Source organism: Podarcis filfolensis, assembly GCF_964270895.1.
Source record: "Podarcis filfolensis genome assembly, chromosome: 17".
Taxonomy (NCBI): Eukaryota; Metazoa; Chordata; class Lepidosauria; order Squamata; family Lacertidae; genus Podarcis; species Podarcis filfolensis.
Window position 1 is genome coordinate 31,817,101 of NC_139621.1, and position 144,179 is coordinate 31,961,279.

Genomic DNA, 144,179 nt, shown 5'->3' on the forward strand with positions numbered 1-144,179 from the left:
ATAACTGGTGCTTTGCATATAAATGGTAACAGTGCCTTTATTTTAAACGTATTTTGACTCCTTTTTACCAGTTCTTCCTTGCCTAGGGGCTGTTGTGTCATGTCTTGGCTGGATGGGGGAAAAGGTACAGGGCTCTGCACTTCGATTTGCATGACAAACGATGCTGTTAACTTTTTCTCTTCAACACAACCACTAAAAGGTAAAGGATCCCTGCACTCTTTTTCATCTGATTATCCAAGGTACTCAGATGCTTTTCCTTAACCTTGAATATTTCTTTGAAAAGGAGCAAAGGTAGCTATCATTTTGTTTCGTTTTTAAAAAGCTGTAATCATATAAGGGTAACTTTATGTTAGATGTAGTTCTCCCTCCTTTGAGAAGACAGCAAGTCCTGCTTTTAAGTTTTGTGGAACCCAATAGACATTAATAAGGGGCTGATCCGTATATAATAAAAGCCATGGCACAGATTGGATACTTTTATTTACAAAACCATATATACAACACACAACCCCAGGTCTGGGTTTTCTTTCTCACCTCCCCATCCTGCTATTTTAAATATATATAGGCAACATCCTCAACTTGAGGAAGCAAAGCTCTCTGGAGCATGTGGTGCCTAACTGTAAACAAGCCATTTTTGCTCTTAGGACTGGGCTCCAGGAGAGAAAACAAGACACATAAGCAACAAGGGGAGCAATATAAATTTGATCTAACGCTGTGTGATAAAGGCAAGTCCAGGCCACTGAGCTAAGGTACAAGGTAGGCAGTCTTGACCCCAGGAACTGTGCAAACAATGGCAAGTCCAGTCCCCCAATCCCTGAGTCTTCAAGCACAACTTTTGCATTTGAATGGACTCCTTATTGCTAGATAATGGCTTTGCTGGCAGAATGGTTTCAGCTCTGCTTATAATTTTAAGTACACCTTGCTTCCTTAGTCACTATGAAATGCAACGGGCAGAGTGGCTGCTGCGGGAGTAGAAACACAAGAACGAAACTAGAGGTGGCGAGACCGAAAATGAGAGAGAAGCAAGGAGTTTGCATTTTAAGCGTTGGCCATTTCTCTGGCGTTAGTATCTGCAGGGAGCCTCGTGGAGTGTTGCTTTCTGCTTTGGGAAGCTCAAGTCCCAACCTGTGCGCTATGGGGCACAAGGAATGTTGGTGGTGCACGTGCTGCAGACTCTGCCATCAACTCTCAGAGCCCCAGGCTGATGCTTGCTGCGCTACCGCAAGATTGCCTCAGTCCGTTCCCCTTCTCTTCTCCTTGTTCTGCTGGGCTCTGTGGCGTTGGGTCCAGTGACAGCTTGGTGATGCCAGACCCCCATCACTCTTTGAAGCCTTGGATGCTGCACAGAATACGCTTCTGGTGGCCAGGAAGAGTCACACCCATTTGCTTCAAGTCCCTTGGAAAAAACAGGAGGAGAGAAAGATTAGCTGCCTTGTTTAGCAAGTGAGGGACGCGGGTGGCGCTGTGGGTTAAACCACAGAGCCTAGGACTTGCTGATCAGAAGGTTGGCGGTTCGAATCCCCGCGACAGGGTGAGCTCCCGTTGCTCAGTCCCTGCTCCTGCCAACCTAGCAGTTCGAAAGCATGTCAAGTGCAAGTAGATAAATAGGTACCGCTCCAGCGAGAAGGTAAACGGCGTTTCCACGTGCTGCTCTGGTTCGCCAGAAGCGGTTTAGTCATGCTGGCCACATGACCCGGAAGCTGTACGCCGGCTCCCTCGGCCAATAAAGCGAGATGAGCGCTGCAACCCCAGAGTCTGCCACGACTGGACCTAATGGTCAGGGGTCCCTTTACCCTTTTCCTTTACCTTAGCAGGTGAAGAGAGATTGAGACTGCTACACAAGCAGAGGGTTTCATAAAGCTGTAGCACCCTAAGAAACCTCTGTCCCCTTTCCCCACCACTTGTTGGTTTTTTTTATTAATAAATTTTATTAGTATTTTCCACACAACAACATCCAAAAAAACCACAAATCCATATCTTACAAGTTAATAATATAAACACTAAAAAGAAAAACATTGTCTTTCCCCCCACCACTTGTTACCTGCCCTACCAAAGTCCATTCCTAGAAATTCAGCTGAGCTCAAGGCATGGACCCAGTTCAGAGATATCACCATTTCTAGCTGCTGTCTCACAAGGTGGATCTGGCAAAACTCTCTGCAAGTTGGGAGTCAGACAACATATTTTAGAGCGCTTGGAGGTGTTATGACAGATCCCAAAAAAGACATGCTAATTCACTGGGAAGGTGACAAAAGAGCTTCAGGAAGCTGAATTTGTAAGACGGCAAGCACAACGCCTAACTATGGGCAGAACCTGCAAAAGTGTCACTCTGCTAAAGCATAGTATATCATCCGTAAAACTAAATATACTAAGAAGCACAAATACAATCTTACACAGTGCAACAATTCCTTAGCAGTATGATGGATGCCAGCAGTTATCTTAACTGTCTCATGTGAATTTTGGTATGCTGATGTTAATTCCTTGGTTCCATATGATTATTTTCATATGTGTCCGGTATTTTGGTATGCCTTAGTGATTTTATCTTATGCTCTTAATGGAAAGCTATGCTTATTACTTCTGCAAATATTTCTTACATATCCAGCTTGCCAATGAATCCTATGCCTGCTCACTAGGAAGGAGGTCCCACTGAAATCAGTTCTTGAGTAAACCTTTACTAGGATCTTTTTTTATCTTGCTGACTTCTCTGGCCAGCTTTTGCAGATTTTTGAAGCCTTACAGAAACCTATACAGTGGTACCTCGGGTTACAGACGCTTCAGGTTACAGACTCCGCTGACCCAAAAATAGTGCCACGGGTTAAGAACTTTGCTTCGGGATGAGAACAGAAATCGTGCAGCGGTGGCGCAGAGGCAGCAGGAGGCCCCATTAGCTAAAGTGGTGCTTCAGGTTAAGCACAGTTTCAGGTTAAGAACAGACCTCCAGAACGAATTAAGTTCTTAACCTGAGGTACCACTGTAAAACCTGTTTCGCCAGAGTCAACTGTGAGGCAGTAGGGAGTAAATGAATAGGTAAATTGCCCTATTCAAACCACCTTCATTTCTGAAGGCGGGGGGGGGGGGCGGGGGGGGGGGAAGAACCACCCTGCTTGTTTTCAGCCTCACTACCAGCCCACCTACAAAATGAGATTGTGATGGAGATAGCTCTAGCTCAGGGCTGGGGAAACTTTGCCCCCCCCCCCCCATGTTGTTAGACTCTCAGCTCCCATCACCCTTGTTGATGCTATCTGGGCCTGACAGCAGCTGGGAGTCTGACAACATCTGGAAGGCCAAAGGTTAACCAGGCCTCCTAACTCACATATTCTGTGCTCTCCAACAAAGCATCACTGTGACTCTTTCTGATTATGCTCTGACTTAAGCTGTTGGTTCTCTGCCTGCTTTTCAACCACGGCAACAGACTCCGTTGGGCAATCATGAGCTAGATACAAGGATCTATCTCACTCTTGGTCTTTACAAGCAGCAGGAGAGTCTCTCTCTCTCCGTCTTCTGGCCAGGATTTTGGCCTTTTATTGGCTCTCCTCTCGTCCTTGAATTATAGCTTAACACAGAGAAAGTTAGCACATGAAACCTTTTCCTGGTCAGTATCTGCTCAATGTCTGCACGGAACCCAGCTACAAGAGAGGAGGGTGAGAAAAGAAGCTGGCAACCCTAAGAACAGCTATAATGAGAAGTGCTTGTAGAGGGGTACAAGCTTGGTAGTTAAGGAATCAGCGGACAGGCAGAGAGATAGAGAGATTCTTTTGCTGATCCTGTGCATATGAATTTCTTTGTAAAGGTAAAAGGACTCGTGGATGCTTAAGTCCAGTCAAAGGCAACTATGGGGTTGTGGTGCTCATCTCGCTTTTAGGCTGAGGGAGCCGGCGTTTGTCCACAGACAGCTTTCCGGGTCATGTGGCCAGCATGACTAAACTGCTTCTGGTGCAATGGAACACCGTGACGGAAGCCAGAAAGCACAGAAACGCCATTTACTTTCCCGCCACAGTGGTACCTATTTATTTACTTGCACTGGTGTGCTTTCGAACTGCTAGGTTGGCAGGAGCTGGGATAGAGCAACGGGAGCTCACCCCATTGCGGGGATTCGAACCACTGACCTTCTGATAAGGAAGCCCAAAGAGGCTCAGGGGTTTAGACCAAAGCACCACCCGCGTCCCTGAATGTCTTTGTATGCTGTGGGGAGGTGCAATAGACATGGTGGCACCTAGCTGCATGTCCTCCCTTCCCTCTCCTCTCTTCTGCCCTGGAAGAGCAGAATCCCAAATTCAGGGTGCCCAGTGCTTACTCGGCAGAAAGCTCCAGGACGGATTCCATGGTGTTCAGGCCGGCAGTGCGGAAGTTGATGATGTAGCGCTTCATGCGGATGGATTCCAACCACTCTGGGATAGACCGATAAGGAATCCCATCGGAGCCACTGCAGCTGGGGAGGCGGAGCGTCACCCTGGGGATTGATAGGCATTTTCAGACCTGATGCAACACTTAAAATGAAGACCAGCCCCCCCCCCCTTTCTGATGGAGCTGGAGAAAAATGTCTACTCTTTAACCAGGTGGCATTTATGGCATCCCATAGACTAGCATGGAGAAGCCGCTGTGGCACGTGATGCAACCCAGGCTGGCACTGATGCCACGAACACATTGAAGGCCAGGGTACAATTCTGCAGAAGTGCTCCAAAAGCACAGAATGCGAGGGTGTGTACAGAATTCAGCATGCAGGGAATATGCCAGGCCAAAACAAAAGAGATTATCCAGCTATGCATAATTGGGCAACATCTTTATCCAGTTTTAGGTGCCAGGCAAATCCTTTTCTCCTGAGCTTTGGGCCCTTAATTTGAAGGGTGGCATTGCCTCTTTTAGTGGGGTGGGACCCCTGGTTCTGCCTTTGTGTTTTTAGGTTTTTAATGTTGGTTTTTAATTTGTTTTAATGAAAGCCACTTTGAATTATCTTGGTAAGAAAAGTGACTAACAAATAATATATATAAATACAGTGGTACCTTGGTTCTCGAACGTAATCTGTTCCAGGAGTCCATTCTACTCCTGAAACTGTTCAAAAACCAAGGCGTGGCTTCCGATTGGCTGCAGGAGTTTCCTGCACTCAAGTGGAAAGAAGCCGCGTCAGACGTTTGGCTTCCGAAAAACGTTTGCAAACTAGAACGCTTACTTCCGGGTTTGCAGTGTTTGGGAGCCGATTTGTTCGACAGCTAAGCCATTCAAGAACCAAGGTAACACTGTAAGACCGCATGTAGAATTCAGCTTTTTTTTTGGATTCTTCCCCTTTGTGTGTGTCTCTGTGTGTGTGTGCGCGCGCCCGTGTGCATGCGCACAAATTTACACAGCTCTGTCCCCTAAGTATTGCCCTGCATATCACTTACCTGGGGTCAAAGTCAGCCACAGTTCGAAGCAAATGTGGACTGGAGATGAAGTGCTCTAGCTGAGCGAAGATCTCCCGGAAGCGGGGTCTCCGGGTCCGGTCATATGACCAACACACCTTCATGATCTCATAAAGGACGGATGGGCAGTCCACAGGTGGGGGGAGCCGATACCCATCCTCTATGCTCTTCATCACCTGTTTCAGGTAAAACACAAGATCACTGTGAACAGGGCAAACATTCCTTAGAACACAGCTACCAAAGAAACTGGAGTTGAGGGCCACTTTCTCAGGAGCGTAATGTCTAAATATTGGGAAATCCTTTGGAATTGGAACTGCCACATTTAATCCATATGATTAATTCGTTAAAAACGTATAAGCTGAGGAGGTCACCACATTCTTCTGTTAAAAGTAATTCCAATACAAGTTGAACAGCAAAAGTTATGGATGAGTGGCATCTTAGAAAATGCATCCCTTTCTGCATGTTTGAGAAGGAAAAATACTTCCTAAAGGAGAGATGCTGCTACTATATTAGATGCACGTCATTTGAAAACAGTGTGTGAGGTTCCCTTCTAAACTGCTGGGCCATATCCAAAACTTGAGCTTTGCTGGTAACAAGAGTTTCTTCTCCCTCTCAGGGCTTCACACTTAACTTTTCCTCCGCTCTTTCTAGGGACTATGTCTGAGTACGCAATTTTCCTCTGGAGCTCTTTAAAGCTCAGTCAGAGCAAACAGCAATCCACAGAAAGCCCGAATTGACGTTTGCTCCAATTGAGCCCTAAAGAGCAGGTTTTTGAGGGGAAAGCTTGGGGCAAAACAAAACCACACTCAGACACTGAGCTTTTAAGCATGGACCTGTGCCGGGAAAGAGCAGAGAGAAAGTAGATAAGCCCCCTGTCCTCTCCAGCCCCTAGTAAAGGTAAAGGGACCCCTGACCATTAGGTCCAGTCGTGGCCGACTCTGGGGTTGCGGCGCTCATCTCGCTTTATTGGCCGAGGGAGTCAGCATACAGCTTCCGGGTCATGTGGCCAGCATGACTAAGCCACTTCTGGCGAACCAGAGCAGTGCACGGAAACGCCGTTTACCTTCCCGCCGGAGCGGTACCTATTTATCTACTTGCACTTTGACATGCTTTTGAACTGCTAGGTTGGCAGGAGCAGGGACCGAGCAACGGGAGCTCACCCCGTCGAAGGGATTTGAACCGCCAACCTTCTGATCAGCAAGTCCTAGGCTCTGTGGTTTAACCCACAGAGCCACCCACGCCCCCTCCAGCCCCTGCATACCCCCAAAATCAGCTTCAGGGGGTTGGGAGATCCTCCAAAGTGGATTTGGGAGTGTGTGGAGAAGAGGAAATGGAAGCCCTACTGCACCCACAGATTTATGCTGGCAGAGCACTGGACAGGCAACCCATTGTTTTTTCTCCTATGCAGATTTAATCAAATTGGTTAATGTACTGAAACTCATGACTAATGGATCTCAGTTGGGCTGCCCAGCTATGGCTGCTCCCTTCAGGAAAGTAGGAAACGGAATTTTGGGCCATGGGGAAATCTGGAAACGTGTTCTTTATTACGATCTATTCTAGTTCAGCTCCAGCTCTGCTAATCCAGAAGGTGGTTTCCTTGCTCAATAAGTGTTTCCCTTGACCCTCTTACCTCCTGATTGGTCATATCCCCATATGGCTTGTCGCCATAGGACAGCACCTCCCACATGACAATGCCAAAACTCCAGATATCACTGGCTGAGGTGAAGATTCGATGGGCAATAGCTTCAGGTGCTGTCCATCGGATAGGGATCTTGCCACCCTGTTGAAAAAGAGGTTGCAACTGTGAAATGGAAACTACGGTTTGGCTATTCAACTGCAATCTAGGAGCCCACAAAGCCACTCTCTGCTTCCTTCCCTGGGGAAGAAAAAATATGTGAAACACACACACGTAAGTAAGTAAGCAAGCAAAACATGGCGTTGTTGCCAGGAGCTCAAGCTGGTGTTCCTTGGAACCTTGGATCATAAAGTTTCCATTTTGTTTGAATGTAGAAGGAAGTAATTTATCAAGATGCAGAGGGCAAAATCCAGGTTGCTTGACAAAATTCTCTAATGACATAGAGAAGAGAGTAGCCCCCAAGCCAGCTAGACTTGGACCTCCTGAGAAGGCAAATGCCCAAGCTCCCTTGAGATCCAATATTATCAATTGCCTGCTTAATTAAAGAGTAGGATATTGGTAGTACTGGAAAACATTAAACCTCTTTTAGTTCAAACCTGGAAATCACTCTTCCAACATCACCCTTGCATATCCATCAAGCCCCTCCCTTCTGAAGTCTATAATGGTCCTGGCCCTATTTGAGTCTCCACGTCCCAGTTCTTTAAAGTATGTTAGATTTCTGGCAGACATCCCACCCAGGGTCCTGTTGGATGCTCATCTTCATATCCTTGAACCCTGGTGCCCATTCTCTGACAAAACTGAAAAGGACTGGTGAAGTTCTCCTCTCTCTGACTACATTTCTGACTTCAATCGTCTTCTTCCTTCTTCCTCTTTTGAAGCCAAAGTCATGTTGTACAGCCCCTTCTTCCTCTTTCCCTCTCAGTTCCTGGAAAGTTTTCCACTGTTCAATTACCATTTTTTTGTACTTTAAAAAAATAAAACTTTATTTCTGAGAATGCTCTGACTTGGTCTGTGTTACTCCCTTAAGTATTTTATGCGGGCATTTCACCATACCCAGTCTAAACAATCAGAAAGTTACCTGCCATTTGCCTCTTTGGAGTTCTGAGTAAGTCTGCTAGTTTTGGCCCAGCTCTACGAGACAAACAGCAGCCTGTCTTCTGCTGGCACAGAGCCAAGGTCACACTGGGGGGAAAGTTGCCTTAACACAACAACTGAGCTAAATGTCCCAGTTATTTGTGCGTCTTGATATATCAGCAGCTAAACATTGCAAATACTGATATATCACAATGTCTGAAATAAGGATGGAGCTATGTGGGAGAGGCATTGGCTGGCTTCACGGTTTTTCCCATATTGTGATTTTTGCGTAGCGCACACACGCATCAATATATTGCCAGGTCAAAAACTATGAAACCAATATCACGATATGGACTTCAAACCAGTTTGTGATGGCTTGGGAATCTGATTCAGAGGCTGAACCTGAGGAATCCCAGCCTGCACAGGAGTCCCCGCCTCCAGGGCCGGCTGAGCTGGGGCAGGGGCTTGAACCTGAAGGGCCCTCACCTGTGCCGGATCCTCAGGAGCAGACACCAGCTGAATCCGCTCTGGCTCCGGAGGTGATCGAGGACCCATTGCCTGCAGGTGCTCCTCTCCCAGCCCTGTCAGGGGAAGGTGAGGTTGCCTCTGGGTCCAGTAACCCTCCAGCCTCTCCGGAGCTGCAGGGGCTCAGGGCAGAGAGGCGGAGGGAACTAAGTTCTCACAGGAGGAGTGCTCGCCTTAAGGCCAGGAGAGGTGAGTCACCTGTGGGCCGGGACCGCCCTATGCCTCAGAGGAGATAAAGGCCAGTCAGCCCAGTCCCAGGTTGTGGGAGCAACATTGTTGGTAACCTGTTCCTGCCAGCACCCTGTCCTGCTCTTCCAGAGTTCCTGACCATGCCCGGCTCCTTGCCTTGGACCCCGCTTCGCCCTTGATGGACAGCCTCCATACCCTTGACCTAGGACCGGACTCAGACCACGCCGCACGGTAACCCCCCCCCCCCCGGGACCAGCACACAGTTTTGGATAATATATTGATACATCGCCCAGCCCTACTCCCTACTTTATTTATCTTGTTTTCATAATTTTACCTTTGTTTCGTAAGTTCCCTCCACGTCGTTTTCTAATATCCGAGAAAGACCAAAATCTGAAACCTTGCACTGAAGGGTATGAGACACCAGAATGTTGCGGGCCGCCAGGTCCCGGTGCACATAGTTGCGGTCCGACAGGTAGGTCATTCCCGAGGCAATGCCCTGCAGCATCGTCACAAGCTGCACCGAACTGAACTTGTCCATGTTCTCCTGAAACACAAACACAGGCACAAAGTAAAGTCTTCTCACTGTGCTTAGCCGCTTGTTTCATAGTGAAGAATGCAGTTTTGGAATCGTTGTGGCAATGAAATGTTATAGCCACAGCTTAAAGGTAAAGGTATAGGGACCCCTGACCATTAGGTCCAGTTGTGGCCAACTCTGGGGTTGCGGCGCTCATCTCACTTTATTGGCCGAGGGAGCCGGCGTACAGCTTCCGGGTCATGTGGCCAGCATGACTAAACCGAGCAGCACACGGAAACGCCGTTTACCTTCCCGCCACAGTGGCACCTATTTATCTACTTGCACTTTGACGTGCTTTCGAACTGGTAGGTTGGCAGGAGCTGGAACCCAGCAACAGGAGCTCACCCCGTCACGGGGATTCGAACCGCCGACTTTCTGATCAGCAAGTCCTAGGCTCTGTGGCTTAACCCACAGCGCCACCCCAGCCTGTGTTCCACCAAAAAACAAATACAGTGCGCAACAGTCATGGACTGTGGCTTGCCAGCCCTTTGCTTTTTAGTCCCAGACAGACCACAAAATCTTGGGGGTGGGTGGGTTTCTGGAGTTCCTGATGGGCTGGTGGATATGGCTGATGGGTCCACATTCAGCCCAGTCGGTCACAACTTATCCAGGCATGACCCAAGATACTCCATTCCCAAGAATATACAGCTGTTCGAGGTAAGAGGTTCCAAGGTGGCTAATATAAATTAAATCTTATCAAATTAATCTAAAACAACAACAACAAACAAACCCCAATAATGCTAAAAGAAAACTGCAGAAAAGAACAATGGCAAGAAAAACTGATGAGCTATGCGGAGTTGGCAAAGTTCACATACAAACTACGTGAGAAGGACAGCTGTGACTTCAAGGAAGAATGGGAACTTTTTACAAATTATCTAAAAAGTAAACAAAATGATTTGGACTCCTTGGCAGGTTTTGAATAGACATCCACAAATTTATTAGTAGAATATAAGACAGATAAGGCAATGATATGTACAATTTTACAACATGCAGAGAATAATATGTGCAAATAATTCAGAGGGGGAGCTGAGGGGAGTCCTTAGCGGGTAGGGGGTGGGAGAGGGAGGGATGGGGGGAAATAAAAAAGGGGGGGATGTAATTGGATATATTGATTATTTGTTCTGTTAAAATTATTTAATAAAAGTATATTTTAAAAAAGAAAAAAGAAAAGTAGCAAGAAGAATATAGGGAATTTAAACATAGATAGAAATGAAAGCCGTATTAAAAGGCTGGGAGAATAGGATTACAGTATTTTTATCTGATGCCTGAAGCGTAACCAAGTGAGCACCAGTGGTGTAACTCTGGGGAGACTGTGCCATAGCTGTCAACTTACAGCTTTGAAAATAAGGGACCAGCAGCCTTGAAAATAAGGGATCAGCAGCCAAAATAAGGGATTTTCCGAACACAGGTATGTTCAACTTCTGAGCCCCTCCGAGCCAAAGGCAGAAAGCCCAGCCAGAAGCCAAACAAAGCCTCAAGCGGTGGTTCCCACAGCACAGCAACCCACAGCAAAGGGGATGCAGCAAGGAAAACCACCATCACCTCTCTGCTAGGAAGCGCTGAGCGAAGACGAGTCCCCAGGCAACACGGCCGATTTGATCGGCACAAGGCATGCAAGCTCACCCCCCAGTCATTCTTAGACTCTTCATTGGGTGAGCAACGCAGCCAAGCAACACAGTTGGAGCCTCCCTCCTCCCTGGCTGGCAGGGAGGGAGGGAGAGGAGCTGCTTCCTTTGAAACCCGGGAAATTTAAGGGACATCATCAATAAGGGACAGCAGCGGGACACAGTGCTGGGATAAGGGACTTTCCCGCCAAATAAGGGACGGTTGACAGCTATGGACTGTGCTCATTCCCTGCTTGAGGGCTTCTCACTGGCATCTGGCCACTGTGAGAACAGGATGCTGAGCTAGAGATGAACCCTTAGTCTGATCGCAACCAGGGTCCCACTATAGAAAAGGTCCTAGATGCCTAACTTCAGAAGGCAAGGGCACCCGGAGAAGAGGCCTCTGAGGAAGACCACGTAGTTTCACATGGGATAAAGCAGTCCTTCAGATACCCTGGTCTCAGACTTTAAAGGGGTCCCTAGATCAAAGCCAGAAACCATGAGCACTGCCAGACAAAAGAGACAAGTTTCCTTTCCTCTTCTAGGCCTAGTTATCATTCAGGTGGTAAAGCTCTGGTCAGGCTCCATCACTTCGTAGTGGCATTGGGGAATGACATGGCTAAATACTCCTCCATGCAAAAATAAAAAAGCGTGCATAAAGAAAATGATTTGGCATTGGGACGGGTTCTAGCTGAACCTCCTCTCTCCAATGTGCTCATTTTCTTAGGTTGAATTTCCTTTTGCATGGAGTCTCCACCTTCAATCTGAAGTAATACAGCTCTGATACAGCTTTACCAACCGGCGATGCCTAAGTGGCTGACGGAAAAGGACTCACCCGTAAGAAGGTGTCCAGAGCCCCATTTTCCATGTATTCCGTGATAATCATCATTGGGTGTCCTGGGAAGAAAAAAGAAAGGAAAAGAAAATTACTAGTGCTGCCCTTACTTCCCATCGGCTGACAGTGGCTCTCTGGGCTTCCCCTCCAAAACCAAATGGAAAAGTCATTTTAACCTTTTGAACACATGAAGCTTCTGGTCCCTCTTGCCCAGTTATTGTCTGCTATGCAGCCCTCCAAGCTCACAGGGCAGGGATGATTTATATTATTATTATTATTATTATTGACGCAGGAGGAGCTGTGGGTTAAACCACAGAGTCTAGGACTTGCTGATCAGAAAGTCGGCGGTTCGAATCCAGGGTGAGCTCCCGTTGCTCGGTTCCTGCTGCTGCCAACCTAGCAGTTCGAAAGCACGTCAAAGTGCATGTAGATAAATAGGTACCGCTCCGGCAGGAAGGTAAATGGCGTTTCCGTGCACTGCTCTGGTTCGCCAGAAGCGGCTTAGTCATGCTGGCCACATGACCCGGAAGCTGTACGCCGGCTCCCTCGGCCAATAAAGCGAGATGAGCGCCGCAACCCCAGAGTCGGCCACGGCTGGACCTAATGGTCAGGGGTCCCTTTACCTTTACCTTTAAGTATATAACCTTTAGAAGACATCTGAAGGCAGCCCTGCGTAGGAAAGCTTTTTAATGTTTGATGTTTTATTATGTTTTTATGCATGTTGGAAGCCACTCAGAGTGGCTGGGGCAACCCAGTCAGATGGGCAGGGTACAAAAATAATAATTATTATTATTCTCATTGGAGATGCCAAGAACTGAATCTGGTAGTTCCCACATGCTGCTCCAGCACCTTTCATAGAAGCCTCACACTCACTGGTGATTCCACATAGTGAAAACCGTCCCATTCCACCACCAGGCGCTACTGCCCCGTCATGGCTGAGCCCTTACGTTTTGTAACGACTCCTTCCAAGCGGACAATGTTGGGGTGATTGAACTGGCCCATGATCGTCGCCTCGCGCAAGAAGTTCCACCATGTTGAGTCTGAGTAAGTTGACTTCAAGGTCTTGATGGCCACGACGACACGTTCCTTCCCTGGGAAACGCAGGTTCCCACAGTAGACCTCCCCAAACTCGCCTGTGGAGTATTCAGAGGAAAGAAAAAGCGGGTATTGGGGATATAGAAAAAGGGGATCTCCTGACCACAGAGAGAGCAGGAACCTCATGATACACACCTTCGCCAATGACAGTCTCCATGGTGACAACGGATGGGTCTAGCTCTTTTGTGAATTCTAGGACTCCCCTGCTGGGGTCGTCATAGGGCTGGAGGTCTACGTACGGCTTCAACCAAATTTCATCTGTAATAAAGAGCCATCGCTGTAAATGATTTCTGCACAAAGGTTTTGCGGCTCTTTCGGCACAGTAAGACGCAAGATCTCCCCCGGCCCACATCACAGTCCTAAACGTATTGGCTTGGGAAAGTAAATCTTGCTGTGTAAAGTTACAGCCTAAAGCTACTAGAGCAAACGTACTGAAGCTGAAGGAGAACAGGAAAAGTTGCCAAGTTTTAAAAGCACTGAATTTTGCCTGCAAAGGAAGAAACAAAAGCACACTTGGGAGTGTGCTGCTAATTCTTCCTTTGAAGCACCTGTGCCTTGAACTCTCCCATGCCCAATGCCACATGCGACATCAGGTGCTGGAAAGATGAGCATGGATCACCCAATCTCCTAAGATCCGAGGCCCTAACTAGGCCTGAGTGCTGTGGCTTCCCTATGACCGTGCTGGGAAAAATACAGAACAGGACTTCAGATGGACGATTGTGGGGGAAACAGAGCCACGGATGAAAAGTAAGCTGGACATTCATTCAAGGTTATAGACACAGGGAGAAGTGGGCTGTGCTGGTGAATGAGCAATAATATCCCAGGCTTCTTGCCTGGATGTTCAGCTTTTATTTTATTTTAAAGATTTTAGATCAGGGTAGTCCAACAAGCGAGGTCTTATAGTGTGGTCCTCAGCAACATTTGACGCATCCCCAGTCCGTGGCTGGGCTTGGGTAGGAGGCGTGAGGGCTCTGGCAGGATCCTGGAGTCCTGCCAACTCCTTTCTCAACTTTGGGAAGGAGGTGGGAGGGCTCTAGGACCCTGCCCATGTCCTGCCACCTCCTTTCCAAAGCCTGGGATCTTGCTTACTAGGCTTCGGAAAAGCAGTGCAAGAGCTGGCAGGTTTGGGTCAAATTCCGGCCTCACTCCCAACTCCCAACCTCGCTCGACAAGGCAGTGCTTGGCCCATGAGTTCCATGTCGAAGTACTCTTGCAGCCCACTTGGTTTGAAAAGTTGGACCACCTCATCCTGTTTTAGATCTTTTACTTTTGGAGATATAAAGGAGAGCATTTAGGCAGTATTCTATTCAGCTGCCCAGCAAAAAGTACTTTGTGCTTAACACTTTAAAACTGTATCGTTATGTTGTTTAATAAATCAAGTGGTGTTTTTTAAACATATTAGGCGACTTGCGTTTAGGTTTCTGCCTTTTCACGAGGAGTTAGAATTACCTCCTCACATCTTGCCCGGATGCTCACTTAGGCTGGCTGTGGACTTGGGTACATTTTTTTTTCTTTTTAAATCGCTCTGCCTTTGTGGACTCTATTGCTGCAGAGAAGACCGGGGCGGGGGTGTCAAGTGCCTAGTGCCTGAACTGCATGCCCTGATCAAGCACCCGGTTTGAAAGTTACCTGTTCAAATGACATGTTATATAGCGGCAGCTCAAAACCTGCATTAGAATAGTAAATGTCGCAGTGAATTTTTTCCCCCAGTCCCCATTTCCACACACCAAATCATCCCTTTCCTCCCAACTTCTGTCAAGTGTGAACAGAGGCGCCAGGTTGCCCCCAAGATAGAGGTGGCCTGTCGCACAGCTGCAAGGATGCTGCTTGCCCAGCGATGGAAAGAGGATAAGATGCCGACAAAGGCGGACTGGCAGATGAAACTACTTGACTATGCAAAGATGGCGAGACTGACTGGGAAAACCAGAAATCAGGAAGACCGAAACTTCAATAGAGAATGGGACAAATACAGACTGTATTTAAAAGAACACTGTAATCACTTGAGTTCTTTGGAAGGCTTTCAATAACTCTTGCAATGTTACAAAGACGTTGATTACAGTGGATGTTCGGTTGCGAACGTGATCCGTGCAGAATGCACATTCACAACCCGCGGCGTTTGCAACCCGCACCTGTGCTTCTGCACACACGCGGGTTGCAATTTGGTGCTTCTGTGCATGCGCAAAGCGCATGCGCGACCACCAAAACCCGGAAGTAACCCGTTCCAGTACTTCTGGGTTTCGGCGGTCTGCAACCCCCCAAAAAACGCAACCTGAAGCAGCTGTAACCCGAGGTATGATTGTATTGGAGGATTATAATTCGGGTGAACTATAATATGCAGTTGATTAAGATATATAAAGGACCCACAGAGGGGAGGAGGTAAATCCTAAGATTCGGAAGAATCTTGTTTGATTCTAAAATTTAATTGTGTTAATTGTGAGATTTATTTTGCAAAACCAGTAAAAATCATTTCAAAAAAAAGAGGGGGCCCATCGCGTATCACATGTGTGTGATGTCACAGTGTGAGGTCATGCTGCCTGGAGGAGACCGAGCACTCTGAAGGAGCCAGGTGCTGAAGCTGCGACACGCAATGTGTGTGATGGCGCATGCCAGGGCCGCTCAACACGGAGCTGTCCCGGTCCCTTTCCAACAAATATTGAAGAGGCTGAAGACAAGGCGGCCCCTTAGAGTTGGTGGGCCTGAGTGTGAGCTTGTGCTTGGCAATATGTATCTGGACTTCAGATTGAGGGACGTAGCATGGAGGAGGGGAGGAATTTGGAGCAGAAGTACACCTGCTGAGGAAAAGTTAATCATCACTCTCCCTGCACGCACGCACGCGCGCGCACACACAAACACAGGCGCCCCCTAAAAAACCCTGCACTACTGACCATCCCCATCAAAGTGGCTTTTGATATTCTCAAATGCTCGTCTGGCTGGTCTGCATGTTACATGTAGTTTGGGGCTCTGAACTCCAAAGCCTTTCACCTCCAGGCACTCACCTCGGTCGTAGCTGGATTGCTTGTGGCATCGCCGGGCTCCGCGTCGGTAAGAGTGCCTAAAACAGATAAGGATAAACATCAGAACAGAGATGGTAACAACCATCCAGAGCACAGAACAAACCAAACAACGATGCCCAGGATTCCCTCCACCCTCGAGAACCGCCATCTCTACCTTCGGCAAACAAGGAGACCGACAACCAGACCGATAAACAGCAGAACTCCAAAGATTATGCTGACAATGACTCCTCCAGAGGGCATCCCAGTGTCTGGAAGAGCAAAACGCAGGTTATAGACACCGTGCCAGCGCCAGGCCACCCTAGCCAGGGCTCACCACTCCTGAAATATATCTGGATTTCCATAGGGATTCAGAGTAACTGTATGCATAGGTATGTGAAAGCAGGGGATTTGTTTCAACCAGATGTAAGGAAAAGTAATGAAGAAGTGGCATTTACGCTTAGAGCCCAATGTCCAATAACGCACCAGCTTTGCCTCCAAGTACAGACCATGAATTATTTGGTCTATTTTGTGCATATAAATGCTACTTACATGTTTCTTACAATGTATATAAGTGAGATAACTTCATTCCCCCCAGTAGTGATGTATGGAAGTGAAAGCTGGACTATAAAGAAGGTTGATCGCCAAAGAATTGATGCTTTTGAATTATGGTGCTGGAGGAGACTGCAAGAAGATCTGACCTCTCCATTCTGAAGGAAATCAGCCCTGAGTGCTCACTGGAAGGACAGATCGTGAAGCTGAGGTTCCAATACTTTGGCCACCTCATGAGAAGACTCCCTGGAAAAGAACCTGATGTTGGGAAAGATGGAGGGCACAAGGAGAAGGGGACGACAGAGGACGAGATGGTTGGACAGTGTTCTCGAAGCTACCAGCATGAGTTTGACCAAACTGCAGGAGGCAGTGGAAGACAGGAGTGCCTGGCATGCTCTGGTCCATGGGGTCACGAAGAGTCGGACACAACTAAACGACTAAACAACAACAACAACAACCACCCCATTCCCCAGGCAGGCACGTCAGCCCCAGGCAAACACAACCCTGATACTTTTTGTGCTTTAATATACACAGAAAGTGAACGAGTATTAAACCCCAACGCAAACAGTGAGCACCCTGGGTGTTCTCTTGCTGCCCTATTTATCAAAACTCTTTATCTATAAATACCTGATCTGAGAGGTCATTGGAAGGACTTGAGGAGCTGAATTGTTATGAAGTGTATGCTTATGATGTCAATGCCAAATTTATCCCAAATGCTTTCTTCAGTATTTACGTTGGGTATGGAACCACTAGTAAGTGAGTGGCTTGGCTGGATCCCAGTTACACTTTCAGTACTGAGTGCTGTGTGGATAATTTTTTAAAGTGCATTTTGGTCTTTCTTTCTTTCTTTTTTTGGAAACAATGGTTGGCGTTATCCTAAGTTCTAGTTTCCTAAAATGCCTTTGCTGACCTTATTTATTTCATCCAAGGGCCACACTGGGGAGTGGGTGGGTTTCAGAGAAGTTTCATACAGCCATTGTTCTTAGCAGATTTTGTGGCATGTTTATGCCACAGCAAATGCACAAGGTGTGCCAACAGACCCTCTCAGGTGTTAGGACCAGCAGAGAGGGCCCTCTTGGTAGTTCTACTTCCCTCAGAAGTTTGGGGGTGTGGTGGCCCAGGAGAGAGCATTCTCTGTGACAGCCTCTACATTCCCTGGTCCTGAATGGGGTAACTGTGCCCCTGAAGGACCAGGTGTGCAGCCTGGGAGTCATTTTGGACTCACAGCTGTCCATGGAGGCGCAGGTTAATTCTGTGTCCAGGGCAGCTGTCTACCAGCTCCACCTGGTACGAGGGCTAAGACCCTACCTGCCCACGGACTGTCTCGCCAGAGTGGTGCATGCTCTGGTTATCTCCCACTTGGATTACTGCAATGCGCTCTACATGGGGCTACCTTTGAAGGTGACTCGGAAACTGCAATTAATCCAGAATGCGGCAGCAAGACTGGTGGCTGGGAGTGGCCGCTGGGACCACATAACACCGGTCCTGATTGATCTGCATTGGCTCCCAGTACGTTTCCGAGCACAATTCAAAGTGTTGGTGCTGACCTTGAAAGCCCTAAACGGCCTCGGTCCTGTATACCTGAAGGAGCATCTTCACCCCCATCGTTCAGCCCGGACACTGAGATCCAGCGCCGAGGGCCTTCTGGCGGTTCCCTCATTGCAAGAAGTGAGGTTACAGGGAACCAGACAGAGGGCCTGTTCCACAGGCGCCACGCCCACCCTGTGGAACACCCTCCCTTCAGATGTGAAGGAAATAAGCAGCTATCCTATCTTTAAAAGATATCTGAAGGCAGCCCTGTTCAGGGAAGTTTTTAATATTTAATGCTGTACTGTTTTTAACACTTGATTGGAAGCCGCCCAGAGTGGCTGGGGAAACTCAGCCAGATGGGCGGGGTATAAATAATAAATTATTATTATTATTATTATTATTATTATTATTATTATTATTATTACATTGTGGAATTCTCTCCCCACAAGATGTGTGTTGGGCTTCTTTACAGCTTTGGGTGGATGCTGTCAATGTGCCTCTTTATCCTGGCCTCTGATATCTTATCAGCACCCAACCTATTCTTGAGACTTGTCTTAACTGTTTTTTTCTTATGAATTTTAAGTTGCTGTAACCTGCTCTGGGACCTGTGGGTGAAGAGAAAGTAATAAATTTAGCAACAAGAGGCACTAGAAAGCCACAGTAAGAAGGGTTTGCAGGTTCATTTCTCCAGGAGTTTAGGCACATAGACTTGCCGCACACAGTTTATGCATTCCTTGCAGGAAGCTGGTGTAACAAAGAGGGGAGCTTCAGGCAGCAAATACGACTGCTGCATGAAACAGCTCTCAGTCTCCAAAGGGAAGTCGTTTGCATTTAGTTTTAGTTTTGCAATGCAGATCTAAAAGCATTTCTAATTACCGTGCCAAAAAACCAAACAATATATTAGTAAAACAATTTAAAAAGGAAGCTGCCTCCTAGAAACTTATATATTGAGCTCCCATCCTGATTTGTTTGTACAGAGACTATAAATAAATTGTTATCTTACACTTTATAATGCATTTCCCCATCACTTTCCTAACAGCAAAAAAGTATGACCTCAAGTGTTTTAGAGCCCATTGAGTAAAAAAGATTGTACAGGAATGCTACCATATAATGCCTGGAAAAGTTGCAAGCAAGTGTGTGTATGTATGTATGTGTAAGTTTGTTCCATTTTCCTTATCTTCCTTATGAAAATCCACACACACCAGTGGAGTCATGGTAGGTAATGTCACAAATAGCAACTTCAGGGATGGGGTGACTTCCTTTAGAAAAACAGCTTGGAGTGGGTGGAAAATTAGCTTCCTGCACTTGCAACACAATCCCAAACTGAATTGTTCCTTGCATCTAGTTTAGTTCCAAATCCATTAGCAAGAATCCCTCCTTTACAAACAAAGTGGGGCATCAAGGGGTCTACCTTGTGGAAGAGTGCGGAATTCCTGTTCCTGGGAATATGGCCCAGCTACAGAGTCTGTGATGGAGCGCACACGCATCAGGTAAGCTGTGTCAGGCTGCAGATTTGCCAAAGTTACTTGGGGTTCCTGGAGGTGCTGGACAGTGTAGTGCTTGTCTTCTCCCTGCAAAACAATTACGCTGTGCTATAGCAAGGGTTAGGGACGTGGGTGGTGCTGTGGGTTAAACCACAGAGCCTAGGACTTGCCGATCAGAAGGTCGGCAGTTTGAATCCCCGCGACGGGGTGAGCTCCTGTTGCTCGGTCCCTGCTCCTGCCAACCTAGCAGTTCGAAAGCACGTCAAAGTGCAAGTAGATAAATAGGTACCGCTCCGGCGGGAAGGTAAACGGCGTTTCCGTGCGCTGCTCTGGTTCGCCAGAAGCGGCCTAGTCATGCTGGCCACATGACCCGGAAGCTGTATGCCGGCTCCCTCGGCCAATAAAGTGAGATGAGTGCCGCAACCCCAGAGTCGGCCACGACTGGACCTAATGGTCAGGGGTCCCTTTACCTTTATAGCAAGGGTTGGGAACCTTTCTGGCCCAGGAGTCAAGATCTTTAGCACCCACCTGTCCATCACCTGAATTCATAATAATGGCATTAGGTGTCTGACAGGTAGGTTATCCCACCCACCTGCCAAAGTTGGTCCATGGGGGTGCGGGGAGAGGTAACAGCCAAGCAGGACTGAACTCCCCGTGCTTCAGCTGATGTGCAGGGAAGGGAGTTCAATGGTGCTTTCTGAAGGGACCAGCTGGGTGAGCAGCTGATCCACCCACATCTCTACCTGCCCCACACCTAACGTCACATATGACATCAGGTGTGGTTTGGGGGAAACAGCCTGGCAGGCAAAACTGAATCCATGGGCCAGAGGTTCCAAACCCATATGCTACAGGACTTGAACAACTTGTGAAATGGAAGGAGAACATTGATGAAGTTTGCAGGTGTTGAGCAAAGGAAGAGCATCTCTCACCTTCTCAAAGTACATAACCTCATAGTTCACGGAGCTACGGCTGCGATGTCGTGTGGGTGACCAAGTCACAGAGAGGCTGCTGTCATTTCGCCTTGCCAGGATGAGATCAGTCACCTTGCCAGGGACTGCACATAAAGAGAGGAGAGATGGTCAAAGTGTAACCTGCTCTGTGCAATTCATCCCACACCCCCATTCCCTTAGTGAAAGCTCTGGATCTCATTGCTTTTCCTGATTCTGTTCAGTTAGCAGCAGATTGGCTAAACCTAACAAATTCTGCACAGAGCTTGCCCTTCTCTGAACCAAAGTAAGGTGGCTGTCTCTAGGGCCACATTTGGGCTGTCATTAGAGCAGCAGACCAGGAGACAGGTAGATATCACCCATGGGTCAGAACTTGCTAGCATCCTTCACACATACTTTCGCTCCCATTTGACTTCACTTCCTTCCACTTTTTGGATACTGCTTCTTGTACACAGAAATGCATTTCTAAGAATGACACCACTCTTAAAGGCATCTTGAGGCACAAGGGTGTGAATTTCCAACGTCACGTTTGTTTCTGGGAATCCCACAGACTTCAGAGAAGAAACCACAATGCTGTCTGTACCACAGCCTGCCTTAGATATGTCCTGGATTAACTCTGCGTTCAAAAAGACCACCTCTCTTTATAAGCTGCTTTCTGCAGCATAAAAATCTGACTCTTTAAACACACACACACACACACACACACACACACACACACACACACACACGGTAGAAGGAGAGGTTCATGTGTTCATGATGGCACCAGGGAACTCATAACATATTTTGCCATTTTGACTGGCAACTGTTAGACTGAAGAATCAACTTTCCTATTTCACTGATGCATCCACAACAAAGGTTTTGCAGATTAAATACAGTGATACCTCTGGTTACGAACTTAATTCGTTCTGGAGGTCCGTTCTTAACCTGAAACTGTTCTTAACCTGAAGCACCACTTTAGCTAAGGGGGCCTCCCGCTGCTGCCGTGCCGCCAGTGCGCAATTTCTGTTCTTATTCTGAGGTAAAGTTCTTAACCCGAGGTACTACTTCCGGGTTAGTGGAGTCTGTAACCCGAAGTGTTTGTAACACGAGGTACCACTGTACACGGTTTGTGATAGTGGCCACCAATGGGGATGGAAAGGCCTGACAGGGATATGGGAAATGATTTTGTTAGCTTGTGTGAACACAAATAAGCTTCTAATTCTGTTGCCTTCATAAAGCAAACAGAACGATAAGAGTTCTGTCAACAGTGACTAGGATGCATAAAAGCTGAAGAGCATCTACATTACAATAATCAGTTTATTGAATTAGTTTTCAGACCAGCACAACAGGCTTGCCACATCTGCCAAATTTCTCTAGAAACTTTTATTTGCTTTGGTTGTGCTCACTTCCTCTTCCCCATATACGTCGCAGCGACTCACCTGCGTGGCCCACCAAAACCCGGACAGGAGAGCTGGTGCTGCTGCTGTGCAAGGCAGAGCTGAGCTCTGACACACCATTATGAGCCCGAACAATGAAGCTGTAATTGGTGAAAGCCTCCAGGCCGCTCACAACCACACTCTCCTGGGTGAGGTCTAGGGCACCGGGAGAAAAAGTCACGCTGCTCTCGCAAGGTCTGCACTTTGGGGAACTGCAACGCTGGCAGGAGATGCTGTAGGAGAGGTCTTGGCGCCCACCTTGATCCGTGGGTGCCTGCCACGAAAGGGTGACCTCAGTCCCCTCAATAAGTACGGTGACATTGTGAGGAGCCGAAGGGGGGCCTAGAAAGGCAAATGGAGGCAGCATGTTAAAAGTACAATCCTGCAAAGAGATTCTAACCCTATCTGTACCTACTTTAAAGCTTATAAATATAGTGCGCTGTAGGGTTCTATCTATATTCTTTCCCTGCACCTGGGGACAGCTACAGTGGATATGAATATCTCCATTCCAACTTATTATTATTATTTCCGTTTCTATACTGCTTTATGTTTTAAATTTAAAAAATCTCAGAGCGGTTTTACAGCACATTAAAACATCAAATGAAACAACCCAGAATAAAACCATTTCAGGCTTCAAGGAAAATGTTTCAGATCCTTCTCTTAAGTGACATTTTGCTTTCCCCATATTTATTTACTTACTTAATGTTTACGGCTGTCCCATGGCAGAAGTACTCTAGGAAGGCAGTGTGTAGTGGTTATAGTGTGTCGGACTAGGACCTGGGAGATCAGGGTTCAAAACCCCGCTCAGTCATGCAGCTCACTGGGTGATTTTGGGCTAGTCACAGCCTCTTAACCTATCTCACAGGGTCGTTGTAGGGATTTACAGAGGGAACCATGTACTCTGTGGCCAGAGACATCTGGAAGACATATAAAGGAGCAGGAATTTGGAACCTCCAGATCAGTTTGGTCCACAAGGCCGTTTTGGGCAGGCTGCACCTACCCTGTCGTTTGTATGACATCAGGTGCAGGACAGGTAAAGCCACAGCTGCAAAAGAACAATCAGGAGCCTTTGCATGCACTCTTAATTGTTCCTTTACAGCTGCAGCTTGCATTCAGCGCCGCTAAAATTTAGAACCGAATGCCACTTGCTCTCCTTTTGGCAAGAATCAGAACCACTCTGGAGCTTTCCTATTTGTTGAGTAGGTGCATTTTTCAAGTAGGTGCGAACGGGGTTCCACCTGCTCATCTGGGGGACCACAGTACCCCCACCCAGGACTTACGAGTACAAGCAGCAGTTTCGTCCTCAGCGGGAGTCCGAAAGAAGTTTTCGAGGCAGGGGCAGCTTGTGGCAGCAGGAGAACTGGAGAAGCTGTTTGGAGGGCATTTGAGGCACTGGTCGGTCTTCAGCGAGTGACGATAGAACCCTGGCTGACAGGCTGTGGAAAGGAGAAGCAGATTAAGTCCCAAGTAGCTACCTTAAGCAGATGCAAATAACCATACATTTGGCTATACCCATTTCTTTTAAAATCCAGTTTAGGAATGCAATTATTTAGGACTACAACTACCCAGCAAGAGGTGCAGAACCTCATCCCTCAAGATGTCACCATACATGGAACTTATCTTGTTTCTAACTTCACAGAGGAGTTGGAGATCTTCATTCCTTGTCAAGGAGCAAGATCATCTCATACTTAAGTCCCTCCCCTTTGGATAATTTTCAATATCTATTCACTGCCACTTCTCTGCTCTCCCCATACTCTCTTTTTCATGCCTATATTCTCACCAACACCACCCAAAATGGATGGTCTGTCTCCTGCTACACTTTTACCCACCCAATTCTGGCTAGGTTTACACTTGGCTTTGTGTGTTGAGGTAGCAATAGGCTGCCGCTGGGAATTCTCAGCAGAAAGTGGAGCTCTGATTGGCTGGGTATTGTGCACCATGAGTCATGTTGGCTTGAGCCAAGCTGGAAGCTGTGGCTTTTAAGTGTCCGGGGCCTCAGGAAGCCGTTCCAGCACTAGGTGAGAAACATGGGGAAACTCAGTGTTGGTAGCAATAATCCAGGCTCCGTTTATGCTGCAATTCTGCTGGAGTGCCGGAAAAGCATATAATATGGTACTAGAGGCACTTGAGGGCCAAACTAGAAGGGGTTTGTCCTGTAGTTATTGCCAGGAGCTCAGCCTACACTCGAGTAGGACCCTGGCAGAGACACCTATCCGACTGGCATGTTCGCTCCCTCCTGGTCGATCATTCAAAAGCTTTCTTCAGCCCGAACATCACAGGGACCGATGCCAACTGACATGGGCACACTTAGGGATCCGCAGAGTTTGCGCATGGCCTGCGTAACAGACCTCAGCAACTCAGCATTTAGGCTAATCTACTTTATTTACATATAAACACACACGGAGCATTGCAACATGGCTCCCTCTCTCTCTAGCATCAGACAGCAAAGAGAATGAACAAAGGACAATAATCCTACTTCACGGAACACAGTAACACAAGCATCCCCTTTCGGTCACTTCCCACTCTGTGGAGTCAAAACATATACCGTCAAGTGATAGACAACAATCCCATGACTGCAATCACAGAGCAGGAATTCTAACAGTTATCCCTGATGTTCATTTTGAAAATAAAAATAAACACTGCATGTCTGGTGAGCCACCAAAACAGAACCATCGAGTGTGTGCCTGCAACTTTAACAATTTGCCCCTGCCATGGTCTCAGATAGAATTGGGAGTCTCTGCATCTTCCATTTGTAATGGGGATTGGAATTCTTACGGCTGCAAGTACATGCTTGGAAGTTTATGGGTAACGAAACAGCTGAAATCTTAGAAGCCACAGTAGTGGCTGAAAACGATGTCCATTGATTTGGAGGAGTTCTGTTGGAAGCTGGGTTATATCAAATGCAGAGGAAATGAGGAGTTGCACTGACACTTTTCTTGAGGTGATAGATTTAGGATGGATATGACATTAATCTTGTCTTTGAATAGTATGCTTAGGATTCTCATCCTCTCCCCGCTCTCTTTTTTTAAAGTAACTGCAGTTGCAGAAGAGGAGAATGATCCATAACAGGACTTCAACCCACCTGTCGAAAACAGGTGGGCTACAAACAGTGTTCAAAACTCCCATTTTTCTAGGTGCATTTTGCGACAGGAACTTTCATTAGCGCGAGCAGTTTCTGAGTTCTGGGTGCAGTACTGTCCCTAAGATTTCAGATTAAAACTGCAGAGTGGAAGGAAAGGAGGACCTTTTTCTGCCTCCCCACTTCCAGCTACTCTCTCAAGACTGGAAAAGAGACCCTCTAAAGAATATTAGGGGGATGGACAGGGGAAGGACTAGACCATGTGAAAAATGAACACAAAATTTTAGCTGCAGTTCATTCATTTCCAGCTTTGTATTATTGTTATAAAAAGGACGCCTAGACATTCCACTGGTGCACCCATAACCTATGCTGTATTGGTGCAAGGTACTTTTAAGTATAATGTAGGGCAGCAGTAGCCAAGATGTCACCCTCCAAACGTTTTTGGACTACAACTCCCATCATCTCTTGACTATTGATCATGGTGGCTGGGGCTGATGGGGGCTGGAGTCTAGCTACATCTGGAAGACATCACATTGGCGATCACTGCTGTAAGGATCCCTTCGGAGTATAAAAACATACAGCGAAATGCTGAAAAGCAGCTATTCATTTATACAGAAAAGAGGTTACCCTTGGGGACACACCTCTGAGATTTGAGGTTAAAAGTTGCTCTTTTCCCTAGTGACTACAGTCCCTGCATCTCAAACCTGCTCCTGCATCTTCACAGTCCCATCCAGCTCTTGGTCACACTAAAGTGTGACAAAACATTCAGAACTGAATTTCATATATCAACACTGATTCCCCCCCCCCCAAAAAAAAAGCAGCTCTGTGCAGGAAGAATCAGGTACCCAGTCCCTTTAAAGCAATTAAAATCAGCATGTGTGCTTGCATGAACATCGATGCGAGGTCCAGTGGAACAGACCCCCCCCCAGGGAGGTGGTGGACTCTTGTTCCTTGGAGGTTATTTTAAGCAGAGGTTGGAGGGCCATCTGTCAAGTAGGCTCTAGCTGAGATTCCTGCATTGCAGGGGGTTGGACTAGATGACCTGGGGGGTCCCTTCTGACTCCAAGAATCATACTTTTGTCTCCACCTCACTTTCCCCAGTGCTTTGCCCAGTCTGTGCCCATAATTAGGAGGTCACCTCTCTGCAGCCTCATTTTTCTGGGGCACCTGTCCTTACCCTAAATGCCCCAATGTGTTTCTCTCACGTATTAACCGAGAGCCGCCGCTGTGCATGGCAGAGAACTGGTTCTTACTTCCGCAGACATGAAAACAGGGCGGGAAATTGTGTGGGTGTCACAAAGGGAGTGCTGCCGACCTGGGGAAGGAGCAAAGGTGAACTAGGAATGCAGGCAACAGGCGCCAACAGGATTATGTCACCACAGGGAGGGAATGGAATGGAAATCGGGCAAGAATTGGTTTTAAAAAAACACAAAAACTACAAGGTAAACAGCAGGTGGCAGCACCCACCGTCCTATGAAAGCAGATGCTCCCTTCGGAGCCCTTTGTCTTCTCCAGAGTGACATAAATATACCCATTTTTCCCCCACGAATTTGCCCAGATATTCTGATATTGGGTTAATTATTCCCCACCCTAACGGCATCCAGATTCACTACATGGTGGCAACCAATTGAAACTAGATCGGCTGGCGCCAAGTGTAAACCTGTCTCGGGAGGACTATACCACTTCGGAATGTGGTTGGGAGATTCCACAGGGTTGAATACTCCCTCACAAAGAAAGCAGGATTCCTGCACATTAAAAAAACTACACTGCCACCAAACTCCAACTTCTCCATATTTTTCCTTTACACCCATATATACCTGCTGACTGAGGATTACACCAGATGAAGTAGACTACAGTCCACAAAACCTTATGCCATCATCTTTAAAGTGCCACAGCGCCTTTTGTCATTTTTGCTGCAACGGACTAACGCGGTTAGCCCCTCTGGAAATCTTATCCTCCTCCCTGACCTGCTAGCTTTCCACACAGAAATTTATTTTCTCCTGGACTGTCGAGCATTTGGCTGTGTAAGCCCTCGTTCGCTCTCTGGAGCGGTATAGTTCAGACAAAGGTTTATCGCCTCAGCGAAAACAAGATCTGAGGGATTCCTTTCTCATATGCAATGAATGCAGATGACTATACACTTTGAACCTGCAGGAAAAGCGGAAGCATGCTATGTGCTGGAGGCCATCTGTAGTTCAACTCCTCCTCCAATGCCACCCACCTCTCCACCCCCCCACCCCCCCACCCCAGTTTCTGGGATTGTTCTACCTTGGAATACAGGAGCTAATTACTTCTGATTAAACTGGGATGGATTAATTCAGAGCAGACAGGTTTATTTCCTCGGAGGAACACATAAATTGCTGGGTGTTGTGCGTATGCTCAGTCAGTTTGCCCTGAGGTGAGCATTGCCTCTTACAAATAAGGCGCTCGGGTGTGTTTTGCGCATTATGCAGTGACCAACTCAGGTTTCCCACAGAATGTACACCTGACAACAACAGTGTCGTCTGGGGCTTGTTGTCAGGTGTATATCCTGTGGGAAACCTGAATTGGTCACTGCATAATGCGCAAAACACACCCGAGCGCCTTATTTTATTTTATTTTATTTTTTTGCAAGCATAGGTTTGTCACAATCACAGTGTAGCTTTTTAGAGGTGTGACAAACAAAACCAAATTCCCCACATGGCAAGAGTCCGTCAGAGGAACCCCTTCACAGAGTGTCACAGGGAGCCTCAGCCTATCGAAAGTTAATAAGTTTTTCACCAGGGCTTTCCCCACCAGCCATAACTCATGGGACCTCAGTTCCAGCACCTCTCAGGTGGGCGCCACTGCCATTACAGACCCTCCAAGTGTCCTTATTTCCCAGGGACAGTCCCAGATTTGCAGAAGCTGTCCTGGTTTCTGATTTGATCCCTGAATGTCTGGCTTTTCCTTAAGACATCTCTGTTTTCGTCAGAGAAATGTTGGAGGCTATGGAGTTATCTGACCTCCAAGCCATCTGAAGGCAGCTTCTCTGTATAGTGAAGCTTTTTAACGTTTAATGTTTTATTATGCTTTTATATGTGTTGGAAGCCACCCACAGTGGCTGGGGCAACCCAGTCAGATGAGCAGGGTAATAATAATAATAATAATAATAATAATAATAATAATAATACAGTGGTACCTCTGGTTGTGAATGGGATCTGTTCTGGAGTCCCATTCACAACATGAGCAGAACGCAACCAGTGATTCACAGCTTCTGCGCATACGCTTGATGTCATTTTGAGCGTCTGCGCATGTGCGAGCGGTGAAACCCGGAAGTAACCCTTTCCGGCACTTCCGGGTCACCGTGGGATGCAATCTGAAAAGACGTAACCTGAACTGAACGTAACAAGAGGTATGACTGTAAGGAGGAGGAGGAGGAGGAGGAGGAGGAATAGGGTGTTCCTATTTTTATTGGAGAAATGTTGGAGGGTATGCCATTATAAGAGGACAAGGGAGGCCTTCATGGTGAGTTCCGGCACCTGTTTTTCGAGAAAAATAGCACTGCAAAAACCTACACCGAATAGGGAGGGTCACAGGTTCTTTTTGTTCTGCAGTAGCTGCAGGGACAACTGGGCCCGATCCTGTTGCTTGCCAAGGGACTAAGCTCCTTAGGCAGACAGGCAGACAGGAAATCGGGTGCAACCTGGGAAGGCTAAACACAGGCAGAGACACCCCTCCCCGGTGTGGGGGTGGCAGACAGTGGCACCAGCTCAACCACCACCACCCAGCAATTATCTTTAACGAGGCCTGTATGGGCTCATTAAATCGAAGGAAGAGAAGGGAGCTTCCCACCTTAGCTCACTTAGAGCAGCAGAGCTAAGGTTCCCCGTTAGGGAAAGGAAGAACTTTTTCTGCCTAACCCCCATGCTGCCTCTGTGCCCCCACAAGCCAGCGGTTCCCACCTCCACTCAGACATGGCATGTTACTGCTCAGTTGGTTAGAGTGTGGTGCTGATAATGCCAAGGTTGCAGGTTCAATCCCCATAAGAGACAACTGCATATTCCTGCATTTCGGGGGGTTGGACTAGATGATCCTCAGAGTCATTTCCGACTCTACCGTTCTATGATTCTATATGCAGGGTGGGGAGAATTGACCCCTCCCCTGGGTAGGGGGTCTGTTATCAAAGCTAAGCAGGTCTCAGCCTTGTCAATGCTCTGAATTGGGGGACTCCCCATCGCAAGCTGCTCTAACCTTCCGTACAGATAAATAAAGACAAAAATGTAATTACAGCGGTACCTCTGGTTGCGAACGGGATCCGTTCTGGAGCCTCGTTCGCATCATGCGCAGAATGCACGATTCGCCGCTTCTGCACGTGACGTCATTCTGAGCATCTGCGCATGCGTGAGCGGCGAAACCCAGAAGCAACCCATTCCGTTACTTCCGGGTCGCCGTGGGACGCAACCTGAAAAGACGTAACCTGAACCAAACGTAACAAGAGGTATGACTGTAAATGCTGCATATAAATTCACCTCTTGCCTCACAGTTCCTTATACTCTTTTAGGGGTCTGCACAATCTGCCATTTGAAAAAAGAAAGAAAAAAGAAATTTGCCTCTGCAACTGAGACCGAAAGGCACTCACCCCAAGGAAGGAGTCAACATTCCCTTTTCAAGAGCGACACCACAGAGGCACTGACTCAATCCCTTGCTTTTTGCCCCTGTTCTTTTCTGTACCCACAGAAAAGGCCATGGCTGTGGTTGCGTCTATTCTGTATCAAGTACGAAAATGCCACACAATGCGCCAGGGGGCTCCAAATTCAGCTCCCCGAGAACCCCAGCTTTCATTTTAAACGAACAAAGGGCACATTTCTAGCGTTTACGCTTGCAAAGACAAACTTGAAAGAAAAACCTCGTGAAACCTCCAGAGTCTAAGGAAGCTCCAATAGAACACCCATCACCGTAACTTTGAGGGGGTCCAATGTGAAACAGCAATAAACCTTAAATAGCAGTAATCTTCAGGTATAGTTTTAATAAACCGCTAACCACAATTTTGCCAAGGGTTTGTCAGTTATCCCAGTGCATTAATTGACCAGAGCACCAGAAATCAGGGGCAGATTTATTACTTCACAGAAATATTGCTTTTTTTTTTTTTAGCCTGAAAGTAAAAAAAGGGTACAGATTTGTTTTTAAATTTTTAAATTGAAGCTGAAAATTCAGAGAAGAGGCTCAGAATACGTCTGAGATTATTAAGGATAGACCTATAGGTCAGGCCTATGATGAAAGCCTGGCTCAGTATGGCTTTCTGCGTTCAAAAGCAGGAGAGTTGCTGCTGTTGCTGTTTTAATTTATATATCACCCTATACCCAGAGGTCTCAGGGCGGTTCATTGAACAAAATCCAAATATAAAACCACAAAATATATAATCAAAATCAAAACAACAACCCAATAACACCCCCCCAAAAACCCACATTTTAAAAGGGCATAGGATGTCAATCAAATCAACCAAAGACCTGGTTAAAAAGGTATTCTAGCTCTGAAAAGCTAGATATCTGCCTCTTCCCAATGGTCAAGCTGATGCAAAATAAACTATGCAAATTAAGTTTGCATATATATTGCATAATTTGGACAGGTTACACAGAACCCTGTGACCAACAATTTATTTATTTAACAAAATGTATATCCTGCCTGAATGTCATAAAACGACTAGGCAGTTTACAAAGAAATATTAAAATTATCAGTGAAAACAGATCAAAACATTTAAAAATAATTAATAATTTAACGTGTGTGTGTGTGTGTGTACACACCCTAAAACAATTATGTGTCTGGAATCTCAAGACAGGCTCACTTAAACAAAAATGTTTTAAGTAGGCACTGATAAGAGTACAGCGAAGGCACCTGCCTAATGACTATAGGCAGGGAGTCCTGCCACACTAAAAGACCCATTTCATACAACTATGGAATGAGTATTATGTGGCACCAGTAACAATGTCAGTTCTGCAGATCGAGGTGGTCAAGTGGACACATATGGCATAAGGCAGGCGTGGCCAAACTTGGCCTTTCAGCTGTTTTGGGACTACAATTCCCACCATCCCTGACCACTGGTCCTCTTAGCTATGGATGATGGGAGTTGTAGTCCCAAAACAGCTGGAGGGCCAAGTTTGGCATAAGGCAATCCTGCAGGTACACCGTTCTCAAGCTCTTAAGGGCTTTAAATCCCAATAGGTACACACCGGACTCGTCACAAACTGCAGTTTCCGGGTCAAGCACAAGGAAAGCCGCACGTAAGAGAACATTTATGCAAACGTTTTTAAATTTTACTTCTTTAAAGTTTAAGCACATGATTACAGCTAGCTAGCCTTATTAGCTAGATCTGGTACTTCCTTCCATAAGGAGGCAGCCGTGGGCTCACCCTCCATGGCAACCCAAATTAAAGTCCAAGAATACTTCCCTTAGTATTTCCATCTTCTCCGCCCCCCCCCCCAAGTCAGAGCAAAGGTCAGAGCTGTACAACCCCCTCGCCTCCCGTCCCACACTTCAGCTCTTTGTGTGCTCCTGTTTGGAAGTGGCCTCACCCTGATCCTGGAACAAAGGCCAAAAGCAGTACTTCTGGCACTCTGCCAACACTGGGTGGGTCCAGCAAAAGGTTTGGATCCAGACCTGATCTTAGAAGTGAACACTCAGGTCTGCTGCCAGTCTGAGACACCTGGGACAGAGAGAGATACCAGGAGAACAGCCAAATCTGCATGCCTTTTATTGTGAGTCCTTGGGAGCTGGCAAGAACCCTTTCTGAACAAAAGAAACCATTTCCCATCACGGCGTGGCGGATGGTTTGAAAAGGCGAAAGCGGACAGCATCATGAAAGCACCATCTTAAAAACTGTGTGCGATTGCACACACACATGTGCATACATACAAATGTGCGCATGTGTGGGGGAACCTTGTTTTTAGAAAGATGCTAGCTAAATGTCAACCGTTGTGATTGACAGCCCATCTGTATAACACAGAGATCCTATGTTGGATTGCCCTGTGCAGAAGCCACATATTGCTCCCCACTCTTGGTGGGAGATAAACCACCCACCATTTTGCGCTTTTCAGGGGCAAATAGATATGCAATAGATCTAGATTGTGTGTGGAATAGATGGGGGGGGGGGGGAGAAACAAGTACCGTATTTTTCGCTCTATAAGACACACTTTTTCCCTCCTGAAAAGTAAGGGGAAATGTGTGTGCGTCTTATGGAGCGAATGCAGGCTGCGCAGCTATCCCAGAAGCCAGAACAGCAAGAGGGATCGCTGCTTTCGCTGCGCAGCGATCCCTCTTGCTGTTCTGGCTTCTGGGATTCAGAATATTTTTTTTCTTGTTTTCGTCCTCCAAAACTGGTGCATCTTATAGAGCGAAAAATATGGTACTCCATCTCCATTGATTCTAGAATAAAACGCTGGGTGTGCACAGCCTAAAACCAGCAATTCTCCTGTGTCAATTGCCATTGTTCCATGTGCCTTTTCTCTTCAGGAAGGCCTCCATTTTTATTTTGCCCTCCAAGTCCACTAACTCATCCCCACAGGTTTGAGAAACAGGGACAATTCCTTGAACTCGCTGTCTGAAGCCACCTCTGCCTTTGTCTTGGCCTGAACTGGGTAAGGGAGTAGCTTGTGTGTCAGCCACTACCTGGGCGGGCGCAGTGAGGACCTGCCTGGGCAGGATGGGTTCCCCGTCCCATTCCAAGGGACGGCTCCCAACCCAGGAGGGTGGAATGAAAGCAGTAATGCTAGCAGCGAAGTGGAAAAACTGGCTGAGCTGTGGAAGCAGAGGGGCAGGGAAGGGTGGATGTCTGGAAGTTTTTCTCAGTTCTTCAGCTAGCAAAGGCAAGGCAGAGAAGTGCAAGGACTACCAGGCCTCAAGCAGTTGCCCTGGAACTTCCAAGTGGTGCAAATTCCTTTTACAGGACAGAGCAGCCTAATGAGAAATCCAAAGAGGAACACCCTGAGGAAATTCTGTCAATATATTATCTTCCCTATACCTCATCACAGTGAATACTAGCGCTTAGCTGAAATGTTGGGAGAGAGCAGATTACAGACTAAAGAATTAGGTTTAGGCGGAAATCATTTTCTGTCGTAAGAGAGGAAGCTGCCTTCTAACCAGGTTGGGCTTTTCGTCTGCTTACCCCCGTAAAGGTAAAGGGGCCCCTGACCATTAGGTCCAGTCGTGACCAACTCTGGGATTGCGGCGCTCATCTCGCTTTATTGGCCGAGGGAGCCGGCGTACAGCTTCCGGATCATGTGGCCAGCATGAATAAGCCACTTCTGGTGAACCAGAGCAGCGCACAGAAACGCCGTTTACCTTCCCGCCGGAGTGGTACCTATTTATCTACTTGCACTTTGACATACTTTCGAACTGCTAGGTTGGCAGGAGCAGGGACCGAGCAACGGGAGCTCACCCCGTCGCGGGGATTCGAACCGCCGACCTTCTGATCGGCCAGTCCTAGGCTCTGTGGTTTAACCCACAGCACCACTCACGTCCCTTTTGCTTAGCCCAGTATTGTCTACCAATTGTACTGGCTGGTGGTGGCTCTCTCTCCAGAGCCCCAGGTCTTGTATCATGCCTGATCCCCTTTTTTAAGTGAAGATGCCATGGTTTGAACGAGGAATCCTATGCATATACCCATCTTCCGAGACATATCCCCTTGACTTAGATGCACTAGTTGGTACTTCAAAAGCAATTTGAGTACCAGCTACATTTTTTACAGCATGCTTGTTGTGTGTGTGTGTTTATAGTAGACTGTTTTGGGCAAACAAATATTTCATTGGCTGCCTTTAAAAGTTTGTGACTGTGTTCCCTTTTGCCGTTTTTCGCACGGCCTCTGGTTGAAACAAGTAGAACATAAGAAAAATATATCCTACTAGTGCTGGGAAGGAGAGTTGGGATTTCCTGCCTGATCTTCCAAGACGCTTCAGGATGGCCCTGCAGATACAGGTGGCCTATATGGCGATACCATCCTGACCCAACTCCTACGCCCCAGAGGTGCCCAGTTTAAAGAACTGGGAGACACTCATCGAGTGAATCAGTCTCAGTCACGCACTTCCACGTCCCAGAAACTGGCTCCAAAACTTGGAAGGAAATAAAAAGCAGGTGGAAGGACAGGTATGTCAAACTAGTCTACTTACTTTATAGTCAGAGGGAGAGTGAAACAGAAAGACAACCTGGGAGTTGCGCTTGACGTATAAACAGCAATGGGAGTCAGATAAGCTGATGCGCCCCTGTGAGTTGCGTGCAATGAGTAAACTTTCCACACCTTCCACCCTGTGAACTCTGGTGTGTTCCTATCCCAAGATCTCCTCAGGTACCCGCCTCCAAGCTTGCGCCATTATGTACTTACCAACACACCTTCCTCCATCCTCCTCGAAGCCAGCGATGCACACGCAGCGGCCCACCAGGACCAGCCACTCCCCATCGGGACTGCAGTGCATCTTCGGTGGAAGCCCTCCATCCTCGACTGCGTTCTTTAAGCAGACACCAGATACTTCTTCCAGTCCCCCCGAAACAGCTAGCTTCTCTGGGAAGTGGGCCAGTCCGCGCACAATGTCCGAGCAGGTCTTGTAGTAAACTCTCACGGAAACCAAGGCAACGCAAGCCCCCGAGTTCTGAAAGGCCAGGTAGAAGCCGCGTTGCTGCAGGTTGTCTATGTGGCACACTTCCATGTTCAGCTGCATGTCACGTGTCATGATGTCCTGTGCTGTGAAACTCCGGTCTCCTGCCACAGTGTTGATCTGCAGGAGGAGAAAATGGGCATGAAGTTTGTACATGTTCAGCAGAATCAATTTTAAGCGCCAACTTCCCCCTGTAATACACGACTTAAGAAGAAGAAGAAGAGTTTGGATTTGATATCCCGCTTTATCACTACCCGAAGGAGTCTCAAAGCAGCTAACATTCTCCTTTCCCTTCCTCCCCCACAACAAACACTCTGTGAGGTGAGTGGGGCTGAGAGACTTCAGAGAAGTGTGACTAGTCCAAGGTCACCCAGCAGCTGCATGTGGAGGAGCGGGGAAGCGTACCCAGTTCACCAGATTACAAGTCTACTGCTCTTAACCACTACACCACACTGCAGGTGAAGGTTTCACACATCTCAGTGTTCACCTATATGCAAAAACTCCCACTCTTTGTTTATTATTTATTAAATTAATGTACTGCCCTTCATCTGAGGACCACATGGCAGTTTGCAGTAAGAAAAGACAAAAATACATAATATGGTAACAAACTAAAAACAACCCTCTCTCCAGCTTTAAAGACCCAGGGTTTCCCAGATCTCTAGTTGTTGTTGGACTACAATTCCCATCATCCCTAACCACTGGTCCTGCTAGCTAGGGATGATGGGAGTTGTAGTCCAAAAAAAGCTGGAGACCCAAGTTTGGGAAACCCCAAATTTGCCCAAAGACTGGGAGAAGGGGAATGTTTTTGCCAAAATGTATTAAATTTAAGTAATTTGGACGTATTTGTAATAATCTGGAAAACTAATTTTAAAAAATATACAAGCACATCCAGGTTTATTCTAGCCAATGCGTAGGGAGATTTCTGTTTCATGTGGAAGATCACTCAAATATGCAACAACAACACCCGCAGCTGAAAATGATACACCCCAAATTCACCAAATTCTTCAGAAATCAAACAATATAAAATGCTTCCTGAGCCCTCCAAAGATAGCTGTATCACCCATACACCTTCCCATTCATAACCATCAGAGTGAGGAATTTGGCTTAACCAGTAAGTATTTTCATCTTTCTAAGGTTTAGCCTGGTTTTTGTGCTAAGCCAGATAGGAGGAATTCGTGGTCCTCCAGCTGCCCTTGGGCTACAATTCCAATGAGCGTCTCATGGAATGGTGAGTGGTCAGGGATGATGTGAGTTGTAGTCCAACAACATCAGACAAGCCACAAGTTCCTCATCCCTGGACTAAATCATTCTCTGCCATGCAGTATGGTTCATAATGGGACTAATGGAAGGTTTTTAAAAACTACTTGCTAAATGACTAGAGTATATTAGAGTTGCACAGTAACATTGAATCACATGCACGTATTTGACACAGAAATGAAAGATGGCTAGAGAATGCTCAAAAAAATCATTGATGCTGCATCTAACTCTGAATTAACTGAAGCGTGATTGACTACTTTCCTACAGCAAGACTACGTAGTGAAACCTGCTGGGAATAAAGAACAATTCATTCAACTGCTATCTCTCTGGTTTGGATGTACTGTATTATATTTACATAATGATCATAAACGTTTCAGAGTATGAGTCAAAGAAAAACTGGTTTGAAAACTGTATCGCAGGTCAAATGGAATGCAAATAATAATTCATAACATTATCAGCAAGTAGATAATAAGCACACATAGGATATCTGAGCCTATATCATCCTTTAAAAAAATAAAGAAAGAAGATCTGAAGTTTACATAATTGGTTTGTCAGACCTGTGTCCGGCAGGTTCTGACAGGTACCTTTAATTATATAATGGAAATATTTAGAAGAAAGACACCAGCAGGATCACTCCAGACGAGTGAAACTTGCCCATACTTGTTGCACTCTAGATTTTATTGGCTAAAATCCAGAGTCCATCAAGTCCAGCGTCCTGTGGTCAGCCAGATTGCCTCCAGGCAATCCACAAGTAGGGCAGGAAGGCAATGTCCCTGGAGTTTGTCCTCCAGCAACTAATATACAAAGATACACTGCCTCTGAACACTGAGGTTCCATTTAGCTATCATGTCTAATGGTGTGTTCAGTTCTGCACAATCTTCTAGAACAGGCTGATAAACAGCTAAAGCTGCAATCTTACATAAGTAATCTCTGCTGAAAACAAAGAGACTTCCTTCGGAGCAGACATGCATTGGATTGCACTAGGAGGCTGTTCTGACAGGTTTTTTTTAGAGGGAGGAGAGAGGAGGGCGTTGAGTTGCCCTGACAATATACCCAATATGCACAAGCCATACAGAGCCCACTGTGCAGCTGTGTGGAATGTGGCTCTTGCACAGGTAAAGGTAAAGGGGCCCCTGACCATTAGGTCCAGTCGTGACCAACTCTGGGGTTGCGGCGCTCATCGCGCTTTATTGGCTGAGGGAGCCGGTGTACAGCTTCCAGGTCATGTGGCCAGCATGACTAAGCCGCTTCTGGTGAACCAGAGCAGTGCACGGAAACACCGTTTACCTTCCCGCCAGAGCAGTACCTATTTATCTACTTGCACTTTGACGTGCTTTCGAACTGCTAGGTTGGCAGGAGCAGGGACCGAGCAATGGGAGCTCACCCCATCGTGGGGATTCGAACCGCTGACCTTCTGATCAGCAAGTCCTAGGCTTTGTGGTTTAACCTACAGCGCCACCCGCGTCCCGTACCACAACCCAAATACAGGAAAGCGTAATGCTGCAATGAGAGAGGCCCAATGCTTAGATCAGTGCCTCCCAAACTTGGGTCTCCAGCTGTTTTTGGACTACAACTCCCATCATCCCTAGCTAGCATGACCAGTGGTCAGGGATGATGGGAACTGTAGTCCGAAAACAGCCGAAGACCCAAGTTTGGGAAACACTGGCCTAGATCCATCTCCTTAGCTGTGGGGAAACGACCACAAAATGCTAAAACATGAAGAAGGAGTGTAGGAGGCACCCTAACTTGGAAAGAGCTTACATGGAAATCAAGGCAGAATACTTCCCAGGTGAAGGTGTTTCTAATCAAATTAGCAAGCTAACATTGGTCAAAAAGGGGCATCTGAGCATCAACTACTTAAAGCAAAAGTTGTCAGACCTCAGCTCCCAACAGCCTCAATCAGCTTAGCCAATAGTTGGGGGTGGTTGGAATTTGGCTGCAACAACATCTGGAGAGCCACATGCCCCCCCCCCACTTCTAATTTAAAGTATTATTTTCACAGAACTGTAATGAAGAAAGACTTGGCTGCACAACCTTCACCAAGACGAAGGGAGATAAAGTGGTACCTCGGGTTAAGAACTTAATTCATTCTGGAGGCCCGCTCTTAACCTGAAACTGTTCTTAACCTGAGGTACCACTTTAGCTAAGGGGGCTTCCTGCTGCCACCGTGCAATTTCTGTTCTCATCCTGAAGCCAAGTTCTTAACCTGAGGTACTATTTCTGGGTTAGCGGAGTCTGTAACCTGAGGTACCACTGTACACAAGAGGACAGTCTTGCTTTTGTACACCACTCCTTCATTTCAGTAGGGCTTGTGCAAAAAAGACTTCCCTACTCCTTTTTAAAGCAGGTGTGCCTAACTTCTGGCCCTCCAGATGTTGTTGGACTACAACTCCCATCATCCCTGGCCATTGACCATGTTATGGCCATTGAACATGTCCTATGCCCTTTTAAAAATGTGGCTCTTTTGAGGGCGGGTTATTGGGTTGTTGTATTTATTTTGATTATATATATTGTGGTTTTTATGTTGATCTTTTCTGTGAACCGCCCTGAGACCTCCGGGTATAGGGCGGTCTATAAATTCAATAAATAATAATAATAATAATAATAATAATAATAATAATAATTAGGTAGGGCTTTTTCACACAACTGCAGAGTTGGAAGGGACCACGAGGCTCATCTAGTCCACCCTCTGCAATGCAGGAATCTTTTTGCCCAAGGTGGGGCTCAAACCCACAACCCTGAGGCTAAGAGTCTCACGCTCTACCGACTGAGCTGATGGTAGCTGGGAGTCTAAAGAAATCTGGAAGGCCACAGGTTAGCCACCTCCATTTTAAAGCTCTGCCTGAGCCCCCAGCATAATTTATCTCTTCTCCTTGTTTGGCTTCTGCAGGGTAAGATCTTGCATCTTTCCCACCTTTGCTCTTCAAATCAAATGACGCACTTATTTGCTTCACATTGACCACTAATTTCCTTGCCTGACTGGCTTCTCTTTCCACAATTCTTATGGGCCATCCACCTTCCAGCTGTTGTTCTTTCTTTGATTATAGTGCTGCCTGCAGTGTTAGATAAGTGCTATTTGCTCATTTAACCCATCCACAGGGACAGGTTGGTTGGTTTGTTGTCTTAAAAAACAAAACAAAAAACTAATTATTACGTTTAATCTGAAAAATGCTCCAGGCAGGGAAGGAAAACTTTATCATGGTGTCTTGGGAATCCAGCAAATCAGCACTCAGCCAGAGGTGGAACCCAGGGGTGTGTGCCAGCAGCTGTATGCGTCCCAGAGGAGTGCGCTGGCAGCGGGGAGCACCCCAGGGGGGTTAGCCAGCGGTGGCGAGCGTCCCAGAGGGGCACCACCAGCGGTGATGTCACCCCCCCTCAAGGATGACATCTGGGGCACGCTGCCCCCACCTTTCTCCGCCTCTGCACTTAGCACAGCCTCTTCTGCTTCAGATTGACAGGACTCGTTCCATCCAGACCTGATCCTCAAGAGAAGAGGATCTCTTAAGTGAGGAGAAGATTGTACATTTGCAACAGCTGACAACAGCGGCTCCTGTTTGCAGGAGTCTCTTTTGAAGGGCAAGAGTGGCCTCTTTTTGGAGAGGTATTCCATCCCGCGTTCTATATAAGGCTTTCCTGTCTTTGTGGAATACCTGACAATCTTTAATTGTGGTCAAATAATATGCAGTCAGAACCAGCCAAATGAAGAACAACTGGTATATTTTGTATTTCCCCCCCTGTCTGAAAACTGTCTGCCTCCAAGACGATTTTTTTTCTTAATCTGACTGAAGAGCACATTGGTGCAAATAGCTCCCCACTTGTCCATCTGTTTGCAAGGAAGCTGTTATGAGCATCTGATCACTGCGGTATTTGCACTTTTGGATGCTCTGATTCCCAAGGATTTGGCTTTGCTCCAAGTGTCACTGGAATTCAGGGGTTTCCACACTGAAAATGCTCCTGAAAACCTTGGCTAAGGGCCCCTTCGCATGGCAAGTTTTAAAATGCAAATCTAAGATCTTTTAAATATACACATAGAATGTGACTGTGACAAATTAAAGCGTACAGAAACAGATTATCAAAAAACATAGCCGTCAACTTTCAGATTTGAAAATAAGGGATCAGCAGCCTCACCTGTCCCGGAGACCGTCTACGGGATATCTAACAATCCGGGATAGCAGCGGGAAGCAGGGGGAAACGGTGCTGAAATAAGGGAATTTCCCGCAAAAAAAGGAAAGGTTGACAGCTATGTCAAAAAAACCTGTAACTGGCCATAGCTCCTTGCTGTGTACACTCTGTGTCAAACAAAGGTCGACTCATGTGTAATGTGTAAAAAGATCCTCAGGGTTTGTCCATACTTCTGCTTGTCCCAAGCCTAGAAAGGATGAGTCCGAATGGTTTTCCGCTTAATCCACACTTTCTAGGCATGGGTCCAAGTGGTTTCCCCCTTTCCCTGCTCCTTTTCGACTGTAAACTCCCTTTTAGTGATAAAACATGAATTGCTGATTGCTCCAATTGAGTGCATAAGAGTGGTTCCCCCCGCCTTGCAGGGAAAGCCACAGAACAAGAGGAAATGTGGAAAATGTTGTACCAAGTGTACACAGACAGCATTCCCCACCCCTTTCATTAGAAGGCTCTCCTGTTTGCATCACAGCTGAAAACTGGAGCTTTGGGGAACAGAAATCCAAGGGGCGCTGCTACAAGGGCAGAGGGCTCAGTACTGACTCCAAAGAGTGCTCATTCCTGAGAAAATTTATCTGGGTGGGCCCATATAATAATGTCTACTTCCACACCCTGTACAAGCTTCATGGCCTTGCTCCACCCTGGGTTTTTTTTGGGGGGGGGGGTTTGCTTGCTTCCTGCCACATCCCTACCCAAAGCCTTTACTCTTGCAACTCAGCCACCCAAAGGACTCCTGTTCTCCCAAACCATTCTGCTCATTCTCATCTCTCCTTCCCCTCTGCTGTTGTTTAGACTGGACGTTCCTTCTGCTCTTGAGTAAGCCAAGTTTTGAAAACTTTCTGTAGCTCTGCAACCCCTGCTGACCTTGGTGAAGAGAGCGCGGCGGAACTGGATGCCAACATCTTGCTCCGACTCCATGTAGTAGAGGTTGAACGTCTCCTTGCAATTGACCGCCTCTCCTTTGAAGCTCTTGCAGTCCCGGATGGTGAATTTCAGCTCCACGTAGATGCGGGAAAAGGCTTCGGCTCGGAATATCCAGTTGGTCCGCAGCCAATGGTCAGTATCGCCTTCCGAGAGGACGCTGCAGTCTTGATACATGTACATCGGAGTGCCATTTACGATCTCCTGCACCTCACTCCACTATGGGGGAGAGAGAGAGAGAATGGGGGAAGAGTCATGTTAGCCGAGAGTTTTATCAGGCTGTCAAAGAAGTCATGCTTTTTTGTTAGTACTATGATGTATGCCAATGGAGTAATGTAGATACAAAGAATGAATTAAAAATATAAGGCAAATAATCTTACAATACTACGCAAGAACGAGTCCCCGCCCCGCTCTGTTTAGCCTCCCTGCCATCTTCCTCCCCCCATGCTGTCAAATTTTAGAATGCAAGTTCCTTCCTGCCATTTTAGGATGCAAGTTCCTTGCGGGCAGGGACCTACCTCTTTGTTGTCATCCTTCTAAATTGTCATGCAGATTAATGGTAAACTATATATGTAAATCAGCAGCAGGCGGATACCAACAGTACTAAAATAAGCACCATGCCCATATAGCATCAGGAGACAGACATCAGATCTCTTGGAGTTGTTACTTGAACATAGCAGGGTGAGGTGGGGCTAACAATTTGAGGAGAGCAGCAGCTGCTGAACAGACCCAGTGCAAGGAGGACAAATGGCAGGTAGTTTAATTCTTTATTAACAAAGCACACACAGTCGATCCTATGGTGCACAGAACATGCACACGCACACTTCTGACAACTAAGGAGCTGGCCTGCCCTCCCTAGGCTTGTGCCATGAACTGGACGGTTGGAGCAACAGTGTAACCATGGCTCTACGCATGAGCATAGCCAGGATTTTTTTTTGCCGGGTGGGGGGCAGAACCGACATGACTGGTCAATTAGTTAAGTATTTCTATTGTTTTACTTGATCTGGGGGGACAGCTGCGCCCCCCCCTTGGCTACGCTCATGCCTCCACCCAAACTTAAGAAGGCTCATCTGATGGGGTGCGTGCAAGCAAGCTGCGACTTCTCCTACACAGAAGTTGCCACTGTGCCTGTCTCTTCAGTAAAAAGGTAAAGGACCCCTAGATGCTTAAGTCCAGTCAAAGGCGACTATGGGGTTGTGGTGCTCATCTCACTTTCAGGCCGAGGGAGATGGTGTTTGTCCATAGACAGCTTTAGACAGCTTTCCGGGTCATGTGGCCAGCATGACTAAACTGCTTCTGGCGCAACGGAACATCGTGACAGAAACCAGAGCGCACAGAAACACTGTTTACCTTCCTGCTGCAGGGGTACCTATTTATCTACTTGCACTGGCGTGCTTTTGAACCGCTAGGTTGGCAGGAGCAGGGACAGAGCAACGGGAGCTCACCCCGTCGCGGGGATTCGAACCGCCAGCCTTCTGATCGGCAAGCCCAAGAGGCTCAGTGGTTTAGACCACAGTGCCACCCACATCCCGTCTCTTCAAGTCCCTGGGGGACAGAGGGGATTCTACCACCTCACACTCTCAGGACCATCTCTTCCTCCGCTCCTGGCGCATCCTGCCCTTCCTCCAGTCCCGGCTCCTGCCCCACATCCTACACCCTGTTCCCCATCTCCTTCTGGCTCAGACTCTTCCCCTCCCTCTAGCCCTGGCTCCTGCCTTGTGGGAAGCACAAAAAAGAACCCCATTCCCCTGGGTGAACCTCTGGCCACGCAGCCTCTGCCACATTCTCAGCTGTGGTGGCTATTGCTCAGAAGGAAACCGCAGAGAACTCCTGCTTCTCCCCCTTTCACATTTCCAGGCAGGTCATGGCTGCTTCAAGCCACTTCCTACAACCCCTTTTGGAGGAGCAGGATCCTTTCCCCCTGCAGGCCACAAGCCTATGGCTCACAGCACCTACAACTGGCTCCCTGCCAACAGAAGGGTGTGCATCCAGCGCAACTCTCCAAGCCTTCCAGTTCTGAGGTGCTGGATTGCTAGTCACCCAGCCTGCCCTGCAGGAATCGACAAGGTCTCTTATCTATGAATCACCAGTGCTTTCCTGAATTAAGAAGTTCAGAAAGAGGAAGTTCTTCGCAGGGTGTGGGAAAGAGCATAAGTTTTATATAGGTTTATGTGGGTGGCTAAGTATATCCTCTTTGTGAATTACTGCACTAATCTAAGCACAGAAAGCAAATTTCATTGAAGAAATGAGTGTTTGTGTATGTGTGTCATGTATGTGTGTTGCAAGTTGAGATACACAGGTTTTCGACTATCTGTATACCAAAGGCACATACTGTGTAGCATTGCTGTTTTTAATTAGAGCTATAGATTTATTAGAAAAGACAAGATCAATCCTCCTTCTTCTGGGAGAAAATTTTAGTCTAAGTACTGTGTTTAAAGCGGGCATCCATGCGGGGGGAAAATCCATTTAAAATGCAATCGCAGGCAGAAAAAGATACAACAATAACAATAACAGCACAACATATTTATTTCCTGTGTGCCTTCTCCTTCCTATTGGCTCCCACTGGAGACAAACAAGTTTATTACGAATGCTAGCATTGCCAAGCCACAGTTGTTGTCCCTGCCAGAAGGAAGAAGCTGGATTCCAGGGCTTATTGCCACTACAGATTCATATTTGTTGGTTATGGCAACCCTGAAAAATCTGGGGGGTTGTAATTCGGGGATTACGAGACTTCTCTGTTAGAACTCACTAGCCCCTCTCGTGCAAATGAAAGGAATTACTATTTAAATAGTCTGAAGAGTGTAAGGTAAATGTAGCTGTCTGCATATTACTTTGCCACAGTGACAGAAGCTGCCTCAATATAAGACAACGGGCCAAGTTACAATTTTGTATTCTTCCGAGACCTTTGAGAGAACCCTACTTCAGATTGAAGCAATCAAGCAAAGGCACTCCCTTGAAAATTACTTCTCTGGTTCTATTTCAAAAGAGCTTGTGATTTAAGACCACCACCCGCTATCAGGAATTTTGTAATTTTGGCACAGCCCCTAAAGGGTTATTTTAAAAGGGAGCATTAGGCAAATGAACTCTAAATTGTGCAATTGCTGTCTTTTGATGAACTTCTCCCTGCATGCAGAGACAACATCTGTGGTGTTTGGGGGGCCTGCTAACAGACGGATGAGCCATGGTGACTCTGTGGAGTCACTTTTAGATATTACACCCCACTTGTCTTTCTTCCACAATCCCAGTCTAGAGTGAGAGCACGCTGCTTCTCTTAGGTAACACAAAAGCAAGGCAAATGATACCTGATAGGGTTGATAAAGTTATGGATGACACGTCAAGGGAAGCTGGGAGAAGAATTTGTTGGCAGGATAAGAAACAGATTAACCAGGTTTGTTATCCCACACAAGTCACTCAATCTGAGCTCATTTGCTTAGCTGCTTCCTGTAGAAAGAATCACCTGCCCTTAATGGCTAAGGCTGAAGCATCAGATTGATTCATATCAGGATGCGCAGCAAGGCAGGGCTCATAATCTGGCAGCAGAGCACATCCTGCACATATAGATGGCGCCAGATGAAATCACAGGTATTTCTAAGTATAGCCTTTCAGGTCGGAAGGCTGGGAAAGAAGTTTGCAGCACACCTTGGATTTACAAAGTGCCTTTTCCAGCAATTGGATTTAACGATCATTTCCCGGAAAAGGATTTAATATATTTATCGTTTATTTTTATTTAAAGTCTTTTTAATAGCAACCTCCAATAAAATTCCCAGGACAGTTTACAAGAATGAATGAAAGAATTGAACTGTAGACACAAAGGGCTATAGTAGGCTTATAAAACTTATAAAAGCGGTACAAAACAATACTCAATATTAAAATCTGATGGTAAAATAAAAAGGCATTTGCTAGACATGAAAGAGCCAACAAGGAAGATGCCAAGCAAGTCTTTCTGGGCATATCTTTCCATAACTGGGCCACCAAAACTCAGTAGCCCATCTAAGAGCCATCCATCTCTACTCAGATGGCAGGCGCACCCATAGGAGAACCTAGATTAAAGTCCTTTGTGTAGGACAGTGGTTCTCAAACTTTTTATCTGGGCCACACTTTCAGATTAAAAATTTGCTCGTGCCAGAGAGAATTTTTTTACTGATAGGAAATACATTGAAAACCAAAAAGAAGCAATTCCCAGCAGTGCTTGACTTATAACATAGAACACATCAGGCCTCAACAATTCACCCAACAGCTCAGGACCAGACAGAATTATGGACATTTCCATAGACTGATCTATTTCAATTGTTGCATCCATAGAATAGCGGGTATGAGTGATTTTTTTTCCTTCTTCAAAGTGTTTTGCAAACATGTCATATCAGAGAGCCTCTGAAGGTTCCTTAACATCAACAGATGGACCAGATTCCAAAAGCTTTTGGAAAAGCTTAGCTGGGGCTTCTGCAATGCAGTGGGATCAGAGTGTGGTTAAGACTCAGGAATTTCCCTAGTAGAAATCTCACCCTGGTCATTCTCTTAGGTCCTGCTTTGAGGCTTCCCACATGCATCTGGTTGGTCAAATGTGAAAACAGGATGCCCAACCAGATGGACCACTTGGTCTTATGTTCTAAATCTTAAAAAAACTGAGTGGCCTTAGACAGCCACTCACCTACAGTAATGCAAGTACAGAACTGCCCGCCTTAAAGTGCTAAGAATTTCCTAGGTGATGTTTTTGAATTGGAATACTCTCTCTGCATAAGCATAGTGATGCTTTCCTGTAAGTGATTGTTATCCTTTCAAGTGCAGTCATAACTAGGGCTGCAAGCTGCAATTCATTTAATCAAGAGATTAATCAACCCAAGGCTTAGCGGCTTGATCAGCGGGAGCCAATTTCAATTGACGAGGGAAATTTTAATTGATGGATCTGCAGGTTTTAGGAACATATCTCTTGTCACGTCACGCCCCCAACTCCTTTTGAGGCCCCTCTTGTGTTACTGTTGTGTTACTGTAAAAGGGAATGAGAATTTAAAAATGTAACGATGACCCTTCCTTCTAACAGTGAGATTTTATTCATTAAATTGCTAGTTATTTTACATTTCGTTCAATATCTCAAAAGGCTCCTACACTGGAATAGTGGCAATATGCATGCTTAAAAAAAAAAGTAACTGATGAATCATTTATTAATTTTAAATCAACTAAATATTTAATTGGTTGACAACATTAGTAATTGCCAAGGTGCACAAAAGAGTTAATATGTGTCTTATGGATCATGCATATGAAGACCACATCCTGTTACTATTTATTTACAGTATCTAGAATTTCAACAACTAAAAACAATTACTACTGGGTGTTAATGTAAACACTGCTTACGCTGTATCACTGCCTCGAACGGTGGCCTAGCAGATGTTCTTGGAAAGCACAAAAGCAGAGCATGAAAAGGAAATTATTGGAATTATTGATGAATGCCATAAGAAATGATATTAAAATAAAAAGTATCTCATTAGGGGGATTTATGAATCATGTCATAAGGAAATCATTATATAAAACAAGGACAAAATATAAGGATCTTCTAGAACCGAAAACACCATGGTGGGCATCACCTCTAGAAGCAATTACAATAAAAAAGAAAAATATGGAATTAGAATGGGCCACATATAAAGATCTGATTGGGGGAAAGATAATAAATTGGTAATTAAAGATTATGAGGAAATTAAACAACACCTTACGGGTCAGATCCTATACCATCAATTGCATGAAGTGTTCAGGACAGATAAGAAAAAGGGTTTCTCAAACGAACCTTCATTATTAGAAAAAGTGTTATTACAAAAGAAAACCAAGGTAATATAAAAATGTATGATACATTATTGGAGTGGGAGGTCAAAGACGAACAGGTCAAGGAGATAATGATCAAGTGGGCTTTAGATATTGGGAAAACCATTAACTTAACAGCATGGGAAGAACTATGGAGAAAGAACTGGAAATTAACAGCCTGTGAAGTATTGAGGGAAAACCTAATCAAGATGTTTTATAGATGGTACTTAACACCTACCAAAGTAGCTAAAAAGTATAAGACAAAAACAAATCTGTGCTGGAGGTGTGGTAAAACAGAGGGGACATTTATACATGTTTGGTGGACCTGTAAAAAATTCAAAAGCTTCTGGAACACAGTGTATGATGAGATTAAAAAAAATGTTTAAGTATAACTTTATGAAAAATACAGAAGCTTTTCTACTAGGGATAATGGACACTGGTATAGCAAGAGAAGATCAGAAAATATTCCTCTATGCCACAGAAGCGGCAAGGATCCTAATTGCTAAAAACTGGAAAAAAGAAACTGTGCCAACAAAAAAGGAATGACAAGATAAACTGTTAAGAGTATACTGAACTGGCTAGATTAACAGAGGCAATTAGAGATCACACTAGACAAGAGTTTCAAAAAGCATGGGGAAAATGCAGAGAATACTTCGCAAAACAGTGCCCTAAAATACATACCTGGACTTGTTTCGATTAATATCTGCAGGAGACTTTGTGGATATTTAAGTTATAATTAGAAAAATCTTAATAATTATTCATAAAGGAAACAGTTTCTAATAAGTAAATAAGGAGGCCAGATAAAGGATAAAGGAAGTCTTTTATTTGGTTGTTTGTATTGTTGTATGTTATGTTCACTGTATGTTATGTTCACGTTTAATGAGGGTGGATTTGTGTATTGGGGGTGGGGGGTTTGTGTTATGTTGTAAATAAAATTCCAATAAAAATTTAAAAAAGAAAGAAAAGGAAAGCACAAAAGCAGAGCATTAAAAGGAAAAAGGAAAGCTATCTCAGGTCGCTCCTCCCTGTTAACTGGTATTCCAAAGTAGAGTGCTTCTGAACATAGCTGACACATGAGTTAAGACACTAGCAGAATCCACAACCTATATGGAAGCTAATGATGTGGAATGAAACCACACTAGAGGAGGAATGTAGAATAAGCCCCCTTATCCCCCCCCCATTTTAATTAGGAATCTGAGATTGCTAAGCAATCATCTCAGGTCCTTAGAGCCTGCCAAATTGCATCGCACTCCTTGTTGATTTGGTGACCTGCCCGGAATACAATGGGTGAGGCTTGGCTTGCTCACTTTGAACTTCCAGCCTTTCCTGCTTCTCAAGTGTACAGCAGAACAACGATGCAAGCCAAACCTGCTGAGCTATTAAAGTCTGGAGTATCTAAATTGAATAATGCATGTCCCGAAAACAGGGCCATTAAACTGGTAAGTTACAGTGATGACAAAGTAATAACCCCGACTAGTCAATCTCTTGACTTATCTACATAGCTGTTATCCTGTCCCTAAAACACCATCATCTGGCACACACAACACTGTCTGTGAATGCTGAAGTAGTTACTCCTGACTTGGTGGAGACATGTTTTCTGCTTCTCAGTATTTTGGATCCTCTGCCAGAAGGAAAGAAGCTGCATGGGGAGTCCACAGCTGTGTGCCAGAGAGCACACCTTGTACACATAAGAACTGGTGTGGTGAAGCGATTACAGATTCAAACCCAGTTTCAAATCCACACTCAGCTGGGAAGCTTTGGCCAGCCACTGTCTCTTGGCTTAATCTATTTCACAGGATTGTTGAGAAAATAAAACAGGGCTGGAGGAGAACCATGAAAGTCACTCTGTTCTCCTTGGGGGACAGGGCGGGATTAAAATGTACAAAGATCCCATGTTCAAACCCTGGCATTTCCAGTCAAGAAGGATCTCGACTAGCAGTCTAGAGAATGAGCTCTTTCCCTGAAGACTTAATAGAGATGCAACTAAAGGCTGCATTGATCCTTGGCCTACACTCTGGGGACGGCCTACCAGAAATGGATGTAGCCAGGGCTTTTTTTCAGCTAGAATTCTCCAGAACTCAGTTCCAGCACCTCTCAGGTAGGCACCATTGCCATTATAAGAGAACAAGTGAGGTGTTCATGGCGAGTCCTAGCACCTCTTTTCCTAGAAAAACAGCAATGTGTGGCAAAAAGTGTGTGTGAACACCCCACCTTCTTGCACACAAGCACGTTCCAGTACACGCCTCCTCCTCAGGTGATCTGTGTTATCATCCCCTTTCCCACTCATCAAAGGATATATGAATGGGGGTGGGCGATTTGCATCTCTATCAGGGTGCTGGGTTGTTAAACATTACTGCCCACTCCTGAGTTGTGCCTCTTTAATTTTTTGTTGTTTCTCTTAAAGGTAAAGGTAAAAGCACCCCTGACCATTAGGTCCAGTCGTGACCGACTCTGGGGTTGCGGCGCTCATCTCGCTTTATTGGCCGAGGGAGCCGGCTTACAGCTTCTGGGTCATGTGGCCAGCAGGACTAAGCCGCTTCTGGTGAACCAGAGCAGCACATGGAAACGCCGTTTACCTTCCCGCCAGAGTGGTACCTATTTATCTACTTGCACTTTAACGTGCTTTCGAACTGCTAGGTGGGCAGGAGCAGGGACTGAGCAACGGGAGCTCACCCTGTCGCGGGGATTCGAACCGCCGACCTTCTGATCGGCAAGTCCTAGGCTCAGTGGTTTAACCCACAGCGCCACTCGCGCCCTTCGTTGTTTCTCTTAGCATAGAGTAAATTGGTAAGACAGGGGAGGAGGGCAGAAAAATTGCTTTGAGGGGCTGAATCAGGCCCCCAGACTGGGGGTTAGTCACCCCTGCAGTAGGAGCAGGATTCTGACCACTGGAGCTGGTGGGACGGAGGGCAGGGCAGCCAACTGCAGGTAGAGGTAGTGATAGTGGTACCACTAAGTCGCAATCGGCAGCGCAATTACACAGACCCAGAGTTTAAGCAGAGAGGGAGAGATTGGGGAAACAGAGGTTATGGGGAAAAAGACTAATGGGTCTGGGGGAGTGCTGTGCTGCAATAAAGGAAGTCTTTTTTATCAGCACAGAAACCAACCTGATTGCTCCTTCTGTTGCTTCCCAACAGAACAGCAATGTGGCTAGTTCAGAGCATCCTGAATACATGCTGATTGGGCCCAAGGCCACCAACAAGAGTAAAATGAGGGAGAATATCCTAAATACTCGCCATGGATTAGTCTTGGGTGTTGATCTAGAACTAACCACTCGCTGGAACTTCAGCAAGTATACCTATGTGATGCTGATTAGCTAGGTATTTGCAAACTCAATAAAATAAGGTTATCTGAAGGACCAGTAAGTCTTGTCATCCTACGTGAACTGCCCCTTTTTATATAGGAAATTGCTTCCAAAAAAATCGGGATTTTCTAATGTTCAAAGTATCTGGATGGGACGGCCACAACATTATGGGCAGGCATCTAAGAGTGTTGGGAGTTTAGACTCCGCACACATGCACACATCAAACACTCATATTATTAATACAGTATCTGTACAGCACAATCGCTGTGCATGATACTCTATTACAGAATAATACAGCAAACAAACATGAAGAAATATTGAAGCACGCCTATAATTTCAAAGGACGAGTGACTGTATTAAAACAAACAAACAAATGGAATGGTGCCTTTAGAAATTCCACAGAAATTTCCTGTAGGAGAAAACTATTTAAGTCAATTACCAATTGCTAAATATAAAATTTGCAAAAGAGATGATGACTCTGTTATGTTTGGCAGAAGCTAGATTGAGAAAATGCATCTCTTCTACTGTAGGTGAATCATCTTCAGATGAGACTAAATTAAACATTGTCATGTTCTAGCCCAAACCTGTTTACCTGTTTTGGCAGCTGCGAATTTCCCCCATGTCAATCTTGGGCCTCCGCAAAGCACCCTAAATGTACCCTTATCCAAAACCTTACAAGCATACCCTCTGCCTGGAGTGGGAGATCTCACAAATCAAAGCACTTATCCACTTGATGATAAACAGATGTTACTTTAATAGTGTGATTAGTAACCATGGCTGTTCTTTTTTAAAAAATTAAATATTAGGTATTTGCAGGAGTGGGTGGTTTATTGTGATTGCAGCACATGAGGAGAGGCAGTTTAAAATAAAAAAAATTTGCCCCATCCCCATGCACCAATTAGACATGGGGGGGGGGTTATTCCCATTGGTATCAATGGGATTTATACGTGTGCGTGCGTGTGTGTATTTGGAAATAAGTGTTTCCTGAGGTCATATGTAGATCTCAATGAACTTTGAATAATTGGCAAGAATTTGACTATTTGTGCAGAAAGCTTTATCTGTGGCCAGGAAGGTGGAGGGAGGAATGCAATGAAAAATAGGTGTGTGAAGAGGAGCTGGAACAGAGTTGTGGAGCGAGAGAAGATTAGGAATAGTCTCCCCCACTTTTGGGGAGGGTGACAGAGCACGTTTTGGTGGCACAGCATAGTGGCAAAGAAGGCAAGTTCTAGGCAATTAGGGCAGAGAATGTGGCTCTGGAATCTATTCTCCGTAACTTGAAGGGTACAGGATGCAGTTTCAGTGATGAGGTAAAAGGCACTTTGCATATCCTCAAAGACAAATTTTAAGTCCCACTGATTTCAGTAGGTCTAAGCGTGACTAAATTATGACTAAACACAACTAAATACTTGTGATGCTTGTTCTCTCTTAGCCGGATTGAACCCAGTAGCCAAGGTTGGAATTCCTATATGGTCTGTGCATGTGCAGAGTTCAAATTTCAGCAAATCTTTTATACCATTAAAAGTGTTGCATCTTTTGGCTAAATTACCATTTGAATAAAGGAAGGGAAGGGTAAGGAGTATATTTTAAAATACGGTTAGATTTAAAACGAAAAGAGAAACTCAGCAATTCAAGTTTTCACCAAAACCAGCAATAGAAGTTGGTCAAATGAAATTTCTGTTAACTCAGTTCTAAGGAATCATGTTTCCTCCAGCCCAGGCAAAGGGAGTACTGCTTTCTTTATGTACAGGAAATTGGGGTGCACGTCTCTACAGTGGTACCTCAGGTTACATACGCTTCAGGTTACATACGCTTCAGGTTACAGACTCCGCTAACCCAGAAATATTACCTCGGGTTAAGAACTTTGCTTCAGGATAAGAACAGAAATCGTGCTCCGGCGGCGCAGCAGCAGCAGGAGGCCCCATTAGCTAAAGTGGTCTTCAGGTTAAGAACAGTTTCAGGTTAAGAACGGACCTCCGGAATGAATTAAGTACTTAACCCGAGGTACCACTGTATTAAAAAATGTGGGCTGTCATTATTTTGTGTGCTCCCCCTCTGGTCATTCGCGGAACATTTCACAAGGTAAACGTAAAGGGACCCCTGACCATTAGGTCCAGTCGTGACAAACTCTGGGGTTGCGGCGCTCATCTCACTTTATTGGCCGAGGGAGCCGGCGTACAGCTTCCGGGCCATGTGGCCAGCATGACTAAGCCGCTTCTGGCGAACCAGAGCAGCACACGGAAACGCCGTTTACCTTCCCGCCAGAACAGTACCTATTTATCTACTTGCACTTTAACGTGCTTTCGAACAGGAGCAGGGACCGAGCAACCTTCTGATCGGCAAGTCCTAGGCTCTGTGGTTTAACCCACAGCGCCACCTGCGTCCTTAATTCCTTAAGCAATTCCTTAATTTATTTATTTTTAAAAATATCTAGTTGTGTCCTACCTAGTGCATCACAGGACCGAAATAACTTCTGTAGAATTCTACACCAGTCCCTTTCTCCCAAGCAGCTGCCCAAAGCTGTGCCTTCCCCAAGGACGCCTCCTGCAGCTACTAAGGCCCACTGTTCTTTGCAAAAATGAAGCAAGGGAGCAAACAAACCCACTTAGAGCACTCCCTCCCCCATCCCATGCACACATTGCACAGACAACCATTCTAGTCTGCTTGCTCTTTTTGCAGGCAGATTCCTAAGGAGTTATCCAAAGCTTGCCAAAATGACTTTGTGGCACCCACACTACAGTTGCTCTTGTTGCTCTCCAAAGTAAAGAGGTGAGTAAGGTGAATGAGACAAAAGGAGGTAATGACTGCCCTTACATGCAAAGCAAGCAAAGTTAGTTGAAGCTGTAATTGCGTGAGTCACAGGCTGCATTCGGGTTTGGGGATCACATGTTCCTTTCTGTACAAAGGGAGCTGCGATGGATCACCTGAAACAAGCCTCTGTGGGATTGCCCTCATGATGGTACATGTCGCCCAGATGCGGGTATTCTTGCCGAGTCTGTCACCTATAAACTTCTTTTGTATAGAGCCAAGCCATGCAATCTGCAGCTTGACACGACAAATCCTTTGCTGTTGACTGTACTTCAGATTGCAAGTGAGAGGTTGACTATTTGAGCGCTCCCACACATTAAAACAAAACAAAACAACTCTCCAGACATATAAAACTAGTGTGTCAGGGAGAGCATTCTCGCCCACCTTCTTGCGTAAGCAACAGCTTTTGTTATGAGGGATTAAAAATAAAATAAAACAGAAATGGGGAACTTTTGAAACATTCAGTTCCTCACCTGCAATCTGAAATGTGGCAGCCTGGAAACTGATGCACCATGCGAGGCAGCTGCACATGTGTCTCTTAGTGTGGCGGCCTCTGTTCACATTACAATTCCTTCATACAGTGGTACCTCGGGTTAAGTACTTAATTCATTCCGGAGGTCCGTTCTTAACCTGAAGCTGTTCTTAACCTGAAGCACCACTTTAGCCAATGGGGCCTCCTGCTGCTGCTGCACCGCCAGAGCCTGATTTCTGTTCTCATCCTGAAGCAAAGTTCTTAGCCTGAAGCACTATTTCTGGGTTTGCGGAGTCTGTAACCTGAAGCGTATGTAACCTGAAGCGTATGTAACCTGAGGTACCATTGTATGTCCTGGGATATCCTTACCACCAACTCAGATACCATTGGTGAACATGTGGAGTTAAGATTTTTTTGTTCCAACATGCATCAGTATACATTTCTTTACACTGAACCACAACTGCAATTTTAATGCCCACCCATCCACAAAAAAGATATTTTGAGCTATTCTTTCACAATCCTTTTTTGTTTTGTTTTTACTACTCTAAATAATTTGGTGTCATCAGTAAAGTTAGGCACTTCACTGCACATTATTAAATCCAGATAATTTATGAGCAAATTAGAAAACACAGGTCCCATGGGGCCTCACTTTTTATATCTCTCCATTGTGAGAATGGGCACTTATTCCCACTTTCTGCTTCCTGTTCTAGCATCTGTTACCAATCCACAAGAGGACCTGTCCTCTTAACCCATGGCTGCTAAGTTTACGCAGGAGTCTTTGCTGAGGAATTTTAGCCGAAGCTTTTTGAAAGTCCAAGTAGACAATTTCTACAGGATCACTGTGTCCATGTGGTTAATGACACTTTCATAGAATTGTAAAAGGTCAGTCAGGCTTTCCAGAAGCTTTGTTGGTTTTTCTATTGCAAGATTCGTCCTTGATAATTTACCTTTAATCATGCTTTCCACCAGTTTATGCAGAACAACTTGTAAACCAGATGAACATTTATTAAGAAACAACATTAGTGATAACTGCTAAGAACTAACGTTGGAAGGAGAAAAGCCAAATCTGTCTCTGTGGATCGCTGACTTCAGGGAAAACAATGATATATTAAAGTGCAACCCTGCTAAAGTACCAGGTGTTCTCATACTTGGTTACATTGGCAAGAGCTGCGTCTCAGTTGTATGTACTTTGCCTATATATGGTCCTGGTACAACTTCTGACACCCCCAGTTGAACCAGTAGGGATTACTATTATTTATGAGATTTCTTTCCCACCCTCCCCCTTAAGAAGGGTGGGTTACATCAATGTAAACATACAGTATTAAAATAGTTTAAACAATATACAATCGAAAGAACAGGGTGCGTCCTAAAAACATATATATCAAATATCAAGAGTCAAGGTAGAGGTGTGTCATCAGCATATGACTAAACCTACACAATGAACGTGCCTGATTTTCCCTCTGTGGGGAGGGATTTCCACAGCTTAGTGGCTGCCATAAATAATGCCCTGTCCTGGGTGCCACCCCTCCAAGCCAACTTCTGAAGGTGGTGAAAGTACCAGAAGGGCCTCCTCTGCCTATACAAGGCTTGGTAATACCACTCTCCCTGGCAGGGTTGACAGACTGGGATACAGAGATCCTGCCTGCCTGTTTGAAATGTCTGAAAGCAGTGAAAGAGAATGCATTCATTGAGTCTCCAGTCCCTTCACCCTCTTTCACCTTCCCTAATGTAGCAGTCAGGATTCCTGCTTCCCTGAAAGCAGCAGATTGAGAAGAAGTGACTAGTGGAAGATCAGTCGGGTACAACGGCTGAATCCACACCTGTTCCCCATGAATTCTTAAAGGAATGGGCACTATCTCTAGGTTGGAATCTGGCAACCCTTGTGTCTTCATGTCCCAGGTACCAAAGGAGGTTTATGTGGGTCCAGCTGAGATAGAGGAGTTGGGTGACTGCAGGAGCCAGGGCCTAGGAACCCAGCTGATAGGTAACCAGTAAGCCCTGGCAAAAGCTGAGAAGGCAGGAACAAGAACCTTCTACTGTCAAAGGAATACCAGTTGCTGGAAACGGCAGGAGCAGTTCCCATCTGGTTGGCCACTGTAGGAACAGGGTGCTGGACTCAACTGGCCAGAGCCATCAGGCTCTTATTACATTCTCCCAAAAGGTTCCCATTGCAATTCAAAGGGAGGACCAGAAGTTTCTGAGGAAGCAAAGGCTTCGGGCAGCCTAGCTAACAAGGACTGAACACGTAGTGCTAGTTGCAAGAGTGTGCTTGCAGGCCTTGCCTAAAAGCCTAAGATTGCAGAACCACCATCCCGACACCCATGTCACTCTGACTTATCTGGACCTAAGCTGGGGCAGGGTGGCAGCAAAGTTGAGGCTCAGCAGTTGCACTGACAACTGCGCCCCTGCTAATCTGGCACTTCCATCAGTACAGCCATGCAACCATGACCCCAATACTGCTTCGCTTCCCCCCTGGTAGGCAGCAGCTTCAGAGTTTCACCCCCCCATGTGCTACAACTCAAAACAGGGCCAGCACCAAAGAAGGGGGCCCATTTACAAGACCCCTCCAGGACCCATTCCTCCCCTTCATCACTGCAGCCTACTTGATCACGCACCGCTTGCTCAGGGTCAGTCAATGCTGGTGGTGAGAAGTCTTGGAACTTATGCACAGCTTAACATGTAAGCTTGGAGTCTGAATTGCGGTGAGATTGTTATGTGCACAAAGATGGAAAGATACAGTCCTACTATGGAGGAATGGCTGATAAAATTATTAGACTTAGCTGAGATGGCAAAGTTAATGTGTTTAATTGGAGAAAAACAATTATTGTCATTTTTTAAAGGATTGGAATCTTCTTATGGACTTTTTGCGTGAAAGGGATTTGAAGACGGAAAAAATATTGGCTTATAGAAAATGGAATGGTTGGATGTTAATGAGTGGTACTATATTTGGCTGACAGAGAACTGGGAGTATTTTTATCTTTTCCCATTTCTTTCTCTTTATTCTTTTTCTTTCCCCTTCTCTTTTCTTTTGCTCTTTTTTTAGATTAGATTTTAAAAGTGTAGTATAAAAAAATACTCTGTATTGGGTATAAACTTTTGTATATATTTTGATAAGTATAAAAAAAATAGGCCTAAAAATGGGATTTGAACTGAGTACTGAATGGTTGCTGGATAATCACACCTAGCCCCTGGCCATAGCTGAGACTCTGCATTCAGGAAAATAAAAATGCTAACTTTATTAAAGGTAAGACATATTTGATAGGAAGGTTCCTAGTTCTAACAATGAGCCATGCCTGCCCTTTGGTATCAGCAGAAGACACACAGAGAGATGTATCTTCTCCCAAGGCTAGGAGGAAGAAGGAAATATGCAACTCTGAAAGTATCAGCCTAGGCACCTGAAGCAAGGTCAGCACAGGTTAAAGGACAGTCTAGGGAAGTTCCTCTCTCATGCTACTTTATCCAATGCAGACCCACAAGTCTTCAGTACAAGCTGAGTTGCATCCCAACACCTACAACAACAACAAGAAGGAGCAGTAGATGCCATTGCCAATGCCAGTTTGCTCAAGCAAGCAAGTGGGTGGCGCTGTGGGTTAAACCACAGAGCCTAGGACTTGCCGAGCAGAAGGTTGGTGGTTCGAATCCCCACGACGGGGTGAGCTCCCGTTGCTTGGTCCTTGCTCCTGCCAACCTAGCAGTTCGAAAGCACGTCATGTGCAAGTAGATAAATAGGTAGCACTCTGGCGGGAAGGTAAATGGCATTTCTGTGCGCTGCTCTGGTTTGCCAGAAGCGGCTTAGTCATGCTGGCACATGACCCGGAAGCTGTATGCTGGCTCCCTTGGCCAATAAAGCGAGATGAGCGCCGCAACCCCAGAGTCGATCACGACTGGACGTAATGGTCAGGGGTCCCTTTACCTTTACCTTTAAGCAAGTGGATAGTAGCAATCATGAGGAAAAGGAGCTGCAGTAGTTGGTGACAATGGTGGTGAAGAGGTAGACTCACTGAGGGAGGACTAACTGAAGGAGGGGTGCCCAGGAAAGGTGTTTTATTACTGCCCAAGGGTCTTCCATACCTGGAGCCTGCACCCAACAGGAATAAAACCTGCATTGTACAAAATAGACATTTGCAATACAGATGCCTCGGTTCCACCTTCTGTTCCACACCAACCATGAGCAGAGGCTCAGAGGACCTTTAAGCCTTGTGTACAATACACTTTTAGATAAGCAATCCAAGGCCGACACTTAAGACTATCTGATAATGAGGGCAGGAGATGTACCCTGTGTCCACAAAAAACATAAACTCCTTGCTAAAATCCCTACACCATAATGTGCTGCTTTGGGCGAGCGCCGCTATTGAGCAATGACTGTGAAAACGGTGTTCAAAGGGTCACAGAGTTCATTGCCACCCAAGGGAAACATCTGCATTAAATTCCTTTCCACAGCATCAGGTGGCCAGTCTGACTACTTATCAAGAACACCACCAGCCTCAAATCTCAGTGGGACGTGAAACTTGATTGCCACCGCTCCATTAGAGCAAACTTAGCTAAGATCAAAGAAGCCACTTTTGAGGTCCTAGATCACAGAGGTGATAAAATAGATCCACTATATGTGAAATAGCGTGCCAGGAGGTATTGCAACCGCTTCAGCAGCTTACAGAGGTTAATGTATATGCATAGATAGAACCATAGAATTGAGGAGTTGGAAGGTCCCTTTAATGCGACCCAGAAGGAGATTTGCATGTAATACTTTATAATTAGGAATTTTATATATATTTACTCTCTATAAGCCTCTGGAGGGGCTGCAACTCCTGCTACACTATTTCACATAAGGGAACATGACCATAGCCAGGCAGGCAGCTGCCCCCCTAAATCAAGTAAATAAATAAAAATACTTAACTAACTGATCAGTCACATCACAGATAGCTCGGTTCTGCCCCCCCATCCCTCCATATAAGGGAGTTCTGTATTATGGCCTTAGTGCCATCAGATCTTGTCTTTTTCAGTCACATAAAGATGGAACTATTTCTTTGGTTAGTGAAGTACACTCAGTGCTGGTTTAATACTGGAAAACTGAAAGCACACTGGAAAAATTTGATCTTGTGAACCAACCTGAGATATTTGGATGAAGGCAGTAGAGCTGTACTTTGGTTTTCAAACAGCTTAGTTTTCTATCGTTTTGGCTCCCGAACGCCACAAACCCGGAAGTGACTGTTCCGGTTTGCAAACTATTTTGGGAAGCCGAACATCCGATGGGGTTTACGCAGCTTTTGATTGGCTGCAGGAGCCGTACTTTGGTTTCCGAACGTTTTGGAAGTCAAACGGACTTCTGGAACAGATACCGTTCGACTTCCAAGGTATGACTGTATATAAATTTAATTAGTTAGCAGCAGCAGCAGCAGCAACAACAACAACAGAAAGCTATGCAACAATAGCTGCTTGTTACTTGAGGCTATGGCTTGGAGAGCAGTGAGGAAAAACTCATCCATAAAATCCTGCTCTCATGTAGGAGGATTGCCATACCTGATAAATCTAAGTGATATCCATTTGTCTCTCATATTGAAAATACATCTTATTCAACCTACTGTAAAAGATAAGAACATAAGAAGAGCTGGATCAGGCCAATGGCTTATCTCGTCCAGCATCCTGTTCTCACAGTGGCCAACCAGATTCCTGTGGGAAACCCACAGTCAGGACCCAAAAAACAAGGGCACTCCCCCGCTAGTGGTTTCTTGTTGGTCTACCTGATTTTTTTTTGTGATACTTAACATAACAATTATTCCTATGCCTACTTCTCCGTTTGTATTCTTCAACGTATAATTAGTTTGTTTTTCAGCAGTAAGCATTTCTGTTTCGGGAGCATTTTAATTTTGAAACAGTAAACATGGAAATCTTTGGAAGGAGTATAAAAAAGCAGATTTTCTGAGCTGTGAATTTGGCACCGAACGCAACACAAAATGCTGGAAACGCGTTGCAGATTTAACATTTCGGATGAATTTAAGCCATATTCCGAACTGCATTTGAGAAATGGTTGGTGACTGAACATGAGAATTATAAGACAGATGTAATTAAATCCACCCCATCAAGTAAGGCGGGGCAGAAATTTCCCAGAACATTTTCTGCTGCTATATGTTTCCACAGAAAATGTCCTTTTAAAATACACATTGCTCCATAAAATTAATTAGCAGCATAATTAATGGATACGGTTATCGGTTAAATGGAGTGGTTCTAAAGTTGTAATTAGCTTTTTCAGGTGACTGACCCTAAGAAACACGTAAATATAAATCCATAGTTATTGATGTGTGTCAGTAGCATCTGAACATATTTCTTTCTCCTTCTTTTACACAATTTTTGTTGTTTTATTAAACATTACAAACAACAAATAAAACCACAAAAAATTATTTCAGTTACAAGTTTGTATGTTAGCCAAGCATAGTACAAAAGCAAGGAAAGTATTAACCAATGTAATATTATGAGAACTCTGCTCTCATGCATTTAGAGATTCGTTTTGTTGGATCCTGTGCTTTATGCCTCAGTGGAGGATATAGAGTACAGTCATACCTCAGGTTACAAACGCTGCGGATTGCACATTTTCGGGTAGCAGACCGTGCTGAACCCGGAAGTACCGGAACGGGTTACTTCCAGGTTTAGGCGCTCGCGCATGCGCAGAAACACAAAATGACGTCACGTGCATAAGCATAACCAGATATCCCCAAATATGGAGCACTCTGTGGAACTGTTCCACCAACAAATATACTAAATACAAATCAAACAAACACACATCCTAAATCAGATCCTAAGCAGCTGAGCTCCCTGGGCTTTTTGAAAGATTTTACCTAACTGAACCAGAAGAAGGAATGAAAAACCTGCTGCACACTCTGAGGTCTACACAACTCAGTTAAACCAGACAAGCCCCAATCTGCAGGAGAAGGCTGAGAAAACTTCAACACAAAGCAGACACACCATAACAAAGCAAAGATCTCTTGAGGAACATTCCCCCCAGCCAGAAATGTCTGGAGTAATAGGTAAGGTAAAGGTAAAGGGACCCCTGACCATTAGGTCCAGCCGTGGCCGACTCTGGGGTTGCGGCACTCATCTCGCTTTATTGGCCGAGGGAGCTGGTGTACAGCTTCCGAGTCATGTGGCCAGCATGACTAAGCCGCTTCTGGCGAACCAGAACAGTGCACGGAAACACCGTTTACCTTCCCGCCGGAGCGATTCCTATTTATCTACTTGCACTTTGATGTGCTTTCGAACTGCTAGGTGGGCAGGAGCTGGGACCGAGCAATGGGAGCTCACCCCATCGCGGGGGATTTGAACCGTCGACCTTCTGATCAGCAAGTCCTAGGCTCTGTGGTTTAACCCACAGCGCCACCCACATCCCAGAGTAATAGGTATTGAGCATGAATAGGGTTTGCCAAGTATCAAGGCCAGCCCAAGAGAGATTTTGCTGCCCAAGGTGGAGCAGCAAATGGTGCATAGAACTCCTAATCATGAACAGAACTTGTCTTAAATAAAAGTTTTCTTTCATTTCAGAAAATAAACCAAACAAAATCTGCACTGCTATTCTGCCTCCCTTCCATGCATGTGGAACCTTACTTTGCAGCATGGTGGGCGGAGCCTGGAGGCACTTCGTGACTATTATTTTTTAAAAATACAGATTTCAAGCATCTTCTCTCTTATCTCCAGTGCGGATTCATTCCCTCTCTATTCCTCATGTGTGCCCAGATACATTGCCTATGCCGGTTTTAGTAGTGTTCTCTTTGCTATTGCTCTTTTCCACAGAAAAAGAGCAAAAAACACACACACACAAAAACAAAACCAACACTAAAAAATAAAAATAAAACCTGTTGTAAAAAGAAAGTGGTTCGTTTTTTTTTAAGCATTGGAAGAGAAGGCTGAGAGGAAATCCTGCAGAAAACAATTTGCCTTTTTGCACCCACCTTCTTACCCTGAGATTTAGCTACTTTTCCTGGAGAACCCAAAAGAAGCAGAAAACAACAACCCTGAAACTTTCGGTCAAACCCTGAATTTTGGCCATTTTGGAGCAAAATCCAGCTACAATATCTCATTAGGGAAACTTTACTGAGTTCACCTTTACCCAGTATCTATTACCATTTCTGAGAATTAGCTAGCTAACAAGAAATGTGCATGTAAATGGGTGGGCCCTTGCCACTTCCCTGATCTCTTTCCCAACCGCTCACTCTTGGTGATTGCTAAATTACGAGAGAGGTGCCAAGAGGTTTACCATCTCAGTGAGAATTGATTACATTCAGATTTTTCTGGCAACATTTCACAGCACGTTCATTTTCATGTTTTAACCGCAAGCATCTTTGAGTCATTTTAAAAACTCTCTGTTTTCCTCGATATATTTATACTCACATCTAGGAAGCCTAACTATACACAGGGGAGAGCCCACAGCTCAGAAGAATATCGCAGGCTTTTAGGGTGGCAATGCATCCTCCTTTACAGAGGTTAGCCCTGGGTTTGAAGGTGTCTCCTCTTTGAGGGCTGACCCAGTCCAATGGTCAGTTCCTCCCTCTGACCGTATGGCTTTGCTCCTTTCAGGGTGGCACCAGATGGTCACAGTTGCCCTTCCTCTTTTCCCCCTGAAACGGCAGCTCCAGATTACAAGAGCCATAGCCTTTACCCTTTACTCACGCCAAGGCCAGTCGACGACGTGTAAACAGGCACACAAATATCAAAGGCTAACGTCAGGCCATGGACTCTTTCTCTTTGTCTGCAAGGAAATAATTGACAAAATTTGCGATTGGGGCATGCCTGAGGCTTCAGAGCCAGCTAGAATAACGGGGCAAAGAAGCATATTGAGCAATGTTTGTTGAGATGGTTGCCTGGCTACAATAGCCAGTAATTACAAGAATGGCTAGATAGTGACCCTAATGCACCAGGAACCACATTGGCTGTCAGTCGCACCCTGTTGCAAAATAATGCTTAATGTTGATTCATCATAGCGCTATGAAGCATACATGAGAAAGCCTTGCCACTGTCAAGAGTGGCCTAGCTGAGAGAACTACTCCATTGCCCGCCCATCGCTCTGAAGGCTAAATTCAAGATGTTGCTTGTGTTAAAAAATTCTTACATAATTTGGGGACTAGGACACCTTAGGGAATACTTCCTCTGATATGAACCTGCTGAATTTAAGTCATCTAATAAAGCTCTGCCATAAAAGAAAACCTGCCAACCTAGCAGTTCGAAAGCATGCCAGTGCAAGTAGATAAATAGGTACCGCTCCGGCGGGAAGGTAAACGACATTTCCGTGCGCTGCTCTGGTTTGCCAGAAGCGGCTTAGTCATGCTGGCCACATGACCCGGAAGCTGTACGCCGGCTCCCTCGGCCAATAAAGCGAGATGAGCGCCGAAACCTCAGAGTCGGCCACGACTGGACCTAATAGTCAGGGGTCCTTTACCTTTAATAAAGCTCTGTACCAAGTGTGGTTTGTGACTAAAGCAAAACTGACACCTACAAGGAGCAGGGCCTTCACTGGGGTGGCACCACAGGTAGAAAACTTGCTCTGTTGAAACATGCCTTGCTAGCTCCTTTCTGGACTTCAGAAATCTGATGAAACTTTGTACATTCCACCAGGCCTTTGGGGATTACAACCGCCCCATTTTCTGTTCTGTAATCATCTTGATGTATAAAATAGTATTTTGATGTATAAAATATCGTCGTGATTAGACACATTGAAGACCCAAAGTTGGTTATAACATGGTAGAGTGAGGCCTATGGTTCTTCTAGGCCTAAACTGCTGCCTGCTCCCTAACTCAATAAACTAGAATACTCTCCAGGTGTCCCTATTTTCCAGAGACAGTCCCAGGATTACAAAAGCCACCCCAGCTTCTGATTTGATCCCAGAATGCCCCTGTTTTCTCCGCCAGCACCACTGTTGTAGAGCTTGGATATGTGCATGAGCCTGTGATTGCCCTGAGTGACAGTGGTGGCAGCAGTGGCAGCTGTGAGGGAGTATTCCGTTGCCTCTCCATGGCTGCTGCTGCTGCCGACTTCCTTCCTTGGCAGCAATGTCTAGGCAACACGATGACCATGTATATACGCAATAGACAATATAGAATTCTCTGAAAATCTTTAAATGCAGCAAGGTATATGTCCAGCTGTCCTTTGTCAACAACAAATTGTCGCTGTTTTTTGTGTTGAATATATGCTACCGTATTTTTTGCACCATAACACCCACTTTTTTCCTCCTAAAATGTAAGGGGAAATGTCTGTGCGTGTTATGGAGGGAATGCCTACGGGTGGCATGCCTACGGATTTTCCTCCTCTAAAAACTACGTGCGTGTTATGGTCGGGTGCGTGTTATAGAGCGAAAAATACGGTATATGGTAATTTATGGACCTAATAGGTATCTAAAGCTATTTGCACATAACAAAATATGTATTTTATCAAAGTAATTGTTGAACTGAAATACAATTAAGAAGAAGTATATTAATAGTGAAACACTGTTGCTGTATATAGGTTTTATTTTATATGTTTTTTATGTTATATTTTGGAAATGTACCTCCAGTTTTTTTTCCTTTATTTTTTTGGGGTCCCCCAAGAGAGTGGGGCCCTAAGCTATAGCTTGTTTAGCTTATACATAAATCTGGTACTGTTTGGGGGGCACACACACACACCCCTCCACACTAAACTGGGAGCAAGTGGTAGCAATTTGGAATGCTCAAGGTTAGCACGCTGGTTGCAGGAACATCAAAAGGGAAGCTGAAATGTATGTGACAATCCCCGGGGGGCAATGGAGATTTACAGTGCATTCCAAAGAATGTTCGAGGTATAGCCAGGTAGTCTTCCACAAAGTTTAAAAAAGAAAAGAAAAAAAGGCTGTGATCTGCTCAAAAATTTCATTTGGGAAAATCTCTTTAACAGAAACTGTGTAACATCTCCAGGGTGTTATATTATAGGTTTCGGAACTAAAAAGATAAAAAACTCAAGGCTTTGAACAATTAACATGTTGCTCATAAAAGGGGTTGTGTGTTTCCCCCTATCCCCACCACCACACACTGAATCCAAAAAGGATAAAAAAATACAAAAAGCAAAGCTTCTTTAAAAAGAAAACCAGAAAACACAAAACAAATAAAAAATACTAATAGCCAGTGGTTTTTCCCCCCTGGAAAAAAAGGATGGGGGAACTCATCAATCAATCAATCAATCAATCAATCAATGGCTATATAGATAGACAGATTGCAGGCCCAGATATGATTAATAAACCCAAGCAGACAATGATCTGGGTTAGAAATGGCCACAACTTTATTGATTACAGTGGACGCTTGGGTTGCGAACGTGATCTGTGCAGGAAGCAACTCTCAGCGTCCGCAACCCGCAGCGCCGCGTCTGCGCACGCACGGATTGTGATTTGGCACTTCTGCGCATGCACAAAGCGTCTGTAACCTGAGAGATGCAGATGGATTTTTGGCTTGGGCATTGGGTATATGTTTATCTGTTCCAGCCTCCCCCCCAATATTAATTTTAAAAAGGTAAGGGTTCCTGCTAAAAAACTACAACCCTGCTTCCTAGTAAACATGGCCAGGCTTGCACTGTGACTTCAGATTCCTAGTACGTACCCTTCACTAGGTGTCTGGTCCCCAGCTTCTTCCACCTTTCCTCAAGGTGACAATTTCACTTGTTGTGAATCCACAAGAGCACCCCCCCCCAAAAAAACAGGCCACTTCAGTCTTACTCTCTCTCCCTTTTTCTTTGCTTTCCCCACTTCCTCTCCTCTCCTCAAAACCTACAATCCTAGATTGATTCTGACTTAAGTCCTACTGGAGTGTGTGGGATTTACTTCTGAGAAGACATGGTGAGGATTGCAGACAGTGTCCTGACATAAACTCCCCATCCCCTTCTCATTCATCCCATCCCTTGTTTTGCCTCAAGCCCTGACCAATTTACTCAGAACAGAGGGCCAAAATAATTATTAATGGCAATATCTCGGAGGAGTGTAACATTAGTAAGGGAATCAGGCAAGGATACCCCTTATCCCCCCTTATTTTCATTGTGGTAATGGAGGTAATGAACAATCAAATTCGGGAAGATCAATCAGTCAAAGGCATCATCCTGGGCAACAAAACGTACAAGCTCAAAGCCTTTGCTGATGACCTGATTATTATGAGTGAAAAGCCTAAATAAAGCTTGATAAGAGTGCTAGAGGTGATTAAATACTTTGGAGAGGTGGCAGGTTTCAAGTTGAATACTACCGAAACAAAATTATTAGTTAAATAATTATCAAAACAAGAAGAAATCGAATTAGAAGAAACATCGGGATTGTGGATCTGCCAGAAAGCAAAATATTTGGGTCACCCCTAAAAATATTAATTTATTCCAGGACAACTATACAAAAACTTGTCTAGAAATTAAAAGGAATTTTGAAACCTGGAGCAGATTGAGACTAACATTCCTGGGAAGGATTTCAATCATTAAGATGAACGTACTCCCGAAACTAGTTTTTTTATTTCAAATGAGTCCAATACTAGGAGGCGCAGACTTTACAGTTTATGGATTATGAAATTTATATTAATTCTTTATGTAGGGTGTGACTGACGGTACAGTGGTACCTCGCAAGACGAATGCCTCGGAAGACAAAAAACTCGCAAGACGAAAGAGTTTTTCGTTTTTTGAGTTGCTTCGTAAGACGATTTTCCCTATGAGCTTGCTTCGCAAGACGAAAACGTCTTGCGAGTTTGTTTCCTTTTTTCTTAAAGCCGCTTGAAGAGGTGCAGTTGTGACGGACCATGCTTCGCAAGACGAAAAACCGCGCAAGACGAAAAGACTCGCGGAACGAATTAATTTCGTCTTGCGAGGCACCACTGTATTCTTATTATGGTGTAATTTGTCTTTTTTTGTTATGTGTTGAGCAACTAAAATTAAAAAAAAATTAAATAAATAAATAAAAAGCCTTGACAGAGCTTTCTCCCATTTTTGAGGCAATGCTAACTTTTGAATGTGTTTAGTTTTCTGCCCAGAGAGTTGCTTTAAAAGGGAAGTGAAGGAATTTGGAAGTGTCCTTGCAGTGCAGAAAAGCTGTCTTGCTATCTTGAGAAGTCCAGAGGAGGAGGAGAGAGAGAGAGAAAGCTGGGAGTGGAGTTGGAAGTGGAGCAGCCTGAGAATGGGAGATGATCAGGAACTGTGACAGATGAACTATAAAAGCCAAGTAAGAGCCATGTCTGTGGGTTAAACCACAGAGCCTAGGACTTGCTGATCAGAAGGTTGGCGGTTCGAATCCCCGCAACGGGGTGAGCTCCCGTTGCTCAGTCCCTGCTCCTGCCAACCTAGCAGTTCGAAAACACATCAAAGTGCAAGTAGATAAATAGGTACCACTCCGGCAGGAAGGTAAACGGCGTTTCCGTGCGCTGCTCTGGTTCGCCAGAAGCAGCTTAGTCATGCTGGCCACATGACCCGGAAGCTGTACGCTGGCTCCCTCGGCCAATAAAGTGAGATGAGCGCCGCAACCCCAGAGTCGGTCATGACTGGACCTACTTTTACCTTTAAGAGCCATGTGTAGAAAACTCAGGCCTGGAATATAAGGCTGGGCTGATGTCTGGTTACAAAGTGAAGCTACCATTCTGCATCAAAAGCATGCAGCCCTACATTTGACGGGTTATTTCAGGTCCAAATGTCACCTTCAGCTTTCCTCACATCCGTAGCTCTTGTCCATTTCCTCCCAGCTTTCCTTTCTTTGTCAACCCCCACCCTTTTCTCTTCATCACCTCCCCAGTAGACCTTCAAATCCTCCTGTCCCAGCCACATATCATTGCTTCCTTTGACTTGTTTTCTCAACCGACCCCTACGTAGGGTGGCCACACAACCTATTTTACAGAGGACAATCCTTGATCCCAAATGGCTGTCAGTACAGTGGTACCTCAGGTTAAGAACTTAATTCGTTCTGGAGGTCTGTTCTTAACCTGAAACTGTCCTTAACCTGAGGTACCACTTTAGCTAATGGGGCCTCCTGCTGCTGCAGCGCCACCAGAGCACGATTTCTGTTCTCATCCTGAAGCAAAGTTCTTAACCTGAGGTACTATTTCTGGGTTAGCGGAGTCTGTAACCTGAAGCGTATGTAACCTGAAGCGTCTGTAACCCGAAGTACCACTGTAGTCAGTCCTATATTTGAAGGTGCCCTCTATTTGAGGGCTGTCCATTCCAGTCTAAGTCTGGTTTAAAGCTCAGGAACGGGAAAAAATGAGAAGTTGCCCATCAATAGTCAGCAGACTGAACAGGCAACCAAGTCACCTGGCATCTTCCCCACTATTATGAGATGTTTTGCATTTCTATTTAAATTCTAGCAGTTATTTCTACATTTGTGCATACATATGAATACATATACGCACAAATTATCATGCATAGAGTTTATGCAAATTTATGTCTTTTTTTTGGTCTGCCAATTTTTTTTGGCAAAGCATAATGGGCTATCTTAGCTCATCTGATCTTTTCTAAGGCCTCTGTCTCTTCTGCCTCTCATTCTCTATAGACCTTTACCTGCATCGCCCCTCTCTGACATCAGAGAACCTCAGCCAATGGCAACCTATCACCGCCAGAGGTATCACTACCACCGCCACAAAACCCCTCCATGCATTTCAATATAAAAGTAGATTGCTTCCAGTTCTCTTTCTGAACATGAACTGGCTACTCACCCCGTTTTCTTGAGGATGTGGCAACCAACCCAACTCATTCTGAGCAATGCTTGTGTCAAGAAGGTTCACTGAAAATCATCCAAAAAAAAAAAAATTAGGACATGCAGCAAAATATCAGATTTCAAGTCACCATGTAATGGGTCCTTACTGTACAGGCTATCCTTTATGCCAAAAGAAGGCAGCTTCATTGAAAGTCACTAGCGGAATCATAAAGGTATGAAGGGACCTCCTGATAGCTCAGTTGGTAGAGCATGAGACTCTTAATCTCAGGGTTGTAAGTTTGAGCCCCACATTGGGTAAAAGATTCCTGCATTGCAGGGGGTTGGAACAGATGATCCTCATGGTCCCTTTCAACTCTACAGTTCTGTGATTCTGTGACCTTGAGAATCGTACGATCCCAGAGAGCCAATCCTGTGCTGCCACTTGCTATACAGCACCAAGATCTCCTGTTGTTCCTCTACTTGTCACAGGTATAGGATGCCCATATGTCCTACTTTACCGAATCATAGAATTGTGAGTTGGGAGGGACCCCAAGATTCATCTAGTCCAAGCCTCTGCAATGTAGGAATCTCAACTAAAGCATCCATGACGGATGGCCATCCAACGTCTGCTTGGAAACCTCCAAGGAAGGCAGAGTCCTCTCTTTGAATGTGTCCTCTATTTGAGAGCTGTGCAGATCAAGAAAGGTCTGAAGATTCCCCATCAACACATAGCAACACCTGCACAGCAGACTGGGCAGACACACGTCACCTGGTGCCTTACCCACTGTGGAGAGATGTATTGCACATCTGTTTAAATTTTGCCAATTACTCCTACATTTGCACCTATATTACACTTATAACTTCTCATACTCAAATGGATGTCCTCTTTTTTGGTTGATGCAAATTATCACCTTTGGGGATGCATAACTGCTACCCTACATAGGGACTGGACCAGGAGTCAGCAACCTTTTTCAGCTGTGGGCCAGTCCACCATACCTCAGACCATGTGGTGGGCTGGACTATATTTTGGGAAAAAAGTATGAACCAATTCCTATGCCCCAGAAATAACCCAGAGATGCATTTTAAATAAAAGCACACATTCTACTCATGTAAGAACACCAGGCAGGTCCCACAAATAACCCAGAGATGCATTTTAAATAAAAGGACACATTCTACTCATGTAAAAACACACTGATTCCTGGACCGTGTGCGGGCCAGATTGAGAAGGCGATTGGGCCGCATCCGGCCCACAGGCCTTAGGTTGCCCACCTGTGGACTGGACCTTACCAGTCTTTGGGACACCTGGACACCTGGAAGCTGTACCACAAAATAAACACATCCATTTTAAAGAGAGACTGGTAGTGAGATGTGGACAATGTAAACAAGGAACGCGGAATCTCAGGCCATGTGCCAAATGTGGTACCCCAGGCCTCTCTGGTTCACGGCAGGATTCATCCCTATACTTCACACTGTCCTCTGGTTCCTTTACATGGCTGAAAGGTCTCCCTTCCTCTTTCCACACAATTTCATTTTTAAAAAATGGGGGGGGCACAGAAGAGGAGTCCTTGTCCTTTCTGTATTCCATCCATTTTGCAAGCAATAAAATGTCTCAGCCAGCAGTTAATGGATCTCGGCCACACCAACCTGATTTCTGAAACGTACATCTTAAATCACAGAACTTGCAGCAGCTGAGCTGAGAGAGTTACTGACTCATACTTCAAGTTCCTCTCATGAACAAATGACTCCCAGAAGAAGTCACCATGATTTGTCTACTGCTGTGGCAAGTAAAGTGGCGAAAAAGAGCCGTAACATTATCTGGGGTTTATTAGAATAGGAAAGGGGTGCCTTGACACTTGCAGTCATCTCTTCAGCACAGAGGAGCCTGACCTAACAAAAGGATGAAAAGTGACAGGGACAAATTACCAGAACAAAAGATCAATTAGTGTTGCCTCAGGGAACTAACCAGAGACAGGAATGACAGGCCAGGGGATCATGGGAGACAAAGATGCACATGCAGTCACTTTTTTGAATAAAACTATTCAACAGTTATGGGATCCCCACTTTGGACTACTGTATGTACAGTGGTACCTTGGGTTAAGTACTTAATTCGTTCCGGAGGTCCGTACTTAACCTGAAACTGTTCTTAACCTGAAGCACCACTTTAGCTAATGGGGCCTCCTGCTGCTGCCGTGCCACCGGAGCACAATTTCTGTTCTCATCCTGAAGCAAAGTTCTTAACCTGAAGCACTATTTCTGGGTTAGCGGAGTTTGTAACCTGAAGCGTATGTAACCTGAAGCGTATGTAACCCAAGGTACCACTGTACTGATATGACACATAAGAAAGACTGAATGTCTGTTAAACAAAAATCCCAACCTCCAGTTGGCAATCTTATTTTTGGCCTGATGCAAACGTAAGACTGGTTAGGGGATTAGAGCACCTTATGGGCCCCACACTCTCCTTCCACACCCACCTTGCCTCTCGTATGGGCATGCTTTCTGTTTTGGGGCTATAATTAGAGTCAAGGGCTGCACCTGTGCTTTCCCTAATCTTAGCCAGCATCAGACCACAGTTTGGAACCATGATTAGAAGTGGATTTGCAAGCTGTGGTTTGGGCTGACTACGGCACACGTTAGACATTACAGCCTCCCGGTGGAAGCTGCTTTCCCACAGGTTCATGCCAACAGCACGGCTGCAGCTTCCAAAGCCCCACAATTATGTGGGTGAGGCCAATTGTGCAGGTCTTTCCTATTCTGTAAACCTCATCCCTCGTTCCCTACAGCTCATCTTCCTTCTCCTCTCTCCCTGCCTTGGTTGTGAGAGGTTGTTGTTTTTTTGTCGCTTCCTAGTTCTTGCTTCTCTTTCCCAACTCCTCCTTCAAATTTCATTCTGTTGATTCTTTAACTCCTTTTAAGCCCTTTTGTGTGCATCAGCCCATTATTTACTCCTGATCTTTTAATATCTTGAATTGTGCTTTCACTCCTTTCTCCTTCTCCTTTAATCTCTCTCCTTTTTCCTGTGTGTATCTACCAATTAGTAACGTGTCGTGAATCTGATCACATCTCCTCTAGTGACTAGTCCATGAAAGCTTATCCCACAATAAATTTGTTTGTCTTTAAAGGGCTACAATACTTTTGTTATTTATGGCACGATCACATTCACTTTTTTTATCTTACATATTTCTATACTGCTTTTCAGCCAAATGGCCCTCAGGGCAATTCGCAGAGATAAAAAGAATACAGGCAACTCCCAATTTACATGGGGGCTATGTTCCAAGGTCCATTCTGAAGGAAATCAGCCCCGAGTGCTCACTGGAAGGACAGATCGTGAAGCTGAGGCTCCAAGACTTTGGCCACCTCATGAGAAGAGAAGACTCCCTGGAAAAGACACGGATGTTGGGAAAGATGGAGGGCACAAGGAGAAGGGGACGACAGAGGACGAGACGGCTGGACAGTGTTCTCAAAGCTACCAGCCTGAGTTTGACCAAACTGCGGGAGGCAGTGGAAGACAGGAGTGCCTGGCGTGCTCTGGTCCATGGGGTCACGAAGAGGCGGACACGACTAAATGACTAAACAACAACATGTTCCAAGGCCCTGTGTGTTTAAATGAAATCGCCTATATTTGAAACACCATTGAAAAAGCCTGTTCAACCACCATCACTTTCTGTGACGTTCTTGGGTCACTTCCGGGTTTGGTGTGATGCACACATGCGCAATCATGCCTAAAATGGTCACTGCCTGTATATAAATGTTGTTATTAATTAAAAAAGCATTACATGCACACATCTGTGTTACTGTGATGACATTGTGCTTTTTCTTATTACCACCCAAGCCCTGCTTTCACTATCTCCACAAATCAGTGAAGTCTGTAAATCAGAGCATGTAGTAAGCGCATGAGAGAAAATCCCCAATGAAGTAACCTGTGGGGTCTGAAGAATCCTTATCTACTCCTCTAATGAAGACCTAGGGTGATAATAAAGTGCTCTTTTAAGTTTGGAGCATCACTGACCCACACAGTAGTAACATCTAACAGATAAGAAGTGGAACACTCTTGTGCACTTTTAGCACCAGTGCTATCACAGCAAGGATCACTACTGGAGGCCTCCAAGTGTTAAACATCGCTTAAAGGCTCTTCTCAGCTGCTTTGCAATAGCCCACCCATCACTGATTTAAAACACCATTGTCCTATAATATGATACTAGTATAGTTAAAGCTATGGTTTTCCCAGTAGTGATGTATAGAAGTGAGAGCTGGACCATAAAGAAGGCTGATCGCCGAAGAATTGATGCTTTTGAATTATGGTGCTGGAGGAGACTCTTGAGAGTCCCATGGACTGCAAGAAGATCAAACCTCTCCATTCTTAAGGAAATCAGCCCTGAGTACTCACTGGAAGGACAGATCATGAAGCTGAGGCTCCAATACTTTGGCCAGCTCATGAGAAGAGAAGACTCCCTGGAAAAGACCCTGATGTTGGGAAAGATGGAGGGCACAAGGAGAAGGGGACGACAGAGGACGAGATGGTTGGACAGTGTTCTTGAAGCTACCAGCGTGATTTTGACCAAGCTGTGGGAAGCAGTGGAAGACAGGAGTGCCTGGCGTGCTCTGGTTCATAGGTCATGAAGAGTCGGACATGACTAAACGACTAAACAACAACAACAAACAGTTTAATCTGAATGTCGCCACCTGAAGTGTGTGAAAAGAGCTTCTGCCTATGAGGTGCTTCAATGTTAATGAGCTTGCATTCAGTGTGCATGTGCACTACGGTGAAGATGCATCCACCCTGCACTCTGAGATTTAACTTCTACAGCCGGTTTCCCCAACCTGGTGCCCTCCAGATACTTTTGCTTGGAGTAGAGCAACAATGCTAGCAATTAGTTACATGAACTGGGCAGAGAGGGCAGTGTTTATAGGCCAAAAAGGCAATCTGTTCTTGCCTCACACACTCTTTTCTAGGAAGTACTTTTTGGTAAAGCAGATTACTTCTGTTCAGGCTTCTACTTCCTTCCTCCTTCGCCAAGTTAGTCCAGGTTAGCGACAGAATGAGTTAGCATGCGGTTGTAATGCTAACGTATTGGCTCCATCTTGGCCACGTGCAAAACAGGTGCTTAGCATGGCCTTGTTTGCTGTGAGTAATAAACCTTAAGTATTCTTTATCCTTTCAACTTGAAGTCTTACCAGACTGTTTATCTGTGCAAACCACTGCAAAATATTTACCAGACTCCCAACCACGTCTGATTAGAACTACCACCGATTTCAGCCAGCCAACCGAGAGGTGGTCCCGGAAACCAGAAGATAGGGAAACTCCGTTTTAAAGCTGCGCTTCCGAAGGGCAACACAAGGGAGTGTTTTACTATGGCCAGGAACAAAAAGTGAAGCAAAGTAGGGACAGCGGGAATAGATTTTTGCTCATATAAAACATTTAGACTCTGCTTCTTAACTACAGGAAGTCTCCTTAACAACTCTTACTGACGGTGGTTCTCCATGTTTGCAGACTACAAGATAATAGCATCATGGGCACCATCAGGGTCATCCAGTCTAACCCCCCTATAATGCAGGAATATTTTGCTCAACATGGGGCTCAAACCACACCCCTGAGATTAAGAGGCTCAGGCTTTACCAAATGAGCTGCCTCAGGCCCAGCCCTGCTGCTGGAGATCCTTGTAACTGGAGATACCAGGACCTGAAAATTGAACCTTCCAATTCTGCCCGATATTGCCTATTGCCCTGACACGGATGCTCAGCAGGGCCTACAGGCCTCTGAGTAGGCAATGACTAGGGTGAGTGGATCTGAGCAGGCCCTTTCCTTGCTACTCTTCTCCCTGGATGACTGCTTGCATTTTGGCATATGCTGAGGATCTGATCTGTACTGCCCATAATGTTTATTTATCCATGTTGGGTAGAGGGGAGGTCTATGTCTAAAGGATCTTTGTCTTTCATAAGTTTGCATGGAGTAGGGGAAGGAATTCTTCTGCAGGTACGGAAGAAGAACACACAAGAAACCCGCTTTGAAATGCCCAAGAAGAGCAAGTTGTTTTTCTTGCTACATTACCCACAGTTTGTTCCACTTTCTTCATTCTGACACATCTCAAATGGATTTCTGTATTGTGCTGCAGACTAATAAGAGGCTAGAATGACCATTAAGGCCACAGTGACTCATTTTCAACTCGGTGCTTAATAATTTAAGCTGCCGTGCTGAAAATTTCTTCTGCGGGTTAAAACAAACAAACATTCTCCATCAATTAATGAGATGGAAAAGACATTAGAAACTTTTCAAAGGAGAGAGAAAAAATTGAAGGGGTGAAACTCTCATGGTAGGGTTTTTCTTGCACTTATCTTACTTTTGAGGTGGCCAGAGTGTGTTTTGGTTTCTCAGTGTCCTTTCTTTCATTCTAGAAATCCTCTCAGCTGGCACTTTGCAGCCTTCCCAGGTGCCTATGTGTCAGTTAAAGCCCAGGGGAAAACATCATGAGGCCTTTTTAATATCATGGTCAGCTGGGGAGGCTGAAAATTGCTGGGTAGATGTTTACAGGAACGGGTAGCACACGTACCACCCTTGGCCATCTCATGATGATAAAATAAGCTCAAAACCCCACAACCACTCATATTTTAAAGAAATTCTAAAACACCCTGAGAATGTGAGAGAAAAATGGGAACCCTTTTGCTGAGGAGGAAAAGGTTTGAGAAACTGGGGGGAGAGGTATCGGCACTAATTAAAACAGCGGGATTTGATAGCTTCCCCAGCCATCTCCTATGACATCCACTAATACAACAAAATTCTGGATTGTCCAGATCTGGTCTCGAACGTTGTCCTGCTGGCCCAGGTGTCACTTTAGACTGCTTTAAAATGGCTGCTGTTGTTTTTTAATTGAAATGTGTGATTGGAATTTGTGGTTGTTTTAGGTAAGCTGCCCTGTGAAAGCTCTGCTCCAAAATGTGACCTATTTCACATTTTCAAGAAATATTTCAAGAAGAAATGAAATAAAATCTTGCCACACTAATGCCGCAAGCTGTGCACAGCTCACAAGAGGGGTTCGTAATATATTTGCTGGAATTGAGAGGGTAGGAGACATTGCCCCCCCTTCTGCACTATGCATTCAAATCAGTATCATACCACTTTAAACAGTGATGGTTTCCTGACAAGAATTATGGAAAATGCATTTTTAAGGGTGCTGAGAGTTCTTATATTGATTTAACCGTAACTCCCTCTTCCCAGGGAACTCTGAAAATGGTTTCTCTGTGAAGGGAATAAGGGTCTCAGCACTCTTAACAAACTACAGTTCCTGGGATTTTTTGGGGGAGAAAGCTGTGATTGTTTAAAATGGCACGGCACTGCTTTGAATGTATAGTGCGTTGCCAGAAGTGGGCAGAATACAACTCAATAAATCACCCACTCAAAAAAATGCTTCAGTGAGTCCGACTCAAGCAAACCCCCATGTCTGACATAGAGTTCCTTTTCTGGGTGCTATTCACTGGTACCCTCAATCTAAATCAATCCGGGGGGGGTGTTGCCAGTGGCGTAGCGTGGGTTGTCAGCACCCGGGGCAAGGCAAGTAATTTGCGCCCCCTAACCCAGGTAGGGGCAGAGAGCTGCGAGTGCGAGCGCCCCCCCAGATGTTGCGCCCGGTGTGGCCGGCCCCCCCTGCACCCCCCACGCTACGCCACTGGGTGTTGCAGAGAGAGAGAGAGAGAGAGAGAGAGAGAGAGAGAGAGAGAGAGAGAGAGAGAAGTAAAATGTATTTGGCATAAAGTTATACGGAAATGAAGGGTTACAAAGCATAGCAATGCTTGTCAACTGCAGCCAGCACGGTAACAATAGGATATGTAGTGAAGGGAGGTCCTTCTCGCTAGACCTGCAAGCTATTCACTAATTAGACCTATCATTTCATTCCCACAGGAGATTAAATTCAATTTAAAAGACTTCTTTCGCACTTCTCCTTCTCCAAGAAAATGCTGGGCAGAATCTTCAGAGTAAGTTTTCTTGAAGAAGAGGGAACCAGAGGCATAGGGTGATGTAATAATGTGCTCATTTATGGTCATTCCTTCTTTTCTCCCTTCATGTGTGTAACATGTAAAGTGGGATCAAGTAAGCGGGTTAAAGTAATCAGGTTCTGGACAGCTACGAACCTTGACAGCTTGGTTTGATGCAACTTGCCCATGGAAATGCAGAACATCGGCTCCAAATACATTTTGATACTAGTTAAAAGCAGATTATCGGGACGCGGGTGGCGCTGTGGGTTAAACCACAGAGCCTAGGACTTGCCGATCAGAAGATCGGCAGTTCGAATCCCCGTGACAGGGTGAGCTCCATTGCTCGGTCCCTGCTCCTGCCAACCTAGCAGTTCGAAAGCACGTCAAAGTGCAAGTAGATAAATAGGTACCGCTCTAGCGGGAAGGTAAACGGTGTTTCCGTGTGCTGCTCTGGTTCACCAGAAGCGGCTTAGTCATGCTGGCCACATGACCCGGAAGCTGTACGCAGGCTCCCTCAGCCAATAAAGCGAGATGAGCACTGCAACCCCAGAGTCGTCCGCAACTGGACCTAACGGTCAAGGGTCCCTTTACCTTAAAAGCAGATTAAGGGTTTTGGATAAGGGCACCCATCTTATAATAAAAACAACTACTAAGCAATTCATATAAGGAGCCCATTATTCGAAAACTTCATCAGTATCACTGCGTTAGATAAGGAGAAGGTGCCAGCCAAACAGAGCTAGAGGCCAAAGAGGAAGGGCACAAAGGCCGTCAGGGTTTTCATGAGATGTTGAAATACTGAAATCAATATTTGAAGAGCACTTATATACGTTCAGCTTCGAAGTTCTCATGAGTTTTGTGAACTCTGCACCTGCAGTGTGCAGAGCAAATATATTTATCACTTTATAAATTCCCCATTTGCTAATGTCATTCTAACCCAGTAATTTCACCCATTGGTTATGCCATATTTCCGTAATTCAGGTTTAGAGATCGTTCCGATATAATATGTTGTCAGCCACAGACACGATGATGTAAACTTGCTTGGTCTGCTGACAAACTGGTGAAACTAAAATATTCTGATTGAGTGATTTTAATCGCAGTCATTTTGACTAACAATGTCAATTATTACCAAGACTTCCCTTCCCTTCGCACTAATCACCTCTGGGCCATATTTACATCACACCATAGTCTTAAGTTGGTTTAAATGTCCTGGGAACTATAGCTGTGACAAGTGAAGTAAAGAGTTGATTGGCAGGGATGTATCCCTAGGAAAGAATTCACAGTACCATCATCAAACCTGCTATGGTCTCAGTCAGGATAGGTGTACAGCAAGCATCAGAGCATTGATGCGGCATAATGCTTTTCTTCTGGTATCATCTCCTCCTCCTGTCTTTCTCATTTTCCCTGTGCCAAATTTTCCTTTTCTTACAACTTCAAAACTTCAAGTAGAAATTATATGGGGTAATGTGTGGATAAAAAGGTCATGTGATTTTTGTACGCTTAAAGAAAACTATATGAAAATGATGTACCGGTGGTATTTGACTCCTACTAAATTATCTAAAGTGTACAAGACAAGTTCAAATATCTACTGGAAGTGTAAAGAAAAGGAGGGTACATGTGGTAGACATGTAAGATAACAAAATCCTTCTGGGAAATGGTATATAATGAACTTTAAAAAAAATTGTTTAAAATAACTTTTGTCAAAAAACCAGAAGCGTTTTTACTAGGAATTCTAGGTACCGAGATTCCAAAAGATCAGAAAAGACTTTTTATGTATGCGACAACTGCTGCACGGATGTTATTAGCCCAAAGATGGAAAGAAGTGTCAATCCTAACAAGGGAAGAATGGCAAGCCAAAATGCTAGACTATGCCGAAACGGCAAAACTAACAGGGAGACTCAGGAATCAAGAAGACAAGGACATTAAAAAAATGGGGAAAATTTATAACTTACCTAGGAGACCATTGTAATCAAATTAAAACCCTAGCTGAACTCTAAGATACACTTGTAAAGTAACGAAGATTACAGATAATTTGGAAAAATGAAAATTATGGACAACATACTGATATGTAGTTTTAAACTCTGTTTTAAGGACCCATGTAGGCGATGGGGGAAAGTCAAGAGATTCAGAGAATATCACAAAATGATTACACAAACTGTTTGAATGTAAATTTTTAATGATAAAAATAAATTTTAACAAATTCCAAAAAGGCCCAAAAATGGAAGCAAGAAGAATTACCAACGATGGAAGAATGGAGGATGAAGTTAATGGATTATGCGGAACTCGACAAACTAACGGGAAGGATCCGAAACCGGTGCGACCAGAAATTTACCGAAGACTGGAGTAAATTTGCGGATTATTTCAAAAGTATATGTGATGATCAGACAACGATTGTAGGTTTGCAAGAAGTTCTGTGAGGGTAACATTAGAAATATTGTAAAAATGGAGAAGGAGAGATGATATGTTATGAGATCTAAAGGCAATATTAAGTTAGGAAATGCAGAAAAAGCGTTTAAGACGGAGGATTATCAGAGGTGCTGATGGAAGTCCAATAATGAATGTATTTGTGATAAATTGTGTGGTATGTTTTATAATTTTGTAATTTAAAAACCAATAAAAATATTTAAAACAAATAAATAAATAATTCCAAAAATGTCATGTGATTTATATAGTGCTAGCTATTCAAACATTATTATGTATTTCCCCCTTTTTATGTTGGAATAATCAGGAAAGCTTGGTGGAATGCCAGATGGTAGCTTGCTAGGAGGCTTAGCAAGGGCAGCTGGTTAGACAGGAAGGGGGAAATCATTGAAACTTCTCAGTGACTCCATGCCACAGAAGCTCAATCAACTGGCTGAGGGCTGGGGTTGGGAATCAATAGATATATACCCTTGGGACAGCAATAGGCAGAAATTTTATTTATTTTTAATGTCTATTTCATTAAGCATTCTGTCTTGTTTAATGAGAACTTTGAATTTCAGCAGTGTCCATGAACATTCTCGACCTTCCTCATTGTTTATTATTTACTCCGCACAGGGATGAGTTCAGAGAAAACTACTGCTTTGTTTGCTTTTTACGTCTTGCATGTAATCTGCCAGATTATAATTTTTATTTTTTTGTGGTACTGTGTCAGGGTGGGTAGGAGAGGCATAGTACTAAGAACCATCTCCAGGCACAGAAATTACAAGCTACAGACTGTCTGCTCCGTGTAAGCGGAATATATGTGTGATTCAGGTTAGCACTAAGGTTCTAAAGTAATGGGCTCTATAAAGTCCTTGGAGTCGTATCATTTGCCTACAGCTCGCTTATCAGGGCATTTCACTGTTCCTAATATATTTTTATTTTTCAAAAAAGAAAGGTTTTTTTAAAAAACAAAACAAAACACCAAAACCTGGAAAGCTAAGTAAAAACAAAGACCCTCTTTTTCAAGCAAAAAAACTAGAGCTTAAGACTAAGCATGTGTTATTTTAAGAGATTTTTCACGTATTGGGGATGCCACTCTTCACTTCAATGCTACTTTCCAGGTAAGTAAAGTCAGCCTCACGAGGGGCAGAGATGGTTAAGTGAGCTTGCCAATCAAGGCCTTTTTAAGCATCTCTTTACCACCTAGGGCTGTTTCACACACAACACAGCAGTAATTCCAAGTTTGCCACTTGGTGCCACAGCCAACCCAGGACTAAGCACACCTGTACGGACAGAACACAGGTCCACCACATTCATGCTTTACATTCTTAGGTGCACATTTAAAAATAATAAATGCATTAGGAGGCTCTTTCCTAATTTCTCATCCGCCAGAACTCAACACACATTGCAACTTTTTTTTTAATAAGCTGTTCCTAACCCAAGTCTCCCTATAAAATGCTCCAGCAGTTTTCTTTTTGCAGTTTTTTGCCCGGAAAACGAAGCTTCCCCTCCTTGGTACCTTCCAAGGAGTTTGTCCAGTTTAACCGAAAACTCCACGCCCATCTTTCCCAAAGCGCCCTTACCTTCTTTACTGGACACCTCAGGAGGAAGAGAAGCCCAGTGCAGGAAAAGGAGCTCAAAGGAGAGAACTGCCTTTGACACAGTATTCCTCATATCCATATTCCCTGTGGAAGCACTTCTGACCCTTTGCAGCACTCCTCCTCAGCTCTGGCAGCCTGCAGCTCTCTTAGTTCCTTCTCCAGAGGCCTTACACATCTGGGCAACAGCGTGGTGCCCTTTGCACGAGGCTCTCTCTTAGAGCCAGATGACGGACTGGGGCTCGTGCATTGCAAAATCTGCCTGCCTGGCCCTGAGTTATGATGAAAGACTCAGGCAGAGGAGTGGTGAAACCAGTTCTCTCCCAATCAACTCCCTTGCTTTACTAGCTTGAAAGGGGCTGTCCCAGGACTTCCCATCTGGCAGACAAATAAACTCACCTTAAAGGTAGCTACCTTTTCCTGGGATCCTCCCTCTGTCTTTTCCGTCAGTTACACCCTGTGTGTAGCTTCAGGGTGCCACCTGGTGGGTCGGGGCTGGCATTTTTGGTCCTCTTCCAGTGACTTCCACAGAAGTTAGGCTTTCTGTGTTTGTGGACTCCAGAGCTGAAAGAAGCCACTTGGATTAGTTCTTTTGCAAGATTCCTCCTGCTCTGGAGGGTAGAGCGCAAACCAATGGCTTCAAGTTACACGGAAGGAGATTCCAAACAAACATCAGGAAGAACTTTCTGGCAGTAACAGCTGTTTGACCGTGGAACGATCTTCCTTGGGAGGTTGTAGACTCTCATTCCTTGGAAGTTTTAAAGCAGATAATAATAATAATAATAATAATAATAATAATAATAATAATAATAATAATTGTTGTGACGTGGGGTTTGTGATTTCAGCTCTCTTGACATAATATGCTGGAGACAGTTCTGTAGTAACACTTCTTTATTAAAGCAAACAAGACTGAGACTGAGGAGGGGAGAGCTACATTTATAGGGACAGGGAACTAGCTAGAAAGGATACATTTTGGAGGGAACAATGTCAGACAATCACAGTCCTGCCTTTTGGAGGAAACCAATAAGACAGAGGATCCAAATACAGCAGCTTAAATGAACCAATAGTAGCTGTACCCTCTGGAACCAAAAGGCAGTTACTTTACCCTAATGCAAATACAGACAACAATAATACAGATATAAAATCCTTTGACTCAATACACAACACCCCTCCCCCCCTAGTGAGCACTGCAGACGTAATCTCTCAGGTACTGTGGGAGCCTACAACTTCTACTTGATCTCCTGACAACAGGTGTTGCCGGTTCTGGATTGGATGTTACCTGTGGTAGGGGGGTTGCTATAGGGGTTTCGTCAGGAACAGATGGAGTCCCAGACATCGCAGGGTCCCCTACCTGTACCTCGTCCTCCTGAGGACTAGCAGACCCTGGTTCATTTGCTGAAGCCCCTGGTGACTGCACCTCTGGGCCATTTTCACTCTGGTCTTGCAGCTCTGCGTCGTTAGCCAGGGATGAATTATCTGACCCCTCCCTGCTGAGCGCCCGGCGCCTCAGCTGATCTATATGTCTCTTCCAAACTTGCCCATTTTCCAAGGTCACATAGTAGGACACTGGTCCACTAGTCCGGGTGACCACACCAGCCACCCACTGCGAACCTCGTGAATAGTTCCTCACCCAGACCAGATCTTCAGGGGCGAGATACCTTGTTGTGTCAGCCTCAGCCTGGGGGGTTTCTCTTGAATTACGGTTTGGCATTTTATCGGGGTGGACATAATCCAGCACCGTTACCAGTCTTCTACCCAAGAGCAGCTCAGCTGGCGACTTGCCCGTCGCAGTACACGGCGTCGCATGCTGCAAAAATAACATTCGCGCGATGCGAGCTGACCAGTTACCCTCCATTAAGCGCGCAATGGATTCTTTGGCTGTTCTTACCATGCGCTCAGCCTGCCCATTGGAGGATGGGTGAAAGGGCGCGGATGTGACCCCTCTTATGAAGTTATCAGCCAAGAATGCCCTGAATTCTTGGGATACAAAAGCTGCCCCATTATCTGATACAATGGTCTCAGGTAACCCGTGGGTTGCAAACAGCTGCCTCAACACCTTGATTACGGCAGCTGATGCCATGCTAGGGACCATCGCCACTTCTAACCATTTGGAATATGCATCGACGATAACCAAAAAGACCTTCCCCTGGAATGGCCCAGCAAAATCTAAGTGCAGCCGGCTCCAGGGAGATCTGGACTGCTCCCACCAGTGAACTGGTGCTCTGGCCACTTCTGGCCGCACCTCTTGGCATGCCTTGCATGTTCGTACCCATTGTTCTATGTTCTGGTCCATTCCAGGCCACCACACATAACATCGGGCTAGCGACTTCATCCTGACCATTCCCGGGTGTCCCATGTGAAGCGTCTCAAGAACCCTGTTTCTCAGTGGTGCTGGGATGATCACCCTATCTCCCCACAGGAGACAACCCTTATGCATGGACAACTCGTGCTGCCTTGTCGCATAAGGCCTGAATTTGTCTTCATGCGGACCACCTGGCCACCCCCTCCCCACCCAAGTGAGCACACGGGAGAGAACAGCATCTTTCCTTGTTTTCTCAGCTATATCAGTAGCCGTTACAGGAGCCCCCGGAAGTGTTTCCAGCATCATTATGTGCTCCGCTGGAGCAGGATCCACATTGCTCCCGCCAGGAAGAGGCAATCGACTCAGCGCATCAGCGTGGCACAACCGTTTCCCCGGCACATGGGTCAAGGTGTACTGGAACCCGTTCAGGAATATAGACCAACGCAACATTCTGGGGGAGAGAATTTGTGGTGTTTGTTTGTTCGGGTTGAACAACCCTAACAGTGGTTTGTGGTCTGTTTCAATGGAGAAATGGCGACCATACACATAATCATGGAACTTTTTGATTCCTGCCACAATTGCAAGCGCCTCTTTGTCAATTTGAGCATAGTTGCGCTCCGTGGGTGACAACGTACGGGAATAGAAAGAGATGGGCTTTTCCGACCCATCCGGTTCCCTATGACTCAGCACCGCCCCCAGGCCGTATTGAGAGGCATCACATGCCAGGACCAGCGGCTTCGACTCATCGTAATGAGCAAGGACGCTCCTGCTACTCAGCATTCCTCGCAAGGAGTCAAAAGCCTTCTGCTGCCCCTGCCCCCATCGCCACACATTCTTTTTCTGCAACAGTCGATGTAATGGTTCAGCTACCGAAGCTTTGTGGGGTAAGAACGAATGATAAAAGTTAATAAGTCCCAGGAATGACTGCAACTGCGTCTTGTTCTGTGGTCGTGGTGCCTCGATGATGGCCTTAATCTTAGCATCTGTGGGGTGGATGCCTGATGCATCAATTTTAAACCCCAAGAAATCCACAGTTGGCACCCCAAAACTGCATTTTTCCTTTTTCAGTTGCAACCCCACCTCCTTGAACTTGAGCAACACTGCACGGACACGCGCAACCAGTTCCTGTGGGTCTTTTCCAGCAATCAAAACGTCATCAAAAAATGGCAAGACCCCCGGCAGACCTCTTAACAGGCGTTCCATAAGCCCTTGAAAAATCCCTGGGGCCACACAAACTCCAAATTGTAATCTGTTAACTCTGAACGCCCCTTTATGTGTGACAATAGTCTGTGCTTCCGCTGATTGTGGGGTTACTGGCAGCTGTTGGTAAGCTTGTGCCAGGTCAATTTTGGCGAACACCTTGCCCCCAGCCAGTTTAGCCAACAGATGTGATACGACTGGAATGGGGTATGAGTTTCCCCTGAGTGCCTTATTGATAGTACGTTTGTAATCTGCACAGATCCTGACTTCCCCATTTGCTTTAAGGGGCGTGACGATTGGAGTCTCCCACTTAGCAGAGTCCACGGGTGAGAGAACTCCCTGCTTGACCAATTTATCCAGCTCTGCTTCGATCTTGGGTTGCAGTGCAAATGGCACTCGCCTTGGTTTGAGTCGGATTGGGGCCACCCCAGGGTCCAATTCGAAGTCAACTGGGGGCCCTTTATAACAACCCAGTTTTCCATTAAAGAGACCAGCAAATTCTTTGCATAATGCCTCGCTCATCTCAGGGCAGGTTTGGATTGAATTAAGCCCTGATATACTCAGTCCCAGGGCGGGGAACCAGTCAGTGCCCAGGAGACTGGGGCGACTGCCCTTCGCAATCACCAGTTTGAGTACCGCCTGTTTGTCCCGGAACTGTACTCTCACGGCACACATTCCCATGACATGGATGCGGCCCGCTGAGTATGACTGCAAGGTTGCCGGGAAGGGCTCCAGAGGGGGCAACTTACCCCTGGGGAAGAATGTCCTCGCGGTCTGGTCCAACACGATAGTGAATCCAGATCCGGAGTCCACCTCCATGTCGCACAGCTGACCCTCAATCTTCACCTTGACGTGTGCCTTGCCTTGCGCTGGAAACTGCACGACCCTCCCGTTGATCTCCGTTACGTAGTGGCAGTCCTTTAGAACATGGTTTGCCGTGGACGGTCTGCGATGCTCCAGTCTAGTTGCTCCTGTCGCTCCCAACACCGCCGATCTACAGACCCTGGCGATGTGACCTGTCTTCCCGCACGTCCGGCACATAGCATCCCGGAAACGACAACTCTTCCGCTCATGGTTTCCGCCACAACCAGGGCACCTGCCTCGGTGATCTTTGTGCACTGTGCAGGCCTGACGCACTGACTCGACCCCACGGACTGGGCTTTGGCTCGGAGTAGCCTCTAGCTCGTCCATGGCATGCGCAACTTCTATCTTAGGGGCCTTGCGACTGGCATCAAGCTCCTCTCTTTCATAATTCTCCGTGGCGGTGGCCTCCTTCAAGGCTGAAGCAAGGGTAACCTCTTCTTTAGCCACGATGCGTCTTCTGGCTTTCTTGCTGCTCAGACCACCGATAAACCGATCCAGGAGAGTCTCTTCCAGATCTTGGAAGTCGCAGTGCTGAGCGAGCTTCCGCAGTTCAGCTAGGAATGCAGATACAGACTCCCCAGCACGCTGCTGCCTCTTATGAAACTCCAACCGCCGGGCCATCTTGGTCTCAGTAGGCGCCAAATGGCTTGTCAGGCAGGCAAGAATATCTTTGAGAGGTGTCTCACTTAGCTTCGCTGGAGCAAGCAATGCCTTGGCCAGCTTGAAGGTCTCAGGCCCACAGTAGCTCAGGAATGTGGCCCTTCTTTTGCTGGCATCGGTGATCCCTTGAGCCACTGCGAAGAACTCAAAGCGTTCGACGTAATCTTCCCACGTGTGGGGCTCTGATGGCTGGAAGGGCTCCAATACCCTTGGACTCTCCATTGTCCTGTGGGCAGGGTCGTCTTCTCAGCCGGCCAGTGAGTCTTGTTCTTAGCTACAATCCGGACTCTGAGGCAGGGCTGCGTTTAACCGCTCCTCAGCATTCCGGATCCCACCTTCGTCGCCAGTTGTTGTGACGTGGGGTTTGTGATTTCAGCTCTCTTGACATAATATGCTGGAGACAGTTCTGTAGTAACACTTCTTTATTAAAGCAAACAAGACTGAGACTGAGGAGGGGAGAGCTACATTTATAGGGACAGGGAACTAGCTAGAAAGGATACATTTTGGAGGGAACAATATCAGACAATCACAGTCCTGCCTTTTGGAGGAAACCAATAAGACAGAGGATCCAAATACAGCAGCTTAAATGAACCAATAGTAGCTGTACCCTCTGGAACCAAAAGGCAGTTACTTTACCCTAATGCAAATACAGACAACAATAATACAGATATAAAATCCTTTGACTCAATACACAACAATAATAATAAATTTATTATTTATATCCCGCCCATCTGGCTGAGTTTCCCCAGCCACTCTGGGCGGCTTCCAATCAAGTGTTTAAAACAATACAGCATTAAATATTAAAAACTTCCCATCTGTCACGGAAGCTTTAGCTGAGATTGAAGTGGGTTGGGTTAGATAATCCTTGGGGATCCCTTCCAACTCTATGATTCTAAGGGTTATTCAAAAGACAACAACAACAACAATTTGTACCCCACCCATCTGGCTGGGTTTCCCCAGCCACTCTTCCAACAAAGATTAAAAATACATTAAAATGTCACTCATTAAAAACTTCCCTGAACAGGGCTGCCTTCAGATGTCTTCTAAATGTCAGGTGTCTTTGACATCTGATGGGAGGGCGTTCCACAGGGCGGGCACCACTACCAAGAAGGCCCTCTGCCTGGTTCCTGTAGTTTTCCTTCTCACGGGGAGGGAACCGCCAGAAGGCCCTCGGCGCTGGACCTCAGCGTCAGGACATAACAATGGGGGTGGAGACGCTTCTTCACGTATACTGGGCTGAGATGTGCCACCTGTACTGTTTGCACACGTTTTCAGAACAGGACCACCTGAAGGCTGTTTCCCCCACCCACCCACCCAGCCTCTGCACTCTGATAATGTCTCTTGCTTGCCTAGATGAAGGACAGAGCGTGTGTCGTTGCGTACAGAAATTAGCTTACTGTGCAAAGGTAAGATTCACATTCATTATTTCACCAGGTTTTGCCTCTGGCTTCGCCGACACCACTAAGATGTGGCTCCCAGGCCATTTCCTTGAAGGGAATGAGACCTCAGGCTGAAGGTAGGGTGCTGCAGTAGGGAGTCCAGCAAGACATAGTCCACAATGCATTAATAATAATAATATTTTTTATTTATACCCCGCCCTCCCCAGCCAAGGCCGGGCTCAGGGCGGCTAACAAGCAATAATAAAAACAAGTTGAATGAATACAACTTAAAAACAAGATTAAAATACAACATTAAAATATTGAAACATTAAAATATTAAAATGCAGCCTCATCACAGGAGGAGAAAGGAAAAAGGAAAAAGAAAGAGGGGGAGGGAATCAAATTGGCTGCAAGCCAAAGGCCAGGCAGAACAACTCTGTCTTACAGGCCCTGCGGAAAGAAATCAGATCCCGCAAGGCCCTGGTCTCATGAGACAGAGCATTCCACCAGGCCGGAGCCAGTGTTGAAAAGGCCCTGGCTCTGGTTGAAGCTAATCTAACTTCCTTAGGGCCTGGGACCACTAGGGTGTTGCTATTTATGGACCTTGAGGCTCTCCGTGGGGCATACCGGGAGAGGCGGTCCCATATGAAAATGAGAGCAAGGTTGTATGAAACTGATCTTTAGAAAATGTCACTTGAAAAAAGAGACATTGCAATACTTTTGTAAACCAAGAAATATTTCATTTTTATTTTTTTTAAATGAGAGCAAGGTGACATAGTTAAATGCATAGGGATCAGACTATCCCTCATAGAGGACAGAGAAGGGAATGCGTACTAAGGTTATCTTAACAACACAATGGGGTAAATTCAGCTGCGGGCATCTAACTTGCTCAGCGTCTCCCTACGTTAGGATTATTAATTTGTTATTGCCTTCTGCACATACGTCTCTAGGCAATGCACAAAATGCAATAAAACAGCTAAAGATCAGTTTAAAAACAGTACAGAAAATAACAGCAGGTCAATTTTAAAACAATGCTTAGTAGACTTCCATGGAAGAGACCTATTAATCCAGCTGAGACAGCTTACTGGAACCAAAATGTCTTCAGTTATTTCCAGAAAGTGCAGAAAGTGGGTGTCTGTCATATCTTGACAGGAATGCTGTTCCACAGAGCAGGGACAACCTCACTAAAAGTCCTATCCCGAGTTATCTTCATTGCTGAGCAGGGATTCAAATTCACCTCTATCTCTTTCCAGTCCAATACTCTAGCACAGCACATGGGCTCCTTGACATGCTTCTACGGTTTACAGCACAGTGTGCTCACCCAGCACAGAATTATGAGAGGGGTGATCTCATTGACAAAGTCAGGAATTAATGCAGGATTTGTAAACATTTTTTTCTCTGTGGCTGGGCTGGCTGGTGAAAACTGTAGTCCAAAACATCTGGATGTGTCCTTTTCCAGAGCCATAAATAAATGCAATAAGATGGCTCATGGGGCTGCAAAACTAGTCTATTGGGTAGCGAATAAAGCTGGGGGACCAAAGAGCAGAGAGGAGAGAGAAAAAAGTTGATGGCAGCTGTCAATATGATGAAGAGGTTATGGTTAAATAATTTGGTACAAACAATAATTGCTATACTCCGAGATTTAAAAACAAAACGCAAAGCAAGTAAGACAATCAGTTTTGTTTGATTTATGTTGATGTTTAGTATTTGTTAAGTTTCCTTACTTCGGACACATGGTATGCAAGAGTCTGGTCAATTGCATTAGCAGAAAAATTTACTCATCAAGTTATAGCTGCTAAAGGCAAGTCAAATCCCTTTCCTTTTACGACACCTGGCTGGCCAACCATTTATTAATTACATGAAAATAGAAGACAGTGAAAGAACACCACCACACTCTCATCTGAATTTATGGAATGATTTATTGAACTGAGCCAATACAGACGTTGGTAACTTTTATTCTTGTAGAAGGTTGTGAAGCCCAATATGTTGTGATGTTCTTTGTTGGTTATACTATGCTGATCTGTTGACCTAAACGTGAATAAAAACATTTTGTTAAAGCCTTGGCTAAGCTTCCATATTACACAGAAGAATTCATGTAGCAGAATGGGGGGAAATAGCTAATCCTCACTGTTGGCAGGTGGTTCAAATTTGCAGTAGTTTCTTTCAGCAGCACCTTCTTGGTGTATCCCCCTTTCTTCAACTATCCAAGTGCAATCCAGTGGAGTTGTACATGTAGCAACATATCCATCCACCTTCCTCCGCACGGTAATGTTATAAAGTCTCCACCCCCAGCTTCCCAACTGGTGAGTGATCATATTCCAGCTGGTCACCGTATTTACTTTCTTTTTAGCTTTTGTGCCAACGTGTGTGGTGGCAATGCTGGACCAAAGCCATTGCAACCAGAAGAAAACCACGTTGCCATCCAGCAGTTTGTATATTGGCCTGGCACTGACTGCAACCGTGACATCGTCGTAACCCTGGTTGTGGACCAGGATAGTCAAGTCATTAGTTTTCGCTTCCAGCTCTGAAAAAAACAACAGGTAAATACAGATGATATTATTCATTTCCCTTAAATTTGCAGAGCACTGTAACGAAGGCAATGCTAAGCTGAGGATTTGGTGGTTATTAGCCTGACTTTTCCCTGTGCCTACTGCTACTACGGTTGGCTTCTTTAATTTTTTGTTTTGTTTAACAGCCAGCCTGTTGTACAGTATAATAATAAGAAATCAATGTACGCTATAAAATGCATAGGGAAAGGCCTTTTCTCTTAATGCTGTCTTCACCCATTTCCTGACCAGCAGTAATTCCTCATCGTGATCTGATGTACAATGGCCTCACCTCTCTCATGATCCTGTACAACACAAAAAACCCTCAGGATGAAATATAATTACCCCCTAGTGCATGCATCAAGTTTTACTCTATGGTTTTCATCATTTGTAAATGTGTTAAAATGTTTCCCCAACAATAAACTTTTTAGGCCACTGCGTAACATGTCCCCCACCCCACCTCACCCTGGAACTATGCCCCAGTTATATAGGACAGGCACATCCAACTACCAAGAGACTGCGATCTAATCCCAGTATAAAAAAACTGGCAGTGATCTACCCTTTTTTGGGGGGGGAGGCCAGAGTTCTTGAGCTTTTTTTAGGGGGGCCAGGCAAGAGTTGTTGACCTTTCTTTAGCGGGGAGACACCAGAGATATAGAGCTTTTTAGGGGGGCAGGCCAAAGTTGTTGAACTTTTTTTTTAAGGGGGTAAAGGTAAAGGTAAAGGGACCCCTGACCATTAGGTCCAGTCGTGGCCAACTCTGGGGTTGCGGCGCTCATCTCGCTTTATTGGCCAAGGGAGCCAGCGTACAGCTTCCAGGTCATGTGGCCAGCATGACTAAGCCGCTTCTGACGAACCAGAGCAGCGCACGGAAACGACGTTTACCTTTCCGCCGGAGTGGTACCTACTTATCTACTTGCACTTTGAGATGCTTTCGAACTGCTAGGTTGGCAGGAGCAGGGACCGAGCAACAGGAGCTCACCCCGTCGCGGGGATCCGAACCACCGACCTTCTGATCGGCCAGTCCTAGGTTCTGTGGTTTAACCCACAGCGCCACCCGCGTTTAAGGGGTGTCTATGCTCAGCATAGACAGAAGCAGGCAGCAATTACTCCAAATTTTGTTTTCCCAATTGTCCGCAGAAGACGGCAAAAGAACAACCATTTTGCATGACAGAAAAACACAGCAAGGAGGCCAAGGTTGGATACATTCATTCAACAGCTCCCCCCGCCCCACGATCGCAAATGAGCCCAAGATCGAACATGATCGACCACTATCACCAGGGGATCTACCTGGTGATTATGGTTGACTGGTTGGACATCCCTGATATAGGCTGTTTCAAATCCTTGTGATTAAGTGACACTGAACTTGCATAGAATCAGAATCAGATCTCCAATGTACCAGAGTGATTTGTACTGAATGCTAAAATTTTGATTTCCCACACCAACTATTCTGATAAATGTGTTCCTAATATACAACCTGAAGGGACGCGGGTGGCGCTGTGGGTTAAACCACAGAGCCTAGGACTTCCTGATCAGAAGGTCGGCGGTTCGAATCCCCGCGACGGGGTGAGCTCCCGTTGCTCGGTCCCTGCTACTGCCAACCTAGCAGTTCGAAAGCACCTCAAAGTGCAAGTAGATAAATAGGTACCACTCTGGCAGGAAGGTAAATGACGTTTCCGTGCGCTGCTCTGGTTCGCCAGAAGTGGCTTAGTCATGCTGGCCACATGACCCGGAAGCTGTACGCCGGCTCCCTCGGCCAGTAAAGCGAGATGAGCGCCGCAACCCCAGAGTCAGCCACGACTGGACCTAATGGTCAGGGGTCCCTTTACCTTTAATATACAACCTGAGTACACTTCTATGCAGAGTGGAACTTTTCTCTGAAGAGGAATTTGTGATAGTGCAGGGAGAATATGCTTAACTCTTTTGAGGACCTCACTTCCTCCTGTTTAATAGCATTCCCACCCAATCATTTCGGTGGTCATGTGCACATTCCTTCATTTCGCAACAGCTGGGCTGAGGAATTCAGTACTGAGTTAACTAGTATTTGAGTGGGCAGACTGACAATCTGAAACACAGGTTCATTCATTTGAAATATTTATACGTTTGAAATATCAAGTGTGAACTTAGCTGGAAGAAGCCCCAGCATGTTCCCACATGTTCATCACAGTTTAACTCTCTTGCAGGGCTTTTCCTTGAAAAGCATTGTAGAAGAGTTTGTGGCTTCACAACATCCCTGATATTTCCAACTCTATAAATTCTATGATTCATTGAAACTGTCTTCTTTCTTATACACCTAATCTGTGGGCCTCCACATTTTTTTGGATTACAACTCCCATCTTCCCTTGCTGTTCGCCGCACTGGTTGCATCTGACAGGAGTCAGTATACAGTGGTACCTTGGGTTAAGAACTTAATTCGTTCTGGAGGTCCGTTCTTAACCTGAAACTGTTCTTAACCTGAAGCACCACTTTAGCTAATGGGGCCTCCCGCTGCTGCCACGCCGCCGGAGCACGATTTCTGTTCTCATCCTGAAGCAAAGTTCTTAACCTGAAGCACTGTTTCTGGGTTAACAGAGTCTGTAACCTGAAGCGTATGTAACCCGAGGTACCACTGTAGTTCAACAATATCTGGAAGGCTTCAGGTTACCTACCCCTTGTTTTTACAGATAGTACGTCTCTAATTCTTAGCAAGTTAGAACTGCCCATTTTTTAAAATATCAGAACAGAAAGACTGGTGTTTGAAACATGTTGAGAATTAAGAATCCTTTGGGAAATAAAAATATGTAAATATATGTAAAAGGACTGGGTAAATTAAAAATGGTTGCAGAACCTGTAGCTGTTGCTTGGCTACAACTTTCACCATCCCTGACCATTAGCCATGCTGTCTGAGGCTGATGAGAGTCTAGCAACATCATAGAGGACCACACAGTTTCCCAAATCTTGTTTTAGAACATACAGTGGTACCTCGGGTTACATACACTTCAGGTTACATACACTTCAGGTTACAGACTCCCCTAACCCAGAAATATTACCTCGGGTTAAGAACTTTGCTTCAGGATGAGAACAGAAATTGCGCAGCAGCGGCACGGCAGCAGCGGGAGGCCCCATTAGCTAAAGTGGTGCATCAGGTTAAGTACAGTTTCAGGTTAAGAACAAACCTCCAGAACGAATTAAGTTGTTAAACCTGAGGTACCATTGTACTCCAAAGTCCTCTTCAGCACCCGTGAGTTCCCCGGAGGCAGAATGTTTTAAAATCAAGACATTTAGAAAGTGCAACATGAGATCATATACCCATTTTCTGAGGGATATTTCTTCTCAAACACCGGCAAGTCGCTGGCAAAAATCTGCAAAAGAGAGAAACGTATCTTTTTCAGAACATAAAGGATCTTTCCACTGCACCACATCTCAGTGTCCAAATAATGCTCCAAAGATTTGCACATTGATAATGGCCTCTCCGGGTATTCCTCCTCTATAAAGAATATGCCTCCTTTGTGCTCTTAACAGGGATGCAATCTACATCCCATCTGCATAATGACTTTAAAGCAGTATCACACAACTTTAAGCGGCAATGACTTCTCTCAAAGAATCCTGGGAGCTGCAATTTGTTAAGGCCGCGGAGAGTTGTTAGGAGACCCCCTATTCCCAGAGTGGTTTAACAATCAATCCCTCTTCCCAGGGAGCTCTGGGAATTGTCGCTGTGAAGAGAACCGTATTCTCCTAACAACTCTCCGCATCCTTAAACTGTGGTACCTGGGATTCCTTGGGGAAAGCCGTAACCATTTAAAGTGGTACGATACTGCTTCAAATGTACAGTGGTACCTCGGGTTACATACGCTTCAGGTTACAGACTCCGCTAACCCAGAAATATTACCTCGGGTTAAGAACGTTGCTTCAGGATGAGAACAGAAATCGTGCAGCGGCGGCGCAGCAGCAGCAGGAGGCCCCATTAGCTAAAGTGGTGCTTCAGGTTAAGAACAGTTTCAGGTTAAGAACAGACCTCCAGAATGATTTAAGTTCTTAACCCGAGGTACCACTGTATAGTGCAGATGGGACCTAAGCCAGGAATAAGGGCACGTTTTCTTAAATGTGGTATGATTACCATTTATCAGCGTGTGTTGGCACTGTTCTCTCTGTGTGTCCTATCTTACAGTGTTGAATAGCACCAGCCACAATGAAAGGATTCCAAAGGCGTACAACGTATTTGTGTACTTTGTTTCCCTCCAGTTTTTTTGTCTGAACAAAAGTCATGGAGAGCAATCTATTAGTGAAAAAATGCCATGATAAAAATCCTTCAAGATGGCGAAGTATGGGGAGATGCAATACTGGGGAAAAGGGGAAAGTTCAGCTCTCTTCCCCTGTGCAGCCTTTTCAAGTAAACATTATTCCCCTACTTTCCCTCACCGCTTTTTGTGTGGATGCAGCAAACACCTGAACAAAGATGGCTGCCACCATCATGATTCGTTCCGTCCAGTGGTGGGCCTTCTGCACATATTTTCTCTTGCTAAAACTAGTCTCCAGCCTTGCTGGAGAAACCGTGTTTTGCTTTTATTCTGAGGGAATTGTGTGTTCCTGTTAACGCTGGCTACAGATTCAAGTCACTAGAGTCTGTTTATACTTTCCATTACTGTTTCTTTGTTTCGGCAGCACTCGACACAACAAGAAATCTGTTTTGCACCTAGTAGAGTCTAATTTAATTAAGTCTGCCTAATGCCTCCAGCATCGCTGTCCAGGGCCAAATTAAACGTGTCACCACCATTCATGCAACCAGCAATTATTATTGACTAAACAACATGTGTGAGGCCCCCAATCCGGATCAGGACCCTGGGGGAAGGCTAGGCAGATGTTAGCCTTTGTTTCTCCACCCTGGTTCCCATCTGGATTGACAGGAAAACTTCCATTGCCACCAATCTGGCGGAATGCAATGAGTGTGTGGGGTTTTTTGGGGGTGGGCTGGGCTAAAGCACCCCCAATCCCCCTGCCAGGGTACTGATCCATAAGGCACTCCATGCCTGATATTCTCTGTAAAAATAATTCACGGAGTTGCCGATTGTGTGAATGGCATTACACCTAGTTTTGCCCTAATATGTTTACAAACCGCAGACTTTGGGGCTTTCCAAGTTTCCCACCACCACCGCCCTCTTCCCCTTTCTCTGCCTTGACTGTTAATGTTTGCGCAGATTGAGTCGGAACGAGTTTAAACTTGTGAGGAGCTACAAAAGGATTCCAACAAACGGAGCGAATGTGTGGCAAAACAGCAGCAGCAACTATCGTTACTATTACTATTATTATTACTAAGTTTCTTACCCTCCCTTCACCAGCAGGTCCCAGGGCAGGTAATTGGTAATTACTCAGGGCGGGTAGAATAGTATAACTTATCTCTACAGAAATGCAGAAATACCGGCACGCTAATGGCATCAGACACAAAAACCATTTCCTTATACCATCCCAGAGCTAATGGCGTAGCTGGGAGAATAACGAGATGCTTTGAAAGCCCTCAGAGGGCACTGTGAGAATAAAACTTATTACAAGAGGTATCCTCTGCTCACACTTTTCGTGAGGAATATTACTTTTGGGAAGAGGACACAGCATCACAGACTGTGAACAGTCCATCCCTTTAAAGCACACTCAGGGCACTTATTTCTCCTCAAAGAATTATGGGCACGGCAGTTTATCCCTCACAGAGTGACAATTCCCAGCAACCCATAATGAACTACAGTGCCCAGAAGTCTTTGAGGGGAATTATGTGCTTCAAATGTGCTTTAAAGGTAGTGTACACAGCCAGAGATTGTGCCCCTCCATCAACCAACCACTTTTTCCTCTTCCCCACTGCTGCTACCACCTCCATTTCTCTGCCTCTCTCTTCCACGCTCCCTCTTTCTTTTGCCTCTGCCTTAGCAGCGATGGCACTGGTAGTTTGTTCCCTTCCTCTAAGGAAGTGTCAAAGGGGTCCTGTCAACCAAAATGAGACCAATCACCTGTCCAGCACTCTATGTTTGAGACAAGAGGCATCTTAGGCCTGGTTCTTTCCGGTTTCTGCCTGCCAAATTTTTTCATGTCGTGTTTCCATTATGATTTTCTGTATTGTGCGATTTAATAAGCTGTGAGCTAGTTTCATTTTAATTAAGGGCAGTTCCACTGATGCAGTTTTAAAAACATTTTTAATTTACATATTTGCCCATTTAGCATCACATAATTATCCCTTCATTGAAGTTTTCTGCAGTTCTTAGGGTGTGTGCCTTTTGTAATTAAATAGTGATAATTTAATTTTAGGCAGTTATCTAGAGAAGTTAAGACAGCACATTTGATTGTTTCAGTGTTATTTTAACTATCATACTCCATCTGTTACTATGACAGCTGCACCCCATAAAAACAACGTCACTTACCAATCTTACTCAGTTCTCCTTCTTAACAGCAAAACGAAGGTGAATGAAACTAAAGCTGAAGGAGGGCAGGTCAGATAAAGGGAGGAAAGCTTAAAGAAAAGAATCTGGAGAAATGAAACTAAAACCGTTGCCATTCTTAGAAAACGAAATGCAAATGAACAGGATTTGTATTCAGAAAAGTGGCTTTTGTGTGCCTCCTTGTGGACTTCTACTGACATTTCCTGTTTTCAATGGATTCCTGCAGATTCTGTAACTTCCACATCTACATGGACAGAATAGGTTGGGCTTCGTGCATGAAAATAGCCAGCTGTGTTGCAATTTCTGTGAGGGTTATTCAAACTCTGTACCTTCTGCCAGCATTGTCACATGCAGAACAAGTCAACACTCCCTTTTCTGCATTATATGTGTGAAATTATGATATTTGAAGGTCATATGATAATTACCTTAGGAGTTTATTTCTGAAGATGTTTTCTTTCTGTTTCTGTATGTCAATGCTGGGGTCTACGTTCCTGGGCTAATAAGCCCAGATAATGTACATTTCCTTTTTTACTTTTCCTAGGCGAGTAGCTGCATCATACTTTGAGAGGTCTGCCAACAGCTAAATCATCATTGAGTGAGAACTCCTCCCCACCCCCCAAATGAAGAAAAAGCATTTTATGTGCATTGTTTATGCATTCTTACACTGTGACACCAGATGGCGCTGTGGAGTTCCACTTTTGCTAACCCAATTTCTCATATAGAGTTTGCAACACGTTTAACTGAAACAAGTCTTTGATGGGTCTAGATCCAGCCCTGGTTTCTAGTTAGTTAACCCACAGGCATATGAAATCTCTCCTAGGTGGCTAGTTGCCAAATAATTTCTCTTTTTGCTGAAATTCAAATGGTTTTTTGCTTTTTTAAAAATGAAAATTCAGGGGGTTCCCATTTTGGCTCATAAATAGAGCTTCAGACTCTTATCTTGGAATGTGATTGGTACAAATTGACCACAATGTGCTTCCAGGCAGTCTGGATCATTCCTCACTTAGCTAAGTGTTTCTGTGTCCAGCAATACTGCTGCCATGGGCTCCTTTGGGAGGGTGGGTGAGAAATAAATTTGTTTTTTAATAATCATCATCAGTGCTTTTTTTCTGGGGGGACGCAGGGGTACGCAAGTTTGGCCTCATTGAGGGGCAGTATTTCAATAGGAGTAGGAAAATGAGAGTAAAAAGGTAAAGGGACCCCTGACCATTAGGTCCAGTCGTGGCCGACTCTGGGGTTGCGGTGCTCATCTCACTTTATTGGCCGAGGGAGCCAGCGTACAGCTTCCGGGTCATGTGGCCAGCATGACTAAGCCGCTTCTGGAGAACCAGAGCAGCACACGGAGACGCCGTTTACCTTCCCGCCGGAGCGGTACCTATTTATCTACTTGCACTTTGACGTGCTTTCGAACTGCTAGGTTGGCAGGAGCTGGGACCGAGCAACGGGAGCTCACCCCAGCGCGGGGATTTGAACTGCCAACCTTCTGATCAGCAAGTCCTAGGCTCTGTGGTTTAACCCACAGCGCCACCTGCGTCCCCTCTAAATTAGAGTATCCCTAAACATATTTCTTAGGAAAAAAGCACTAATAATAATAATAATAATAATAATAATAACAGTTAAAGAGAGACAAGAGTTTTACCAGAAAGCTGAAGGCTCCTAGTAGCAACAGTTATCCATGGAGTGATGTCTAGAATTGACTGACCGCTGTAATGTGTAGGGCTGTACAGTGGTACCTCGGGTTACAGACGCTTCAGGTTACAGACTCCGCTAACCCAGAAATAGTGCTTCAGGTTAAGAACTTTGCTTCAGGATGAGAACAGAAATCGTGCTTCAGCGCCGCGGCAGCAGCGGGAGGCCCCATTAGCTAAAGTGGTACCTCAGATTAAGAACAGTTTCAGGTTAAGAACGGACCTCCGGAACGAATTAAGTTATTAACCCGAGGTACCACTGTATTTTGGAAAGTTTAATTCATTCAAAATGCAGCTACCAGGTGGTGACCGGTCAGTGGGAACATGCCTTGCCAGTACTTGAAAGACCTTCACTGGTCTCCAGCTATCACCCAGTTTTTCTCTCTGGTGAACAGTTCTTGCAGGTTTTTGTTTTTCCTTTCCCAAATCTGTCAAACCTATTTGGCAGAACGGGACAGAAGAAATAAACATGCACACTGTGAGAAGTGGTGCCCATCTCAAGCCGCTTCCAACTTTCTTAAAAAAGTATCTTCCGTCTCCAGCCACTTAAGCTGCAGTCCTATACCCACAAATCTGGGAGTCACTTCCACTGAACCTAATGGGGCTTACTTCCAAGTAGGAATGTCTTGGATTCCAGTTATTCTAATAGGAAACATTTGTTGCATACTGCACTCTTGAGGGGCCCTGCATATATTGTGACCTACACGGGTGGTGCTGTGGGTTAAACCACAGAGCCTAGGACTTGGCGATCAGAAGGTTGGTGGTTCGAATCCCCGTGACTGGGTGAGCTCCCGTTGCTCAGTCCCTGCTGATGAGGAGGGGGACCAAGGGGCAGAGATGAGGCAGGCTGCTGAAGAAGCCAGGGAGTCCCCCCCCTCCCTCCTGCTGTGACCAGCTGCCTTCCCCTCTGGTCTCCCAGAACCTGAAGAGGATGAAAAGAGTGGAGCAAAGAGAGACAAGACAAAGGAGTCTCAGGTTGCTGGGAAAGGAACCAGGGGTGGAGTTATAGAAGTGGTGGGAAGGTGAGGATCTTCTGTCCTTGCAACTGCCTCATCCGAGCAAGACCTCCTGGGAAGAGTTGCAGCGATCACTAGGCCTGAGCTGTTTTGGTTTCCTTGAATAAAGAGTTAACTTCACTGACACTGGCTGCTTCATTGCTGACCTGCGCCTCACTCCAGCTCCTGACAATACAGCTGCATGGCCTACAAATTACGCAAGCCTGCCCTTGAAGGTGTTGCAGTGTGGCTGAGCTAACGTTTTCTGCAGCAGCTTCCTCACAGCTCCTTTAATTTCTTTGTTCCTGAGACTGTAAATCAGAGGGTAAAGCAAGGGGGTGATGTTGGTGTAGACAAGGGACACCATCTTGTCCCGGTCTGGCATGTAGCTGGACTTGGGCCGGACGTACATGAAGGTGGCGCAGCCATAGTGTAAGACTGTGACGGCCAGGTGCGAAGCGCAAGTAGAGAAGGCTTTGCCCCGGCCAGCTGAGTCCCGGATGCGCATCACAGCCATTGAGATGCACGTGTAGGACGTGAGGATAAGAAGGAAGGGGAACAGGAGGAGGATCACGCAGGCTGCAAGGAGGGGTAGCTCACTGACGTAGCTCTTTGTGCAGGCCAGGTGGAGCATAGCAGGGACATCGCAAAAGAAATGGTCAATGCAGCGGGAGTTGCAGAAAGGCAGGCGGAAGACAGCCACGGTGAGGCCCAGTGAGACCACAAAGCCCCCAAGGCAGCAGACGATAGCAAGCTGAAGGCAGACTCCCTGGCTCATCATTGTCATGTAGTGCAGGGGCCGGCAGATGGCCACATAGCGATCGTACGACATGGCTGCAAGGAGGAAGCATTCAGCGCCGCCCAGGGCCACAAAGAAATGCATTTGGGTTGCGCACCCCACAAAGGAAATGGTGCTCGCCCCTGGTCTGGGCAGGTCAGCCAACGTCTTGGGAACAATGACGAGGGTGTAACAGAGCTCGATGGCAGAGAGCTGGCAAAGGAAAAAGAGCATAGGAGGGCGGGAGGGTTCGGCAGCCACTGCCAGGAGGATGAGGAGATTTCCTGCAAGGGTGACCACATGCACCATGAGGAAGACGTAAAAGAGGAAGGTCCTCAGCAGGAGCAAGTCAGAGAATCCGAGGAGCAGGAATTCCATAGTTCCACCAGATGAAGTATGGTTACTCTTCTCCATGCAGTTTCCACATTATACCTGCAGCAAAAGGAATGGGAAGCCGGAGCACAAAATGTAAGACGAGAGAAGCCAACAGCTACTGCCTTGTCCTCAAACAAACCCCTGTGTTGCAAAGAGATCGTCAGCAATGTCTAGGCAAAACGATGACCAAGTACATACACAATAGACAATCTTTATAGAATTCATTCAACCCATAACAAGTACAAAATGAGCAGTGACTACATTATTACATGAGCACTGTTCCACAGCATTTGAAAGTTTCATTTACATACATTCATTCGAAAAAAGATGGGTTTATGAAGCAATTCTATATCCTCCCACCACGCTGACAAAGAATTCTACGAAACAGTACTCAATATCTGGAATCACTGTTCAGTGTTGGACATTGTATTTGCTGAATACACAAAGCTTCACAGCTTGTCTTTCATCGTACAAAGTCTAGTACCTCGCTTCATTTAAAGAATTTCAGAGACTTTGAGACTAAAGATTTCATTTTGTACTTGTTATGGTTTGATTGTCTATTGCGTATGTACATGGTCATCGTGTTGCCTAGACATTGCTGATGTTGTCCTGTTTGCAGCCAATGGACCCTTCCTGTTGCCAACACTTGTAGGAAGCAGCCCCCCTGTCCATGAAACCCCCTTTTGCGTCGGCTCAGTTGTGTCCTCAGTGAGAGCAGTTGCCATGATTCCCAGGTAAATGTCACATGACATTCAAGGACAGTCTAAATTTCTTTAAACTGGGCAATGCTTTTGACTCTAGAGAAGAGATGGGCATTGAAATTCTACTCAATATTTATCCAGAGCAGATTCCAACGTATAGTAAGCAGAGTAAAAACTTAAACACGTTGCAGGATTCCCAAAAAATAGACCAGAGGCATTTCATCCAGCAGAGCTTTACTGCTACTGAAGGCAAATGGGCATAATGGTCACAAATCCAATGCATTCAGGATTGGCAATGTCCATAAGAAATCCAGTTGCAGCAGACTTAACAAACTCACAGTAACTTATAATAAGTCTAAACCTTAACACTATATACAGAACACTACACCAGAAAGAAAAGAGAGAGAAAGAGAGAGATGGAAACCCAGGCTCCTTCTGGCCTCACTATTATAGTCAGTATGACCTTGACACAAAGAGATAACAGAACCAGTTTAAGCCAGCTGTGCTCAGCTTCTCTGAAGGAATAACCCAAACATCATGTAACCTTCTTTCACACAGAGAAGCTTCCAGAACCCTCTTGAATTAAGTAGAATAGGAAAGATCTCTACATATCAGATCAATACTTTCTGTACTAAGAAATGCAAACTGACACTATTGGCAACCAATGGCAGCATCTAGCCCCTGAAACAACCTAACATGTTCCTACCAACTGTTAATTTTCATATAGGAAAAGATTTTGCCCACTTCCCTTTGTAAGGAAAGGAAGTACAGTAATGAGAACCCATACTATTTTGAAGAAATGTTTTGTTGTTATTACCTCACAGGTATTACAGAAAGGCAACAGGCCATGGCCATGGGGGCCTCTTCAGAAGGTCTTTCAGGAAGACCAGGACTGTCTCAAATTTAAAAATGCCAGTTCATAGATTGGCTGTTTTGCTTTCATTATATTCATATATTATATGTGGGGGGAGGCTAAATTATTTTGCAGGAGGAGACTCTGAATGGCTGCCACTGTGTTCTTCCAAGAAAGTCCTGTTCTGAGGTGCTTTTTGAGCATCGGGGAAATAAAAAATGTCTGTCACTCATCTACACTTGTCTCCTGCCTAGAAATCATGGGTCTGAGAGGTGTTCTGCTAATCCCATGCTTTCTAGGCATGGGTCTGAGTGGTTTTCTGTTTCTCCCATTGCTTTCCCCAAGAAAACCTGCTCTTTACTGCTGAATTGGAGCAAATGTCAGTCCATGGAAAACCCAATGGACATTTGCTTCGACTGAGTGGTAAACAGCAGGTTTTTCCAGGTGAAAGTGGCAGGGCAAGTGGAGGCATGGACAAGCCCTATTATTGAGGTACACTATTATATTGGACAACAGTTCAATCTACACATAAAATAGGGTAAAACTCCCGAAAACTGCAATCTTAATGCCTATCTACTCATAAGCCTTTGAGATCAGTGGTGAGACTTAACTCCCAATTAAACATGCTGATGAATCAGTGGAATTATTCAGCAAAACAACACTGGGGACAATGTGGGAGGAGATAATTGCATGAAAACATTTCTACCCATTAATTTCTGGGTAGATTTCAAGAATGTTGGCTGAATCGTTGTTTTTCAGAGTTTTTAGAAGCACATTTGTTCCTCAGCCTCCTGTCAATTGATGAAATCATACCATCAAAGCACATATGCTTTGATCTTGTTTCTAGCTTTAGGACTAATATAGTGGCTTCCAAATTTTAAATCCCTGGTCTAGAGGTCGCACGTAGCATATTAAATTTACCTGTGAAGTGCAAAACAACAATAACGTACTGTAGTAACAACAACAATTACAATAATACTAATAATACAAGGACAGTGAATGGGAACATACTCAAAAATATTGCACAGCAAAACCATAACAATAACACAGGTAAGGTATTACTGTATTCATTGAACCCAAAATTTAAAAGGATTAAAAACTGCAGAGTTTCACTTTTTAAAAGGAAAGCAGAACTAACTAAACAAAAATTGCCCCCTCCCGAATTCTCCACACTACTTATGGGTGTTGAAATGGTGAAGGGGATTTCACGGAATATTCTCTAGAAAAGGACTGACATTCTCTTTGTTTATTATTATTATTTATTAATTTTTATTAAGTACAAATTAGAAAACATACATATTTACAACAAAAGAAAATACAAAAGAAAAAGAAAATATATATAACCAAGGAAAAAAGTTAGAAAATACTTTGTCTCTTTTCATATTTACAGTTATTTATACCTCTATAAAATGCTATTCACAATAAAGGAGTGAAATGAAAGATAAGATATCAGGGGGAAAAAAGAACAAAGAAAAAATAAAGAAGTAAAAGAAAAGGATTATAGGTTAATTATATATTTTTTTAAATTAACCTATGGACTGACATTCTCAAGCAGTTCAAGTGTAAGTGTGTGTGTGTAATATATAGAATGATGTTCTAACAAATCTCTTCTTAGTAACACAGGAAACCAGCCCAGCAGCCTTCAACATCACAACATCCCCATGTAGAGATGGATGAATCTGCCACTTTTGATTCCTCTTAGGTTCTATTTTTTTATTCTTAAATTTGGTTTGTCTCTTATCCACATCAGGTTGCCATTAAAAAAAAACTTCTCACAAAAAAATTGCCAGCATTTTAGTGTGCATTTATCCTAATATAAACATATTAAAGTTTTGGTATGTGCCTATTTTTGTACTGACATGTTCTTGTATGTTATTTTCACTAACCTCCCTCAATATATGGATTTTTGTACACATTTTTGGGTTGGGGGATCCCATCACAAAATTTGGAGAAGTATGAATTTCGAAGTCTCTCTGTGTTTTGGTGTGTGTGTATGGGATGTATGAATGAGAAGGGTTTCCATTAAATTGTTAACTGAACCAAATTACTTCCCCATCCCTATATCACAATCTCCCTCTTATTCCCTGACATATAAACTTTAGACATAGTCAAATGTTCATAGAAACAACTTCCATGTTGGGATTCTCAGGGTGCACAATATGGCTATACAACATCGCGTTTGAATTAATGCTTTGCCTGTCAAACACTGACAGACATTTAAACAAAAGATACCTGTATCTAATAAAGCTAGTAATTATACACATATTCAAACCCTCTTCATTGTCTCAGTGTCAGTTTCTCTTCCCATGGGGGAGGCATGGCTTTAATCACTAGTCTCCTTTTTAAAATCATGTTTATAATGATATAAGGCAGATGGGAAGGATACAAGGATACCACAGCAATTAAAGCTCTCCCTGCTTCATAGGAACTGACATAAGGGCAATGTAGGGGTTATTCATAAACAACCTTCCAGGTTCAATCGGTTAGAAAAAAATTAAATGGCCAGTAGGACCTGCAAACAGGAAACTTTTAATGCATATTTGCTTAGGTAAAGGTAAAGGTACCCCTGCCCATACGGGCCAGTCTTGACAGACTCTAGGGTTGTGCGCTCATCTCACTCTAGAGGCCGGGAGCCAGCGCTGTCCGCAGACACTTCCGGGTCACGTGGCCAGCGTGACGAAGCTGCTCTGGCGAGCCGGCACCAGCGCAGCACACGGAAACGCCGTTTACCTTCCCGCTATAAAGCGGTACCTATTTATCTACTTGCACTTAGGGGTGCTTTCGAACTGCTAGGTGGGCAGGAGCTGGGACCGAACGACGGGAGCTCACCCCGCCGCGGGGATTTGAACCGCCGACCATGCGATCGGCAAGTCCTAGGCACTGAGGTTTTACCCACAGCGCCACCCGCGTCCCTGCATATTTGCTTAGTGGGATGTATTTATGAGTGCAAAGATTACAGAAGAATCCTGGCCATGAGCAAGGATATTGATATAACGTTATATTAAGTGCTGTTTGAAATCTTTGGTTTGATTCCACTTTCAGCTAATTAAAGAAAAGCCACACCTTAGCAGAGTTAAAGGGGTTTTGTGTAGCAGCAACCTAAACTGGTCCTGGTGAAGAGATTAATCTGGCTCTACATGCATTGGGTTTTCTGTAATAAGCTTTGTTTTCTATCTGCCACCCACATATATTTTGGGCTGTATTTGGTAAACAGAAACCAACCAATTCCTAACTTGTGGGTGTCAGATTTTGAGAGAGGCTTAGTAGCACACCATTTAAAGGAGAATGGTGGCCAGACCAAATATGGCGGAGCAGCCATGTGCATAGGACATGACGCACTCTCTTTGGTGCCATGGAACCACACTCCTGACAGAAGTTTTGATGATGCCTAGATGGGGCTAGAGCAGGTTTTGGGCAAGCTCATAGTCAGTATGACTGCATCACTGCCAACCCCTTGCTCCAGGGGTCAGCAAACTTTTTCAGCAGGGGGCCAGTCCACTGTCCCTCAGACCTTGTGGGGGGCCGGACTATATTTTGGAAAAAAGAAAGAACGAATTCCTATGCCCCACAAATAACCCAGAGATGCATTTTAAATAAAAGGATGCATTGTACTCATGTAAAAACACGCTGATTCCCAGACCATCCGTGGGCTGGATTTAGAAGGCGATTGGGCCGGATCCGGCCCCCGGGCCTTAGTTTGCCTACCCCTGCCTTGCTCCCATTGGTGCAACATGTGGCCCTGACCTTGCTGTTGCCCCATCCAGGTAAAACAGCAGCAAAGAGCAGTGTCGGAAGGGCAGCTCTGCAGCTCTTTCCCTTCATGCATGCCAGTACTGCTCACATCATCTCTGACCATCGGCCATGCTGGAGGGAACTGTTGGGAGGATCACAGGTCCTTAATTTTGATGGGAATTATCCGAATCCCTTGTCTGCGTAACTAATTCTTCAGGTAAGAAAAACAGTGCAGGCAAGAACGCTCAATGGGAAAAGAAGGAAGCTAAGTGGCAACTTCTGCCCAGTTCAAAAATTACGTGTAATACAGAAATCTTGTTATAGTATCTCAGCTTCTGTTTTGCCTATGAAGAGCAGCTGCAGAGGGGGGCAGTGATTTGCAGTAGAGAAGCAGTAACTGTGATTTGTGGAGGGTTGTCTTAATCTTTCCCCACCTACTGCCTTTTTCGCTGAAACTCCCACTATCCAGATCCCAGATGTATTTTTTGTTTTTGGCCTTACCTTAATCATATCTCATATGCTTTTCATTCAGTTGTGCTGAGAAGGTTTGGGCCCACAACCTGGACCCCTTTCTCCTCCCGTAGTTTCATCAGCAGAAATATTATTCTTTCCACAGCAGCAGCCACACCTTTCTTATTACTCTTACTTTCGCCTTATATCCAGTGTGCAAAAGAGGACCTTCCTTCCCCGTTCCACAGCTTTTCCTGCCCTCCCCTGAGAATCCCCAGAAGAACTGCAAAGCTACTTCAAAGTATTACAAGTTCCTTGTAATAAGCTATGAGGCCAAAAAGTTATTGAGAGACCCAGTTTTTCAGCCAGTGGAGATTGTGCTCCGTCTTCATTAAAAAAATAAGTAAATCTGAGCTTAGGCTGTCCTCCTGACTCCTGCTAATTTGGATAAAAATGCCTATTTTTGTGTACCGTGATGGTTGTTTTTAAGCTTGAAATGAATGAAGTGAAAAACTGTTTTTATTTAACATCCACTCTTTTAAAAATTATTTTTAAAAATGTTTATTAGAAACTGATAATCAGTTCACACAAAGCATGAAATGCATACCAAGATTTTCAATAAAAAAAATCAGGAGTTAAAAACAGGTTGACGTAAAAAAATAACTCAAGTATACATAAAATCAGCAGTTCAAAATATACATTATTTTAAGAAGAGAAATTGCCTTATTTGTTTACAGGTATTCCTGATTTGCTGGCAGGGTATTTACATGTATTCCTGTTAGTCATTAATTTGTGCCACACTTTTCAATTGCCCATTTTTAACAAGTGGATTTGTTTTGATTTATTCATTTTTAAATTGAGGTGTGCCCAGTGATGTCATGGGAAGAATCAATCTTGGTTGCTGTCTATTACAGTAGTTTCTGAGGAAATAGCAAAACAAAAAAAATATTCCAGAGTTTTCATCAATATTGACTTTACTACCGCCTGGAATTTATATATAAACTCCCCTGATGTATGGTATTTGTTAACTTCATTTATTCATTTCACTGATATCAGTACCAATTTCTACTGATATATAGTGTCCATTTAACCCTTGGGACACATGAAATTTATTTATTGATATACAACCTTTGCATTGTTTATTACTTATGTCACTTACTGTTTAGTGCCTCCATTATATATAGCTTTCATATTGGTTATTGGCACTTAGTCCTGTACTGTTTTGTAACTTCATTGATGCATTGGTTGTTACAAATATTTGCATTACACTATAACATATTGTCTTGGGGGTTTTAGTCATCCATTTTATAAGTATCACAATATTAATTTTGTATTATAATCTTTAAATTTATTGGTCTGTGATTAATAATAATAATAACAATAATTTATTTCTTCCCCAGACACTCTGGGCGGCTTTCAACAGAACATTAAAAACACAATAAAACTTCAAACATTAAAAACTTCCCTAATCAGAGCTGTCTTCAAATGTCTTCTAAAAGTCGGATAGTTGTTTATTTCCTTGACATCTGGTGGGAGGGCGTTCCATAGGGTGGGCGCCACTACCGAGAAGACCCTCTGCCTGGTTTGATTACCTTGTTTGTATTACTGATGGAACCCTCACTCTGATTTTGCTATAATTATTTCAAGGCACATAAATTACAAATGCATTCAGAGTTTAAAACTGTCTTCCTAGTCCTATCCAGGCAGTCTAAAGAACATGTGAGGGCACAAACTATGCAGGGATCATGAGACCATGTGTACTTGCCCTCACCCCCAGTTTCCCTATTCCTCAGATGAGAATAGGGACATTTCTCACTTCCTCCAGCTGACTCTCCTTGACCCCCCATTTTTCCTCCCCCTGCCCACAGAGCATTTCCTATCAGAAGGCTGAGTGCCGCCACCAGTACACCAATGGGACAAAGCACAAACTGTTATGTACTGAAGTTCTCACCCTGGGCCAGCAGGGGGATACTGTAGATAGTTTTCACTCAGGTCCACATATGCAAATAAGGGATTGAAAGTGACGTTCAGTGATTGGATAGTTACAGAAAGCGTTACAGTTGCATTGTAGTGGAGCTCTATATAAGCAGGCTGGCTGAACCCTTCAGTTCAGTTCTGTTCTGGCCTGTGAATAAACAAGAGCTGTTTGAAGAATTGCTGTGTCGTCTGATATGTTCACCCACAACTTAACACAAACCCTCCAGCATCCTGAGAAAAACCCTTGATCTTGATCTTATTTTATTTTATTCTTTGGCAGATTTACCAAAGAAAAGAAAAACACACGCCAATGAACAAATTTTTAGAAAGGGGCAAGATTAGATGTGGACCCACAAAGGTTTTTTTTTTAATAATAATAATAATAAATTTATTTATTTGTATCCTGAACTCCCTGGCTGAGGCTGGGCTCAGAGTGGCTAACATCATAAAAACAACACAATAAGCATAAAAACAGGCATTACTTAATTAAAATACACCTTAAAATTAATTCAGACAAGTTAAAATCCAGGCAGGTGGCAATTATCAGGGTGGAATTGAGAGTGGTTAATAGCTGCCAGGACCAACTGTTTCCACTGACTCCTTGTGCTCTGCTTCCCCTTTCTTTCCGCCCAGGGCGGCTCTGCCCTCTGCCTGCCCCTCAGAGCTGGCGCGTCACTTGGGGCTAGGACTCAGTGGTGGCAGTCTCTCCTTCTCCTTGCCCACTCTCCAGCAGCTGCTATAATAAATAATAGTAAATTTTATTTATACCCGCCATCCCCGGCCAGATCCGGGCTCAGGGCGGCTAACACCAGTAAAATTACAATAGAAACATAATAGGAGGGGGGACAACAACCCCAATTTAAAATACTAGTTAAAATGCAATTTAAAATGCAGCCTCATTTTAAAAGTAGCCCATAGATCAAAACCGTAAGGGGAGGGAAGACATAAGGGTCAGACTGAGTCCAAACCAAAGGCCAGGTGGAACAGCCCTGCGGAAAGATGTCAAGTCCCGCAGGGTCCTAGTCTCTTGTGACAAGAGTGTTTCACCAAGTCGGGGCCAGTACTGAAAAGGCCCTGGCCCTAGTTGAGACCAATCTAACCACCTTGCGACTTGGGACCTCCAAGGTGTTGTCATTTGTGGACCTTAAGGTCCTCCACAGGGCATATCAGGAGAGGCGGTCCCATAGGTGCCCAAGGGAGGAGGCCGACAGCAGTGGCCCTGGGGAGGCATCAAGATGCTCCCTCGCTATCGCCACTGCTCGGGACAAGCGCTGGCTCATCCTCCTCCGTGGCAGCACTGGCATAGGAAATAGGGACATTCCGGGATCAAATCAGAAACTGGAATGGCTTTCGTGATTCTGGGCATGTCTCTGGAAAATTGGGGAACTTGGGATATATACTCCACCTCCTGACTTTCCTACATCAGATGCAGAGGTCTGAAGCGAGTTTCAGCTGAATGCGCTTAGAATCCTCCCCGTGATAGGGAACCGAGCACAGTCACAAAAAAAAATGCATGTAAAATAATCCTTTGACCTTCCTACCCAATGCAGGAAGGTTGGATGTGGGTTAGCCAGAGCCAACACACATGGGAAAATTCTGGGCAGCCACACAGGTCTGGCACAAGGCCCCTGCACCCCCTACACAGTTTGTTCCCCATTGATAAGATCTATAGATAAATATGAACTAGAGGAGTGACAGTGTCATTGCTCAGAATCATCTGTGGTTTGTGGATACTTACCTGTCAACTGTCCTGCTTAGAGCGGGACATCCTGGAATTACAGATGGCACCCTGGCTTCTGACTGTACTGTTCTGGCTTCTGCAAGAACGTGAGCCCGAAATATATGTGCCCTGATTTCCCTCTGCAGCATGTTGGAGAGTATGTTGGTGGAGCCTGGCGGGTCCAGTGATAAGCTCAAGAGCAAACAATATTTGACAAGCAGTAGCAGAAGAGAAGACTCCCTGGAAAAGACCCTGATGTTGGGAAAGATTGAGGGCACAAGGAGAAGGGGACGACAGAGGACGAGATGGTTGGACAGTGTTCTCGAAGCTACCAGCATGAGTTTGACCAAACTGTGGGAGGCAGTGGAAAACAGGAGTGCCTGGCGTGCTCTGGTCCAGGGGTCATGAAGAGGCGGACACGACTAAACGACTAAACAACAACAGCAGGTGGAGCGGCATAGGTGGGGCTGCACTTCTGACCTGACCTCCTTCCTAATGCCACATATCACTGCCAGTTACTGGATGGGGCAAGGCAGCAGGGAGCTTGCCATTGTGCTGGTGTGACAGTGGAGCCAATCTGCTGCTCCTGACTCAGTGCCAGCATCAAATTGAACTCCCATTGCCTTCTCCTCCCCACAGCCTCAACAACCTTCAGTGACATGCACAGACCCTCCAAGTGTACCTATTTTCCAGGATCAGTCCCAGATATACAGAAGCCATCTTGGTTTCTGATTTGATCCTGGAATGTCCCGCTTTTCCTTAGGACATCCTGATTTTTGTCAGAGAAGTGTTGGAGGGTGTGACCCCTGAGCCAAGGACATAACTAATAATATAACTTTTAGAAAACATCTGAAAGTGGCCCTGTATAGTTTCATTATGTTTTTATATCTGTTGGAAGCCGCCCAGAGTGGCAGGGTCTAGATATGATGATGAGGTTGATGGAATAGGACGTCCCTGTTTTCATTGGAGGCAGGTGGCACTGTGGGTTAAACCACAGAGCCTAGGGCTTGCCAATCAGAAGGTCGGCGGTTCGAATCCCCGCGACGGGGTGAGCTCCCGTTGCTCGGTCCCCGCTCCTGCCAACCTAGCAGTTCAAAAGCATGTCAAAGTGCAAGCAGATAAATAGGCACTGCTCCGGCAGGAAGGTAAACGGCGTTTCCGTGTGCTGCTCTGGTTCGCCAGAAGCAGTTTAGTCATGCTGGCCACATGACCCGGAAGGTGTACGCCGGCTCCCTTGGCCAATAAAGCGAGATGAGCGCCGCAACCCCAGAGTCGTCCATGACTGGACCTAATGGTCAGGGGTCCCTTTACCTTATTTTCATTGGAGAAATGTTGGAGGGTATGTATGCCACAGTGGGAAGCCAGGTCAGCAATACAGCCCTGCCTGCACCGTCTGATACTGCCACACATTATATATTTTAATCATCTGATTCATGTTGCTTGCCAAAATGTGCTTTTTACAGGACAGAGCAGTGAATTACTGGCTGATTGGCAGCCATAGCGCCACATGTCCATATTTCAGCCTAAAAATGGCTTGCTTCCTGCCCCCACCTCCCCAAGTTAGGCTAGTGTAGTTTATCATTTAGTTTGTTATTAATCTGCCCAACAGTGACTACTTTGGGCCTGCATGCTGTGCTGGAATGATGACAATGAGCCCAGAATTCTCCAGCGGGTGTCGCCAGTATTTCAAAAGGTTGCCATTAGCTCAGATGTGCCTGGTGAAATTATTTTTAAAAGGGACCAACCGAGATCAATTAAGAAAATGTCATAAAGTCCTTCTGGGTCTCATTAAAAAGTTTGTCTATTAAAACAAAATGGTAATTGCAAATTAAGGGCTCGATTTGGATAAGTACCAAGTCTCTGTAGTCCTCACTGAATTGGCAACCGCTAAGCTGCTTCACTTCCAGGATGGAAGGCTCCAGGGTCTTGTTTAGAGCAATTGAAGTTGAAGTCTAAAAATGGTACATTAAACCACTAGCTCTTCCTCTTCTCCCAGTATGGCTATTGTCGGGGGAGCCTCAATCTAAACTTTGCTTTCAGGAAGTCGCTGTGGATACTGCACTGAAAGCATCAGCCCAGTGTATCCACTTCTGGTCTATTATCTATTTTCAGGTGGGATTCAGTCAGGAATCGGCAAATTCAGGTTGTGCAACTATAGCTGACTGGGGGTCTTGCACAACAAACCTGCTTCCTCAAAAGACCAGACTTTTTTTGCAATAAGGAAAGTGATGGGAAGGTGCCCTAGAAAGTGTGAGATAACACTTGCTTTGACACAACATGGTCTAACCTTCCTGCAAGCAAACAGAAATCCCAAGTTGTTTCCCACTGTGCTTCAATTTTAAAAATTCATTCTGACTGGCAAGAGTGGCTGGGGAAACCCAGCCAGATGGGTGGGGTATAAATAATAAAATTATAATTATTATAAGACCAGAAGCCTCCAAGTGCATTTTCACCAAGGGGCTCTCTGTTGGAAGCCCAGAAAAGACTACAAAGTCTATACTCATCCAGCCTTTATTGGTATGATTTAGATAATAAAAATCATAAAATATAAAAAAGTCTATATAAAAGACAAAGCAGGATTTTTATGTGACGAAGTTGGTCTGTGTGCCGAAGATGGCATTCGGTACAACAGGCTAAAAATATTAAAAGAAGCAAATATCCATAGGCCAGTTGACTATCCCCAGAGGTGCAGAAAGATTCTGAAACCTGTCACTATCTCTGCTAACTGCTATAAGCCATGATAGCTACAATGAATTTCCATATACATCTGAACGCCGGGTGTTGTGGAGGACAATAAATAATGGTCAGCAATTTCATGCTCTCTTTCTGAGTGTCCAGAGAATCCTTACTGGTTACTGTTAAATACTTTGCTAGACCTTGTGTGGTGTAGTGGTTAAGAGTGGTAGTCTCGTAATCTGGGGAACCGGGTTCGCGTCTCCGCTCCTCCACATGCAGCTGCTGGGTGACCTTGGGCCAGTCACACTTCTTTGAAGTCTCTCAGCCCCACTCACCTCACAGAGTGTTTGTTGTGGGGGAGGAAGGGAAAGGAGAATGTTAGCCGCTTTGAGACTCCTTAAAGGGAGTGAAAGGCGGGATATTAATCCAAACTCTTCTTCTTCTTCTTGGTCTGTACCAGAAATGCAGTCCTTTTTTATGATCCTCACCAATCACAGTTTTGTTCTCTGTAAACCTCTTAAATTCCCCAACCAGTCACTGAAGACCTACTTGACTTTCTGATTCCTCAAGGTGAAGATGAAGGGACTTAGGAACGGGGTCACTACAGCCGTCAAGAGGGCTACCATTTTGTTCATATCTGTGGAGTGGCTCTTGCCAGGCCTCACGTAAATGAAGATAGCAGTGCCATAGCCGATGCCCACCACAATGAGATGTGAGGTGCAGGTGGAGAAGGTCTTCTGCCGACCGGTGTTAGAGGGGATCTTCAGAACGGTGGAGATGATAGCGACATAGGATGCTATTATGACAACAAAAGAGCTTAAGACAAACAGAATCGCAAGGAGGAAGTCCCCAAGCTCAATGAGGCGGGTGTCCGAGCAGGAGAGTTTGAGCAAGGGTGCATTATCGCAGAAGAAGTGGTCAATCTGATTAGAGCTGCAAAAGGATAGCAGGGACCTGAATATGGTTGGGGGAACCGCCCAGGATCCAAGGGCAAGCTGGATGCAAATTCTGCCGCTCAGGATTACAGAGTAATGCAGAGGATGGCAAATGGCCACGTAGCAGTCAATTGACATTACAGCCAGCAGAAGGAAGGTTGTGGATCCCAGCGAAAAATAGAAGTAAAATTGAGCCAGGCACCCTCCAAAGGATATAGTGCTTCATTCCTCCATTAGGCCTGCCAACATTCTGGGGATGACAGTGGATGTGACCAGAGTCTCTGCCACAGAAAAATTACACAGGAAGAAATACATAGGTGTGTGAAGACGAGGATCCAGACAGGCCATTGTAACAATAGCAGTGTTTCCACCTAACAAAACCAGGTAGAACGCCAGACATGGTGCAAACAGAACATTCTGCAACCCCCTTGCTGTTGAGAAGCCTATCAGGATGAATTCTGCAGTGTGTGTTTGGTTTTTCATCACCCTGTTTCTTCCACTCTTCTCTCTGAAGGACAAGCAAAATAAGCAGATTAGTCTTTGCTGGATAAAGGGGGGATGGTGGCATCTCCCCCCCTCCCCAGCTTTCTCCTTGTGTAGGTCATTGTCACGTTGCCTCATAATCATGCACAACATATTGAGAGAACGAAAAGGGCAGTGGGGAGAACAAGCACATTACCAACCCCCGAAAGAAGGGTAATCTGAAGATAAAACACTTGTGCAGACAGAGAACCAGAAAGGTTAACCCCATTCATAGGTAAGAAGACAATAACAAAGCTTTAGAGCAGGGAGTCACCATATGTTGCTGTACTATAATTCCTATTATCCCTGACTATTTGCCATGATGGTTGGAACAACATGGGCTACTCTCTGTCCTAGCGCTACTGAAGGAATAAAGAACTCACTGCGATCAAGACAGAGTTGAAGATTTTCATGATGTCTGTCGTTTTTAGTTTTGATGCCCCACTTTTATCCCAAAGGGATCAGGAAAAGGGTACCCTGTTAAGTAATCTTGTTTAATTTACTGAAATGGGAATGGCTATGTGTATTAATGATTGTTGCTAACATGGGGATTTTCCATGAGGCTGTATTGAAAGCCGGGGCAAGCACTTTTGAGTTCTTCCTAAGTCAATGATTAACTGATCGTTGTTTCTCTGGTAGCTAACATGTGAGTGGTGTAACCTTAGATCATGTGATAAAGGTATTGAGTTGCTTTTGAGTCATTTCAAACTCAGTGAAGATGTAAAATAAGCTCCTCGGAAGGGAGAGCAAACCGCCTGGAGGCTGGAATGTAGGCTGTGAATAGGGAGACCTTTGCTTATAGGTCTGTTTGGATTATTTCATATTTTGTCGGATGATGAGCCTGGCTAGACAGTGTGCCAGGGCTCACACTCGCCCGGCAGGCTTCTATCCCAGCTTCCCTTTTAGAATCAAGAACCACCAGATTAGATGGGAGCCACCCCCTCCCCACCAAAAGCACACTGTGATTTATTTGCCGGTGCATTTGTACCCTGCCAAAAAAGCTCTCAACCGCAGCTTACAAAAACCAGTTCTTCAGTGGCCCCTGTCCTCAGGCTCACAATCTAAAAAGACATGACACACAAGAAAAGAATGAAAGGGAGGGAGGAGGGAAAAGCAAGCTCAGGCCCAAGTCTTTGAGTTACAGTTCTGGAAGGTACAGCCAGTGTCAGTGGTGGTTCTGGCTTTCTTGTCCTTGATAAAGAACAGTCCGTCCCTCCTCTCTTCTCCCCAAATCATATCTTCGAGCAGAACTGGTGACTAATCCATAACCATATTTTTTATTAGCTCAGGAGGGCTATACTCCTTTGTTACCCAACACTTTATTTTTAACCAATTATCTTTTAAACGCCTTTCCCCTGAACACTCCATAGCAGGTCCCCTATCATTCTCTCTGCTGCATCCCTCATATCATCTTCCCTCACCCCTTAGTACTTTCTTCCCTCTCTGCATCCCTTTTCACATTTTTGTTCCCAAATTCACAAGTCTTTCTCTACCTTCTCTTTCTATGTTCCACAGTTCTCTTTGCTCTCCATTTGAATGTAAGAAAAGGCTTTTTTAAATCAGATGTTTCATCTAGACCAGCCTTCTGTTTCCAACACTAGTCAGATGTCTCGGAATAAGGAAGCTCACAAACTAAGGATAGACAAATCACCCTGTTTCCACTTCATGACAGTTTTGAATGGTCTGTCCCATCCACTTTTTGCAGATAAAAAAGTAAAAAAAAAAAAACCCCACACTTCTAAATTGTATGTATTTTATACACATTTTGTATACGTTCTTCTCCTTAAAGGCACCTTTGTGTAAGCTTTTCAATTCATTTCCCCTTAAAAAATGTGCTTTGTGCATACTGCACAAAATATGCATATTTGGGTTGCATTTTTTGAACCGAAATCACATTGTGGTGTCACGTTGTTTTGGAAAACACAATCAGGTGTCCAGGATTTCAGAATGATGCTAATAAGGTAACACTGGAGATGTATCACAGAACAACCAAAAAAAGAGCAGACTGATGTCCAGTATAAATCTGCCACTAACACACCATTGTTGAGTCAATGATATGTTGCAAAATACAGACACAAAAAAACCACTTGTCTGGAGAGACCCTCTGAAACTTGAATAGGATTTTTGTAAGCATCCTCATTCACTCCAATAAGCATAAAAAGGTAAAGGTAAAGGGACCCCTGACCATTAGGCCCAGTCGAGGACGACTCTGGGGTTGCGGCGCTCATCTCGCTTTATTGGCCGAGGGAGCCGGCGTACAGCTTCCGGGTCATGTGGCCAGCAGGACTAAGCCGCTTCTGGTGAACTAGAGCAGCGCACGGAAACGCCAGAGCGGTACCTATTTATCTACTTGCACTTTGAGGTGCTTTCGAACTGCTAGGTTGGCAGGAGCAGGGACCGAGCAACGGGAGCTCACTCCGTCGCAGGGATTCGAACCGCCGACCTTCTGATCGGCAAGTCCTAAGCTCTGTGGTTTAACCTACAGCGCCACCCGCGTCCCAACAAGCATATATGGTACTTATTTATTGAGAGGACGGGCTTGTTTTGGCCTGCAGAACATCTGTCCCCCCCTCAACCCATCCCAACCTCCCTTTTTTAAGTGAACCCATTTGCTTGAGAAATGTAAGGTGATTTTGCGCAAACTCCCCCACCCAGAAGCTAACAATGGCCATTACTAACTCCTGTGGGAGTGAGATCCATAGTATTAATAAGTATTTGTTGAGTTTGGCCTCTATGAGTGTATGGTTGCTAAAAAAAAAAATCCTGCCCTGAGTGCACCTTTGTCGCTTTGTATTTTTATGTTGCTCCTATTTACTATGCATGTTCTTGACAAGGCATATTCTTTTTTTATTGCCTGAGTAACTTGCATTACATTGAAAACTTTCAACAAATATGTAGAATTTTAAAGATTTGGGCTTCCTGGTTTTGCACAAGCTTGTTTTTTTTAACCAATCTCATCTTTTAATTTAATTATGTTGCCCCCTTCTATTTTTTACCCAATTTAGCAAAACAGCTGAAGGAAATCACAGAAGTTTTAAGGGTGGGGAAAGGGTGGGCACCAGTTGGAGAGGCTTCATGTAATGTATCCCCCCCCCACAGGTCATTTTATTATCCAAATGTGGTCCAGGGGCTTCTCTACATATTTTGAGTTACCTAGGGTTGCCATATTTCAAAAACTAAAATTCCTGACACCAGCAACAGGACATGTCAGGAGTTTTCCTGACGTATAGTAAGCCTAGAGTTGCCTGACCTTATAATAAAAGTCTCTAAGTGCCACCCATTGACAAATTCCATGCAGGACCCAAAAGAAATGTAACATTATTGGGTTGAATAATGTGATGTTTGAAAGCAATTTTCTTTTTTCCTTTGCCTTACAAGTGAAACTATGAGTAATGCATTTTAAACACGCCTTAATTAAAGTTTGATTGGGACAGTGTGAGCCAAGCAAAATTGGTTCAGGAGCTGGATCCAACCCACAGGCTTCCTGTTGGTGTGCTACCTCTTGTTTCAGGGCAGGTAGTAAGACTGGAGGGCCCCAGAGCATCCAGTGCAATAAATCAATGGGAGAGTAATCTTAGGAAATTACTTGCAGTGCTGTGAGTCTTTGGAACACAGGCAAGATATGAAAGCGAAAGATTCTTCCATGAGTAGAGAAGTGAGGCAGGCAGCTTAGGGTTGGATTCACACAGAGAAAGCAATTTAAATGTCTGCTTGTTTTGATCTCCTCAACATCTATTTCTCTCTAAGATCTCTCTCCCCCCCCCCCCGTTTTTAATGAGCACAGTCATGCCTTCTTTTCTCTGGTACAAGATCCAGAAAAACCCAGAAATGTGCATTGATCTAGAAAGAGCATCTTAGTATTTTCCAGACAACTGAATTTGGAAGAGATTCTCTGTTCCTGACTTCTTCCACATTCAGAGTGCTGTATGTGAGCAAGTACTTTTATAATAAAAGTTTTATTTGCAGCCTGTCGTATGCTCCCAGGAGACTGAAAGAGCTTCAAGGTGGGGGTGGGGGGAGGGCTGGAGGGAGCTGTGATCCACAGGGGTGCTGAGAGTAACATCAGAATCTTGCTCTGCGCCGTCTCTTTTTGAGAAGGCGCTCTGAAAATCCACGTCCGGGGAGGAAAGACATCTCTCTGCAAGGCCTGTTCCAACGTTCACTTCTCAGCCATGTAGTCACCTTCCACCTGCTGCAGAAAGAATAAATCATCTATGCTTATTGCAGAACGTGGAAGGAGCAAGGCAAGCCATTTGACAGTGTCTTAATTGCTCTGTGTGGTCCATGGGACCAATGTGAGGGAAATGAGCACCTTATTCCTGGCCAACATGTGGTGACTGTCCTCCTCTTCCACTGGGTGTATTTTGTATCAGGGAAGGAAGCAGCTTTCCAAACTTTGCTTTTCCTTTCACGACTATGTGCCTTTAAGTCTGAAACTGTGTACAGTGGTACCTTGGGTTACAGGCGCTTCAGGTTACAAACTCCACTAACCCAGAAATAGTACCTTGGGTTACCTCAGGATGATGACTTTACCTCAGGATGAGAACAGAAATGCACACTAAGGTGGGGCGGTGGCAGCAGCAGGAGGCCCCATTAGCTAAAGTGTACCTCAGGTTAAGAACAGTTTCAGGTGGGGGGCCGCTAGGGGGCGCATTGGAAGATGGCCGACAATACCATCTCTCCGACCCACACGGGGTAATTAAGAGGCTGTTATGGGAGTAGGCAGCCTCCCTTGTTGCCCCAAGGAAATGGGGAACACTGCCCTTGCCTGCTGTGCCCATAAATCACCCCCTAATTCGAAAGAAGGGGGTGAGGGCCCTAGGCAGAATGCCCCCGTGTGGACCTCGGCTCTCCTGGACGCTGTCTCTGATCGCGCACTAGTTGCAGCAATTTGGAATAATTAATTACAAAAGAAGCAAATGCACATATTTCAAGTGAAGAAGGGGAGTGAAGTCTGCTAATTTAAGTGACCTCTGCGGAAGAAGACGACGGGCTGGAGAAACAGGAATATTTTACGATGAAGATACACCAAAGGCGGGGTATGTTGACAACGGGGCTGAATGGGGGGGGAGAAACCTTTTTTACTTTCCTTCTATGTGATTTGCAAGAACCCCTCCTCATTAGAACCGTCGGTTGAACTGACCCAAGCAGGATGATTAAGGTCTGTGTGGAGATAAAATTTAACCAAAAGTATGCTTTATGGAGACCGAGAAGCAATAAGAGCTTTTGGGAATGGCGCAGTAATTAATTCGGAGTCGCCATCTTGCCAAAGGATTTATAGCCGGGAAGAAGAATGGATTTGTTTTCAGACTGCATTCCTAGTGAATCTCCTCAGAGGTTTTGAGAAAGGAGGCAGATTGGTGAAGATTAATGATGCTAAGACTGTTTTGATGTATGGAAGTGATGTTATATGGAAAACGTCTGGATATGGCTACTGGATAAGAAAAATAATATCCACGCAGGATTACAAACTGTTCTAACCAGCTTGCGGAGACTATCAGAGGTCACAAAGAGAAAGGAAAAATATATGAAAATAACAACAAGAGATGTGGAAAAATAATAAGAAAGGACTGGATAGTACTGTGAACATCATAAGGTTAGATTTGTGGACATTAAAACAGCAGTAAGAAGCAAGAAGTTGACTGGATCCCTTCGGAACTTGAAATATGGGTACCCCCAACAAAAATTTAAAATACGGCTGTGTAATTTGGAATTTATGTAATTTGGTTTGATTTGATGTGATTGGTCGGTTAATAAAAAATTATTCTTTAAAAAAAATAAAAAAGAACAGTTTCAGGTTAAGAACGGACCTCCAGAATGAATTAAGTTCTTAACCCGAGGTACCACTGTACACATTAGTTAGCGCCTTGAAACACCAGGAGGTGGTTTCTCCCTGCTTTTTATTGTTGCCGTTCACACCAGAAAGGGAGCAGGGATGTTCCTCATCTGATGCCCATTTTGTGATTTGTTTCTCTGCACTGAACTTAATGAATTCAATGAAGCTGTTATCTGCACATACACAACAACTGAATGCACACACCTCTTCTTAACAGTGGTGTCTGCTTTCTAACTGGAGGGAAGCTGGTTGGAGGGAAAGTACGTCAAGAAGGAGTATTTCTCAAAAAACTACAGGATACCTATGGATCGGGGCTAATGTCATGTGCATTCAGCTACAAACACCACCAATGGGGGAGCACTGGAGCCAGAGTAAGCAGTAATGTCCACACATAACGAGTGTCCTCACACATCAGAAATTGCAGGCCCAGACATTGTGCCCCCCAGTCCCCAACCCCCATAGAATTACAAGACCGCTGAGACTGGTTTGTCTCGAAACAGGCCACAACTTTATTGAATACAGTTGAAGGAGGTTTGGCTTGGGCATGGGGCAATCGAAGAATAGTTCCGGCCCGTCTGCTGGAAGCGATGCATAGGTCAATCCGGGCAGGGGCTCCTAGGATTTACATCAAATAGGGTGACCCCTACAGGGACTGCGGTCTGGGGGGAGTGTCATTGGTCCTGGTCCCCGGCTGGGTATGAGGAAAGGAAAATTCCCCCTGGATCCCTTTAATGGGATACTCCAGCGTTTGGAGGGGCAGGCAGTGTTAGAATTCCTGCTCTGTGATTACAGTCATGGGACTTTTGTCTTTCACATGACGGTATGTGTTTTGACTCCACAGACTGGGAAGTGACGGAGACAGGATGTTTGTGTCACTGTGTTCTGTGAAGTAGGACTATTGTCCTTTGTTCTATTTCTCTTTGCTGTCTGATGCTAGAGAGAGAGGGAGCCATGTTGCAGTGCTCCGTGTGTGTTTATATGTAAATAAAGTAGATTAGCCAAAATGCTGAGTTGCTGAGGTCTGTCACGCAAGCTGCAAAGACTCTGCAGATCCCTAAGTGTGCCGATGTCTGTTGGCATTGGTCTCTGTGATGTTCGGGCAGAAGAAAGCTTTTGAAGCTCACGAACAAACGTCCAGGAGGGAGAGAACATGCCAGTCAGGCATGTGTCTCTACCAGGGTCCTACTCGAGTGTAGGCTGAACTCCTGACAGGCAAAGACTACAACCTCTCCTCCACCCAAGACAAGGATTGCCCCAATGCCAAACCCAGTTGTGACTATTGCTATGAGGTAGCCAAAACCACCAGGCTGGAGCCAATATGCCTGGTGGACAAATTCCTACCCGGCCCCAGAATACAGCGACCACCGTAGCCGCAGCAAGGTCATTGACCATCAGCTTGAACCAAGGGTTGGTGGGTGGGGAATCCGGCGAAGGAAAAACAGGTAGGTTCCAAGTGTGGGCTGTTTAAATGGCCAGGGTACGGACCCGAGGGAAGCCTTCCTGCTCTGTTGGCTCCACCGCCTGGCCCAGCCCATGACCAAACCTGCACCCCCATTTACCAGTCCTGGGTGCAGGCTCGGATCCAGCTCCTGATAGGCATAAGCCAGTGCCACCTATCCCGACAGGACACTGATGCTGCAATTCCCTCATCAGGGCCTTAGGGGAACCTCTGCCGTCCCACAGTGCTGCCACACCAAGAGGGTGAGCAGACTTAGAAGAAGGAAATTTTCAATCAAAGAGTAAATTATTATTATTATTATTTCAACAATAACAACAATTTATTATTTATACCCCGCCCATCTGGCTGGGTTTCCCCAGCCACTCTGGGTGGCTTCCAACAAAGTATTAACAGTGGTCTGTTAAACATTAAACATTAAAAGCTTCCCTAAACAGGGCTTCCTTCAGATGTCTTCTAAAAGTCTGGTAGTTGTTCTTCTCTTTGACATCTGATGGGAGAGCGTTCCACAGGGCGGGTGCCACTACCGAGAAGGCCCTCTGCCTGGTTCCCTGTAACTTGGCTTCTTGCAGTGAGGGAACCGCCAGAAGGCCCTCGGTGCTGGACCTCACTATACTGCCTTTAGTGCTGGTATCTCTCCCCTCCCCCCCCATTAAGTGCTAATGTTCCGCTCTCCCACATACCTGCTAAAAGAAAAGTTTCTGGGAGGTCCACCTAACTTCCTTTTTGAAACAAGATACCATGGGACTGAAATCTTACAGCATCTTTTGCATTAAGGTCTACATTATTCCATCAAACCCATGATTAGCAAGATATTAATATGCAAACTCAAACCGACAATTGGACAGATATGTGGAAGGCAGTTACTTTGACAGGTAAGTGTCAGTTATATGATTTGTGCACACAAAAACAGAAGGCTGTGTTGACAGATTGTGAACAAGTACTCTCATTCGGAAAGCCTGAACCTCTTTTGAGGAGAGAATGTGGACTTACATTTTAAACCCCTAATAAGTTTTCTACTTGAAGCAGCCAGGCTAATAATAGCTGGATTTTGGAAGAACCTTCAGGGAGCATCTCCAACCAATTGGTACAATAAAGTCTGGCGGACTGTGCTTATTGAACAGTTGACCAATAATTTGAAGTTGGCATGTTGGAAAGGAACACAGGGACTTATTTCCCATCTGCCTTCGAGATCTTTTGGTTAGTCTGAACATGGAATTTTTCTTTATTTATGAGCCATCTGGAATGAGAACAAGCAATGGTTATTGACTTGAATATTTATGGCATGCTGCATCTCGGGAGGAGTTGTCCAGGTGGCTGAGGGAACATCCTTTGTAAATCTCAATCAATCAATCAATCAATCAATCAATCAATCAATCAATGCTATTTTAAAAATCCATTCTCTCATGAGAAAACAAAGGTGATGCCAGGAACTCTAAGATCAGTTTGCACTCACACACAAAATGCAAAGTGTGTGTAGGGGGGAGCACTTCCTGGGAGGAATTCAACATTGGGCTAAGTTCCCCCTGCAAAAAAATAATAATCATTGGGCTAAGTTGAATGTTCTGTTAGAACCAGAATGAACACACATACCCGGTTCCTTCTTGCATGCTTCTAGGAGTTCTCCAGTGCCCAAGTCAACTGTGGGATGTGGCATGGGTGCACACAGTGGGGAGGGGTGGAGGGGAAAGCCCTGTTGCAGAAGCAGGCAACCTTGTGCAAGGCTTGCACTAACAGGACTATGTGAATCCTACCCTCACCTTTCCGTGCTCATAATTATATGGACGATCAGCAGTGAGGGTAAAAAGACAGTCACCTCAGAAGACGCAACTTCAACCCTCTTTAAGCAACCTATGAAATTTTATGGCAGCGGCAATAAAATTGCAAAATAGGAATATCTATACCTCCCTCCCTCTGGTGGCTATAACAAACATGGTTATTCAGCCAACAATTTTTCCCAGTTTCAATATAGCCATTGAGAAGTCAATGCCACCGACATTGTTCTTTGAGCTCAAGCCACACAGGAAGGGATTGAATAGGTGCAATACGTTCATTTTTACTGCTGAGATGGGACCTAACCATGTGAAATGAATGCCTTTCCACCATTTCTGAAGCCAGCCATCCCTGGGGCTTTCAGTCTTTTCAGTTTTTTGATAACCTCCTGCATTTCCTCTTTTTCTATTGGACCATTAAGAAACATCATGTGTTCATGAGTCTTACCAGTGCTGCATAAACAGTTATTGTCCTGACTCCCAGTGGATGATGAAGAATTCAAATTCAGAGTAAAGTTTCTGCCCAAACCCTTTAATGCTCAGATCAGTATGGTTTATAGACAAAACAGGGTTCAAACGCACAACAGGTGCTGTGCATGGCTAACTAAGCTGAGATTTTGATCCAACAAGTGACACATTTCCTTACGTCCCATTATATGGGAATGGGGCAGGCAAGCTGACTATCGCCATCTTTGGTGTGCGGTTAAAATATTACCGCACTCCAAGGAAACACAATTACAGTTTATACTTGAGAGTCACATGCATAAGATTATAGATAATTTTTGATTAATGTAGAGTCTTGGTATAGATAATAATAATAATAATAATAATAATAATAATAATAATACATAAGGTAAAGGTAAAGGGACCCCTGACCATTAGGTCCAGTCATGGCCGACTCTGGGGTTGCGGCGCTCATCTCGCTTTATTGGCTGAGGGAGCCGGCGTACAGCTTCCGGGTCATGTGGCCAGCATGACTAAGCCACTTCTGGCGAACCAGAGCAGCACACGGAAACGCCGTCTACCTTTCCGCCGGAGCAGTACCTATTTATCTACTTGCACTTTGACGTGTTTTCGAACTGCTAAATTGGCAGGAGCAGGGACCGAGCAACGGGAGCTCACCCCGTCGTGGGGATTTGAACCGCCAACCTTCTGATCAGCAAGTCCTAGGCTCTGTGGTTTAACCCACAGCGCCAACCGCGTCCCTAATAATAATACATAGGTCTATATTATTATTTAATTGGCAACGTTACAAGGATTATTTTCCTTTGGAGGAAAGAGCGCTGGAAACTTGTGTCATCTTTGTGACATTTGCTTTATTTACAAATATGCAAGCAGAGCATAGTGAATAGATGATTTGTGTATGCGTGGACACATCGTGGGTATCAAGAAAATACTCTCCCCCACCCCCACAGAATCCTGAAACATATATCAGGAAATTTAACAAGATTAATCTGAGCGTTTTTTAAAAAAATGTGATCAATGCTGTAGTTCATCACAACAAGCTGAATAATATTTGAGATGTTGCAGCTATTTCTGAAGCCAGTTGCTGGCTCACAAATACATATGAGGAGTTATTAGAGATTGGACAAGCTGACAGTAATTAGGGAATGCTCTCTTGAAGCCTCTGTGGAGCTAATTAAAAAGTTTGTGTTTGGAAAACGTAACTTGTAGACATGAGCCTGATTTAGATGGATGCTGAGTTTCTCTAGCTTGTATTAAATTTGAAGGACACCAGCTCATTTCTTCCACTTCCAGGATGAAACCCTGAGGACTCCAGGGCCTTGTTTATAGCTATTGATGTTGAAAGCCTTGATGTGATGCGTTTCACCATTAGCTTCTTAAGCAGCTCCCAGTGCAGGGCTTGCCAAGGGAGCCTCTGACCTCTGAGAAAACACTGCGTTTTGCACCCTGAAGATATCATCTTGACGCAAAGCAGCATTCAGCAAGGGGTGCAGAAGGTATAAGATTCCTCAGAAAGTGACAGAAGATGGGGGGGAAAACACATCATCCTCTCCCCGCCCCCCACAAAGAGTGGATTGATATATTGAAGTCTGTGTGTTTTCTTACGTCCCATCTTGAAAGAGTATAGAAGAAATGGAATAAAACAAAAAACAGGGCAGATTGCAGGGACACTTGCGGATTGCTTAAGAGGTTGGTGCAAAGGGACATCAGCAAAGAGAAGAAGGCTGTGAAGATGACTTACTAGTGATGGGATGTTGTTGTTTAGTCGTGTCTGCCTCTTCGTGACCCCATGGACCAGAGCACGCCAGGCACTCCTGTCTTCCACTGCCTCCCGCAGTTTGGTCAAACTCATGCTGGTAGCTTTGAGAACACTGTCCAACCATCTCGTCCTCTGTCGTCCCCTTCTCCTTGTGCCCTCCATCTTTCCCAACATCAGGGTATTTTCCAGTGATTCTTCTCTTCTCATGAGGTGGCCAAAGTATTGGAGCCTCAGGATGTAGACCATGTCATTCATGTACTAGAAAAATTATAGATTGCTTTTCTTCATGAGGTTACCCAATGTGCTGAATCCTACTTCAGTGCTAGGAACTGGGCACTGCACTGATCCTGAAGGAGATCAGCAGGATAATTATAAAGGTGGAGAGCAAAGGACACGACACACAGCTGAGCAGCACCACTGCCTTCTAGCATATGCTGCCTGAGGCAGTCAGCTCACCCTGCCTAATGGTAGGACCAGCCCTGGGTAAACTACAATACCCAGAATTCTTTGAGAGAAAGAACATGCCTTAAAGGTTTAGCGTATTCTGGGTGACACCCAGGTGGTTGTGTCTTCACAAGCAAAACTGGCCCTATCTTTTTGGCAGCCCTGACTACGTTTGTAGACGCAGCTCTTGAGGGAAAAGGCAGGGAAGATTTCTGTTTGAATCCAAGGCTGCAGCTGTGGGAGGAACAAGACCCTCTTGGGGTGTTAATGCTGCAAACCCCTTCAGACCTTAAACTCTATTATGAATCAGCAGCATTCTGCTGGTTGAAAGAATGGCTGCTTCTTGAGAACACAGACATTTTGGATTTAGAAGGTTTTAATAATGTTTTTGGGTGGCATGCATATTTGTGGTACGACAAGGTTAAAGCACACAAAGCATTTAAAAATCATATTGTCAGGAAAGCATTGTTTAATGTCTGGATAAGATATAAGGACTTACTTGAAAATAAAAACCCAAGGTGGTTGGCACCGATGGAAGCAAAGGCTCAAGACAAAGCTCAATATGGAGGCCAAATGGCCGAAATATTGGGAAATTTTGGAACAAGAAGGAGACAAATTGAAATTGCAGAGTTTTGAGAAATTAAAAGATAAAGTGCGAGACTGGCTTCACTATTATCAAATAAGGGAGGCTTACAATTTGGACAAAAAAATTGGCTTCCAGGTGGAAAAATCAAAATTGGAAACAGAACTGTTAGATCCCAAAACAAAGATACTTTCAAGAATGTATAACTCGCTGTTGAAATGGAATACTCAGGATGAAACGGTTAAATCTGCTATGATTAAATGGGCACAAGATGTTGGACATAACATTATGTTTGCTGACTGGGAACAGTTGTGGACCACAGGTATGAAATTTACGGCATGTAATGCCTTAAGAGAGAATATTATGAAAATGATATACAGGTGGTACATGACACCAGTCAAGCTTGCAAAAATCTATCATTTGCCCGATAATAAATGTTGGAAATGCAAAGAAAATGAAGGTACATTCTTTCACCTTTGGTGGACGTGCCCAAGGATAAAGGCTTTCTGGGAGATGATATATAACGAAATGAAAAAGGTATTTAAATATACCTTCTTGAAGAAACCAGAGGCCTTTCTCCTGGGCATGGTCGGCCAACTGGTGTCAAAGAAGAATAGAACTTTCTTTATGAACGCTACAACAGCAGCAAGAATACTCATCGCAAGGTATTGGAAGACACAAGATTTACCCACCCTGGAAGAATCGCAGATGAAAGTGATGGATATATGGAACTGGCGGATATGACTGGCAGAATCCGAGACCAGGGAGAAGAGTCAGTGGAAGAAGATTGGAAGAAATTTAGACTATTTGCAGAAACATTGTAAAATTAATGAATGTTAAAATGATGTTGGATTGAAATCAAGCGGCCTTAGCAACAAGGTTAATAAGAATATGTAAAAATGGATTGATAACAGATGAAAATATAAAGTTATAATATGTTGAGATATAGAGTTAAGATAAAAGAAAGAGGGTAAGGATTTGCTGAATTAACCATGTGAACGGGAATACAAAAAAGGGAGGTGTGAGGAGGTCAGGGAAATAAGCAAACGAAATTTAAGATATGAAAAAATTGATTTGTTTTTAATTATTTTTTATCTACTTTTTCTGTATTTTTTATCTTTTTTCTATGTATTTTTGTATTTTTTGTATTTTTTCTTTTTTCTGCTTTCTTTTTATTTTGTAATTTTTTTTCTTTTTGTAAAACTTCAATAAATATCTTTAAAAAAAATAAAAATAAAAGATACACCCATTTCCTATTACCTTTTATGGGAGACAGCTATATTTCCTTCTATCTATAAATGGCAAACAAGTAGCCATATATCTTACATTTGCCTCAACAAGGCACCTTAATTACCAGATCACCTTTTGCCCTTGTTACCCCTCCATTCCAAAATAGATGGCTAAAACAGATGCTCATTCTGTCTTACATTTTGTCTTAAACAGAGATCTTGGGTTCACATTCTCACACACCATCAATGAAATAAGAATCTAACATAAGAATCTAACTTTTCTTACTTTCTAAATCCTTTGCATCATTACATTTAAGCCAACAAATCTCATACATTAACATAGATAACTTTTAAAAGTAAAACTTCTTCAATTTACACCCCCCTTTCCTGGCCAGCTGCTTTTCCCATTAGCTCTTGCCCTTTAACCTTAGGAAAATGTGGCTAAAGCCTCTAATGGGAGGCACATGGTATTATATTTTGTTAAACAATAAATCCTACTATTTACCAACTCTTAATTAGTGCTTTTGCAGCTTGATTGTATTCTGTAATATGTGGGGTCAGTGTAACCTTTTTGCTCCCAGCCTATAATTCCCTTTTACAACTTTGAGAATTTTGGCTCCTGCTATAAATCAGGGGGGCCCTTGTCCAGGAGGATAAACATCTGCCAAAGTCCTTAGCCAGCTGGTCTTCTGCCTGGCATAAAAACATTTGCAAATATATCTTTAAGCTCATTTTAAAATACAGGCTTTGATCAGATGCCTCACTACTGCAACTCCAGCCTCCTTGATGGCTCTTCATGCCATGAAATTCTACTCAATATTTATCTAGAGCAGATTCCAACGTATAGTTAGCAGAGTAAAAACTTAAACACGTTGCAGGATTCCCCAAAAATAGACCAGAGGCAATTACTATGTCATCCAGCAGAGCTTTACTGCTACTGAAGGCAAATGAGCATAATGGTCACAAATCCAATACATTCAGGATTTGCACTGTCCATAAGAAATCCAGTTGCAGCAGACTTAACTTAAATTTACAATAACTTATAATACGTCTAAACCTTAACACTAAGCATGCTATGTACAGAACACCACACCAGAAGGAAAAGAGATAGAAAGAGAAAGTGAAACCCAGGCTCCTTCTGGCCTCACTATTATAGTCAGAAGACATAAGAGAACCAGTTTAAGCCAGCTGTGCTCAGCTTCTCTGAAGGAATAACCCAAACATCATGGACCTTCTGCTTGTTTCTTTCACACAGAGAAGCTTCCGGAACCCTTTTGAATTAATTAGAATAGGAAACATCAGATCAATACTTTCTGCACTAAGAAATGCAAACTGACACTTCAGGTCCTTGAAATCTACTGTGATTATGAATGTATCTTCAGTTCCTTACACTGCACAAGGCAAACAATTGTAACCCAATTCCTGGAGCCAAGATGGCAATATATAACAAACACATTTACACCCTTCTCTGAACCTGAGCCCCTCCTTCTAGGAATTCATTGGGAAAGAAGCTGATGGATTTATCTGTCTATCCACCTTCCTGGCAGGAGCCCCAGTACTCTGTCAAAAAGAAATCTGCAGAACAATTACCTGTAACCCTGAATGAAATCACTATTTGGAATCACTGCTTCTTCTCGGTGATGCCAGAACTCTTTAATTACCTGCAGATGGCCCCATCACTGCATCGATTTGGATTTGAAGGAAGCGTACAACTTGGTGCACATTTGGAAAAAAGGAGGCAGGGCTGGCAAATAGAAAAGTCCTTAAAACATGATATAGCCTTGTCCTTCTTTCTCTGCAGTGCTCTGGTAGTCTTTCAGGACTTTACGAACGGCATCTTCCAAGACATGCAAGATCAATTCATAATCATCTACTGGGATAACATCCTGATCTACCCTGAGATATTCCAGCAACATAAAGCAGCCGTCCATTGGGTCTCGCAGTGGCCCCATGAACACTATCTACAGTGGTACCTCGGGTTACAGACGCTTCAGGTTACAGAAGCTTCAGGTTACAGACTCCACTAACCCAGAAGTAGTACCTCGGGTTAAGAACTTTGCTTCAGGATGGGAACAGAAATCATGCAGCGGCGGTGCAGCCCCATTAGCTAAAGTGGTGCTTCAGGTTAAGAACAGTTTCAGGTTAAGAACGGACCTCCAGAATGAATTAAGTTCTTAACCCGAGGTACCACTGTATATGCCAAACTGAAGAAATGCACATTTGATTTGGTCACAGTCGAATGCCTTGGCCTTGTGTTTTCCCCACACACCCCAATTTGTCCAGAATCCAGATGAACATCTCCCATGCATGAACCTGGTTGGACTGGCAGATACCATAGATACAGAAAGATCTGCAGTGGTTTCTAAGTTCCACCAATTATTACCATTACTTTCTTTAAAACTTTCTCCACTGTTGCACCACTCTTGAGACCTCTCCTGAAAACCAGCCAGCCAATCCCATGGAGCCTTATTACTGCATTAAGGATTAGCAAGGCAGAACAACAGGTACTTGCTCAGGAAAACTCAATGTTCATTTAAAATTTTCTTTATCTCTTGGGTTTTTCTTCTTCTCAAAAATTAGTAAATAAGAACCACACACAGTAACTTAACTCCTAAACCACAGTTAATTGCAAGGCACTGTTAGTTACTAATATGAGCCTAGTAAGAGTTGCTTTCACAGTTACTTTGGTCTTGGGCTGCTGACCTCACTGAGGGGTTTCACTCTTCCTTACTGCAGACCCTCCAAGTGTCCCTATTTTCCAGGGACAGTTCTGGATTTACAGAAGCTGTCTTGGTTTCTGATTTGATCCCGGAATGTCCCGCTTTTCCTTAAGATGTTCTTATTTTCACTGGAGGGCATGGAGTTATGTAACCCCTGAGCCAAGGAGGTAAGTAGCTACAGTCATACCTTGGAAGCCCAATGCCTTACAAGTCGAACGTTTTGGCTCCTGAACACCACAAACCTGGAAGTAAATATTCTGGTTTGTGAACGTTCTTTGGAAGCTGAACGTCCAACGTGGCTTCCACGCTTCCTGCAGCCAATGACTTAGTTGTCAAACATTTTCGGAAGTCGAATGGACTTCCAGAACAGATTCCGTTCAACAATCAAGGTATGACTGTATACAATTTTCAGATTTTTTAAATGTTTATTTTGTTTATATATATATATATATATATATATATATATATATATATATACACACACACATGTTGGAAGTCGCCTAGAGTGGCTGGGGCAACCCAATCAGATGAGCAGGGTAGTCATAGTAATAATAAGAAAGGAGGAGGAGGAGGAGGAGGAGGAGGAAGAGGAGGAGGAGGAGGAAGAGGAGGAGGAGGAGGAGGAGGAGGAAGAGGAGGGGGAGGAGGAGGAGGAGGAGGAGGAGGGAAAGGACATCCCTACTTTCATCAGAGAAATGTTGAAGGGTATGTCACTGAAAGATGTATCCCCTCCACTGCTTTCCTTTATCTTCTGAGATGCTTCCCTTCACATCTTCTGCTTCTCTCTCTCCTCCCTTCCTTTATACATTCTGTGTGCCTCCCTCTGCCAATAAATTGCCTTTGCAGGAGCATCACTTACAAGTCTCAGATGTAGTACGCCTTGGGTCAGCTGAGCCAGAGCTCCACTGCGGCACCATGCCCTGGGTACCATAGCTCAGGATGGGGCATCACTCAGTAGAACAGCCCCTGCTTTGCATACAAAAGGTTCCAGCTTCAACTCCTAACATCTCCAGTTTAAAAAGAACCAGGAAAGACGTGAGGGCTGCTCGAAACCCTGCCAATCAGGGTAGACAACATGGAGCCAAGTGAACACACAGCACAACCTCCTAGTATAAAGCAGCTTCTGATGTACCTTGCCAGTGGGTGGCCCTGTTTCACTACATGGTAATACCAGCTTTGCAAGTAGGAGGTTGGAGGCCTGAGATGAAATGCAGGGGGGATAAAGGATTAATAATAATAATAATAATAATAATAATAATAATAATAATAATTTATTATTTGTACCCCTCCCATCTGGCTGGGTTTCCCCAGCCACTCTGGGCGGCTTCCACAGAGACCAAAAATACACTAAAATGTCACCCATTAAAAACTTCCCTGAACAGGGCTGCCTTGAGATGTCTTCTGAATATCAGGTAGTTGTTTATCACTTTGACATCTGATGGGAGGGCGTTCCACAGGGCGGGTGCCACTACCGAGAAGGCCCTCTGCCTGGTTCCCTGTAACCTCACTTCTCGCAGGGAGGGAACCGTGAGAAGGCCCTCGGAGCTGGACCTCAGCGTCTGGGCAGAACGGTGGGGGTGGAGACACTCCTTCAAGAACTGGTTAATTTCCACTACCCACAGTGCAAAAGCCTAAGGCTGCTGAACTTGGGGGCTAAATGAATAACTTCCGGTTCACCTATTCCCCAAACTCAGCAATTTTCTACTGTTTAGCACAATAGCCCAATAAAGCTGACGGCTGAGGTTTGAGGCTGGGTTATCAGAGATCCAACTCTGATTGTCTGAGTCTGGTGCGGGAGTGTATTTCCTTCCTTCTCCTCAATCCTATGCTGCAGTGAAAGCTGGTAGGGATGGTTAAGGTCTGACACATCTCAGGTGTATCTTCTGACTCTATTTTCACCTCTCTCATTCCAGAATACTTCTAGCTACCTGGGGCTTGATGAGGCCACTTCTCTCCTCCTATTCCTTTTTCTTTATTTATCTGTATACACACTATACATTTAATGCATCTGCCAAGAATCCTGGGAGCTGTAGCTCACCCCTCACAAAGCTACAATTCCCAGCACTCTGAACAAACTTCAGTTTCCAGGATTATTTGGGGTGAGTCATGCACTTTAAAGGACTTCAAATATATGGTACGTGTACAGAGCCAAAGTTCTTCAGTTGATGTTTAGCTGTTCTCAGCGTTGCATGAGGGTAATGCACATTCTCAGTCCTCCACAAGCTGTTTGGGTCCACTGCTCCATTATTATTTTTCATTTACAAGCTAATACATTTCAACATACCTGGGTGTCCCTTAAATATATGCAACCTCCTACCTTTCTTGCTTGTAAGGTGGCCCCATTTGACAGCATTTGATAGGCATAGGACTATCAAGTTTAGTACAGTGGTACCTCGGGCTACATACGCTTCAGGTTACAGACTCTGCCAACCCAGAAATAGTACCTCGGGTTAAGAACTTTGCTTCAGGATGAGAACAGAAATCGCGCTCTGGCGGCTCGGTGGCAGCAGGAGGCCCCATCAGCTAAAGTGGTGCTTCAGGTTAAGAACAGTTTCAGGTTAAGAACGGACCTCCGGAATGAATTAAATACTTAACCCGAGGTACCACTGTATTAGGTAAATGATGATGAGGATGTCATAGGAAACATCCACTGGGTGGCAGCACAGCTCTGTAATATCAGAAACAGAAAAATGGCAAGACAGCCTTCGCTACAGGTCAATAACTAAGAAAGCATGCTTGTCCTGTTTCAGAGGTGAACAGGGCCGAATAATGGCACAGGTGCGTGTTATCAACAGTTCAACATGGAAAAGTGGGAGGCATCTACAGAAACTGGTGTGGCTGCATAAGGAGCTTACAGATGAGCTGAGATTTAAGATGGGCATGTACAGTGGTACCTCAGGTTAAGTACTTAATTCGTTCTGGAGGTCCGTTCTTAACCTGAAACTGTTCTTAACCTGAGGTACCACTTTAGCTAATGGGGCCTCCCGCTGCCGCTGCGCTGCCACCGCATGATTTCTGTTCTCATCCTGAAGCAAAGTTCTTAACCTGAGTACTATTTCTGGGTTAGCGGAGTCTGTAACCTGAAGCGTATGTAACCCGAGGTACCACTGTATAAGAAATGGAAGAAAGGGGAAAACCCAAAGGAAGAGTATACATAAGTAACCAACAGTTGCAGGGAGAAAATCAGGTGGGCCAAAGCTCAGAATGAGCTCAGGCTTGCAAGAGAGGTCAAACATAATTTTTAAAAGGTTTCTTCGGCTATGTTCAAAGCAAGAGGATGAAAAAGCAAGTAGTAGGTCCTTGGCACAGAGAAGACTAAGAAATGCTACTGGGTGACAAAGAAAAATCAGAGCTGCTCAACACCTACTTTGCCCCGTCTTCACCCAAGATAAGAAAACAGGTGGTAAGGGAACACTTAGCTACTTTAAATGAATTCAACTCTCCAAGACCTGATAAGCTGCACCCAAGGGTACTAATGGAGCTTGTGGATGTAGTCTCAGAGCCTCTTGAGAATTCTTGGAGAACAGGTGAGATCCTCGCAGACTGGAGGAGGGTAAATGCTGTCCCCAACTTCAAAAAGGGGGGGAAATAAGACCCAGGTATCTACTAACTGGTGAGCTTGACATTAATACCAGGAAAGGTCCTAGAACAGATAATTCAACAGTCAGTCTGTGAACACTTGGAAAATAACCCTGTGATTACTAAAACCCTGCATGTGAAACGGATCTAAGGATTTTAGCAGAACACTAGCTTAACACAAGAAAACAGTGTGATACTATTTAAAAGCTATTGCCGTTCAAGGCTCCATCAACAGTAGTGTCCCCAATCAAGGGAGGGAATTGTACCGCTCTATTCAGCCTTGGCCAGACCACACCTGGGGTACTGTGTCCAGTTCTGGGCGCCACAATTTAAGCAGGATATTGACAAGCTGGAATGTGCGCAGAGGAGAACAACTACGATGATAAAGGGATATGTGCCAGATTAAGCCAAGTTTTAAAAGCTTATTGTGAGTAAGAAGCTTAGGGTAGGCAGTGGAGAAGCAGGTAAACAGGAGGTGCAGTGCAATGGCTGATGTCTGTTTGAATCCAGGGATGCAGCTATGGGAGAAGGCAAGAGACCCTCTTGGAATGTGATGCTGGGAACCGGCTCAAGTTGTAGATACATGTAAATAAACCATATATAGTAAAGACACCACAGTCTCCCTCTGTGTCTCATTTTCCAAAAGGAAACACTAATTGAGTAAGTGTACCTGGAACTCCCTGGGATCTTGTACTGCTCAGAAATTGGGGGTGGCATGCAACAATATTGTGGTGACCAGTTCTGATTTTTTATGACTAGCATAAATATTTTAGCAGTATTTAAATAAAATAAATTATGGACACACTTATAAAAGCTAAAGTCAGTATCTTATATTCTGAGGCCCTTGGGAGCTTTTAGGGCCAAACTGTATGTGATGTCCCATCACGTGTTTTAAAAAAGAACAACTGGTTGCTTTTATTTTGGAGGGGAGAAAGAACTGGAGAACCTTTAATCTGGAATCTAAGTCGACCCTGCACTGGTTTTATGTTAAAAATCACCTCCTACCTAGAATCATAGAATCATAGAGTTGGAAGAGACCACAAGGGCCATCGAGTCCAACCCCCTGCCAAGCAGGAAACACCATCAGAGCACTCCTGACATATGGTTGTCAAGTCTCTGCTTAAAGACCTCCAAAGAAGGAGACTCCACCACACTCCTTGGCAGCAAATTCCACTGTCGAACAGCTCTTACTGTCAGGAAGTTCTTCCTAATTTAGGTGGAATCTTCTTTCTTGTAGTTTGGATCCATTGCTCCGTGTCCGCTTCTCTGGAGCAGCAGAAAACAACCTTTCTCCCTCCTCTATGTGACATCCTTTTATATATTTGAACATGGCTATCATATCACCCCTTAACCTCCTCTTCTCCAGGCTAAACATGCCCAGCTCCCTTAGCCGTTCCTCAAAAGGCATCGTTTCCAGGCCTTTGACCATTTTGGTTGCCCTTCTCTGGACACGTTCCAGTTTGTCAGTGTCCTTCTTGAACTGTGGTGCCTGACTGCTATTTCCCATAAATGTGCTGTTATTTTCATAAGAAGGTTATATAGAGAGTTGAACTGTGCCCAAAATCCAAACAAAATTTAGGGAATGATTAGATAAGTTTTCTTGGGGGCGGGGAACTGTTGCCTAAAGACAAACACATTTCATCTATGTCATAAATTGCCTCTGGAAAAGCAATCTCTCTCACCACTGTGCTGGCATGCAAGCATTCAACAGGATGGCACATGATTAAATTAGGATTGATTGGCAAGAATTTGAAACTGTTGCCTGCAGCATAACAGCTCAATTAACTTTCATTTTTGTATGGAGTGAGCAGCTGCATGAGGAATACAAGATGTGCTTCAAAATCAGCGGAGGTTGTTATTCTCCTTTTGAGTGTAATTTATCGGGAAGTTTTCTCTGGGTAAACCCTGTCCATGGATTGTATTGGCATTGTTTAGAGCACCTGTGGGTTGCGACCCCTTTGGGGATCAAATGACCTTTTCACAGGGGTCGCCTTAGACCAGGGGTCAGCAAGCTTTTGGGGGTGGGTGGGCTCCTCTGCCGCCAACAGCCTCTGCCACTCGCAAGGGCAGGCACAGGAGCCATGCTTAGCAGAGTGGCAGCGGCACAGGTGGTGGCAGCACAAGCAGTGGCAGCAAACAGCTTGCTCCGATGAGGGACTGCTGGAAATGCACTTGGCCAGCTCAGCCCAGCCCCCTTCCTCCTCTCGGCCACGCGCAGTTGCCACTCGCCCATTGGCCAGGGCCTCAAACCTTGGCAGGCGATTGGCCGGCGATTTGCTACACTGGGAGAAGGGGGAGGTTCTGCCGCGAGGAGGGAAAATGTCAGCGGAGGGGGAAAACGGTGCCTGTGCCACAAAAAAACAACAACCATGGATTCCCTCGTCAATCCACGGACCCGGCCATGGGCTGGTTCCAGGAGGCTCAAGGGCCGAATCCGGCCCATGGGCCTTAGGTTGCCGACCTCTGCCTAAGACCATTGGAAAACACATATTTCCAATGGTCTTAGGAACAGAGACATCGCTCCTCTATCCGTCTCCAGGCGGGTTCACCCAAAGGCAGATACGCCCACAACCGAGTACCCGGCGTGATAACATCATCATAGCTGTCAATGTTTCCTTTTTTAAAGGGAAATTTCCTTATTCCGAATAGGATTCCTTGCAAGAAAAGGGAAACGTTGACAGCTATGGACATCACCGTGCCAACCCCATCACATACACCCCGTACAAATACAGGTGTATGTGATAGGATTGGCGCCATAATGTACTTATGCGGACCCGTCACAGCTACTGTGTAGAACAGCTACTGAGAACAGCTACTGTGCAGAGAGCAGCTGCTGTGTTGAAAGCAGCTACAGTGGTACCTCAGGTTACATATGCTTCAGGTTACATAGGCTTCAGGTTACAGACTCTGCTAACCCAGAAATATTACCTCAGGTTAAGAACTTTGCTTCAGGATGAGAACAGAAATCGTGCATCTTTGTCATCTTGAATGAGTTAAATTTATCACTGCAAGGACCAAATTCAACATGCCTCAATTTGTCTGAAAAGATCTGATCATTCCAAATGAAACTTCAGCTTTGGCAAAAAAAATATGGATGAAAATAAAATTAAATGTTGCCTACCTTATCTGCTTTCTTTGAGGAACATGACATTGAACCAGACAAAAGGATTACGATTGTAATTTCTGTGAAAGAACACTTGCACATGCTTGCAGGCAAAATTTCATTGAACGTTCCAAATCTACCTGACACCCCATTTGCACTTGTCAGAAGCCCATTCACAGTCAAAGTTGAAGGTGTTCCTGACACAGTACAAGAGGAGATCATTGAACTTATTAACAGCGATGCAGCGAGAACTGATTTCTCTACAATGCCAGTTACAAAATTGAAGTGTTTGCAGTCATATCCTGTTCTGTCTGAGACTGTGTTGCACCTCCTTCCATTTCCAACAACATATCTTTGTGAAACAGGGTTTTCCAGCTTGTTGGTTATCAAGTCTAAATACAGAAGTAGACTTGTTGTGGAAGATGATCTTTGTTGTGCTCTTGCAAAGATTGCCCCGAGAATTTCTGATCTGGTGAGAAAGAAGCAATCTCAACCTTTGTACTGACGTTGGCTTTTTACGCATACTGTCACAAAATGTAGCAATGTAGTTTACTGTTGTTATATTAAGACTGTTACCCATGCTACACCATGCTTCAAGACAAAATTTCATTTATTTGTAATTAGAAATAAATATTTCACAATTTATAATTACATATTATTTTTGTGATTAATCACTATGCTTTAATTATGTTCAATTTGTAACGATGAAAATACATCCTGCATATCAGATATTTACATTACGATTCATAACAGTAGCAAAATTACAGTTATGAAGTTGCAACGAAAATAATTTTATGGTTGGGGGATCACCACAACATGAGGAACTGTATTAAAAGGTCGCAGCATTAGGAAGGTTGAGAACCACTGGTTTAGAGAAACACAAACAGTGCAGTCATAAGCATGTTCATACAAACTATGTACCATGGAGATTATTCCCAGGTGAATGCACACTGGATTGTGGTGAAAGGTGCAATCATATGCACACTTACTTGGCAGAAAATTCAGTGGGACTTAACTACTAAGGGGGGAAATGCACAGGTCTCCATGAAATACATTTCAGTCTCTCTTGTTCTTTTTTATTTAATAGAGGAAAGAATTCAGAATAGTAATCAAATATCTGCTGTTGGCAGTCAACGTCAGGTTTACATTTGTACTGGCGGCTTATATAATGCAAAATCAATATAAGTCTCGTGTGTAGAAATGTCCTAGGATGTGATTACCTAAAAGGGGGATGAGTTGGAGAACATAAAATTCACTGCATCCTTGATGTTTTATCCCTCCTCTTTTCTTTAGTAATCACCTCCTAGGGTATTTAAAAAAAAACACCACGTGTATTTCTTGAACCTGAACTCTTTTATTTAGGAACATAATACAGTTTGTTGCTCAGATGGAATACATATTATTCTTCACTGGACTGAATCAAATGGGCCTTTTCAAGTTCTACAAGGAAATGGCTGGGATTGAATCTGGGATCCTTTGCAAAAGCAAATCACATGTTCTCCTACTGAGCGATAGCATGTACTGCTGTTAGAACATCTTCTCTAGCAATTAAATGTCCAAATTTATTTAATGTTGGCTATTTCAACTGATGACTATGGCCACCTATGGGCTAGCTTCAGCAAGTTTCCCCTTATATTGACAGATGCTGATTTCATTGGCTTTCCCACCCACCAATATATTGTTACAAAAGTTGGGTGCCACCCCTGCTCTCTGCTGAGAGGTAGCGAGATTCCAGGGGGTTCCAGGCACTCAGCCAGGGTCTGTGCTCCTTTGGAGAACTGAAGGCGAGACGGAGACTTGTCATAGCTTTAAGAAATAGGATTTATTCACATCTTTGCACCTTCAGCCTGCATGGAGGGAGTCCCAGATCCTACAGCATGGTCATTTCAAGAGGGGCTTGTTCCCCACAGAAGTGCAATACTCAGCCTCTAAGGCATCTCTCCTGATTTCTGCTCTTTCTAACAACTAAGCCTCCTTCATTCAGTTGCATTTTAATGGCCAGTCCTTTTGATGCTTTGCAGTACTAATAGTTAATCTCCCCACGCCCTCACTGAAAAAAGGAGTTCCGGACTTCATCAACACTTGTTGATTGACTAGGATTAAAGACTGGTACACACTTAAGACATTTGCCTAGGTTAAGTAACTCTTCCCATGCTAATTGCTGATCCTCAGAAGTAGGACCAGACATTCCAATGCACATGGAACTTGTTAACATTCTCAAGGTCTGACACACAGTCTTCACACATCAACACGAATTAAACACCTCACACCCCTTGCATAACTCCCTTTCTAATACACATAGAGACTGTCTTATAACATATCCCAGTTATACAAGTTCTAATTGAATCCTAATGTTTACTAAACCTAAACATTTAGCACAATATATCCATTATATCATCGTTCCATTTTTAAATGTTGTAACCTGCCCCTGGGACTTTAGGATGAAAGGTGGGTAGTGAATAATAACAATAAGAATAATTCTAGAATCTAAACGTTTTGAGGACTGAGTTTTCTTGCAATATTTGCTCAAAAGGTATAAGTCGTCTAAGAGCATTTAGTATTTTATAAGTAACAAACTTGATGTACATTCAGCCAATTTACCTGTATTCCTTGGAATGGACCCCAATTCTTATGTTCTTGTTCTTAGTTTTGCAGCTGGCTAAAAATCTGACATTATCTATCTATACATGCAGACATAGCACTAAATCTTCTGCAGCGTGGAAAGTCCATTGCCTTTCCACTTGTCGTTTATAGCAGAGGAGTCAGGATGGGGTAACATTAGGAGCTGCTTGCCAGGAAGAACCCCATCTCTTCTCAGTGCCATCCCAGGACACATTGCTGCCTGGTATGGAGCCCAAATGGTACCCCCATTTCCTGGTTAGAGGCACTACTGTCAAAAGTGTCTTTGCACCTTTCAGATTTCAGCACCTGCCTTCATGCATCTCCCCCACCCCCAATGATTCTGCCTGAAGCAGGTTACCGTATTTTTCGCCCTATAGGACGCACTTTTCCCCCTCCAAAAATGAAGGAGAAATGTGTGTGCGTCCTATGGGGCGAATGCAGGCTTTCACTGAAGCCTGGAGAGCAAGGGGGGTCGGTGCGCACCAACCCCTCTCACTCTCCAGGCTTCAGGAAGCTATCCGCTAGCCATGGGAGACGCAGCTCTCCCACGGCTAGTGGAGACCTTGCCGGCACCCAGAAGCTTGGGGCGTGCTGAGCTCAGCACGCCCCAAGCTTCGGGCTTCGCGCAGCGCTCCGCTAGCCACGCAGCTCTCCCACGGCTAGCGGATAGCAGCCTGTTCTGGGGGCTGGGGTGGGGGAAGCTGGGGCTTCCCCCGCCCCAGCCCCGCACCTGGGGGGGAAATAAATTTTTTTTCTTTATTTCCCCCCAAAAAAACTAGGTGCGTCCTATGGGCCGGTGCGTCCTATGGGGCGAAAAATACGGCACTTGCTTCACATTCTGCAGCATAGCAGTGCTGGCCATGCCTGTTCTTGGGAGCTTGAAAAGGCCCTAAGCCACCACGTAAAAGAGCTGCCATCTGCAGTTTACTGATAAAGAATAAGTCAGCTGATAACAGTTTTTGTGACGTCTCTTTCACTGCTATACCTCTGGCCCTCTCAGTGGCTAATAAAAATTCCCAGGGGGGAAATAAGCTTCTAATTTGGATATGCAAGCATTGCATATTCTGTTACCCATTATTATCTACTCCAGACCCATGGCAAGATGATTTGCAACTGGAGACCATATATTGTTTAAGGCATGCAGCGGCTATCCATTCTACATCCTGTTTTAGTTAAGGCAACAATAAGGAAATGTTTCAACTCCCTTCCTGCTTAAAAGTTAAAACTTACAGAAGAACAAGTAGCTGTTAAGTACATTTGGCGGGAACCAAAACACACAATAAGGCATTACTTTTATCAGGGTCAACTGAACTGCCACAAAATAGTGAGCAAGTTTTCAAGTTCTCCGGAGCCCTTCATCAGGTAGAATGTTAAAAAGCAAGGAGTTAGGAGGTGTGCAGTTGCGCTGAAGCCTGCAGTTTATAAGCATATTAAACTGGAATACAGATCTTTTGCAGTCTTAACAGGATTTGCCTCTCAAGGTGAATTGTAGAGTGTAAGGACATCCTGGACTACTGGGACAAAAATTAAAATAAAATAGATCCTCTGTTTTTAGAGCCTAAAAGATAGTGGCTATTTGGTCCTGGAAGTGCAGAATCATATTAGTAAGTTGTATGAATGGATCACATGGGTGAATCATTCTTTGAGACCTTATACGGGCACATCACACTCAATTTTAAATGGCAGGAAAGAACTGTATGCCAGTACACTGCCCCAAATTTTGTCAATGCAGGATTTGGTGTAAACTGTACTAGTCGATCACAAGATATAGCTTGGGGAACAAGCTGTTGTGACTGCATAGTCAGTAACAGTTCCCACCATTCACTCCTGTTTCTGTTCATTGTCTTAGTCTGAACCACTTCATATTTCTTTTGCCTTAAGAAACAGATGTATTTGTATTTTTGCATCAAAGCATGAACTAGGTAAAGATATGTTCTCTGGGTTTTTTGCACAAAGAAAACTTTTTTTTTTTTACAGAACGTCAGTCACTCAGTTCTAACCCCAATATGAGGAAGACAGGATGGGAAAGAGAGATTGACCAAATGTTTGATTAAGGGCTTAACCACATTTCCTAGAAAGCATGGGCCTGAGTGGTTCTGCCTTTGTCCCGCTGCCTTCCCCTGGAAAACCGCTCTTTAGCCATAAATCAGAATAAGCATCAATCTGCAGGAAACCTTATTGCTGTTCACTCCAATTCACTGCTTAACCATGGGTTTCCCGGGGGGAAAGCAGGGATGTCATTGAGCCACACATCATTGCCAATGACATCAGACAGGTAACCTGAACATAAGTGTTGTTTGGATGCCATATCACCCTTCCACCTATAGCCTCTCCTTTGCACCCGATTGTGTGGTTAACCTTGTTGATTTTTGAGGGAGCTGGGATATCCCACCACTTACATCTCTCCAATAGTTTGGACCAGCAGACGGTCATTTGGGGGTAAAATCCATTAAGAGAGCCTAGTTCTGCAACGATGGCCTAGATGAGGCCTATGCCCTTCCTAGGACCAAGGTCATTCTCACCTTTCTGGATAACTAAGAGATCAGGTGGACTGGATGCCTTGATTATGGATGGCAAGAGTGGCATCAGCTGCTCCCATCGCTCCGAACCATGTAATCTGGACATCTGATGGCAAACTGAGTCCATGGCCTCGGGAGGAGGATGAAGCATGGGCCCTTGCCCAGTATCCAACTTCTTTTGGGTACCATACCTGAAAGTGAAGAAGTCAGCAGGACATACTGAGTAACAGAAGGGAAGTTACTCAGAGCAGTACATGTGAAAAGGATCTAGGAGTCTTGGTTGACCACAAACTTGACATGAGCCAACAGTGTGACGCGGCAGCTAAAAAAGCCAATGCAATTCTGGGCTGCATCAATAGGAGTATAGCATCTAGATCAAGGGAAGTAATAGTGCCACTGTATTCTGCTCTGGTCAGACCTCACCTGGAGTACTGTGTCCAGTTCTGGGCACCACAGTTCAAGAAGGACACTGACAAACTGGAACGTGTCCAGAGGAGGGCAACCAAAATGGTCAAAGGCCTGGAAACGATGCCTTATGAGGAACGGCTAAGGGAGCTGGGCATGTTTAGCCTGGAGAAGAGGAGGTTAAGGGGTGATATGATAGCCATGTTCAAATATATAAAAGGATGTCACATAGAGGAGGGAGAAAGGTTGTTTTCTGCTGCTCCAGAGAAGCGGACACAGAGCAATGGATCCAAACCACAAGAAAGAAGATTCCACCTAAACATTAGGAAGAACTTCCTGACAGTAAGAGCTGTTCGACAGTGGAATTTGCTGCCAAGGAGTGTGGTGGAGTCTCCTTCTTTGGAGGTCTTTAAGCAGAGGCTTGACAACCATATGTCAGGAGTGCTCTGATGGTGTTTCCTGCTTGGCAGGGGGTTGGACTCGATGGCCCTTGTGGTCTCTTCCAACTCTATGATTCTATGATTCTATGATTCTATGTGTGAATGTATTGCCTGTCGGATGCAGAAAGCCACCTACCCAAAGCGTTAATTTCATCCACTGGCAATTCGTGAGTCGATGTTATTGTTGCAGCACTGATTCTGAAGAGTGGGGGGCAAAGTTGGCAGGTGGGAGGCTGCAAGCTGCTGTGGCTTTACTGAGGATCCGAGAAAATTGGGGCCCGGCCAGTAGGGCCGTTGTCAAATTCTCTCTTTACCATCCTCACTTTCTCCGGACTGGCCATTTCTCCTTCCTGCCATGATTAGATGATGACTCGATGCTCTGTCTGTCACAAACGGATGCACAATATTCACGAATATTTTGCTGAATATGGATGCCCGTCAAAGCAATGGGTTACACTGATATGGACCAATAGATGCTGGATGTTTGCAAGGCATCTCGGTAGTAGGAGGACTGGATTGCAGCAGGGGTAAACAAGCCCTTACACCTACATTAGTTCGTCAGGCTTGCCAGAAGAAATAACATTAGCAGGAACATGAAAGAGCCTACTAAAGGGAAGGGCAGGGACACGCAGATTGTTTTTCTTTTCCAAAATGTGTGTTACTCAAGGGCAACCATTGCCACAGTAACCAAAAAAACAAACAAACAGCCATTTAAAAACTATATAGCTACAAGACAGCTAACTTTAGTCATAATTAAGTGCACTTGGTGGTTGGACAGTGTTCTCAAAGCCACAATCATGAGGCTGACCAAACTGCGGGAGGCAGTGGAAGACAGGAGGGCCTGGCGTGCTCTGGTCCATGGGGTCACGAAGAGTCGGACACGACTAAACAGCAACAACAAAGTGCACTTGGAAATCATAAAACTTAAAGTTACAGTGGTACCTCGGGTTACAGACGCTTCAGGTTACAGACTCCGCTAACCCAGAAATAGTACCTCGGGTTAAGAACTTTGCTTCAGGATGAGAACAGAAATTGTGCAGCAGCAGCAGGAGGCCCCATTAGCTAAAGTGGTGCTTCGGGTTAAGAACAGTTTCAGGTTAAGAACGGACCTCCAGAACGAATTAAGTTCTTAACCCGAGGTACCACTGTACTTGCAGCTAACTTGTTTTTGTGGGACCCAGTGATGGAGGCAAATGCTGGGAGGTTGATTTTTCAGAAGCATTCTAGCAGCAATAGTTCCTGACTAGAAGTGTGTGAAAATAGCTCCTAGGTTGTGTTGCTCTGAGGGTGGCTTCTGCGTTGATCATTTAATATTTTAACTTTCATATATAAATCAGTCTTCCCAACCTGATGCCATCCAGATGTTTTGGACTACAATTCTCAGCTGCCGCTGTTAACATTTATATATGTAAAAAAATGTATTCTTTTTGCTTCTTTACAGACATTTCTGTTTTGTCTCAAGCTTCAAGAATTTCTGCTTTATCTCAAAGATCAGCCCACATAATTTGTCAGTTTACTTCTTCAGAGGGCTTGAGTTCCAAATCCACATAAAGGTTGCTGAAGCTGATCTGCTTTTTTCCTTTTTTATTAGTGAAAAAAAAATCTATTCAAACAGTGAATATATTATCAGTTCTAAGTTGTCCTTTGACTAGTTTTCCTTTCTGTGTTAGGTTTTTTTTGCCATTGCTAAGATACAAAATTTTGAATGCTATTGTCAACTGTTGTTCCTTTAAAATCTTTCCAAAGTCTTGATATGATTAAACATGCTGCTGTCAACATATGATTAATTCTTTAATTTGGATATCATAAGTATTTATCAAACTGGTGATAAACAATACATTTTGTGAAGTAATTTTCTTTCCTGAAACACCTTTTCCTCAAAATAAATAAACATTTGGACAAAGCCATCATATGTGGTAATAGGTACTTCTGTTATACCCACACATCCAAAAATAAGGAGTTATTTATATAGGAAAACTCCTGCATTATACCACCTGTGGATGCATTTTAAATATTGTTTTTCATGTAGGTAAATACATTTCAAATATTTATTGTCCCAGATTGTTTTCCAGTCTTTTGCGCTAATTTCAGTTTCTAGATCCAAGTCCCCTTTTTTAGACTTTCCAGTGTACCTGTGTCTGGTATCTATGTTTAGTAAGTTGAGTTGCTTATCAACTTGCTCAATTATGTATACACTTGTCTTACATAAAAACCATGAGTGATATTCAGTGTTAGAGTAAATCCATTGAAATATATGGATTTGAGTCACACAATTCAATTGACTTCAACAGATCTATTCTTAGTATGATTAACATTAGATATCACCCAACTTGTTTGTGTCTCTTGCAACTTTTATCTAATTTGGTGCATTGTGAATAGACTTGAATTACACACAAGCTGCTCTTGTTGTTATCTGTTGCATTCATTTATTTCTGTATATGAAAAGATGTCTCAAAGTGACTTACAAAGTAACTAGAAAACAGCTAAAAATCAATTCAAAAGCAAATAGCTAATAAAACACAATAAAAAAAAATCCTTAAAGTGCTCATCCAGCAATACTATAAAAAGTACCAATCCCATTCCATCCAACTAAAAGTGAACACTACAGCAAAGGTCCAAATTATTCCTAGGTATGATCCAAACATAACCAAAAGCCTA

The 144,179-nt window shown here is 44.8% G+C and overlaps 4 protein-coding genes and 1 long non-coding RNA gene across 7 annotated transcripts; 1 reads left to right on the plus strand and 4 right to left on the minus strand.

Annotated features, from left to right (window-relative positions):
• Positions 1 to 459: 459 nt before the first annotated feature.
• Positions 460 to 80,296, minus strand: EPHA1 (EPH receptor A1). 2 transcript variants are annotated; one of them, XM_083593031.1, is made up of 18 exons: positions 80,238 to 80,296; positions 67,895 to 67,962; positions 40,819 to 41,094; positions 34,251 to 34,641; positions 23,121 to 23,276; positions 21,844 to 22,182; positions 20,408 to 20,532; positions 19,406 to 19,565; positions 16,091 to 16,184; positions 15,919 to 15,974; positions 13,058 to 13,180; positions 12,775 to 12,960; positions 11,828 to 11,889; positions 9,149 to 9,358; positions 7,021 to 7,170; positions 5,373 to 5,566; positions 4,289 to 4,444; positions 460 to 1,393 (listed from the first exon to the last, which is right to left on the minus strand). In XM_083593031.1, exons 3-18 carry the CDS (start codon positions 41,056 to 41,058, stop codon positions 1,315 to 1,317), a joined length of 2,721 nt encoding a protein of 906 aa, XP_083449157.1. In that variant the 5' UTR covers positions 41,059 to 41,094; positions 67,895 to 67,962; positions 80,238 to 80,296; the 3' UTR covers positions 460 to 1,314. The 2 variants fall into 2 exon arrangements, with proteins under 2 accessions (XP_083449157.1, XP_083449156.1); XM_083593030.1 differs by lacking the exon at positions 80,238 to 80,296 and adding an exon at positions 79,824 to 80,184.
• On the plus strand, positions 72,517 to 79,817 carry LOC310753069. The gene is made up of 3 exons (XR_014543147.1): positions 72,517 to 73,649; positions 75,767 to 75,840; positions 77,574 to 79,817. It is a non-coding gene; the product is annotated as an uncharacterized lncRNA (long non-coding RNA).
• A 7,848-nt stretch (positions 80,297 to 88,144) lies between the features above and the next one.
• Positions 88,145 to 95,500, minus strand: LOC310752973 (uncharacterized protein). Of its 2 annotated transcripts, none has more exons than XM_083594171.1 (4): positions 95,170 to 95,500; positions 92,078 to 92,130; positions 88,372 to 88,767; positions 88,145 to 88,271 (listed from the first exon to the last, which is right to left on the minus strand). In XM_083594171.1, the coding sequence occupies exons 2-4, from the start codon at positions 92,079 to 92,081 to the stop codon at positions 88,249 to 88,251; spliced, it is 423 nt and encodes a 140-aa protein (XP_083450297.1). In that variant the 5' UTR covers positions 92,082 to 92,130; positions 95,170 to 95,500; the 3' UTR covers positions 88,145 to 88,248. The 2 variants fall into 2 exon arrangements, with proteins under 2 accessions (XP_083450297.1, XP_083450298.1); XM_083594172.1 differs by lacking the exon at positions 95,170 to 95,500 and adding an exon at positions 94,762 to 95,058.
• A 2,190-nt stretch (positions 95,501 to 97,690) lies between these two features.
• LOC310752824 (olfactory receptor 10AC1-like) lies at positions 97,691 to 105,137 on the minus strand. The gene is made up of 2 exons (XM_083593906.1): positions 104,811 to 105,137; positions 97,691 to 99,080 (listed from the first exon to the last, which is right to left on the minus strand). The coding sequence occupies exon 2, from the start codon at positions 99,060 to 99,062 to the stop codon at positions 98,085 to 98,087; it is 978 nt and encodes a 325-aa protein (XP_083450032.1). The 5' UTR covers positions 99,063 to 99,080; positions 104,811 to 105,137; the 3' UTR covers positions 97,691 to 98,084.
• Positions 105,138 to 111,583: 6,446 nt separating this feature from the next.
• On the minus strand, positions 111,584 to 114,229 carry LOC310753200 (olfactory receptor 6V1-like). Its single transcript, XM_083594258.1, is given in 2 exon segments — positions 111,584 to 112,289; positions 112,293 to 114,229. Coding segments are annotated over 2 exon segments (1,023 nt in total). The 5' UTR covers positions 112,704 to 114,229; the 3' UTR covers positions 111,584 to 111,677.
• Positions 114,230 to 144,179: the final 29,950 nt, after the last annotated feature.

Bases quoted from the DNA above. Each gene is read 5' to 3' on its own strand.
- EPHA1 (XM_083593030.1), bottom strand. From the start codon at position 79,920: ATGGATATGAGGAATACTGTGTCAAAGGCAGTTCTCTCCTTTGAGCTC. The intron at 22,183-23,120 runs GTAAGTCCTGGG...TTGCCTTTCTAG, and splicing joins CGAAACTGCTGCTTGTACTC to GCCCCCCTTCGGCTCCTCAC. The intron at 15,975-16,090 runs GTAGAGATGGCG...TATCTGTTTTAG, and splicing joins GGTCTCCTTGTTTGCCGAAG to GCACTCTTACCGACGCGGAG.
- LOC310752973 (XM_083594171.1), bottom strand. The intron at 88,272-88,371 runs GTGAGGATTAGC...ATTCACGTTTAG, and splicing joins ATTTGAACCACCTGCCAACA to GTCAACAGATCAGCATAGTA.
- LOC310752824 (XM_083593906.1), bottom strand. From the start codon at position 99,062: ATGGAGAAGAGTAACCATACTTCATCTGGTGGAACTATGGAATTCCTG.